The following is a 111,150-nucleotide window of genomic DNA, read 5'->3' as shown; positions in this document are numbered from 1 at the left end:
AAAACGTCACTCAGGAGTAAATCGTGTATTTGTTGGAGACTATTTCCAGCCGTGGTTATGGAGTATTTACAGCAGCAGGACGGTGTATGTGGGATTGACTCAAACCAAACTACTACTAGAGTCACACAGGCGGCATGGCTCTACGGATGGCGATGTTGTTGTTGATGATCCACCACTTTGGTCCAGATTTGCAAGATGAAACTTCAATAGAAAACGTAATCCGGCCGGCATCACGTTTCCTTCAAAATCGCATTTACTTTTGCAAATTAGTTGTATGTAAATGTGATTCCTAGGAGACAGGTTTGGAACAGAGGTGCCATTTCCTGTGAACAAAGAGTTGCAGCGTCCCATCACGCATTGTGACTCGTCCACAAGTTCTGCTCGTGTGAGGAAGCTGCCGTCATTGAATGTGACATGTAAGAGAAATAAATTGAATAAAACTCATGGACAGGAAATCCGTTGTTCAGTCTTGTGGCCAGTGCACATTGAGCCTTACCACATTTTTTTTATTTTCTGTGTCCTAGGATTAAATGACAATGATGCATGCAGCACTCACTAACCTGATTATTCATTATTAGGACTTAAGCACAGACATGCATCATGTTAAAGAAGAGCTGACGACGCACAGAAAAGGTCAATTACTATGTACGTGTGCACAAGAGGTCTCTGTACGCAGAGAATAAACTCAAATCTGCCCGGTCTGTAATTAGATGATTCTCTCTCGGTTCCCTCTCGCAACAATAACTCAATTTCCTGATAAGTGATTTCGCCGCCGCTCCCTCCGACATGAACAAGGCGGCATGACTCCGGCCGTGCTTGGTTTGATTCACTAATGCTCTTTCCCTCCTCAAACCAACTGCTCTTTCCCAGCACTGGCAGTATTCTGTCTTATCTCCAACCCAAAGGATTTAAATAAGCTATACTGGCCGACGCCCTATCTTTTAACATCAGATGAGATTATTTACAGTTGTGCAAAAAAAAAAAAGTTTAAAAAAAAACGAGCTGTGGAAAAGAAAAGAATAATTTGTATTCTGACAGTTTTATAATTGGTGCAGGCGTTAAAGAAGACTTGAAAAACTATCCGAGCTGTCATCCGCATCCAGTGTAATGAGAACAAGTGCACCAAGCGTCTTTGAGTGTCAACAAAACATTAAGTATCGTCTTGTGCAAAAAACACCTGTGGTTTGTGCGGCGGAAAGCTTTGATCTGTGCGTATTTCTTCAACGTTTCTTGTAGCAAGGGAAAAAGATGTAGCCTTGTGAAAATAATGTGATCTTCCTCTCATCTCTCTCATCACTGCAACTTGTACCCATTTCCTTGTTTTCCGTATTATTTCACCTCTTTATAAAAGCCTCCCAGTGTGTCAGTATGGTTACTGTTGTATCAATTAACTTTTCACATGTACTTTTACTCAACATTGATTTGACAACTGACAGCTTTTACTCAGAAAACATAGGATGATCTATAGAATATGATGGATTGTTATGAATTTAAAGGTCCCATATTGCAGAAAGTGAGATTTCCATGTCTTCCTTTGATTATAAAGCAACTCTATGAGCTATATAAATACTGTGAAAGTATCATAACGCAAATCAATTGAATGAATAATGCAAAGCTACTCTAGTGGAGTCCCACAATAAAAATGTAGAGCTGAAATGAGCATAATATGGGACTTCCCAATAGTACATGAAATAGTTCAAATTAGCTCCACTTCAACCAGCTACAACAATAAAATCCTGCTTACATGTTAATGCATCAGTAAATCCAATAATATAATATGTAATGTAACACTCCCAGTGGCCATTTTTCTGATTTCATTTTGCTGTTAATACTTTACTAAAGTGACATTTTCAGTGCAGGACTTTTGCTTCCGCCACTGATCAACACCCTGCTGCTGTTTTGGGGATCTACTTATGTCTCCTGGGAGGAGGCTCTGCCTAATAAGGGAACTCCACTGATTTTACACATCAAAGTCTGTTTACAGGAAAAAGTTGTATAAAGCCTCTTCCCAGAGGGAGCTGCGACAAATCTGATTAACTGCCTCAAATGATGTCACAAGTTTGAAAATGACACGTCAGTGAGCTTACCGGACATCTGGTCCTCCTCTCTGCTCTCCGCCAGGTTTTGACAAAGAAGAAGAACACGTGGAAAAAGACGATATCTCTGCTTCATTGATTTTTATCCTTTTTTTTTTAAAAGACTGTCCATCGTGGGTCTGACAGGCACACTCTGCAAACTCTAACAGGTGATTACATCAGACAGATGATGTGTTTTCACTTCACAGCAAAGTAAGTGAGAGCAGAGTGTGTATGAAAGTTAAGAGCTGACACCAGGCGGTGGTGATGGGTGGATGGTGTGGTTCTGATTGTTTCAGTGGCAGCCTCTAATCTTTGAGCAGCACTTCCTGTAACAGAATCCTCTTGGGCCTGTGTGTGTGGAAACAGGTTTAAATGTGGTGTCAGGATGAGACAGAGAGGATGTCTGAGAAGTGAACAGCGCAGGGAACAGAGACAGACTGCATGAAGGACGTGAAGACAGACACAAAGCGTAGGTTTGACCCCAGATGTTGAAATCAGAGAGCAGAAAGACAAGAAATGAAGATGTCTGTGTGTGTGTGTGTGCCTGTAAAATCTGTGTGTTCTGGGTGTGTGTACGTGTGTGAAGCTGACCTCATTCCCTTGCTACTTTACATTTTCCTCTCCCTCCCCCCAAGAGGAGTATTATGTATAATGAATCAAGTATAAACACACAAATGAAGCAAACAAATCTGTAATAAAAAGACATTCACAGATGGATTGGTAAAACCCAATGTTTGCATGCTTCTCTACATATATAGTGTACTATAAGTATATAATAACCACACAACTCTCACATAAATAGAGTGGGAGAAAAGGGCAGACTGGCCTCACATGCTACACATATGTGCTGTTTCGTGTAGGTAGGACATCAAACTTTGGCCTGTAGGAGAAAGGAAGAGATCAGAGAGAGAATAACGAGATTTAAACTCTACCTTCCACTGGTCGTCATGGGAAATGTGTGTGGTTGGTGAACAGGAGGTGGATAAGCTCTCTGCCTTGATCTCCTCTCTTTGGGAATATCACAAATGCCTCCTAATATGCTTGACTGAGAATACAGGGGAGAAATAACTGAGTCATTGATCGTGCCGGAGGGTTTTCAGAGAATGTGGGCAGAGCGAGGGTAAAACAGAAACTCTTATCATACGGTGGTTCGGCTTCTGTGTTAATTTAAGATGGCGCAGTCCTGCGGAAGCAGGGAAGGTGTTTGCTGCAGGAGAGAGGAAGAATGCGAAAGATAGCATATTAAAGCTCGGGGTTTACTAAACCCCGAGCTTTAATAGTGGAGCATCACCAATACTGATACTCCACGTGTTCCACTTAAAAGAAGGCAGGTCAGGAAACACCTGCATCAGAGTCATACATCTTACACCTCTAACCTGTCGTCGCATGACGGATAGGGTCGAGGGAATACAGTCGCTCTAACAAGGATTAAATGGACAGGGAGCAGCAGAAATGCAAGTCTGCATAATCTAATAAAGTTTGGGGTTGCATCAATTTCTTTTAAATTTAAAATTGCTCCAGGCAGGATTTCTGTATAAAAATACACATTTCTTATCATCATAAATCACAGTGGGGCTCCCTTAAAGAAGAACATCCCACAAATGGCTGCACTGCAGATCTGATGTGTGTCTCTTTTGCTTCTAGTTTATTTGATTCTCACTAACAGTTTCTCACAGTATGTGACTGTGGCTGCCTGGTTGCTATATTATGACCCTCTGTCAGGGATTTCACACCGAAAAGCACAAGTTCAACATTGCACAGAGCAAGGCCATTATTTCCAATGGAGAGAACGGCTGTGCTCTCTCAGTGAGTCATAGTGTCAAGCACTATGCTGATTTTCTGCTAGGTTTTGTGGCCAAAGTTCAACTAAATTTAAGTAAAAATAACTTGGAGAAAGAGGCAGGAGAACTTTAGAATGACGGTTATGTAGCGTAGACTTTATTCCATAGATTCAAGTTCTGAAGAAGGCACATTGTTGAAAAAACAGCTATGGAATAAAGTTTATGTTTGACCCAAAGTAGGCCGTCCTCAAAAACACATCATTGACAGGAGATGGAAGTTATGACAGAGATCATTTTACTAATATTAACAGAGAAGGTAGTGGAAGTTTATTATCTATGAATTACTACAGTTATGTAACTCTCAGATCCTTGACTTGAGGTAAAAAGTTGCGGTTGTTTGGCTTAGTGAAGCCAGATAACGAAAAGATACCCTGGGAATGTTGAACAGGCCTCTGGTGATAAAATATATATTATGATTATTTACATTCTGCTGTAGTCCATAGCATTCTATCTAGATTAATAAGATTATGTGCTGCTCTTCATTTTATGATCTACTTTGCGCAAACTGTTTGCTCTTTGGTCTGAAACCTCCATGTGGGCAGCATGAGACAGGTTCTTTAGCGTCTACTGTGAAGATGCATCTATTGAAGCTGCACTGGTGTTGCAGTGCTTTAAAACGTTAGAATATTAACAAAAATGTAATCAAAAAATCATGATACGACTGCTCAAATGCTCTCGCAGCATCTGAAGTTATCGTTCTCCAAGTTTTCATTTTGCTGTTTAGGACTTTCATCTTCTCTATCAACCACCAGAGGAAAGTGAGAAATATTTGATTGGCTATTGAGAAGGCAGCTGTGGTTTAGCTTGTTGGTGGTGTCTCTGGTTTTACAGGACAAGGATGGCGTGGCCGCTATTTGCTGTGTTATTGTGTTGCACGCAGTTCAAATTCAAATTGAGTCTTCTATTTAATGGCACCAACGCTAAAGTGCCGTGGAAGGGACCTAAGTGACTTAGTCATACATCACAACTACATATGATACATAGGTAGATACATACCAGTGATTTTCCATACTGAGAGAGACATGTTTAAAGCCACTGTCTCCACAGCCAAAGGGCCAATGGACATAAACACAGGCAGACAGACATATCCACTCATGAGATCAGAGACATAAACCTGACAGAGACCCTGACAGAAAAATGTCTATGTCTCTCTGTCTCTCTGTCTCTCTCTCTCTGCAAGCGTTCAGCAGTTCTGTTGAGCAGAGGGAGAAAGTATGGAAGCTGTCAGGAGACATATGACGCTGCCTCTGCAGCTTACACATGGAGACAGAAAGAGAGATTGATGGCAAGGACATGGAGACTCCCAGAGGACAGTGGATCTCATACATATGGTTGAAGGTAGACATAAAAGACACAAGCCCGAGTGAAAGCCGTGCTGATTTATTTTTTAACCCCCTTGCGTTTCTTCTGCGTACCTGTAGTTTTTGTCAGGTAATGTGTGTTGTGTGTGCTAAAGGTCAGTACTGTCGCCACCGCTTGGCTGACCTAGATTCAAAAGGCCCTTTATGAGTTTGTGTGATGGTGTGCGCATTTGTGTGTGTGTGTGTGGGTGGGTGGCCTGCCACTGTCTCTGTATAATCCCCCTGGTAGCATTTGGTTTCAAGCATAAGTCAGAAAACAGTCAGGGACTCAGTTTGCAATACGCCTGACCTACATCGGCTGCTCACAGTATTCTTAAGACGACACATGAAGTCACACTTACTCTATCTTCCTGCAAAATGTCTGTGTGTGTGTGTGTGTGTGTGTGTGTGTGTGTGTGTGTGTGTGTACATGGTTTGCTCAAGACACACACGCACACACCAAGGCTCAACAGTTTAGTAATGATGGTAGTTTCACAGAAAATGCTGCTGTCACATTAAGGCAAGGATTAAATTCTCCGTAAGCTTCTCTCACCAGGCTGCCTCTCTCCAGGTGGTTAACAGGAGAGGTATAATCTCTACACACACATACACACACACATGCATGAACACAGACACACACACGGTGTCAAGAACACAAAAAGAATTACAGGAGCTGAAACATAGCAACTCCACGAGCAGAAACTGTCTTGTAAAGGCGCAAAAAACGGGGGGGGGGGATCATATCCTCTACATGAATGTCTACTGTACACAAGGATAGACACATGCACACTCACACACACACACTTCCCTCATTGTGTGCTATTTGGAGCAACGTGGCAGCAGTAATTAGAGGTGCGACAGCCAGACAGGTAGAGGTGATGATAATGGGTCGCAGCTATTTCTGTTCTCCACTCTCTTCACCTCGCTGTCTTGTCTCTCTCTCTCTCTCAGTCTCTCATATTTTCTCACTTCTCACTGTCAAACGCCCAACTCTGGTCCAGGTGGAGCTGAAGTGTAACTGCACACATGCATAAACACACCTGCATGTCCATGCTCCAACACACATGCCCCCCCCCCTCCTTCACCTCCTCCTGGATCCTCTTGCACCTTCATTTTTTTCTAAACTGCGTTTTCTTTGTTTCCTCTGTGTGTTGAACTGACGTGATGTCAGCGTTTCCTCCAGCATCATTACGTTCTTCAGTCGGTTCCTCCATGTTGAGGGGGGGGGCACTAAGTTGAGGCGCACAGTGTTAAAAAAAGAAACATTAATTGTCCACACGGGACTTGAGGGAGGTTATATCAAAGGTTTTATTGTTTTTGCATCTGCGTGTTTGCATGAATCTTCCCTGGAGGTGACGTCACGGCCTGCCTGCCTCACTGGAGGGCAGAAAATAAACTTTCTCAGTCCTGCGAGCAAATAGATGCCTTAATACTGACTGCTGAAGTAGCTCGTTCAACATGTTGATGTCAAACATGTAAATAAAATGCAAAGAAGATGCACCAAACCCACAGTTCAGTTTGGTCACCGAATATCACCATGTGGATATCACCATTTTAAAGGGTCATTTGTTTTACGGGAAACCCATTTCAAGTTGGCAACTCATAGAGTTCAAAAGGCTTTGCAGGGATTATTTCATGTTACGAGTTTCATATTTTAAGTTAAACCTGACTTTTTTTGCAACTTGGTATAGCAAACATGTTAGCAGAGATGCTAATTTACACGTCCAGCAGACACAGAGCAATTCATTTGGAGTTGTGTTTGTCCAATATTTACTTTAACTCTGAGGGAAATATCTGGCTTTTCAGCCGCTAAATGTCCGGCTGCTAGTTGCTAACTGTGTCTGTCTGCTGATTGGTGATGGCAGCTGCCTGCCTCGCACCCAAGATGGTCTACATCATCACCGATCCTCACATTAGTGTAACTGCACATTTGGCTGGTCCCCATGTCACTTAAGCCATGCTGTGGTCAAATGAAGCCTGCAGCTAGATGTGGTGTTGTAGCTAAATAGCTAATGAAGCTAATTAAGAAACAGCCAGGCCTAATTGTGAGGGTTGCACCTGAACACATCGATATGGATGAGAGGCGTGAACACATCAGTAGCAGCTCATTATAGATTTGATTTTGGTTTTATTTCTTTTTCATTACCTCGGCAGTGAAGGGGGGTCGTCAGGTCGCTAGCCTGTTAGCTGAGAGTTAGCTGAGATTTCATGTGCATGCTGTAATCTTTAGGCACGTAAACAAATGAGCAGGGGCATCACATTCATGTATTTCCTGCATGTTATGATTGTATCCCCGTAGCTCTATAGAGCCGAGGTGAGACAGGCAGTCAGTGGGTGAAAACTGATTCATTAAAATACAATGAATGGGCTCTTCTTCTTTATGACCACAGTGCATTGCTCCCACCCTGTAATGGCAAGCAGCGCCAAATCGTGACGTCGCTGCAAGACCTCAATTGCCTCCCTGTGAGCCTTACACTTAGCCTGTATCAATAATGCAGTAATACACGAATACACGTGCATGCTTGTGTAATAGCTTGAGTGTGTGTGTGTGTGTGTGTGTGTGTGTGTGTGTTTGTCCATGTGCTTGCAGCCGTGTTTTACTCATTCGCATGTGTATCTGACAGCCGCTGTCAGCACTTTTGTCTGTACATGCAGCTGGAGCTGAAATCCGCCACTTCACTGTGTGTGTGTGTGTGTGTGTGTGTGTGTGCATGTGTCGGTATGAACATTTCATCTCAGCAGGTTTCCATTAGGGCGGCTCAGATTTAGCATATTATCTGTCATGTGGAGTGAGACTGCTTTGACCTTGAGGTTCTTACGGTACTAAGAATACATGTTGTACAGTATTCTCCTCAGCTGCTCCTCTCCTCCCTCCATCCTGCCTCCTCCCATCGCTGTCAATCCCCTTTTTTTTCTACCTCCACGTGTTTCTTTTACCAGCTTGAATGGATGCTGCTTCAGTAGGCAGATACCCCCCCCCCCTGCTAACCACAAATTAATTTCATTCTCTCATCCACCACAGAGGTGTCATGATGTTTGGTCTGAAATAATCCGAGCTTTCAAAGGATTGTCACATCTAATCAAGAACAACAGCCGCTCCGCACCCGGTCTCATGGCTCTTTATCTGACTGCGGGGGCTTTCACATCTGCACTTTGGTTGGCTTAGTCATCGCCAAAGACAGGAAATGTAGTAAGTGTGTTTTCAGGTGGACTTGTTTTGGTCAACACCAGAGTCTGAATGACAGCTTTCACATTAGTCTAAATGAAATGAACCAATTAGGTGTATTTAGGTGAATAAATGGAAGAAGAAAGTAGAGGTTGAGGTTCAAAGCTCATTCTTGACCTTAAAAAAAGCAGCTCGTAAACAATCTCACCGAGACTGAGAAAAATTGTCTTGTCCGTTGGGGGCGAAGGAGGAAGTCAGGAGACATTATTATAGAGGAACAAAGTCCGTAGAGGTTTGAGGTCTGGGTTGATTTATTTATGACTGTGGTCGTTTCCTAACTTTAACCAAGTTTTATTATTTTAACCCAAACCTTTCGCGAATTAAACCCATCAGAAAATGGATGAATGACAGGTCATTATAGTTCTCAGGAAAAATAGAAATTTGAACATCTACAAGTCCAAGACAACTGATAAAGATCATGTAATGTGATCGAAAGCTACAGAACAGCTACTAAATGGACCTTGAGGTGACATATTACAGGAAAGATATTACCATCATAAAAATAATGACAATCTCCATGAATACATTTCAGAATAATTTTCCTACTTTAAAAACGAATCATTCCTTAGGTGTGTGCCTCATCCTTAAGATTTGACTGTAGGAGTGTGTAAGTACATACAGTATGTGTGTATTTGTGCAAGAATAAATCCCTGTTTACTTTTTGTGTATATTTGTGCACGCATGTGTGTTTCTCTGTGTGTGTTTGCAAATACTAACATGCTTCTACATCACAAGCAGACCCCCCCACATTGTGCCGAGACGCATCAAAGCAGCTGCAGAATCACTTCAGGCTGCCTGATGGCAAAACTTCCTCTAAGCCCAGTCCAACATGATAGCGTTGGATTTAGGGATGTGTGTGTGTGTGTGTGTGTGTGTGTGTGTGTGTGTGTGTGTGTGTGTGTGTACCTCTGTGTAACCCTAATCTTACACTGCTTCTCTAGCCAGAGGTGAAGCTATATGCATGTTAGGGAAAGTGGGATAATGTAGCCGTAGCAGAGCAGAAGGTTGCAGTATGTTTTTAAAAAATGCCTCTCATAAAGATCTGCAGAAGAGGAGTTTGTTTCTCTGACCTGGTGGGAAAACACAAGCTGCTCAATTACTCTGACGTCAATCAAAATGGATGAAAGCTTGAACCAAGACTTAACACCGCAGTGCATTTCAAAGCAGCCAATTAAGCCCCACAAGTTTGTCAGCGCTGAAGTTGCAGTGAATGATATCTCATAAACTGGAGTGGGAAGTGACATTGAGAGACATTAAGAGCACTCAATACCAAATGAATTGCACATATAGTTTGTTTAAGATACCTTGTGATAATCTGCAATATTGTGTCAGATTTTTGAGCTTTCACCATTTCTCTGAACAAAATAGAGAGCCGAACTCCCACCCCCCAGGGTGGATAAGAGGAAGTTGGGGGAAAGACGAAGCAATGAAGGTGAAGAAGTCTGCTTTGCAAGGAAATCAATCATCATTTGGGCCTTTCAAATTCATGTGATGTCTTACATCTGTGGTTGTGCGTGATTGTGCGTGATTGTGCAAAGATGTAGATTTTGGAGCTGTTTATTCACACACATCACACTCACACACACACACACACACACACACACACACTCTTTTGTTATGGGCTTCAGTGGGAGGCCTGGGATGCCCACTGTGGAATAGATGTTAGCCTGGCATCCTCTGCTCCCCTCTATTAGTAGCTGGAGAGTTGTTATCAGCCAATCATCCGCCTCCCTCACATGCCCACCCATATCCTGGTCTGGCAAGGCTGCTTGTGCGTTTTACTTTTCATATGTGGAAACATGTTCGTGTTAATATTTGTGTGTGTGTGTGTGTGTGTGTGTGTGTGTGTGTGTGTGATCTCCTTGTCCCCAGAGCAGAGCTGTAACCATACAGTCATCTAGTTTTCCTGCCCTCTTGTGACTCACTTTTTACAACACTACAGTTCTGTCATCCTCCTGCTCATAGCACATTTTAACCACCAAGTGTGTGTGTGTGTGTGTGTGTGTGTGTGTGTGTGTGTGTGTGCGTGTGTGTGTATGATGTGATGGAGGCTTGTGCATGTGCGTGTCATTCTGTAGCAACAGCATGTGAGCATGAAGACAGTGTTGCATCGCTTGCTCTCTCGAAGGCTTGTAGGTGGTGTGAGCTTGCTTGTTTCTACGTCTGTGAGTTGATGCATCTTCAGAGACAAGCAGTAAGGTTGCGGGTGTGAAGGTAAACATAGCTGCGCATATACAGTCAGTGTGCAATTATGTTCAGCTATGTAGTTCAATGTCATTCATTTTCTAATATTACAGAATGTTGCAGAGCATCAAACAAACAAAAGGCCTCATGGACAAATTATTTTATCTTAAGTCAAAGCTTTTTGTATTATTTTCTGACAGTCCCAAGATGTCCATGTAACGTTTATCTCAACAAGTAAAAACTGTATCTGCAGGACAGCCATCTAGTAATGTTCAGAGAGTATAGAGTATAATTACTATTTACAGTATAAATTCTTCTGTTGTGTTTACAAAAATGCTAATTTTCTTCAGCCAGTTATCCGTTTGCACAGAAAACAACCAGCTATTTGTTTAGCAGTTGGTCGAGTCACATGGGAATGTGCGGTGAAATTACTAGATTTACATTTTGGGAAATATGTTTATTTGCTTTCTGAGTTAGATGAGAAGATTGATACTAGCTTAGTAGCTTAGCTTAGCTTAGCACAAAGACTGGAGACAGGAGGACACAGCTAGCATGGCTGTGTCCAAAGGTAACAAAATCCACCTCTCAGCACCTCAAAAGATCCCTAAAAAGCTTGTTATATGTTGTATACTTAATCCATACAAAAACCAGAGTGTGAAAACGACAATTTGCCGTTTTACGAGGGGTTACGTGCCGTAATATTTATGGGCAGGTAACTCCTTGGAAACGTTTTTTCTAAAACAAAGCGAATGAGCATATTTCCCAAAATGTTTAACATTTCCTTTAAGGATGTTGCATGATAAGTATACGGGGGCATGCAACCTGACGAGAATAATGTGGAAAAAGAGACAAAGGTATGTATTTGTTCTAGTGAAGGTTAGCAAAAATGCATGTACAGTAGCAGTGCAAGTATCATCATTGAAATAATCAGAATTTACCACACCAGATTAATCATCTTAATTATCTATTTTTTATTAACAAATCCCCTTTTGCTTTTAGAAAAAGAAATACTTACAAATAAAGTACACAAAAAGCTCAAACAGTTTGCCCAAAGTGGCTCAACACTATAATAATATAATAGAAATAATACAGCAGAAAAACAGACTTTCCTCTTACTGGAAAGTTTGACAGAGTTGAAGTGTGTTTGATGCATCATGCCAGGCACTTAAAATCCTTAAACAGTTCAACAAAAGCCCACGAGAGGCAACTGAATCACACGCATGTGATTATAACTATTTAAAATAACTGAGGTTAGGCATACAATACCTGACTATTTACTGGATTCTCCCTTAAAACATGATCTTTACTATTAAAATCAAAAGAATACATCAGGTTCACATTGTCCCCCATCACTTCCATTGATAGCACACAGGATAGGATAGGGTCTCTTAATGGCCAGTATGAACAGGGGGGGGCCGATTACAACAAGCAAAACCTGTTTGTTCATACGGGCACCTGACTATTGTTTTGAGACCGACTTGAGAAAGCGTGAACCCATCCTTTAAGCAGCCAGACTGAGAGAGCAAAGTCAGAAAATAAAGGTTTTACTCGACACAAACAATAAAACCTGTCTTATGGTGCAGTATGTTTGTGGTGACAAAAGCAATAAAGTGTAAAATTATCAATTCAAAAGATGGCGTGAATCAAAAATGACCTTGTGTGTGTTTGTGTTTGTAGTAACGTCCCAATGGTTTTGGATTCACTATACAGACATTTTGTCAGAATCAGTCACAGTACACACAAACCGGTAATTACCAGAGTGTTCCTCGGTTAAAATTGGAAAAACTATACAAACAAAAGTGTCTTGTAATACATTTTCAGTGTGTAAACTGTTAAGTTACAGCACTGTAAAATGTCAAAGAGGGAAAGGACTTAATTAAAATGTCTTTTCCTCATTAGCAAAAGTACTGATACAGTACAGGACACCAAAGAGCAACAAATTATTACAAAACATCCTTATGAAGAAGGCATTTCATCCTACTAAATGTGCCAAGATGAAGCTAAAAAGCTGCAGTTTCCCTTTCCTTTTATATTGCATGTGTATTTAAACATTAGAATAAGTGCAAACACAGAGGGAGTGAAACTACAGTATGGCAGTTTTCAACACTAAAGTGTCCAAAATGAGCTCATAACCCTGTTGGTACCGCACTGTATGTAAACATGAAGTCTGTGTAGTTCATGTAAGAGGCAGTAATGTGTATATATTACTGTCACATGTTTACATTCATCAGGATTTCATTTCAAAGACATTCACACATGAAATATTAATACAGTTTGTATAGATTTTTCGAATGTACATACTATAAAGTAGCATTATGGCAAATATTAAGACACTGGGCTTCACATGTGACACATTCAAAGTGCATTAAAAAAAGCACATGAATATGCAAAAATATTAAATATAAATTTAATATTAACTCTTTGAATTCTGTTTATTTAGTTACCATTATCTGCAGGAATCACCACCTCACGACTGATGCATGTAGTAAATCAGTTTACAGACCAGAAACTCTTTCAGTGTTTTCAGCTCCATAAAGCATTTTAAGGTTTTCCTCAATAATACAGTTATCTGCTTTGACGAAGGTGGGCTGGACTCTCTTTAGAACACTTGAAATGTTTTTCTTCTTACATCGTGCCTTTTATCTTTTAGAGTTACCTGACATTAGTCAAATGAATAAGCTCAGCAGCAGCCTGACTGTACAGTACGCACTCAACATTCAACACTGACTGTTGCAAAGAGCTCAATATTTTTTCATACCTAAAGAAAAGGTCTGAGATACTTCTCACGACTCTGGGAATTTCTTAAACATGACAAAAATAATATCCTTCAAGCTGTGTGAGACCTTTAAACTATCTGATTAACATTGTAGGTCAAGATTTTGATATCATATTTCTGAATTCTGAGTTAGGATCTCTTAATTTTCAATTAGGAGATATGAACTTTCCTTAAGAAATGTAAAATATTTTTGTATTTTGTTGGCAGATATGGGATTCCAGACACACAATGAAATCACCATGAAATTTTAAAAATGTGTGCAATAGGTAGCTGTATTTCTTCAGCAATGAACTGTCACTGGAGAGAATATAAATTAATGAAACGCAGTGGCCTGCTGTATGTTTGTAAAGTCAGTTCCATCAATACTAAACAGGATTCAAACTGCAGTAACACTCTCAGTGCTGTAACCTGCACAAGAACATTATGTCTAAAACGTGGAGATGCATCCACTCTGTCGCAATGTTTCATAAATGTATACGAGAAACACATGAGATTCAGTAACGTGTCGACTCAAAGTACAACGTATTTCATCTTGTCTGCAAACAACATCTCTACTCCACCCTACAAACTGTTATTTAGCTAGAAAATCATTGTCTTTCACCCTAACTTTGGTTATTGATGAGCTGTACCTTTCCCTGTAGTGGTGAGTTATTGATAATCTTTACCTCGAAAGGCAACTAAGGATTTGCACTCTAATTAGACAAAGGTCAAATAAACTGATATACTTCTGTAACATGGCGTCTGTGACAAAGAAAAGATTAATTTATATGAAAGCAACAGGCTCATGGCTCAGTTAAAGGTGTCTCATCAACTATAAAAAGGTCCAAATCCACCAAATCCCTCTAATATGTTGACAAAACTGTTGCTAAAGAAGAGAGCAAGAACAGATATGGGACCTGCCTAATAAGTGTGTCTGCACAAAGATCAATGTTACAGTGTGTAAATGAAATAAATAAAGGTCAAAGTGCTTGAAGATCCAATATACCAGTGTGTGAGAAGATACAGAAAGAGTGCTCTAATCAGATACTGAAGCCTCAGCAATCAATTACATGTTTGTGTATGTGTGCAACTGCGTAATTGGATGTTTGTTTTCCGCCTGCTACAGGCTATAGGCAGGAGTCCCAGTGTATCTGCAGGTCATAACTGTCCAGGAAGTCTGCGGAAAAGACACTCGGGGGTGTTTTGGGGCCCAGTGGGGCCAGCGTGGGGGTTTCCTCTCCCCTGTCTCCTCCCATGGTGAGGTCCAACCAATCCATACTGTCCAGCCCTTGCTCCCCCTCCGCTGCCATGTCGAAGGTGTCCATAGGGGACAGGGGATAGTCCAGGATGCTGGGAGCGCACAGCATTTGACTGTGAAGGTCATCAATCAGAGTTAATAGGCCGCCGGGCTCCACCCCCAGGAGAGGCTTGCCGGTGGTGCTTTCCAGAAAGTCCTCCAGGCGTCCACTCTCGAGGTGTCGCTTCTCTTCCGTGGTGTCGGCCAGCTCAGTCTGAAGCTCACACTGCACTGAGGGGGCCGACTGTGGGGTGTCGCAGCTGGGTGGGGTGTCGCAGCTGGGTGGGATGCGGGGGGATAGCAACAGCTGAAGAGGGAGTGGAGGAGGGGAAGAGGCAGAGGGGTTTGGACAGTCCAGTGAAGGGTCTGGTGGTGGTTTGAAGGTGGTCGACATTTCTGAAGGGAAAAATGACAGAAGTTTAAAAATGAAACATCGCTCACAATACAATTACTCATCAAACTGCTGAGTAACTTTTATTACACAACAAACAGAACAGACCACGTTATTGCATCTTACCTCCTGTCTGCAGGATGGTGTCAATAAAATCATCTTCGTGCTCTGTATCCTGAAAACAGACGCACAGAGGGAACAACTTGTTTATTCTTCAAAACTCTATGTAAAGTTCACATAACTGTGTGACATGAACAAAACAACACACCGAACCAGACTGCAGAGCAACACAACTTAGCTTCATATAGGTTAGTAAAAATCACACATTTTGGATTATGAACATTACATTCATTTTGCACAAAGACACGATCAGACATGCAGTGCGTCTTACTTTGTTATCAGGTGATGAGGCGGCCATCTTGATGGAAGCTGGAGGACTAAAGAAGACATCCAGACTGGGGCTCACCTCCTAGAGGAAGAGGACAATGAAGTGACAGAAACAGAACAACAACATGAAAAGTTTCCATTCACTTTCCAAAGTCAGATACCAGGACATCCTTTACAATGTGACTGGCTGATACCAGTCACCTTGAAAGATTATCACTTGGAGATTGCTTACAATTTGAGAGGAAGGTGATGAGGTGCTTTTCCCTGAGGGAGCGGTCTCCTGGTCCTTGAGGAAAAGCTGCAGACTGGGAGGTGCTGACAGACACGGAGCAACTTCCTGCTGAGGCTGGTCTACAGACACCTGAAGTCCCCCATTCTGTGGCTTCAAATCATTAAAAAGAGTGGAAGGATAAGTACTCGTAATCTAAATTGTACTTTCCCTACCTTTGACCTTATTCATTTTGGCCCTACAACACATTTATGGTTACAAACACATTCAGTCATCAAATATGATAACCAAGCTGCTGCTACTCATGCAAGGATTTCAAACTCCCACTTAAAAGCCTTCTTCACTAAACTTAGCCTACTGTCACCCCTGTTATAGGAGTCACTGGAGGGTTAAACAGATCAGGAAAGACTGCTGATGACAGCAATATGTGCCATCAGCACACAGTGTTCCACTTCATCTTGTGCATTGTCGAGGCAGGCCGTGCTCCAGCACACCTGCACTCACCGAGAGACGCCGCACATCTCAGTTAGCCCAGATGTGACGGAGTCTTTGTTCCTCCTCCGTTAACAACAATAAATCATAATAATGGAGGATGTCATTAGAGTAATTAGCAAAGCAATAATAATCAGCATCGGGCTTGTGTCGCACTCTTATCAGGGACTGCTGTCACTGTCTCAAACAGCATACATCATTAATTTCCAGCGGACTCACTGGAGCAGTTCTCATGTTTTGCTCTGTCTTTATGGAGCATTAACAGAAGAGTCAGCTGAGAATGAAGTGTGTGTGTAGTACGATGGGGATCCATGAAATGTGTATGAACAATTAAAATGTTTCTCCCTCCCTTGATTTAAGGATTAACATCTGTTCAGTGACTATTTGTGGCGGCAGAAATGCCCCCATTCAGAAATGCTAAAAGGTCGTCCTAGACCTAGAAAAGGCGAACATAGCTGTCAATTTTATGCTACCACCCAAACACAATACTCCAGCTACTTTGAACCTGGCTACAAATTCAAATCATCAGTGTCTTGATTTAAACCTCACCTTTGTCGTCCGTTGTTGCAGAAATCCCACTTGGGTGCTCTGTTTGGTTTGATTATCAGCTTCAGGCAGCTGAACAGGGCTGTGGCCAGGGAGCTTGGCTGGAGTGGACTGTAGTCGCTAGTGGAAAATGAAAAATGTAAAAATTTAAACAGTGTAGTTAGTATAAGTATTGTTGTGCTGAATATAGCAATAAAAAGAGTGCATTGGAAAATATGGAAAATTGCCTTTTTTATGAATCACTTCTGATCCATAATGCTGACATGTTGTACCTTTAATTGGTTAAACTGCGATCATGCAGAAGCAAAAAATCTGGATTTGGAAGTGGTCTGTCGACAGCGAGTCATGTACCTGCACCGTGATGTGATTGGTTGCTTTGCCCTCAGGTGCATCAGTTCTTTGGTTCTCAGTGATGTGACTGGTCAGTGCAATCAGGAAGTGGTTACCGTTGCTGTCGGTGACCAGAGCCGGGGCGGAGTTACTCTTAAGGAGATCCAGTGGGAAAGGAGGGGCTGAGCCTGACTGCTGGTTCAGGTACGCTTGAGACACCTGGACAAAAAAACGACCACAATTTTTAAAGGAAGAATCTTTGTGTACATTTCACATTTCTTACCAGCATGCAAAAATAATTCAGCTCCTCTTGTGATTCTACAAATCCAGTGATATTCCACATTGTTCAGGAGCATCCTTAACCACAGAACTTCACTGGCATAATGAGGAAATCTGACTACTGTAAATGATATTGTGGAGCCCGATCCTGACCTGTGGTGACTGCAGTTGCGCCTGTTGTTTCTGCTGTATCAGCACCTGTTGCTGCTTCAGATGTATCTTGGTCTGGATCTGGATCTGCTGCAGTTGTTTAGTCGGCTGCTGCTGCTTATTGTGCTGTTGTACAAACGACTTTTGCTGCTTCAGCAGAATCTGTTGCTTCAGCTGCATCTGCTGCTGGTGTTGTTTTGACTGTTGTGAGTGCAACAGTTGCTGCTGCTGTTTGAGCTGCTGCTTGTGAGACTTCTTCTTTCTCTGCTGAGAAAGTTTCTGCAGGTTCTGCTGAGTCTCCAGCGTCACACCGCGGTTCTGAATTGTCTGCTGCTGGGCCTGACTGCTGTGCTGTTGCTGTAGCAGAAGTTTCTGTATGGCCTGTTGCTGGGCCAGCTGCAGAGTGGTTTGCTGCAGACATACATGTTGTTGTTGTTGTTGTTTCATCTGTGTGCTCATCTGCTTGACTTGGAGCTGAAGCTGCTCCTGCGCCTCCTGAGTTTGGGTCGAAGACTGTGGTAATCCATGAGAGTCTGGTAATTGCATAGTTGTCTTAGACACAGCTTCCTCTGCCTCGATGGCTTCCTGTTTGACAGTTACCTTGGCAACATCCATCTCACATGAAACGGACAACGGCGGAGGGGGAAATGGTGGATGGCCAGACGAGAGAGGGACATCGGGCTTATCAGGAGGTTCTTGTTTAACTCTTACGAGAACCAGCGGCTCTGGAACTCCTCTCTTCCCGTGCTCCAGCTGCATCCTCAGCACCTCCACCAGCCTCTGTTTCTGCCTCAGCATCCTGGTCAGCTCCTCTATCTGCTTGTCTTTCTCCTGCAGCATCTTGTCTTTATTGTCCATAGTCACCACTGGAGCTGTGGCTGCCGATGAGGCCGGGCGATGTTTCTGCAGAGAGGCTGGCTCTAAAGAGAACTGACAGGGTGCCGGGGTGGAGCACCTCGGCTCTTCTTTAACGTCCGCTGGAAGCTGAGCAGCTGAACGTGGCTGAAGGCTCAGCTGGGTGAGAGGTGAACTCATCTACACAGAAAGAGAAAAAGAAAACTGGTAAACATAGGGAATGAAATTATAATCTATTATACTCTATACATAGTCCACCATTATTACAAAAAAATGCTTAAAAACACTTAATTATAACTTAATGGTGACTCTCAATGTAGTTAAGTATATATCAATTTGTACTAATTATACATTGTTAACACGTACAGTACAGTACTAGTATGTCATGTACATTAATCATTAGTGCACATGGGATTTTAGCAAAGTAAAATCGATTACAATTATGTATGCTTTTTTGTTATGGTTTTAGGGAATCAATAACCATACTCGTATGTGTATGAGATGAGTTTCAATACATTTATGGAGTAATCTAAGTCAATGTGTTACAAAAATAACAAAGAAAAAATGCAGACCATTTCCTCCAAGGGGTCGCTGTTAAAGCTGGTATCTTCTGGGCTCATGGTGCCCGGTGAGCAGTCAGAGGGGGCGAGCGAGGCGGTTGGGGCTGACATGAGTGTGGCTGCAGCTGGGGGGGCACTGCTACCTGCTTCAGCCACACAGAGGTTGATGTGACATTAGTCAGGAAGCACAAATGTAATGTTGTTTTACATGATGTTTCCTTCGTCTTTGTCTTTTAACACTTAAATATGTAATTCTGTGAGGAGTGGTGATTGATTTCACAATATATCACACCTCAGAGGAAGTACAGGTACATTTTCTGTGTGTGACTGACCGGTGAGAGAGGCTGTCTGATGGCACTGAAACTGAAACTGTTGCTGTTGTTGTGATGTATTGTTGTTGGTGGTAGTTGTGGAGGATTTTCCTGCTCCTTCAGCCCCTGGCCCTGTGGTACCCCCTGCTGTTGGAGAGGAGGTAGTGTCACTGCCTCCATTCAGCTCCTGGTAGGTCCTCAGCCTCTCAATGAGGTCGTTTTTGGTGCCGGAGACCGGCAAGCTACGCAGCTTCAGCTCGGACTTCAGCTCCGCGACCTGACACGAGACGGAGTGAAAGAGAAATCGGGATTGAAGGGCAAGAGCGAGGGGAAAGCGAAGAGATGAGGATAAATATCAAGAGGAAAATTGAGAAGGATCAAAGGAAGAGGAAGAGAGAAAACAAAGAAGACAGCGTAATCCATCACTGTCTCTTCCTTTGTCAGCTCTGAGTGGGCAGGCCACTTCTCGGTGACAAAATTGTGTTAACAGAGAATCTTTTACATATGTCAGCTTCTATCCACCAGTTACTCCACCGACTCAGAGCTTGAGCTTGTAGACAGCAGAGAGGGATGTTGGTCTTCATTGTACTGATTCTAGACTGAAAATCTTATAATCATAGTATCAGCAAGGCATCCAACCAATGCTGCTCACATCATGAGGCATAAGATATGTGGTCATGAACTAACCACGCAGCGTTCTTTTGGATTTGTAAGTTGTCGTGCGGCTAACCTTCATTTCATCCAGGTTTGGAGGTAGAGACGCTGGTTTTGTCCAACCTAAAGGAGCAGAGCTCTGACGGCTGTGACTGCCCTGGTTGGAGGCGGCTGTTGAAGGGGCAGCGGCAGGCCGAGGTGGGGAGGAGGCGGTCGTGGAATTGGAAGAGCAAGAGGAAGATGGCTGCTGGTCGGTCTGAGGTCTGTTGGAGAGAAAGTCAGAGGGAAGAAAAGGATAGTGATCGCTACAGTCTTTAAATTCCCACCAGTTGAGGCCAACATTACCTCCTCCTTTGACAGTTTGTCTGGTTGTTTTTGATTATGTATGCTTGATAACATACTCCCAGACAGACTCCCCTATCCCAGGCTACAAAACAAAAGTGTTGCTACACAATAACAGCTTGATCATCCACAAACAAAATGTACCTGGGTGGTGCAGGCAGGATGGCGTGGTAGTTGTAGTGCTGCTGCTGTTGACTGAGGATCTGGAGCTGCAAGAAGAGCTGCTGCTGGTGGAGGATTTTGGCATAAGATGAGTCCAGATGGGGAGGAGGCTCTTTATCTCCCTTCTGGTCAGGAGGGATGTACTGATGGTACTTTAACTTTTTAATCTAGAGGGCAACACAAATATAACAAATAAGTGTTTTAGATGCTGCTGCTTCTATGACTAATCTGTTTTAGGTTAGGTTTAGATGTACTGGTTCACTGAAACAGAATCGTCCGCATGTTAAAAACAGAAACAAAAATCCACCTTTGGCTTGTTGTCCTTAGGTTTCTTGTGTCTCTGGGCAGAGCGGTCAGAGTTTGGTTTAGGTTGGGACTGAAACAAAGAGGAGGGATGCTGGTAAGTGTATACTGTAATTGGTTCTATAACAATATACCCCATATGATCCACAGATCATAAAACACTTTCAAACCTCTATTGTTCGGTTGGCCTTGACAGATGCTACTTACCTTGATCTGTAAGGTCGCACCTGTCCTCTGGGCAAAAAGTGCTGCCGTCCCATTGGTCAGCTTCAGTGAGGGGGAGGATCCAGAGATTGGTGGGAGAGGAGGAGCAGGAGGAGGGACCTGATGGATTGAGATAAAAACATACTTCATGGCTACACCATAGCCTTACCTAGAGCTACATCAATAAATCGATAGCGATCTCATCATATTTCAGATATATTGGTATTGGTGTATATGTCAGTAGTAAGAAATGGCAGCACAGAAACTAGGTTTGAGGTCATTTACAAAGAGTGTCACCTTTACATATTGTATTACAGATGTAATAGCTGACTAGTTGATTTGTCATCTGAAAAACGTAGGGCTTAGTATGGATCTGGGTCACCATTCTTTAAAAATCTAATTCAAGAGATCAGTATCAAAAACATAGCTTGCTATTGTAGTGGAACTCACTTTGTACTTTTTACGATCTTACATCCATGACACACAACATGTTAGTCACACCGTGACAGCTTCTCTCCACAGGGATCCTACCTGTGCAGGAGATGGGACGCTGCTCCCAGCCAGCGTCTCCAGTGGAGAGGGCAGGGGTACCAGGCCCAGGGGAGACTCCTGGCTTATCGGCTGCTCTGGAGACAGACTGTAACTGCTGTCCTCATCACATGACGAGTTGTCACCTGAAGCCTTAGGAAACTGTGTCTCTGAGAGGGTGGGAAGATGGAGAGGAGGAGAGGATTGATATCTAGGCAGATAGAAACACTGCACTGTGCCAATGAACTAACTCCCTGGGAGCATCCCTAAAGTCTGCCACAATTATCACCAATGCTTCTTCTCCAACGTCTGCTCCAGAACTGTCAGCCAGTGCATTTATGTGATGGCTGCTGCAGAATAACCCAAACTGCTTGTCCTCTTTGCCTGCACATAATGTCCATAAAAGATGATATCTGCTCTTAAATGAATGCTTCTTTTGTCCATGGTGTGGCCAGGATCAGTCAAGCTTTATCCCAGTGATAGTTTTCATTCATCTAAGTTCACTTTCAGTGCAGCCAAATAGACAGACGATGGCATCTCTCTAAGGAATGACGTTACGCTGAGAATTGGAGGATCAGTTGTGTAATTTATGCTATGAATGCATTAACTGTTTATGTGAAGGCTCCTCCTGTTTATACTGGCCTTCTGTGCCACTAATGATATTCTCTCCACAAAATGTTTTCCAGGCAGCAAATGAATGTAGCTGAATAATATAAAAATGGACATATAAATCAGGGGAAAGTACGTAAAAACCAACGGCACAAAAACTAGTCAAACAACGGACAAATGTTTCCCACATCAGCCAGGATCACATCAGGTCGAAACGTCCTCCAGCTCAGGAACGGATCCAAGCCGTGGTCCTCCTGCTGATTTTCCCCTCAGGGATATCATATAATCATTTCATTATTATGCAGACTTTTGAGTCTTCACAGGGGTTTAAGGAATAAAGGTACGTGCGTAGATCCCCTGGACTAGGATCGAGACTTTTCTTATGCTGGTGGATGTGTGTTTTTTAATTACAGGAGCTGCTGTGGGCGGGAGCAGACAGCTATGTAAAATAAACCGCTGGTCATTAATTCACCATCAGCAGGCGATGATGAAAAGACAACATGGGGCTGATTTAATACCCTCTGATCCAATAATGTGATGACTTCCCTACCGCGGCGCTGCGCCCATTGTGTGTGTGTGTGTCTGTGCGTTGTGATTCGTATGCTGGTATCTTTGCATGTCAACTCTGTGTAACTCTTGTGTTCCCACTGCTCCTACTGTAAGTGGCGATAATGTAATTGTGTTTATTGCGCGGCAGCGACAGAGATGGATAATCCACTGACACTGTGCCTTTATTGAATCTCAGCATTCTTTTCCTCCACACATCAATCAGGCAGCTGGACCCACTGTCTCTGATCTCATCATCTAATATCTGACAGCACCGGCACTGGACTGAAGATGCAATAAAAGTTAGATAGTACTGCTCCTTTGTTTCTTTTATTGTTGATGTTGTAATGGTAAAAGGGTGAAATTGGGGTCATTATATCTGTCACGATGCCCAAATTGCAACCGAGTGAAATCACTTTCATTAATTTAGAGTCCTAATTCTTCAATTAAGATTATTATTATCCTAATAAAAGATAATGGGTCTTATTAACAGACACTGTGGCCATTTAAAGCAGAGAAGGAAGAGATGTCTTCACTTTCTGTCTGTCAGGCAGGGATGCTAGGGCATACATGATTTACTGTATCCTAGTGTAACGTTTCTAAACCCACAGCAGTGGACGTTTGAAGCATGAACACTCAGGCGGGGGAGTTTGTATGTGACATGGTTGTTGTGTACATACTGGATGTGAATGTGCATTTGTGCCTTTGTTTCAAGTGTGAGTGTGTGTGTGTTTATGATGGCTGGAGGAGGGGGCCAGGAGGGACGTCCTGTCAGGAGCCTCAAAGTGTGGGTGTGTTGTGATATATCACACTTTTGAATTTATATAACACCTCCCTCCTCCACATACATACAGGGCAGATTTTATTTAGAAGTGGATTCAGGATTTCTTGGCCACTAGGGGGCAGAAAAACAACAAAACAAGGTGACTTTAATGTGTAGAGCTGCTATAAAGTTGTTATAGCTCACACGTTAGGAGACTTTTGCCTAGTTACACACTCAGGCTATACAGAGCAACATTAGTATTCAATTTAAGTCATGTTCTTTGGCCACCAGATCTCAATGTACTTCCACATCTTCCAGCACTGTTTGATTCAATGTCAACGGTTCAAAAATATCGATTAATGGCAGGTTTATAGAGTTTATTCGGTTTAGTTTAACCCTATTTTTTAATTTAATAAGAGGCCTCTTACAAGAGACGGATAGGAAGAAAAGACTGAAGAAAAGCATGAATAGAACTCCTAAAATGCAGGTTAACAAGTAGAAAGGTATCATAAACAGATGGGAGCCTGAAACCAGCCCCCATTACTACATCTGTACTCTTACAGCCGTTCCACTGTAGCTTGTTCCTGCCACACTGTTGGTGTTGCTGGTGTTCAAGGTAAAGGTGCCCGCTGTCAGCTTAATCAAACATAAATAATTCAACACTTGTTGGCTCCACTAGTCAGAAGTGATTGTGAGAGGAGTTAATTGTAGTCCAGCTGAAGATGGCAACAGTCCAAGAAAGAGTTCATCTGGTGGAAAATAATTGTAGAAACACTGAATTGTCTTGGATGGACTCCATATCTCATTTTGACACCCTGTGGGAGTGTAAACAATAAGTCTGAAACCTGGCCTGGCTTACCTGTGATAGCCTGTTTGATGCTGTTGTGAACTGGTAGGATGTTTTTGTGGATCAGCTCCATGGGCCCCGGCCGGTGGGAGATCTTATCGTTCAAATCATCGGCGAGGCGGGCTCTTTTCAGCTGCAGCTGCTTGGCCTGAAGTGACGGCTCCGCTGAGGTCTCTGGAAGCACGCAGAAACCAAACGTTGGAAAGTTCTGCCAGTGTGCCCAGATCCTTTAAGTTATTTGTCAGACCTGCCTAAACTCCAGACAGTCAGGAGGCTCCGTGTGGCACTCACCCTCCAGGATGTGCATCCGGATCAGTTCAGATCGCTCCGGCCGACTCCTGATCTTCCTCTTGAGATAGTCCTCAGTCTGGAAAGAGCCAGAGACTCACTCACTTTTGGATTTACACCACATCATTTTTCCATAACTAACATTTCATCTGCCCAGATCTCTTAAGGTCATACCTAGTTTTTGTCTTTTACAGTCATCATCACCTGTGCTACATGATATACCATTTGGTGCAAAGGCTCCCAACTTCTTTTTGTCAGATTTACCCCCACAGCCCTGTCAGATGAATTCAAATGCCAATTTCAATTTATCCATTGCTTTTAGCTAACGCTCTGTTTATCCATTCATTTTAGCTGTCCGTTAACCATTTATAATTACAATTCATTCATCATTCTTTGCTCTCCTCTATTTATCCATTACTTTTAGCTAACTATTTCAACTGTTTATCTATTACTTAAGCTATTTCACTATTTATCCTCTAGGCTAATTTGAGCTTTTTTATGCAAATTTCTAATTAGTTGATCTACACCACAATCTTTCCACATACCCCCAAGCAACTGCAGATGTACCCCTGGTTGGGAATCACTGATTTAGTGGATACTTTTATACACTGGGCCTTACAGTCCAATCAGAGTATTCATTTTCTGTGCAGATGGCCTTATCTCAGCTCTTATTTGTCATTTCCAGCCTCTCTGTGTTACATGATCATTCATGAGCTGCTGTAATGACGTCAGAGAGAGTGAATGTCTGCTTGAAACAGGCCAGTTTTGACTCCAGTGACTGATTGGAGGATGACGTACTCACCCGTGCTCGCTCCAAGCTCCGTCTGTGTTCGTGGAAGGCAGCTGAACTTTTCAGTGCTTGAAGAATAAAGAAGAGAGAGGGGGCATTAACATGGCAGTGTGTACATTCATATCACTGAGGGGAAATGGAGAGCAAAATGGCTTTGAATGGCTCTTTGCTCCTTCAGTTCAGTTCTAGTTCAGTGTGAATAGTTTAACTGATGGTGAGGATTATTGCTCTTACATTACCAAAGCTTTTCCTTTCTCACACTTTGAGCGCCATGTCAGTGTAGTAAATGCCTGCTCTCACAGTACAGGCTCACATGTTTATAAGCCATGACAGAACAAAATGCATAATAAGCCTGGGCAGTGGTCCCATTAACAGGCTCTGTAGAAGGCCAAAAATCTCAAGGTATACGGAGAAATGTAATGACTCTGAGGGTTCCAGTCCAATGAGCCTCTTTACAGCAGTGGAATTTATAAAAATCTGCTCAGCATTTGCAAATGACTCAAGCAAGCCTTCCTGTAGGCCAATTATTATGCAAAAACCCAGGGATTAGTGGTGCTAGAAACCTAAGAGCCTAAAGGGTTGTGATGACACCGAAATGCTGAGTTAAATGCAGCATATCAGTACAGGAATTATGATTTTGCTTCTAAAACAAGAATCTAAACCTCAAACTATTAAATAATATTATATTGCATGTAAGAACACATTATGCAGGCAGGTTATTGAGGAGCTATGTATCACAAACTGAGCAGGATGGAGAATTGTGGAGAATCATATACGTTTTCTTTTGAGGGCACGCAAGTAGAGTCATTTCAAAAACATACATTATTATTAACACCATTTAAGATTTGTCAGAGTTGTAAACTGAACTTTTTATACCTGGAAAATGTTTTGTTTTTTTTTACACTGGTTTATTTGTTTACCAATCACAAGCCCCTATGAATGAGGCAGAGGCTGTAAGATAAGACAGATAAGAGGCAACGTTACATAGATAAATTATTGGGGTAAACCCAGATTTATGAGTGGACTGTTTAGGTGAGGGACTGCAAGCACTCAGTGCCTTTAAAAGTATAAATCAAGGCTCCAGCATACAATCAAACAAGAAATCTCACGGTGGTAAAAACTGCGTTTAGTTGCCTTGGTTTTGTTCTTTCTTTGAATGCCATCCATCCAAACACTGCAGCAAAAATGTACCAAATACTCAAATGAAAGTAGCACTCGTGAAGCCTGCTATATATGGATGTAGCTAAAATAATAACAAGTGGCGTACATTGAAAGCCATTCTTGTGGGTTGGGATGTAAAATCATGTCGGTCCAACCCTTTTGCATATCATCTTGTTGCTTATTTTTGCATGCAGATAAAATGATAACTAACAACACACATGCAGGATGTGCACTGTGTACAGGGAAATGTTTTTCATTGTTTTGCCTCTCCACCAGCCCACTGGAATTGAAATGAACCAATGACTAAGAGGTTAATGTGGGTGTCCGCATCCATTTTGGGAGAGGAGTGTATTATTCGTAGCCCTTAGTATACACAGTTCCACACAACTTCAGGACATTGCAATGTTATTATTGCCTTGTTTGTATCTCAAACATACAGACAATGCAACCAAGAAGGATTTCCACAGCCAAATATTCCTGGCTGGCCAAGTCAGTCATGGAACGTCGACCCGACTGTGCACGTACTATAATTGCTGAAGTACTAACTAAGAAGACAAACGAGTAAGAGGTGAAGATAGCTGCAGTACATGCCTGACCAGAAAGTCAAATTAAAGCGGAGAGCCAGCACTTTCATTTCGTAGTAACAGCTTCATTTCAAATCCAATGTGCTGGAGCTAACACAACAGAAAATGTGTCGCTGTCCTAATACTTTCTGACTGCACTGTACACACACACACACACACACACACACACACACACACACACAGAAACACACAAGTGGTGTGACTAGATTAGCAACCCTGGGGAAAGACTGCTGGTACCTGCGCAAGCCTCAGTTCACGTCGCTGAGCACTGTCACACTGCTGGTACGCACTCACTCTTGCACACCCCGGGGGACACCAACCCTCTTAGACCTCTCACCCATCCACAAGGGGGTTTATGTGGCCTCCTTGAGGGCGTATGAACCTGCCTGTCAGTCAGCTACATGGAAAACGAGTGGTGGGACGGAGGACAGGATGGATGGATGAGCACAAAATAAGGTTTTGGAAGCATGGGGATGAAAGCGAAAGGGATGGAAATAGATAGGCGGAAGGCGGAGAATCAGAAAACAGATGGAGGGAAGACGGGGAGGGGAGATAAATGGAGAGAGGCAGCTGGAAGAAAAATGGATCAACAGACAGGAGGGAGAATGAAGAGGAGGAAATAGAGAGTGGGGGGAGGTCAGAGAGAAAAGACCCCATTATGTGCATGAGTGGCTGCATCATGGTTTCTTTTCCACCCTGCTAAAGATAACCAGCAATCCCGGTCTTTAAACTTTGAGGACATTGAGCGGCATCACTTCCTCTGGCGGGGGCTGTCTTTTTATGATCAGCCTGCTGCTGCTGCTGCTGCTGACTAGTGCGTTGTTTTTTCTTGTGTGTTAACCAACCGCTTCTCCTCTGTATATGACTGCACTGTGCTGCAGGTCAGTCGTTCAAACTGTGTGATAGATTTGTCAACCTCATGAAACAGCTTCAATAGCCACAAAATTACTAAAATATCACTGCTGCCTTCAGATGAAGCCATTTCAGATGTGAGAACTTTGTGAGAGCTGCAAGTGTGCAAAGTAATGCATGTATGTAATGACCTCCTATATGGCACAATAGCATCTGCAAAGCCAGAAATTGTCAATTCAGTTGTCACAGCAGCTGGGGCACGTTTACCGACCATCACACGATGTATATCCTAAGTGTCGCAGTTAACCTAGTCTAAGTCTCAGCTCCGTCTTCTTTTATTGCTCTTGCTGACACATCTCAGTGCATTAAGGTTTAACTCCGCTAACCTGACGGCCGCGTGTAGATGAGCATGAACTGAGAAACATTTTTACATCTTATCTGAGAAGTGTCTAAATAAAGTGCTAGGTAGGGTATCACACGGAGGGCTTATTATAGCACCGTGTCAGATGAACACACCCTACCACACACCATAGCCTCATGCAACCAAACATGCAGCTACACACACACACACACACACACACACACACACACACACACAGGGCTGTCACTTTTTCAAAAAGTCAAGTTCACGTCGTTACAGTTTGAATATCTAATTTTTCCACCTGAACGAAAGTTTGGATTTCAAATAAAAAGTGACAAAAACTAAACCCCAAAACTATTAAACCTGCTCTCATCAATCAGGCGACAATCATTAGAAGATGCCATTTTCATTATGAATGATAACTACGAGAAAAAAGCGACTACAAAGTAGGTGAAGCAAATGAACAAATGCCACTCAATCTGTGTTGTCACTCCACAGTCAGACAAGGAGTAACTTTGGGCTCATAGTTGCCAGAAATGCTGGTGTTGGCAAGCAAGTAGAATAGAAGAAAAAGGTGAACCTTGGACATTGAGCACAGAGTCACCCTCTGGGCTGAGAGAGAGAGGGAACCATCACCACTGCTAAGAGAGGTCAAGTGGCTGTTTGTGAGACTATCGACCTGGAACTAGAGAGAACGGCTTCCTCCGACGTCTCATCTGGTGTTTAAGAAATGGACAGAATGAAAGAGCTGAAAGTATCTGGTAGCATTCTGTTAAAAAAAAAGTCTGAAGAAAAAAAAGAGCAACAAGGAGGAAAAATGAATGAGTAAAGAGAATAAGAAAGGGAGTCTAATGTGGATCTGAGAGGAGGAACAGGAGCAGAGCAATGAAGCACACAGGATATTAGACTGCTGAAGGAAAAGAGGGAGAGAGGGAGAGCAGCGATACAGAGGCGGAAGTTGTAGAGATGTTGAGCTCCAGTGGAGATCACTGCCCTTCTACAGTGTGTGTTGTCGCTCCTTCAGCTGCCTTCTGCCTCCATGAGAGACTTCAGGGACAATTATGATAAAGGTCATGTGACAGAAGAAGAAATACCAGTGGCTAATTGTTCTGCCACGTCCATACTCTTACATTAACCACATTCAAACCTGCGGTCACATGACCATCATCATGTTTGCCCCTGGAGCGTCTCCTCTGCTCTCTCCAGATTATAATTCCTAACAGCAGGTCTCGTTGGCTTCTGCCCAGGCTAGAAGGGACATACTGTAATTCCCCTGAACACTGCAGGGCACATGACACAGGGACAAAACAAGCACCTAATCAAACAACAAGCCTTAGGTGGAGGAGCATAAAGAGGCTAATTGGATGGACAAACACATTTTGACCTTCATCCCAGACAGACAAGGCAGCCACATGTATATGCTGCATACACAGACAATAAGGAACTCAACAGTGCCGTTGGTCCCCTCATTGTCGACAATGGTACATTTCAATTTGTATGTTTCCATTTAGAAAGTTGCTCTCCACCAGATGAGGTCCGAGCCATGCTCAATATTAATGCTGTCTGTCAACAAAGATAAGAACTGGTTACATTATTGTAACAACTATATTTAGTAAAGGGGAAATAGTGTGTGTGTGTGTGTGTGTGTGTGTGTGTGTGTGTGTGTGTGTGTGTGATGCAGAACAGAATATATTATGATGCATATTGAATGCATAAAATAGTCCACGTCAATAGTTTTCAGGCAGCTAATTCAAGCATTCACCAGATGAACTGATAACAATAGGAAATACTGGCAGATAAGACGCACAGCATAACACACTTCCTGTATGACAACGTGTGGGACTGTTATGACATCAACTGAACTTCACATAAGCTGTGCTAGTGTACTTAAGTGAGATGGGATGGGATTAATAGCAGGGATTTGTAGGTAATGTAGATCATTCTCTTATACAGAAAAGTATGTTCCTAGTGATCATTAATGTCCGAACACACTGCTATTAACAGTAGCAGTAGCATAACAGGTATGCTGTTTTGAAAATTGCAGTTTTTAACAGTGTGCTTGAGACTACAGAAGCATGTTCCAACAGCATATAAGCAGCACTAACAAGCTGTAAACATATTGAGTTTGATGGTGCACGGGGGAAATCGCTTAATCAGATAAAAAGCAGATAAAAAGCAGCAAACGGATGTTGACGATGGCAGTTTAAGTATGACCTTGATTCACCTTACTTTGTAGACTGAAACCGCTGTCTGTCAGGAGACGATGGCAACGTCTTAACCACAATCCAAATCACTTCAGAGAACTGCTGTGTAGCAAGTAACGAGGCTAAAACTAAAGCGACAGGACAGATTCTCACACAGGCGGTGACGGTGCCGGCTGAATGAAAAACCTCAGCATGAAGCAAAGCCAGTTTTATGAAAAGAATCGACAGCTGCTAGTTGTTTTTAGGTACGGCCAGCTAAAACTAATGCAGTTTAATACAACAGCCCTGCAATAAACCCTACCTTCAGGAACGTTGCATGTTCTTTAGTGCTTCTAATAATTAGTCTTCCCGAGCTTTCTGGTGGACAATGAAGTGTCATTCTATTCTATTCTATTCTAATCAATCAGTCAAGTAACATGAAATGAATCTGCAACTATTGCCGATTAATCGATTAATTGTCTTGTCATTCTCTCGTGTTCAGGAATCTTAAATGTGAGGATCTGACGATTTGCTCTGACATAGTAAACTGGATATCCTTGTGGACCGGGCTGTTGGTTGAATAAAACAAGCTATTTGAATACATCATCCTGGGCTGTGGGAAATTACAGGCATTTTCTTTACTAATTAGTGACGTTTTACAAACAAAATGGTTCATCGATTCATGGAAAAGATGATCTGCAGATTAATCAGCAATGAAAATAATCGTTACTGGCAAAGGTTGCCAACTTCACCCTTTTTGTACTGAACAAATGTAATTTCCATACAGTGTTTAACCCTGGGCTGCATGATGTAAACCACTTTAACCATAAACTACACATCCCAAGTCAGAGTTATGTTAATGTTCATAGTTTCTGTGGCCCTCTGAATGTACGCAAAAAATGTAAATAATGACTTCTTCAGGAGCAACATTTTTCTTTAAAATATATTGCTGTCTACTTACGCGGCATGATCCCCTGGTTGACCAACTCCTCTCTGGACCGTCTCTGTTGCAGCTTCAGCTGGAGAACTGAACACCAAGAAAGAGACAGACAAAGAGAAGAAGAAACAAAAGTGAATAAATGGTGTACTGTTGCATCTGAGGTGCTCTACGGAGGTTTCTATCTGCCCGTTTAGCTGCTGGTTCTCTGCGGTCCTCTGTGAGAAGACGTACAAAGGTTATGTCCCACACTACAACGAAAAGGGAGACACACACACATAAAACACACACGCACATGCAGAAACAGACGCATCAACAGTTTCCTGTTTCATCACATCTCATCACCACGGAGATGTAGGAAGTGTGACAAAGAGAGATAAAAGAAATATATTTTTAATGTAACTTCATTCATTCTGATGTTTATTATTTTCAATCATTTACATGTATGTGAGGCACTCTCTCCATTCAGGAGAGACGGAGGCTCAGATACCAACAAGGTTCAGCACAGAAGCATCATTTAATTCCTGAAGGTAGCCGGTATTTGTATTTCGGGGTCGTGCCTCCATGTTCACATGCTCAGAAAAAGCTATCAGACTTGCTCTGACTCACCGTGTCCTGAGCCCACCTCACTTTTTGTCAGAAGGAAACGTATCTGCAAAAAAGTTTCAGGACTGAACTTCCCAAGATGAAAATATGAATTGCCAGGAAATGATCTTCTGCAGATCAGCAGCTACTCTATATCTGGGTCATGAAATCAGCATTAAAGTGTAACAAAAAATGGCATCTGGAAACATTTTTGGCAGAGGGCTCTTTTTCAGACACCCTGACCATCCGCAGTTACAATATTAGCTCACAACTTAGCACTGCAGAGCTGTTGCACAGTGGGTTATATGTTGTGGCAACTAGAAGTAATAAGATAGTACTTAGATAGTACTCTCAGATAGAATCTCAAGACCTTGCCTAAGGTGTAAACTGTATGCTGCATGCACATACGCTTTTATTGATTGCATAACAATTCCTAATTTCCTCAACATGCACAGTTCAGTGTGCAATTCTCTGATGTGATGTTTTTAAGTCTCACACAGGGTGAACACAAGAAAAGCACAAAAAAAGCCGCTCCCTGCCATGTCATTCTGTCTGCTCAGAGCTAATGTTAAAGGACAAATCCATAAAGTCAAAATTTACTGCTGCTCCTTCTGGGCTGAAGTCAATCACCCCGATGACATTCAGACTGTAGCTCAGCTTTCCTCAGTACAGCGTTCCTGCACCACGGGCTGAGACTCCACATGGGGTCACTTGATCACTAGTCAGGTTAAGTTCATAAAACCAACAAACTAATATTTCATAAGATTTGTACAGGAATTGCATGTAAAAGGAGGGTCACAGGCCAGGAACGTACATAAACATCTGCCTATTTACACATTCAGTGGACGCTGCGCAACGTTAGCATTCATTTGGAGTCGTGATTCTGGCCACCTGCTGAATGTAAGTCCAGTGATTACTCTACTTTGAGCTCTGTGTTGGTCTCCATCAACTCCTGACAAAAATATCTGGCTCTTTAGGTGCTAAATGCTCCACTATGTTCAGTGTTCAGTCGCTCAATTTGTGTGCAGTTTGGGCCTTCTTTAAAACAGCTGCCTGCTGCATCCAAAAGCACAGAGGAAAGCAGCGAGAGTGAACCAAAACGGTAAAGGTGCGTGCTGGAAAACCAAAACAATGAGCCGAGAGGCGATATAAAGCCCTGTAGAGCTGAGGGGAACTGCAGTCGGGTTATAATTCTTGAACGACCCCTTTCACATTACACATACTCTTGATCCATTGACCAAAATATTGATTATATTCATGTTTAGGCATTAACCAGTCAGTTACTAAAGATTACTTTTAAGCTAAGTAGCCTGTGTTTTAATATCTTAGTTATTAAGGATGAAGGCGAGCTGATTGCCCAGTGAGTCAGAGAGTTGGAATTACATTAAAGTGATCATACTATGAATACACTATTCACTGTGCGGGGGACTGAACAAAATCTCTATTTGGCACTATTATTCTGCGAAAAACCTGCCTGATCCTGTATCCCAAACAATTCTTTCATCCTCTGGTCCACATCGCTGGTCCTCTTTCCATCTCTACACAAAGACATTGTCACTAACATACCAAAACATGAGTCAACAAAACAAAGCTAGCCTGCTGTATTATTTATTTCTCCTTACATGCCCCTTAAATCTCACTTACTCAGACAACAGCAGGAGGAGCACTTATCTTGTGCATCTGCCCCTCTTGGTCCTCTTTTCAGTTGTTTTTTTAAATGAATGTTTTACACAGTAGAAAGGATCTGTGTGTTGTGGTGTCTCAGCACTGCCTACATTTCTCTGGTAATAATGAGAGAAGGATCTGTCACTGTGGCACTCACTATTGCAGACAGACTCTGCAGACAGTCCCTCTGTGTGTCCGACAGTAGCCTGAGATAAAAAACATTCACATTCCTTTGATTTCTGTGTTGAGGACGCGGCTGACGCAGGATGGTGCAGTTTCTCCCCTTGGCAGCAGGAAAGATTTAACTGGCTCCTGCAGGCAAACATGGGCAGACTAACAAAACAAACACTAACACAGATACTCATTACAAGCATGTGTACTATCTGCAAACACACACACACAAACATACACAGGAGTGCATAAATAAACACACACATTTTAATACCTCCACTTGCGGCTGCATGGTGTGACTACACGTACACAAACATGAAAAATGCCCACGCACGCTATGCAATCAAACACACACACACACACACACACACACACACACACACAAAACACTTGTTTTTTTGAGGCAGATGATTTGTGCCAAGAGATGACAGGCAAGTGATGCAATGTGCTGATACAGAATCTATTCTGGGAAAGTGTGCTCATTGCTCAAATGCCACAACATAACAGCAAGTGCACCTTCACTCAACAGTTTAATGCAGACAGGAGCAATTCTGATAATCATACAAGACCGTAAGGCTACTACCTTGGACTGCTTGTACAGGTCGACAAAACAATGTAAACATCTTAGGAAAAAGTATGAAAAGTCTGAATTCACAGTTACAATTACTACTGCAGAGGTGGGTCAAATGAGGCTGAACGCTAACACTCATTTGTCAGGTATAAAAGAGGTTTGGCAATTAGTAAATAGGCCAAATGATCATTATTTAGTATCACAACAGTCTAATCATGAGAAAATACTGCAGACACAGACAATTACTGCTTGACTACTCGTTAAACCCCTCCCCTCCAAAAAGCGTCTCATCATAGCAATCGTAACCAGGCAGAGCAGGCCTGCCAGGCTTTGTATTTCTGTACTAAGAGCAATGCTCCAAATATTAAGAGTTTGGATAAGGGTTTCTTTTCTTTCTTTTTTTTTAACCTTCTCCACAACAGAAAATACAAACAACACAAGTACGCTGCAGACGTGAGGATATCCGGATAACTAGCTCACGTCATACCAGGTGCATTTCAAATGACATTACTGATGTTTAACGTACAGAGACAAGTGTCTGAAATTAAGGACTTTGTTTTGAAAGTTACCAGGTATTTCAATCTGCCACAGTTATCGTTGTAAACTGCATACTGAACATGCAACAGTATATATATATATATATAAGGGGGCTAGGCTCAGCCAACAGTCCGTTGTGTGCTTGGGCGTTATGAATGTTTTTTTTTCCAGTATTTATGTTTGTCTTAGAATTCTTACAATTTTAACAGTGTTTTTTGTGAATAGTGTGAAAGTGAGTTTGGTTAATATATTTCAGACCGGTGTACTTTACTTTACTTGTCTCTTACAGGACACAACAAAAGTAAGCTTGACAGAATGCATGAACAGAGGTCAGACAGCAGTCATATGCCGAAATATATGAGATATGACGGGTATATACAGAATATATATATAGATATATATATCTATGTTGAGGTTGACTTGGCTAACTTCTATGCAACATAACATGAATGTTCAGATTATACATAGATTATATAGATTGTAAGAGATTATATATAATTCATAATTATAACCCCCCTGATGGAAGCAATATTTCAATTTCACTCCAAATTCAATCGCTATGTCTTCAATCTTCAACACTGTCCTCTTCCATTCTTCATCACTGACTTCTTTCTCTCTGTGGCTGCTGGCTTCCTTCCCCTCCTCTCCAGGGAGAGACACGAGGAACTAAGCCTGGCAATATCAGTGTCTTCTTTCAAAACACTGCTTCAAATGGATTTTAAACACATTTATATTGACGAGGATTTGTTCAATCTCTTCTGAACTATATGGATTTATTGAATCTGTTAGCTTAATTTTTCCATGAGCCAGTTTGTAAAATCATTATCAAGAGCTGTACAAGTGAAATTGACTTCCTTAGCTGCCTGTTTCTGTATTGGATGTTTTGCCAGTGTGTATGTTCACGTCCTGTCTGTGTGCTCTCTGTTTCTGTCCCTAACCTGTGCCCCCCCCCCCCCCCCCCCTTGCTCTGTCACACAGTTTTCTATTTGTGTCCATGTTGTAACCACTTGGAATCGAATCCCTCTGGACAGCTGAATTAAAAGGAACATTACTGTAAATTGCCAACACACACACACACACACACACACACACGTGAGGAGAGACAGTTCAGAAGAGGGCGATCACTTGCGTCCACTGCAGACGAAGGGGGACAGAATAAAACTAAATGTAGATGGACAGATCAATAGATCAAATAACTCTCAGCATATCTTGGTTAAAGTCCTGCCTTTGTGCCAATTTATCTCATTATTCCACTAATTGTAATGAGGCCCATGTGCCTGTTTCAATATACTGTAACTTATACACATCTAAAACAAAACCAAATGCAAGAGAAGAGTTTCAAGAATAATGTCAGTTTCAAAAAAATAAATAATGCATAAAGAACGTGAAACCTTATTTTTAGGGTTTGGCTCAATCCATGTCAATACACTTTAGACTTCAGAGTTTGCAGGGTCGGTCTTTTCCTAAATCAGTCCAAACTGCTCTCAGTCCAGCTACTTTGGAGCGAGGCACACGCCGCTACAGTCACCGGGTTGCTGAGTTCATGTGCCCAAGGCCAAGTGTGCAGTGCCCGGGCTGGCGGAGCCCCAACTGTAACCCGGCCACTTGTAGAGTATTTGATCCACTTAACACCTGAGCCCAGAAAATAAACCTTGGACGACACGCTGAGGACAGCCTAAACACTTTAAACACTCTGAGAGAAACCAGCAAATATCGCCTGAGTGGACATTTTGGCTGCCTTTTTTTGAATTAGTCAAAAGTCAAAGCATAAACCCAACATGGTAGATACATTTTAAAAGCATTTAAATCTTCATGTGCTGTATGCGCACCAGGAGCATGACACACAACAGGTATCCCACCTTGTCTGAGGCTCTGACAGGCCTGGCGCTCTAACTCAAACCGTATGGCTCGCTCATCCATGTTCCTGCTGATTGGTGGAGGCCTGAGAGGGGCAGGGTCAATGCAGACACAAGGCAGTTGTTCCAGCATGGCGAGCGTGATCAAACTCAGAAATGACTCTGAATGAGACGGCGTGAAACCTTATTTGTCCAGATTTATGCAGCTGTTCACAGGTCACAGATCTGTACATCCACAAAACTCAACAAAGCAAAGTAACATGAAAAGAAAGACTCAAAGACTCAAATTAAAAGAGATTTCTCCTCCTCATCAAAACAGGCATTTCCCACCACCTCTTTCGAAAACATTGGCAGTGTCCTCTATAACAAAGTCCTCCTTAAATGTATCATAAAAAAATCAGAGCTGCTGCACAGCTTTAGAAGAGCTTCTGCTGTATTTGCTGCAGCTACAGGACTGACTAAGACGTGTGTGCGTGTGTGTGTCTGCTCGTGTGTGTGTCAAATGTCGGTGAATCCGTGATCAAGCAGTCTGTCACAGCTGTTGCTGTACTCAGTCATTCGGCCGCTGACGGACACAAACAGGCGCAAACACACACACACACACACACACACACACACACACACACACACGTGTACATGCACACACGTTCTGAGCGGAGCTCCTCAACAAATTCCTCTCACTTAGCACTTCTGATCTGAGCTCAGTGTGGTGTCGCTGATGTGCACCTGTGTGAGCACCTCTCTGCCGTCATACCCTCAGGCCTACACACACACACACACACACACACACACACACACACACACACACACACACACACACACACACACCTGCTGCCACTCCGCATGCCTGCTACCTTTCTGCTTTCCCCTTTTCTTTGTTTGGCTTTCTTTTTGCCCACCTGACTCTTGTGATGTCACTTCCTGCTAACCATGTTCGAAGCAAACTGCACTGTGGTTCGTTATAAGTGCCAATGTAAGAGGAATCAGCGAGACGAAACCCCAAAAGGCACACTTTTACTCAGCTACTCATGCATGAAGAGCTTGGCAGCAGAATGAACTGAGGGCAGGCTGCTCACACTCGTGACTCATGTGTTCTTCAGAGGGTAAATGATGACAAGGACCACAGAAAGGTCCGTCCGCATGTCGCAGATTACCACGGCAACAATCAGGTTTTCTAAACAAGCCACTCATGGTGACAAAAAAAACATGAAGCATCACCACAACTGTTTTGGAGCCCACTCTTACATACAACTGATACGAAGAAGGGTCATTGTTGTCAGCACAAGTTCTTGATCTTGAGAAACCAAACACACACAATGTCTACACAAAGCAGCAGCAGCAGCAGCTTCCTCTCACGTCTACGTTCGGCCCACGTACGCACGCTCATTAACAAAGGAAGTGACTGCTCTGTTTCACACTTCAGCTTTGTTTTACTTACATTCAACCTGTGACAATCTTAATGAAATCTTGCCCCTCTTCAAGCTTTTATACCTTTATTTAATAGTTCAATTAGAAGAGTGCAAGTCACCTCTGCACGGGCTTTGTCATTTAGCTGCTATGGTTTTTACTGGTTTTTAAAGCGTAACTGCATCTACAGTCTACCTACCAGCTGATCTGTTCTTTACAGCGGGTCAATAATAAAGTTTGCGCCTGCCTTTAAACTGCCTTTATCTCCCTCATTCAGCTTGACTGTCTCCTCCTCTCCCTCGCCTGCGTGTCAGTATAAAACACCTGTTCCCATCCATTGACAGTTTCATTCATCTCCATTATTAAGGCTCTGTCCCAGGTGACAACAGATAATAATGTGACATGACGTTAAAAAAGGTGAGAGAGGGCCCTTTCAAGGTGAAAAAAAAAAAAACAAGCGCTCTCTTCTCATCTGTCGGTTAGCATTACAATCAACCGATGGTGCTTGTCATGTTCACATCACGTTGATGAAACAAATGATGTAGGCAGCGCTTCAGAGGCAAAACAACTGTAAAGTGTGTGCTTCTGTAAATGATGAGTTATCAGTGACTCTATTACAGACAGAAAGGATGTCTGTGTATTTGTGTGCACATGTTAAATATGCAGGATGGTGTGTCTTGTGGGTGCATTTTTGTATCAGAGGGTGTTAATATGCAAGACGTGGTGTCCCCAGGCAAAGAACTCCTCAGTCTGACGAGAGAGGGGAAAACGAATCAGGACTCTGATCCGCCATTACTCCAGATAAGGCCCCGACCAAAACGCTGGCAGGGATAATCCCGCGCTGCTGGGTGTGTTTGTGTGCTTGTGTGTAGGTGTGTGCGCGCGATTGTTTATTCTCAGGAGTGTATCTACGTGTGACAATGTGTTCAACTCCGTGCGTCACTAACGTGTGTACAATTTATGTAACAGTGCAAGAGTAGAAATGCATCTAAAGATGTGTGTCCACATGTTTGTTTGTATGTATCCGACTCAGTTAAGTCCCAACAAAGTCTCAGCTCATATCAGTCATAAACGCTGAGATAAAAGCCAACAAATTGCTAAGGGCTTCAAGTGGGCAGTAAATCTCCGTCTCTCCCTCTTTCTCTCTCTAGCAGAGCTCGGTCTTGCTGCATCAGTGGAGGCAGATGTTAATTGCTGTTTATTAATAAACAGATGTCTTGATTTTTGTCTGGGGGGGGGTCATAGTGTCAGACTTGCTAACCCCTGCTCCTGTATATAGCATTTGACAAAAAATCTTTACATACTAGCTTTTTTCAGAGCTTTCAACCGAATCCTACGGCCTTCCCCACCACGGAGCCGACCCACGCATGGAACTTGGGTCACATGAAAACAGGTGGTTATACACTGTAACTACCCCAGCTGAGATTCACTAGTGAGGACATTGTGAGTCGGGATCACCAAAGTTCTCTGTCTGTACCAAATTTCTTGGCAATCCATCCCATGGCTGTCAAGACATTTCACTAATAACCAAAAATGTCGCACTGTGCCGCCAAAGGAAAAGGCAGGGGATCACCAAGGATTCATCCTGTGGGGACCATGAATGTACAGGATGTCATGACAATCCATCCAGTAGATGTTGAGATATTTCCGTCTGGACCAAAGTGGTGAACAGACCTGTTTAAGATGTCCACGAGGCCCTCAATGTCAAGAAACTTCAACGACCAGACTCCTTTTGGTCAATGAACCCCGTACAAACCAGATACGACGAAAAAAGTTGAAATACGTGAGTGTTTTCTGCTTGACGTCATTACGCTTCAGAATGTCTGGCTATGTGTTCATCGGTGTCTCACCGTCTCACCGTCCGTGGATCTATTAAAAGGTTTCGCTGTTATGTCAATGAGATGATGAGACTAGAGGTCAAAAGTCATTGCCAAAAGTAGCCGCAGTAAACTCATGTGTCAGTGTGTGTGTGTGTGTGTGTGTGTTCATTAAAAACCTTCAGAGAGATCCCCAACGCCTCTCGGCTCCACAATACAGCAAATTAAAGCGTGGCTCTGAGGAAGAGTTAGCCCGGCTTCAGGACATTAAGCTAATGAACCTGGACACCGTTTATTTGTTATATGAAGGACGGGGGTCTACAATTTGGTTGTTGTGGAGAAGCAGTATTAAAAATTATGATTTTTTTTAAAGGTTTTCATTGGAACACAAGTCACGAAAAGCTCACCTACAACTTTTTTAATGGATAAAGAATTTTAATTAGCCATTGTAGAATCTAATTTTTAATAACTAAACTATGGCTTTACATTTTATTGCCATATTAGTTTATTGCTACATATCAGCCTCATCTTCCGTTTCATCACCTATAATCTCTCTAAAACAAGACAAAGCTGTAAACTAGTGTCAAATTAACTCCTCCACCTGGTGGAGTTGTCACGTTACTATAAGGCACAAATCATATTTCTGCTCTCTTCCCACATTTAGACTTCATTATCCAAGAAAGTTCTTTGTAATCTTGAAAAGCACAATCATAACACTACAGCATTCACTATGTTCAGGTTCCATACAGAGTGTATTTCTTTAATTAGCTGTTGACTTTCTATTCACTTTTTCCACACAGGCCACTAAGGAATGACTCACGCCATAATGAAAATGTAGTTATTAACTATGGATCCACATGTCAGTCAAACTGAAGTCTGTGTGAAAGCCGAAAACAGAAAGAGTTAGCTTCGCTTTTCCTGCAAACTATTAAAAATAATGGGACCATGCTGTGTTTTGACGGCTCCAAAAACAATGCATTAAATGTCTGTGGTGGGTGAAGCATAATGTGTCTGGGTAAACCCAAAGTTTACCGAGTTGTTTTCCATATTTTCTTTAACATAGAACTGTTCATGAGCACATTTGTAAATCTGTGCTTTGTCCCGCTGAGCCTCACACACACCAAGCCTCCGTAAACTCACCTATACATGGAGCTAGATATATAGGGAATAATCATATTCTACTTTGTTCCTCGTGATTACTCCTGCCTCCACAGTTTCCCCATTTCCTCAGCCAATACCTTTTCTTCACTTCAAAACACCCCCCACCAGCCAACCACCCACCCCGCCTCTGATATTACATCTCTCTTTCCTCTTAACCTCTGTACTCTCTCCAACTGGTTTAAATAGCAGGACCAGCTGGCCACATCGCTATATCCAGAACCTCTTTATCTGTGGAGCTAGGGTTGCACACACCTTACACACACACACACACACACACACACACACACACACACACACACACACACACACACAGAGGGGTTACTCAGGGCTGATTAAGGGGATTTGAAGGGGACTAAAACTAAACTTGAGTCCATCAGATGGGATTCTATTCATCAACTGTTAAAGCCAAACACCATGGATTCACACTTGTCTTACAAAAAAATGCTGGTTGTAGTACTTGTGTTGGCCAGAAGGTGGAGACATGCACCATTTAAATATAGAGAGCTCCACAGTGCAAACCTGTCTAACTGGTACAGTTGTTTGTCCACACGTTTCAGATTACTGTTTACTTACAGTTGCACATATATTCATATTCATGTTGCACACTTGCACAAAAACACGACTTCAATTGGCCAAATGCTCATGTATTCAAATTTCCACGGAATGGAAAAAAAGCACACAAAAAAAGCAGCTCTGTAAATGCCACAAAGATTCTTGCATCTTACTCATTTATACACACGCAGAGGAGCTAAGATTGCCGTCATAAACGTCAATGTTAAGTTAATCTTAAATGCTACTTGTGTACAGAAGCAAAAAAGCAAAAAAAAGTTAAATATTCACAATATTTCTTGATAAATCACATTTCTTGATGGCACTCATGAGCCAGTCGACCACATCTGGAGGTGGTCTGGCCCTCGTGGGAAACGAGAAAAAAGAAAACAGGGACCCACACACAAAAACATTGCTCCATAGCGTTACCAGTGAGCAAAAGCTCCACAGCTCACCTTAAAGGGAACCTTTAATACCAGGTGTAAAAAAAAAAACTTATTTCAAAATCAAGAATGTTCTCTGCAGCCTTCCTTAAAGACACAGCGGAGGGAGACAGAAAAAGTCGTATCGTCCTATGAGGTGTACTTTTAACAACCTCCTCTGATAAGTGGTGTATTTACACTTACAGACAAACCTACACACAAGTCTTGGTGTTTGGGTCAAGTTTAAGGCCACATTTGTTGTTGAACCATCATTTCAAAAAGCACTTCACTGAAATATGGTGTGTTTAGAATATTTGTCACTGGTTTGAGGGTTTGTGTGTGAGTGTGACAGCATTTGGGAGACAGCACAGCGCTATTAATAATGCGGTAATGCGAAGGGAGACCTAGTATGTCTGAAATGTAAACTCTAACAGCAGCTAGCAGCTCCACAGAGGCTAGAAAAAGCATGGCAAAAAAAACCACCCTCTCTCCCTTCTCATTTGCTTCTTTGCATCATAAAACAGTTTATTGAAATGCAAAGAAATGAGCCCCCAATCATGTTCAAACAGACAAATGAATGCGATCATAATGTGGCTTTATTGTGTTAATGTGACATCTGTATGAGCCTGAGTGTTTCTTGCTCCTCTGTTTTAATCATTTCATTACAATGTGTGTGCCCCGTGAAGCCATTTGACGGACGCTTTTACCAAACACGTCTTTACACAAGTAAAAGCAGTTCCCTTTGACTGGAGTGTAACTCACCGTCCTTCCTCTCTCTGACTGGCAGCAGGTTGGGGGCAGGCTGCAGGGACAACTCTTGCAGCTCATTGGCCACAGCTTCACTCTGAGGGCTGGGGATGGGGGAATCGGCGTTTGGGCTCTCTCCAAACGTGGTCTCCATGGTTACCAGGGATTCAGAGTGAGGCTCGTAGACAGACCTAGGAAGTGAAGAAACACACAAACACATAGACTTGGAATGGTACAAAGTTTCAGGGCCAAATGTATCACGAACACTCACAGAAGCTGTGCTGTTGTTACCTCATAGCAGGAAGCATTTTGCCCACCGTTTCATTCTGCCTCTTCATCTACACCCACTCTGTCTCCCCTTTATCTCCCTCCATACTCCCCGTCACATACACCACCCTCTATCTCCCCCTCCAAAGAGTCTAAATGACTCATTTCTGGTTATATGATCTGGTAGTTAACAGTGAGGACATAACAAAGGTAATGAACACCCAACGTGGACAATGGGACCGCCTCCCTGTTGTTATGGCAACTCAAAAATTTGCTGGAACGGTGGGACCAATGAGCTGCTGTGTGAAAAAAACAAAAACAACGCCACAACACTTTCTGTGGCAACACATTACATAATCAGCCTCTGGCTACTCAGGGAAGAAAGGTAACCCCCAATGGCCGCACACACACACACACACACACACACACACACACACGCACACACACACACACACACACACACACAGAAGTACACATTCAAGGCATTTACTCATAGACACGGGAATGTGGATATAAAGACGTTCAAGTATTACAATGAAACTGATACAAATATTCATATATTAATAGATATTTTGTTAAGGAAGGAATCTCTGTCTGTATGCATGCATGTCCTTCAATTATCTTGACATCGAAAGACCAAAAACACTCATTTGTTCTTAAAACTGAAAAAGTCTGAGAGGCCTGTGATTGTGCTGCAGCCCAGACTTTAAGGTCGGATTTATACTCAATGCAAACTCTATTTATCTAGGGAAAGTAAAAGGATCACATGCTCTCTGTCAAATAAAGTACTGCCTAACATTTGCACAGTCTGTCCTGTGCGGTCTGCATACACTCATCCTTGTGTTGCAGTTACTTTTCCAGTTTTCTGACCTTCAGTTGAGGTTGGGATGTGAACTGGGAGAGCCTGTCTCAGCTCAGGGAGTTATTGTCTGCCTACAGCATTGCTTCAAAACGTAGCTAATGGTCCAAATGAGAAACGCTTTAAGACCCAGAGTATCATTAAAACCATGCAGCTGTCATTTTCGTCCCACCAAAAGCAGGTCTGTGACTCATGTGAGGTCCTTTCTCACAGTAATATCAACATGGCCACAGCACGGCCACATGTGTCAGATTTCATAGCAGATGACCTCATTGACATAGAGAGGGACTCATCACAAAGACTCGCCCATCACGCTTTACTGCAAGAGACACTGTGTGAAGACTGGAGTGGCGACATTAGCTTAATCCAGATTATCCCGGTGTGTTTGTGTTGGAATGTAAACAATGTATTGAATGTATTGAGCTATTCAAACAGTTGTCATGGTGTCAATTCAAAAAAACTTAACCTGGCTTTCTACTGCTTTGTCAGTAGCACAGCAAATACTCACAAGCCAGAGAGCAACAACCTGGCACGTTTACATCTCTTGAGTGGAGTAAACTGCAGATCCATCATGATTTAGGATAGTTATAATTCAGAATTACTGTCCAAACAGCTGCTTTTGTCAGAATAATAAAGCTGCTGATGTACACACCTGATCTTCATTTCCATCTCACTGGATCCACTTACACTAAAAACTAAGTGAGAGGAACAAATTGAGGTAGATGACATAATGACTTAATCCATGTATACACATGGTTCAGTGTACAATGGAGAAACTTGGATTTTGACAAAGCTGATCCCGAATCTACAGTATGTTCAAAGGTATACTGCGACATTAACTTGTCTTCAAGAGAGAATCCATCAGCCCTGGACCTCGACAAGTGGGCGACTGTGAGATAGAAGTACCCAGGTGGAGCTGCTGAAAGCTCACCTCCGAAGTGCAGAGCAGCACGTTGCCTGTCAGGAGGAAAACGTTAAGGATGGAGACGGAGACGAACGAGAACAAGTTGTATTGAACAAACTTCTCCAGAAAGAGAGGGCCGCCCATCAGCAACAACTCCAGACGGAGATGAAGTCTCGTGCTGAAAGGGTGAGCGAGGACCAGGAGGTGATCAGTAAGCTGAGGGCTGAGCGGGAGACCCTCCGTCAGATGCCGGAGCAGCAGTTAGAGGACCTGAAGGTAAGACTTGAGGAAAAGGCCTCAACCAACCTTGAGCTGAAATGACAGGAAAGACCCTCGTTGCCTCACAGACCCTCGAACTCCTGCTGGAGGAGGAAGTCTCTGAGGAAAAGGTCCCAGAGAAAACAAAAAAGAGGAGCTCAGTGTGGAAGAGAATCCGCCACTACCTCGGTTTGAGGAGGACAAAGAAGGAGAAGTGGGAAAAGGAACTCACTCAGGTGAGTTGGACACTCTAATTTGCCCCAAATAAAAACATTTCAAGATAAAAGTTCTCTCTGTGCAGTTGTATTAGTAGTTGTATAGCTGAGTTGTGACAACAGCACTGTATGCTCAATGTTTACAGACAGCTGTTGGAGACAAAACAGTCCAGATGTGTTTGGTCTGAACTGTGGACAGGTAAGCAAGAAAGACAGTGAGAGATTAGCCAAACTTCAACAACCACATTTACAAAGAATAGTGAGTCCATTGTTCTTTCGTTTCCTGTTAAACAGAAAGAGTGTCCGATGCACGTGTTTGTGTGTCCCTGGGTTTTGGCAGTAAGGTGAAGTCAGCGCGGAGGCAGCTGTTCACATGAGCCCCATGGAAACAGTGTGGTCCGCACACAGGAAGAGCACGCGACAGAGCCTCTTCCTACGCAGCGCGCGCGGTGGCCTGCTGTAAACACGTACCTCGGTACTGTCTCCGTCCCCGCGTGCTGCCCGCGTCATGTTGTCCAACTCACGCTGACACAACCGCAAGACGAGCAGGGCTGCTCCGGGGAGGCTGACGAGCGTGTGCGCTGCACACCGTGAAGTCAACCGGGATGAGAAACAATGAGTTTCCTGTTAAAACTTTCAAAATACAACTCTTATTGTTGACCGTATCTCTGGAAAAGCTTTAGAAATATACCTACAATTGTTTTGAGAGGAAGACCACTGAACATCCGGTGTTATTGTGTCTCTCTGAGGGTAACACACACACACACACACACACACACACACACACACACACACACAAAGTTTCCGTTCGCGTTATTTCTGTAGGAGTGGCTCCTCCCTGCTGCCGCGCTGGTTCATGTAACACTCACCTGTCCTGAGGTAAGAGGATGCACCTTGCCGACATGTTGCGGGTTACTTAATGTTAAAGCTTTAGCATTGTTTGGCTGCCTAATATTCATCAGTACTGACACGATAGGAAGATCATTTGGGATCATGGCATTTGAAGAAATGAACGGAAGTAAAATAAACACAGATGCCATTGTCACGACCTGGCTCAAAGGAAGGACAAAATGTGGAGACCACACAATAATCTTTAAAGTAAAATACATTTATTTAAGAAAACTAACTTAAGTCTGCAGTCAGTCCATCAGTAATGTGTGCAGTGTGTGTGTGTGTGTGTGTGTGTGTGTGTGTGTGGGTGTGTGTGTGTGTGTGTGTACAGGTGTAAGAAAGCAAAACTAAAGCGACCAAAGTCCAGACAAACCAAGTAACCCAAAAACCTAATAATCAGACAATAGGCCTTGAGGCCGGGGGCTGTCACACCATTTATACCATTTTAACAAACGGGCTTTGTTAGGGTTTTAACAAAAAGCACCATTCTAACACAGCTGTCATAAATTGCTTCACATTAAAAGACAATAGCAAGATGTAAAACAGAGACAGAATAAAAGTAATACACTTTTTTTCTAAATAGGAGCCAGAAGGGCAGGTGGTGAAAGGTTCAACTAAGAAGAGGAAGGTGAAAAAGTCACCCTAAGCAACATCCAGATGTTTTATCAAATGTTGCAGATATACATGTGGGGGGCCCCTGGGCAAAAAGATTAGCTGTGGGGGTCCCCAACCTAATCCCCCATTTCTTTCTCTCTCTTTGCAATATGTACAGTTTTGTGCTGGAATAAGACGTGGCCCCAGATATTCTGCATGTTCATTTAATTAAGCACAATTTAAAAGAGGACTGTGCAACAAGCAAGCACACAACTGACATAACAGAAGGTCTTCTTAAAACTACACTTTGACAGTGGGACCCTCCTCAAGATGGGGCCTCAAATTCAGGTAATAAAGCAGGACCCACGTTAAGGTCCATGTCACATCAGTTGATTCTGTGTTTTATGCATATTCTCAAATAGATTATAGATTAAATTAGCACAAACTAGTTTGCACAAAGTTGGCCTGGAGATTTCGGCTGTGCCTGAATTTCTGGGCAGCTGCCCATTTGGCCTGGTTGATTATTCAGCCTTGCATACATGGACCCATATGAATGTTTTGGCAGCTCAAAAACCTAATTTGTAATATGCAGCCTGGGGTGCTTCACAAATACAAAATATGAGGCGGCCTCCTTATGCCGTGCCACAATTTGGAGGAAAAGAGCATTAATCTAAGAAATGTATTATTGTTATCTAGTCTGGTATTAACTTCAGTCATTAAGGTCATCTGGGGCTGTCATAGCTTTGCCTCCACCAGTAATGTCCTTTCTTTCTATGGTCAAAAAGCTACCACCAGAGGGCGACAAAATCAACAGCACAGGCACATTTTTGGATTACCGGGAGGAACCATTCTGCCGGTCGCAGAAAAGAGGGGAAATTTTAAAGACGGACCAACATGGCGGCAAAATTAAAGCAAAATAACTGAAAGGTGTGTAATTAACCGGTAATTAATTATAGTTTTCATGTGCGAATAAAGTTAAGACTAAATCGAGAAAATTCACCAGCTCTCTTCTGTGTCCATGACAACATATTCAGTAATTTACAGTAACGTTAAGGCCAATATAATCTGACAGCGGACGTAAACGTTAGCTTGCTAGCTCATCGCTCGTTAACTGTAGCTTTCTATTAAGAGCCACTGGAAAGTTAGTTAGTAAGCTGGTAACACTTAATTATGTGGGGTGAAATCGAGCCTCCCGTTAAAACGCAGCCGACTTCGTGTGAGAGTGAAGACAAGAGCGAATTACCAGAAGAACCGGTGACACGACCGCGAAGATGTGACTTGAACCGACCCACGGACGCCCAGCAGCCGCCGCAAGACACCCAGGCGACCCAGGTGAGACCAGCGGCATCAGCTCTGTTTTACATATGCACAAACATCTGTTCACTACGCTCTGTTGTTTGATGGTGAACAATCATCATTCTGCTTTACTGATTGTGTTCCTGCTTGTCATACAGTACGTGAGCCAGGCTGAGTCCCGTTGTGTACATGACATGGTGGAGGCCATAGCCATGAGTGGAAGCCCAGTGAAGAGCCAGCAGATAGGAGAGGCTGAACTGACCCTGAAGGAGCGCAGAGAGGAGCTACTGCATCAGTACAGGACCAGACCACTGGTGTTCCTGGAGAGGTACCATGTATGTGCACACAACTCAATGTGTGTTTGTGTTTGACCACACGATTGTGTGTTTATATACACGGTTGAAAAGAAACCTTAGTTTAGGACAAGGCTCAATCTCATATTTTCCGTCCCCCTTTTCCAGGCCTGCCTGAAGCCCCAGAACCTGTCAGCGTTTGCCCACGTCTGCACGGATCCACGGGCTCAGCACTACAGCAAAGTGATACAAAGACGATCTGCAGCATGCACCAACAGGATCAGGGTGCGAAACCAGCGCTACGCTGCCCTCAGGGCTCTGCAGACAGGTAGGGGCTTTTTTTCAACTAAAACGTTGTAGACAGAGTCGTACCAGTTGAGACTTATTTAATTCAAGAATTGTCCAGATTCTCTCAAGGCTCTGCTTTGTAAAACCCTAACTCTTTTTACCGTAGCTGTGTTGAAAATGACTGTACATCACATTCTTAAATGGTGCTGCAGAGCAATATGAATATATAGTTCAGTACAAGTTTTTAAAGGGTTCGTTTACACAAATGATATTATAATATAACACATTTTCCACTTGCCACTAGCGGTATCAGATAGTTTTGGTTTTACTTGGCAAGATTTTAGACATCCTCTGCTGAGATATCCGCTGCCACCTAACAATCTCTACACCAATCACTGGTAGTCTTGTAATGTGTACTGTAGATGAAGTATGTTAATGGTGTGTTTTTCTGCCCCACCTCCTGCTCTAGAGGGTCAGTATTTCAGTGAGGAACAGATGCGGATGAGGGAGCCGCTGCTGTATGAACAATATATTGGCCAGTACCTGACTGATGAGGAGGTATAGTTGTTTTATTTTATAATTAGCAGTTCACTTTAGGTAGTTTAAAAAAAAAATCAGAATTTCATTTCTGAATGACTAATGTTTTAGGTGCTGGAGCGCTCCCAGGAGGCCATGCAGGACGATGCACAGGGGGGGCCAGGGGCACCAGCAGGAGGTACGGGAGGGCTCGCCCACCTCCTCCTAAACTCCTACCAGGAGCGTCTCATCCAGGCTCGTCTGCAGGAGGAGCAGGAGAGAGAGGATGGAGCACAGGAGGAGGAGGAGGATGAAGAAGACGATGGTGAGAGAGGATGAGGGGTGGAGCTGAAGTTATGAAACAAATGTGAAGTGAAGAGACGAACAAGAAAACTGGGTCTTTCTTTCTTCCTTCCTCTGGCTGCTCCCCTCTCTGTTCTGTTCATCATCACGTGTCTCTCTCTGTGTTCCTGCTGTAGACAACGCTGTCCAGCAGAAGGAGTGGGAGCCCAACCCAGAGGAGAAGGCTCTGCTCAGGGAGGAGTTCATCAGTCAGATGCACCAGCGCTTCCTAGATGGCAAAGACAAGGATTTCAACTACAGGTCACACCACCACAGAATCCTGTAAGGTTTTTTAAAATATTCTACTGAAGTTAAATGTTACATTTGTCCTAATGTGTGTGTGTGTGTGTGTGTGTGTGTGTGTGTGTGTGTGTGTGGCCATTACAGTGAGGTGGATGAGAACCCAGACTATGACAACTTGGACATAGTCAGCAGAGATGCAGAGGATAAATACTTTGATGACGATGATGATGATGAAGAGGAAGAAGATGAGGTGGAAAATGACGACGAGGAAGAAAATATGACAGAATAGTGGCTGCAGTTGGAGTAGTAATAACTGTTTTGACTGAACTGTAAATACAAATGTACAAAATGAGGGTATGATCTCTATTTTTTATGTTACTCATGAATACAAACACAGCTGGAAATAAATATTGTTTTTGGGTCTATTTTTACAAAACTCACAGAAGCCAAACAAATGACAAATCCATCAACTGTACACAGTAAATATAGATCCTACTGTGTTTCACTGACACTAATGATGAATTGGATTTTGGCTAGATGGAGTAGTAGTAGTAGTAGTAGTAGTAGTATAACTGTCCCACACCCAGACAGAATGAGACATGTTGTGTCCTGCTTGGAGTCAGACTCTACCTGAATGTAAATACAAGAAGCTGAGGGAACCTGCTTTACTGTTAATTTGGCTAAATAAATCAGTGTCATTATTTGGAAGTGTTTATAACAAGGCGTACTGAGTCCTGTGTTTGTGCAGAGGGTTAGTTGGAAGGGCACAAATATAGAGCTCTTCTTACTACAGGGCTCTATGTTTGTGCCCTTAAGGGACCAGATGACTGCAGTTTTCTATCCATCTTGTTTACGTCCTGCACACATAACATTTCTGTGTCAATCTACAAGACCAAGGATATTATAATCGTACAAGAGCAAGTAAAGTTTTGTCTGACAAACACGCTTTAATAAATTACACACAATGGATTCCAAAAATACATTTCCTCCCCACAAGCCTAAAACATTTTTACCAAGACGAAAAATGGCTTCATTTCCAGAATGTTTCTCTTTCTTTTCAATGCACGCAGACAAGTGGACGAATGAAAATTAGTCACGTAAAGATCTGTCACTTTTAAGAAAGCAAAAAAAAAAGCGTATCATGTCCGAGGAAAACTCCATAGCTCGTCCTGAACTGTTTAGTTGATCCATAATCTGTTTGGCATGACAGGCCTGACCTGGCAGCGTAAAGTAGTTGCTATGAGATGGAACAGTTCAGGCAAAGACTTACACGCACATTTTATAGAAGGTGTGCCGGGATTGCTCGACAACAACAAATGGAAAAACATGGCATCAAACATGACGTCACTGCCAAAGTCCTTTCAAGACTTGCCACAAAAAATGTGGTTCGGTTCTCCAGTGGTTGTTTTGGTTGCTTCAAGTTTGTAGTAGGTAAATCAATCTGTCCTCAACTGAGGGGGAGCCAGACACAGACCAGTATTTTACCAGCTGCCATTGTAGGTAGTTCAGGTAGGTAACCAGTAAACGTTCTCAGTGATTAAATGTCCTATTGCAACCTTCAGCTTTACAATAAACAATTTCATTTTCGAAGTTCCTTTATTTTCAGAGCGTAGTACTCCTCTTGTAACTTCAAGACTTTCAGTTGCAGTTTGATTTTCTCTCTCCTCAGTAGATCAAGGTCCATCGTGTCCAGATTACAGCTAGAGGACGGACCCGGCACCACGTCGGAGGACGGAGCGCTGCCTGAGGCTTGGGTTGTCTGGGGAACCCTGTGGAAGAAAAAAATATTTCACGGCCTTGCATGCAAATTAAGCATCTTTGTTTCAATCTAAATAATGTGACTGTTAGACCTTACCCTGTGTCCAGCTTCATCAGTTGTAATCCTGCTCCATCGTGGCCAGAGGTGGTGGCATCTGTGCTCTCATATGTACACACACCCAGGGGGGGGGCACCACCTGTACAGTGAGTAGAAATGTTCCAAATACAAATATTAAGACAAATCCTTGACATATTAAACCATCTTACCACTAAAGGAACTGTGAAATCGTTGTTTGATGCGAACCTGTGGTGTTTGTCACAGTGAACAGCACAGGGGAGGAACTGAGGCTGCTGACGTCTCCACTTTCAGGTTTGACGTCGAGAGACGAGGTAGCTGGTGCAGACAGAGGTGTGGGAGAATTTCCTGTTTCAGTTTTGATTGTTCTCTGTCCATCTTCTTTTCTTTCATTACTTTGTGTGAACTCCTCTCCACTTTCTTCCTCAACACCTCCAACAACGGGTGGGTGCGACATCTGTGAGGCATCAATGGGTGTGGATGCTGTGACGGAGGGGTCATCTGTTGCAGAGCCGTTGTGTTCTCTCTCCTCTTCCCTTTGTGCTCCCTTGACCAATAACTTACACCAACCGTCTGTTCACAAATACAACCGAGCTTACAGAACAGAAGCACTTGAATTACAAAGTCAAATAATGCTGTGGAATTAGCTTTCTTGACATTTGGTATGAGCATCGCCCCACAAATTAATCACACTGATTTGATCACACTGCTCATACTCTAATAAACTTGGTTTGCTTGAGTAGGACAATTATTACAATAATATTATTTAATACAAACCTGAATTTTCCATGGATTTGGACTGACAAGCACTCTTTGCCTGAAACTAAAGCACATACAGAATCATCAGAGCACTATTCAGTGGTACAAAGTGATACCACCAACGGAGCTAGCGGTTCCTCTGTGAAGCTGACTCTCTGTTTTATTTGGAGTAATGAAAAGCCTCCACAAGATGACCGGATGACATGCACAACATGTTACAGTAGTACGCAGTGTTATTATTATTATTATTATTAAAGAACTTAAGACCAGAATCTGACTTTTTAACTTTCTTTTTGTACTTTCCCAAAGAAATGATTATACCCTCAAATGTATATTGTTGGAGAAAAAAAACACAGCATGGAAGAAGCATAAAACAACAATAAAACAGAAAAACAAACTCTGGCTGGTTAAGGCTTAGATGGTGAACATGGTTATTATAATTATATCTGCTAGTTTAGCACGTTAGCATGCTGACACTTGCTAATTAACACTAAACGCTCATGTGAATGTCATTACTTTTGTAGGTATTTAGTCTTAATCCAAAGTATTTGACAAATTAATATTTTGACCTGATGATGGCGCTAGATGAAACGCTAAGGGATCACTAAAGTTATTACAGTTTATCCTGAGGGGGGGGGGGGGCATTGATGTGTGTATTAAGTTTCATGGCAATCCATCCAACAGTAGTTGAAGCATTTCACACAAACCATAAATGTTAACCTCGCGGTGATGCTAGAAGAAAAGTCAGAAATCACCAAAGCCGTTAAGTTTCATCCACTGGGGACCATGAATGGTGGAGTGGTGCAGTGAGACCAACATTTCCATCCGTTGAGCCGCTAGCATGGCTGTGTCTTCTCAAGTCTTTTGAGACGTGTTACAGAGGAGGATGCACTCACACAAAGAAGGAAACGACTCCACTGTTTCTCTCCATCTTACCTCTGGAAGCCTTTCGATGATAACTTTTGCTGTCTTCTGCAATGCATTTTCTCGAATTTTCTCGGATGTTGACGTCTCCCTTTCTGAGAGAAGAAGAGTGATATTCATACATGGACAAAAAAAGCGCTCAGTAGCCTACCATGCTAACATTTATTTCAATAGTTCTACAGATGATGACTCCGGTAGGAAACGTCACCTTCAGAAACGCTGTCGTCTTTGTCGTTATCGGCAACAGCAGGCATATCCTCATCCTCCATTTCTCCCTTTTCCATTTGATCTTCCTCTTCTTCACTCTTGTTAACTCCTGAGTCTACAACCTCTCCTCCATTTTCAGGCCCTACCCTTTCTTCCTCTCCCTCCTCTGTCTCCAGTGCCAGTTCTTCATCTGAAACATCATCTTCCTGAGTTCCTTCTGCGGCCTCTATTTCTAACTCTTTGACAGGGATATAATAATGTGTACACTTTAAGTGATCGTTCAGTACTGCGTGGTAGGTCTAAACACTGAATAAAGGTCAAATGACTAATATGAACTTGGCATGCACACTTCTGGTTTAAGTTACAGTTATAAGAAAGGGCAGACAAACCTTTAGTGGGGCTCTCTGATATGCGACTGAAAGACAGCATTTTCATTTGCTGGGAGAAAAAAGTAAAGTAGGACTCATCATCACTATCAAGGTTACATGAATTTGTTTTACAGCAGTATCACATTGTATTCTGACGTTCAGTTACCTTTTTCTTAGTTCTTCTCCTTTTGAATCCCTTGGTGGTTAAGGAACCTTGCTGTTACAATAGTGAGAATTTGTTTGTTATGATTTTCTTGAGTAAAGAAAAGTACACTCAAAAAAAATATATATATATCTTACCTCAAACCAAAACTGCAGAGGCTTATTTTCATAGAAAATACTTGCTTTCCATTTTTTACTGGAGCCTTTCCCCCCCAACTCTTCGAAGGTAGGGGGGAAAAACCACCCGTCATCATACTCAATACACGCCTCACCTAAACAGAGCAACACAGGTTAGACACCGAAAAAGTTAGGGGACGAAAGAATAAAGGAATAAGATGTGATTATGTCTTCGTGAATTATGAGTATTTCCACTCACCCCTGTGCAGCTTCTCCACATCCAGGGTGCCCTTTTTGTTTCCACAGGTTACAGACAGTCCTAGAGTTGGCACAAATCGACATAATTGCCACACACACAGTTGACTTTCAGCATTTTCCTTAGCAGTACTCTTCAATGCACCTTTGCATCTTGTTTTTTAATCTTCATATTGTTCTACAGAAGATAAACGGAGGCTCAAAGTGTCACGTGGCTCTAAAGACTCACTGTTTTTTTGCATTCTCTGCTTGTGGGTGTTCTGGGTTGACGGGCCGGGCTGCTCATTGTCTTCTTCATCTTCTTCTTCCTCCTCCTCATCATCATCATCATCATCATCATCATCATCACCATCATCTTCAATATATCTGACTCTCTTTACTTTCCTTAGGGTAATTCTCCTCTCCCAATCTTCCCCATCTTCTTCTTCTTCTTCTTCTTCTTCTTCTTCTCTTTCTTCTTCTTCTTCCCAAATGTCTCCTGACCGAGTTCTTTTCCGTTCCATTGAAAGGCCTTGTTACTTGGACTCACTTAGTATTCACCTGAGAAGTACAATCTCAAAAACAGAAGAACAGGATAATATCTTTGTGGCATCATTTTCTTTTTGTTTTGGTCTGTGTGACTCAAAGGGAAAAAAGAATCTGCTGTCCTCCCAATGGCACGGCTGGGTGTATCCAGAGAGTTCATATGTTCATTTTTAACACGTGTATATATGTATCATTATCACTGTCATTTTATATGGCCTATGCATTTTAAGTGGGACTTAACTATCATTAGGGACACCAGTCACCCAGCTCACTCCTTACCCTCACCACACCCATGTACATTTATGAAAGTTTAGAAAAATGGTGCTTATCTAACAACCCTCCTGTTGGACGACAGCCTAAATGATACAACAATGACTTCTTCGGATTAACTTTGGATTTTAGTGTTTTAAATTGTCTTACGTACAAATACAAGAATGTATGGATTCCTGTACTTTCCATGCAAATAACAATACACTTGAACATCCCACACTCATTTTCAATTTATAGACTGCTCCCAGTAAACGGCAAAGTCCATATTCCAAAATAAAAGTAAAAATACATAGACCTCACATCCACTGCGGGACAGGTTCTCATCATTTCTTTCTTTGATATAAAAAATAATTCCAACCACTGAAATACTGCAAGACGCAATACAATCTGATCACGGCCTATTTTATTGTGTGAATATTAAATATCTATCCATATTATAAAGTTATATCTGGAGGGATGGAGAGCGCGAAAACAAGGTAGATATACAGGCAGTGAGACATAATTCCACATAGGCATATATGTTCATAATGTTACAGCATAAAATGGGCATAATGAGCAAAGATTTAAATGACAAAAGTTATCCCAGGTCCCATATCTGATATAAAAAATAGAATAAAATAGAATAATCTAGTCCTGTATGTCTTCAGTAGGCTACTTTACGCTGCACCATTTGAACAACGCATTCATATAATGACGCCTTTATCAGGCATGTCTGGCTGCTATGACTGGTGTCTTACAGCAAACATACTTAATCAAACACACGCTGCATTACGCAATCATGTCTGTTTATTATGACCTAGTACAATTTTCTTCCTCACAAAACTACATGAAACCATCAAAACAACTTCACATTTGTTCAAAACTCAACAGAATATCCACAAGAAGTCAGAAAGCAGTGTCTTACCTCTGCAGCCCGTCAACAGAGGAAATGAAACAGAAAGTATGAATGGGAGACACTCCCACAAAATTACAGAAACACCACAATGAGGTTGAGCTGACTTTGAAGGCCCACCCAGCAGTGATACGTTAAAGCTACCACCAGAGGGCTCTGTCATATGAAGATCAGGAGGGGCCACAGGAGAGGCAGACCACACATTCAACCTATTACAGTTCTGATAGTGTATGAGAGGTAAGCATGAGTGTGTGTGTGTGTGTGTGTGTAACAGCCTCACATGTAACAATTACTACAGATATTTCTTTCTTTCAATCACATTTATAGTCACATTACTGCACACTGCAAAATAATCATAAAATATACGGAATAATTGCCTGAATAAATCATTTATTTTTTAATTTCTACACTTAGTAAGTCTCTAGTAAACACATTATAGCTTTTTAGTAGTGTTTACAGTTGTGTGAGGGGGGATTTAGTGTTGTTCATGAGAGAGGGAAAAAAGCTATAAAAACATGTTGTTGAGTGTTTTCTATTTATGGTTTTTGGAATTCTCTGGAATAAAATCCATTACATTCATTGAACATCCATCATAGACTCGTGTAATAGATGACTCATTCCTAACAATGCTTTGCTATCTCAAAACACAGCTATTCAGTTTTCTTAGAAAGCCATGGTACCTTTCCTGAAATAGATGAAAACTCCCTGAAGAAGACCAAAATCAAAATGATCATTACCGCTAGAGGCCACATAGCTGGTGCATGGAGAGCCCAACCTACCAGTCCTATTCCTCCCAGGAGCAGGATGAATCTCAAAATGCTCCAAATGTTGGAGTTCTTCCGGATCTCTTTCTCTGCAGCCAGCCTCGCCTTGTCCTCCTCTTTCCTCCACAGCTCCTTCTTCTTCACCTCCAGCTCTTCCCCCCGGTGATGCTCCTGCAGCGCCTTCTCCTTGCTGCTGATCTCAGCGTTTCTCTCCGCCAGGATGCTCTCCTGTCTTTCCCTAATCTTCTTCTCCTCTTTGGGATACAGGGCTGCTTTGTAGTGATCCCCTCCGTTCAGGGCCACCATGGTCTGGATCTTTGCTATGAAGCTGGTCACCTGCGCCTGGTCCTGCGGGTCCTTGTTGTTGAAGACGTGGAAGCCGCCGCCACACTTGCTTATGAAGTTGCGGAGGTCGGCGTCACTGTCTGTGATGATGCCGTTTATTGTTTTTCCATCCAAGCGATCCCCATGGGTGAACAGCACGATGGTGTAGTCCCACACACTTGGGCCAAACTTTGCTTCGATCAGTGCGTTGGTATCTTGATCCTCCTGAGTCATCCTTCCTATAGGGACCACTAACACAAAGGCGTGAGGTCCTCCTTCCTGGAGTTTGACACTCTTCAGAATCTCTCGCACAATTACCTCCTTCTTGCGGTCTGTCTCAAAAAAGCCGGGCGTGTCAATCACAGCGACGGACACATCCTTGACTTTCCCATTCACTTCGACAGGCACATCCCTAACCGTCCCAACCTCCTTTTCACAGTATGGAGTGACTCTCGCCAGCTTCATGTCAGATTTGAACACATGTCGCCCGAGGAGGGTGTTCCCACTCGAGCTCTTGCCTACCCCACTCTTCCCAAGAAGCATGATCCTCAAGGGCTCTGTGAATTCAACAAACAGGAAATATTTTACTGCAGTTTTTTAGGTTTTTTTTTCTTAAATGCAAACTTGTCATTTCTGTACTTATTGCATTGTTTCATTACATTTTCACAACATTTCGGATGTTCAGCATTTGAAATTATTTATTTATTTAGGTTTTGCATCATTACCCCAACTTCTTTCACAACAATCACTACTGAAACTGTCACTATCATTTGAAACATGTAACTAAAAATGCTACCTTTAAACTTATTATGTTCCTATCTTATGTTCAACAGTAGTACTCTATAGCTAACTGACATCTAATTACTACTATACTCATTGTGGCTGTACTAAGTGGCTTAGCTGCTTAGCTTTGTTGGCTAAGTAGCATAAAAGAGATAGACTCTTACTTTAATATTTGCTAGTTTAATAAATAATGATAGGTGTACCTTTAATAAATATATTATGATTGGTGGCAAACTGCAATTATTCATCTTTGTGTGGAATTCAAATACTTATTCTGTGCAAAACTATGAAGATAGCATATATATATATTTTTTAAAAACTACTGATTCTAATAAGGGTCAATGTTGACCCACATGTTTATCACATAGAATCAACATTATTTACCTAGCCATATTTTACGCAGAGAAAAGCAGAAGAGTAACACGCAAAAACTATAACTGAGACAAATGCAGGACATGAGGTTTTCTGATTGGTACTAAGGTAGCAAGCTAGGTAGCTTTAGTTAGAGGTATGTCTTTACTTGGTTTGCCGTCAGAGCTGCCTGAGCTAAACTGAGCTAAATCAGTTTCCCCCTGCTCCTTTTTTTCAGACCAGCCTGCAGCTGTTCAACAACATGTGCTAAAAAAAAGTGAGACGTGATCAAAAACTCCTGTGATGAGTAACAAAGTCACGGGTTGTCCCATAAAAAACTCAAATCCTTCCAATAAAGTTCATTTATTTCATTTAGTTTTATTTTAAATCTGTTGGCTTTTGTCTTTGTGGGCAGCTCAAAACAGAAAGACTTACTGAAAGAGTTTATTGTCATACTTACGTTCCCCCAGGTCCTCTTGCTCTGCTCTAGGTATGCTGTCAGGGATCATGGCAGGAACAGATCTGGCTATTGTGTTTTCACCCAATCTGCCAACTACCATGTCTGATGTAGGTGTTTCTGGGTAACAGTTCAAGTCTCACTGGTCTTAGTGAAGTTTCTTTGTTCAGATCAGTCCTCTTGCCAGCTTCTTTCCTGCTGCTGCCGTGTAAAATGAAAATGAAAGCATGCAATGAGGGCAGGACTCTGACTCAAGAGTTAAAAGTTAGTGTCGTGCTGAGGTTCAAAGGACATGACTATTGGCTTAAAAGTACAACGTAATGTGCAGTAAAACTTCTTTGTAGCTTCTTTGAAACAGTAATCATTTAAAGTTGAAATACAGTGCCGTCATGGTAACAACGAAACCCTTCTTTGTTGTCTTATTGGTTGTTAGTTGATGGAAAGTTTATCAAAAGCACCATCCAGTGGCCAATACATTTTATTGATTTTGAAGATGTCTATAGAGATTCATGATAAGCCTCTGGGAGTTCAGTATCTAAGAGAAGACAGGACCACATATTTCCAGTCCATCTTACACCGATACTCACGTGGCTATTTGCTGTATTTGTTCGTCCTGTCCATGCTGGCCGTGAAGAGACACCTGTATAATGTCAGTGTTTAAAGCAGTTTCTGAGTAACAGGTCAAGTCCCACTGGTCTTAGTAAAGCTTCTTTCCTGCCGCTGCCGAGTCAAATGAAAGTGAAAGTGTGCAGAGGAAATGTAGGCCAGGACACTGACAGTTAAAGGTTTCACAAGTTCAGAGGTTAAATAGTATAAAACCTCCAAATAACAGAGCGCCTTACAAGTACAACATAATGTGCTGTAAAACTTTTATATTTGAAACAGTAACAATTTAGAGTAGGAACACAATGCATTCATGGTGAAAAATGAAATCATTCTTTTGTATTACTTGTTAATTGATGGAAACCAAATGAAAGTCACACACTGCATCTCACCGTGTCCTGATAATCTGCGTCGAGATTTCTGACTGGGTGGATGACCTCATTCACTGCAGTGAAATGAATTCATGTATATATAAATATAACACTGGAACAGCCTTTGATTCGTTGTTGAATTCTAAGGGCCACACTTTTCAAAAACAGACACTAGCTTCTGCTTCACTTTAGAAAGCATTTTAGCACAAAACGAGGACTCTCAAGGACGTTAGAGCTATCATAGTCTTTACTGTGGAAGTACTTGGAGAACATGGTACTGATTCCTTAAGTTTCTTAAGCGATCACTGTTTGCCCAGCGCAAACGGTGACATCATTTTAACATCATCAAGCAGTAATGAGATGTCATAGGGATTATCATTTTACTTTAAACCACTCAGACAACATCTTAATTAACTGAAGGTTCAAGGAGAATGATTTTATTTGATGTTAGTGCAGCAAACTGTAATGCACCAAAATGTAAAGCATGTAACAACAACACCCCGTTTCACTCGTATCCTTCCTTTAGAAAAGTGAGCAGTTCATGTGTCAAGTTCAGCAGAGTAAAACCGTTTTCAGCAGCGTTATGGAGTATTAAGAAGCTTTCAGCATGATCTCAGGATGGGAAAAAAAAGGTTACAGAGCCCCTGCATCACTTCCGATCAGCCAGTCTCTGCAGGAGGGCGATGACTGTGTCTTGTTTGGAGGAGAGCAGCTCCAGGGCCGTGGCTATCCTCCCGAGGGACTCCGTCATCCGTACCTCCCTCCGCTCGCGCCTCTTCTCTCTGGCCTCCACCCTGCGGCGAGCCACCCGATCCAGGTAGGCCTGCTCCTCCTGCCGCTTCAGAATCTCCTGGAACAAAGCGGCGCTGGTTGGCTCCTCGTTTCCTTTCTGGTTCTGTCCTTCAGCTCCTGACACGGCTGTAGCAGATAATGAGGTGGAAAGAGAAGAAGTAAGGCAGGAGGAAGTAGGGGGGAAAGGGGAGGAGAGGCCGAGGAGATTCTGATTGTTGCTAAGTGGCGCATTGCTGAGGCGAAAGGGTATGACACCTGGTGAGAACGATTGAGCTTTACGGCCTACGTAGCGAGATGTGTTCAGCTCTGTGTTACTGGTCGAGCCAAGGGAAGGGGAAGTGGAAGCTGTCTCTGTAAAACAAGGCGAGGAGATAAAAGATGGAGATGGCACAATGGTGGCTGGATGAATACCGGTTGTAACAATGTCACTGTTGAGGACGATCAGAGGCTTGAGCTCTGGCGCATTTGTTGGGCTAATGGTCGGTGCAGTCATTGAGGTAATGGCAGCAGTGCTACTGATGATTTGACTGCTGATGGCCCCCTGACCCACTGGTGACTCCACACCACCAGTCGAAGCAAAGTCCCCGTTAGGGCGGATGATGGTGGTGGGCTGCGGGACCTGTGGTTTTGCAGCAATCTTTGCCAAAGGACCAGGCAGCGCAGAAACAGCGTTGCCACCTTTGTTTCTTTTGTTGTTGGTGACCTGAGTGCCAACAGTGTCACAGAGCGTGGCATCCATCAACTAAAGACAGACACAAAGAGATAGAGACAGGAGATAAACAACCCAGGTTACTTGTGGCACCCAGATCAGGTGATAATCATTCACACGATAGAGCAGTCCATTCATACACTGGGCTCCATATGCTGCTGACTGCTACTAACTGGCCAAGGACCGGGCTTTTGAAACTACAGTATACTGTTTCTCCACAGAAGCAAATTGCACATACTATAAACCCTTTGAACAGCACTGTTTTACCAATAAAATCCTTAATTGATAACTGTCAATGACTCCTTCTTCATTCCCCATTTGTAACACTAAAGATTTATATCAAACCTTGGTTTGTTTCTGTAGTTCGTCCTCGGAGTTGAAGAGGCTAACAAGTCCTTACAAACAGACCATTCGCTAAGCCCCGCCCCCCTTAGATACTGTTGCTACAGTATGTGGTTGCTATGCTGTGATTGGACAATCACTGTTGGAGGGCGGAGTTTAGCAAACAGTAAATTCCATTTGTCTTTCAGGTGAAATGTGCAAAGCTCAGAGACATATTCACATGTTTCTGGTGCTGTCTAGTCTGTATATATTTCTTTATTTATATTACACTTTGACAAAGGGGAAGTGGGATGTTTATTCTGACTAATTGTAACTTTTCTCCAAAAAAACATCTGCTTGCACAACAATCTGTATAAACATGTTACTGTTACTGTTGGAAGTTGGTTTCTGGGTCAGACCTGATCCAGTTCAATTTCCCGAGCCAGTTGCAAGTCCAAATTAGCTCCAAGATTATTTATAACTATAAGAAGTGTTTGATGTTATTTCATCCAACCTTTGGGGGGACTTTTCACTGTGTAGGCAGGAAACACTTCCTACTTTTCCTACTATCAGACTTACATCAAAGAACTCCCAGGACGTTTTAGCGTGTCCCGTCTCCCGGCTGCGGTCTTTGACCCTCTTGTATGTGACAATGAGGTTGTTCCACTTGCGGCGGATCTTTTCGACAGGAAGCACGTGCCCCTTGGAGGCCATCTCCTCCTGGACGCTCTGGAAGAGCTGTGAGCGTTCCCGAGTCTCATACAGGCCCCAGCGGCGGCCAACGGCCTCGATCAGACACAGAACAGCTTTGGAGGAGAAATCGGAGCCGGAGGGAAGCGCCTTCTCTGAAGGAGCAGGGGGCATCGCTGAAGCTGGGAGGAGGACACAGGTGATATGTAGAGCGGTAAGGATGAGGGTGTATTGAAATATATTTAAACGACCATGAAAAGCAGCAAAACCAGCTTCTTTCTATAAGCAATGGGATCCTACATGAGCACACTATTTGCTGCCAAAGTTAATACCAGGTTTGGTTATTTCATGCGAGATTTTCTCCATTTCTGTTTTTACCTGTGTTCTTCCTGCTGGTTTGAAGTGGGCGGGCCTTTACTCCAATACTCCAATCAGGATTTAGCAACATCTGAATGAGAATCTGCTGACAGCTGTCAGTTTTTGAGCATTAAAATATTAATAAATTATACCTAACGTTATGGAGGAAAACCTAAGATTTGAACACAAGTTTTCAGGGGCTTTAACATGAAATAGGCTGGAAATATATCATCCTTTCTATGTAAATTCTATTAGGAGCTCCCTCCTCACCATTGAAAGATATACAGCACATTTCTGGGATCTAAATACAGTGTCATTAACCAGCAAAGGTTGAGAAACCGTCCTTTAAGAGCTTTAGATCTAATTAGATTCATTTAATTCATTTTTCACTGCCACATAATTTTGGTTGCGTTCGTTTTAGGTGACGAAGGTCACTTGTGAGAGTTCATCATTTCTTACGCAGAAGAGTTCAAACTCCTGTGCACCTGTCAGGTTGTACATGCTGTATGTATGGAACATGTGTTGTATTTCATTCTGATGATAGGAGTCCTTGCAAGAGCTCACCCTGACAACAATCACAACAGTAGAAGGAAGATCCTCTCACACTGATGCACTCACCTGGCGCTATCTTCAGGTAAGTTTTTCCATCTCCTGATGTGGTGAAGAAGCGGTCTGTGCTCACAGGATCTGATGGTGAGACAGACCAAAGACACATGGTCATCATGACAGAGCGACACATTTATATTGGTCATTTAAAAACGGAAATGAACCGTCCAATGCGACATCCTTTATTGTAATTTGCACTGTAAGGATAAAAAGATAAAGCCACGGGAACATTACTATAAAACAACTCCGCACTCACACAGCAGTACAGGAGTAGTTGTTGTGGCTGCTTGCAGCTCTGTGTCAGCCAGCTCCTCTGCAGTCTGATCCACTCCTCCTCCTCCTCCTCCTCCTCTGCATGCGGTATCTCCGCAGGGCGCAGGCGACTCCTGGCTGCCCAAAACCAGCGCAGATGTGTTCTCATCGACCGCTTCGGTTTTCACGTGCATGATTGCGACGTCGCTGCCGCCTCCTTGCAGATTTTCCTCCATGGCTGACACAGAAACAGTTTGTGTGTCAGCCAAATGGAGGAGAGAGAGAGAGAGAGAGAGAGAGAGAGAGAGAGAGAGAGAGAGTGTTTGTCTGCGCAGGCGTTGAATTGGGAGAAAGTTTGGAGATCGCGGATGTCAGTCGGCGATGCGGAGTTCAGCTTCGGGTTGGTGCTAAGGTCATGACTCCCGCGCTCCAGGTCAGTTATGTGCGTGATGGACAAACGCCACCCCCCGTCTGTATGTTTTTCATGAGTGGCAGAGAAATGGCTGCGCTGTCCACCTCAGCCGACGGATGCGCAGCGCGGCTGCGCAGCTCTCAGCACAGATTTGCTGCTGGCAACTGTGACAGTGACGTCAGCTGACCGCACATACAGTGCGGGTTTACTGAACAAAAACGCTTCAAAGTGAGACTATCATCAGGATTTATTCTGCAGTTTTCTGACCATCATGCATCAGAAAAACATGCACGTCATTCTGTCTGTCTCATCTCATCATAACTGAAAAGCAGGTGTGTTTTCCTGCTGTGTGAAGACCCATCGCTCACAGTGACACAGTGTCAATCTTTCGTTTACATCTTTAAGAAGGTTTGTCAAAACAAGCCAAGGCTCTGTCATAACAGATGTACACAAACAAATATTTTATTTTAAAAACAGATGAGAGAGAGGGAGACAGAAAGAGACAGAACAAGTCAATTGCACTTTAAACACTGTAGCCATGATGCAAATACATTCGGACTTAAACAATACATACATTCTTAAGACACGGAAACCTTCCTGAAACGTGGCGTTAAAATAATGTTGGGACCAACACACAGGACATAACTTATTACTGAAGTTTAAAAATATTAACATTTAATTAATTACTTAATTAATTAATTAATATAAAATACTTGTATTGAAGAGAATCACTGAGCTATTGAATGTTTGGATATTTCTGAACATTTTCATTGAGCGTGTCGAGTAATGGATATTTTTTTTGTCTGACTTCATTAAAAGTACATAAATATTTCTTTTGGGCTATTTTTCACCAGGCACAAGGGATATGTCAAACAATGTACACCACAAGGCTGTAAATCACAATAATTACATATTGCAACAGATCACTGTTTATCAGTCAACAGTCTATTGAGTCAACATCCCGGATGATGAACACTTTCTTAAATTCTCTGTCAAATAACTCCTTCAGTCTGTTGCCCATGGAAAGGAATTCAGCATTGTCCTGCAAAAGAACAAAGCAGTCATTGTCACTGTAATATTTCCCGAAAAAAAAAAATCTTAACTTTTGATACTAAACTGATGATGAAACCCTCCACATGTGAAAATGATGGAAACCCAAACCCTGGTTTTTAATGACCCTGTTTCTTACTCGGTTGTATGAAGCACAGTTGGTGAAAATAAGCTGGACGTCGGACACAAACTCTCCGACAGTCCGGTAGAGCTGCTGCTGGAGTTTGTCTGCTATGTTGCCCAGCCACATCGGAGTCTTGATCACAGTGGAGTAGTCCTTCAACTGTGGGTGCCAAGCAGAAATGAATTAAATGCTCAACAACCTGCAACACCTTTGTGTTTTGTTTACATCAATGTCAGACTGCCACCAGAAAAGACCTGCAGATAGTGTGATTCCTCAGCTAGCTCAACTCATTAAGTGCACTTCATTTAATATGCATTAAATAATTGGTGGTGTGTTTCATGAATAGGAAGACAGTAAACAGGTGCATGGGAGTAAGCAAAGACCTACGTAGAGGCTTGGGTTTGTGGCAAATGTTTGCTCCTCATCAGCACTGCGCACACACAGGAGGAGGTACTGGCATTCCTGTTGATGGAAGAAAGCAGAGAAGAAGAGTGACGGCGGTGTGACAGAGAGACAGGCGTTAAGATGCAAAGACCTAAAGATGGAGAGAGACAGACAGAGAGACAGACAGCGAGACAGACAGTGTGCTCACCAGCATGCATTGTGATATTTGGCAGGACATGGCTGCTTCCCTCTCCAGCTCATCCCAGTAATAGTACTCTTGATTAGTTCTGAATACGCAGAACGTACACATCCATGGTCTATCGTCCCTGCACGCACGCACACACACACACACACACACACACACACACACACACACACAAACAAAATACATATATGCATTTCTTTTTAATGTCTTGGTTGTCCCCTTTTTTGATCACAGCTCACCTTATAATGGCGTCTTCTACATGAGGAAGGTGACATTTCTGGTGGAAGGAACGAGGACAGTGATCACACACCACCAACTCTTCTTCTTCTTCTTCTTCTTCTTCTTCTTCACTTTTACAGATGACGCACTCATCATCGTTTTTCTGATTGTCCTGCCAAGACAGACATGACTTACAAGTGCAATTACAGAAAAAGGTTCCTTGTTTCTAAAAAAACTGGGTTCAGACTTTTAATGTAGCTCACTGTGAGAGACACAGGCTTTGTACTGTCGTTGTTCATGCAGAGCAAACATGAATGTAGAGTGAGGAAATGCTGCTTGTCTGATCTACATACTTACCAGGTCTTTACTATCTGGTTTGCACAGTCTGCAAGCACACAGCAGTGAGTGGATCTTCAAGATGTCTTTCTGAAATAGACAAATGAACAGTGTCTTCCTCATTGTTTCATCGATCTTTAGAGCTGACACACAATTTCATAAAACTGCGTCATTAATGCCACAGTTAACTCAGCCTGTCTCTACATATGTTTGTGCTCTCCATCTCCATCTATTTGTTTCTAAACCAGATGTTAGTGTTTCTCCACTCTGTAAATTAAACAACCTCACATTTAGTTTCTTGGCCTGTTTCGCAAATGCGCTAAAACAGCCAAAACATTTCCATTAGGAGAAACGTGCTGCAGCTTCAGAGAAGCCTACCTCTATGAGGACACCGAGTGGTTTCCCTTCACACTCGATGTCTTTCCTCCAGGAGGCGTCCTTCTGACGTGAGGCCTCATTTATGAACTCCATTGGGCTCATCCAGCTCGTCTCAGTTCGAATACTCTTCCCACAAGTCCCTGGTGGTGAAAGCAAGTTTAGAGGAAACACAATTAGTACACATTTCATAACACCGTTAACTAGAGCGACACATCCGACATTAAACAGTACGTACAGATATAAATGTTGCTTTTTTGTAGTTACCTGATGCAAATCGTCTTTTGTGTAAGGTCCCAGCTACGTCTCCACATTTAACTTTGAACACCTTCTTGCTACGGTCATGGCTACCTTCTGGCTGCTGCTCAGTCTGTTCCTCCGCCTCTCCTTCCTCATCTGTGATGGACACACGTTGAGAGTATGATTAGGATAACCAGTGCTAACACATGGTACACATCTCATTTGTGTTATTGTTAGCATAAATGTATTTCAACCCTCAATATCACTTTGTAGAAACCAGCACCTGTGGCATCTGCAGAACTTTCTTTGCTGCTTGACGAAACCTGGTCTTCGTTGTCCGGGTCACACTCCTCATCTTCATCTTCCTCTCTCTCCGACACTAAAAAAGGAGGAGGTGAATGATTTCTCCAACATGACAGCAAATGAGAAGCTCACTGACTGTTTTTTTGCTTTTTTTTAATTTTACCAAATATGTAAATATGAAAATGAAAATTGCTTACATGAAAAATTAGACAGATAGATATAGAGATTGTCTACAATGGCTGCCTGTTTGGCTCTAATGATAGATTTTAGTGTTTTAATGTTTTATGTGAGGTAATAGCTTGCGGGGATGTAGCGCTCTCTCATAAGCTGTAAACACTGCTCCATGTATACTCCTGTAGTGTTATAAAGTCAACAAAGACAACAAACCTGTGATGAAATGATCAGATGGGAACAGTGATTTCTTGGCCTGGCAGGAAGGGAAACATGGCTCTGATCAGATCACTAAAAACAAGAAGATACACTACAAAGTCAGAATTTATTCATTTGTGTATTTTCACCGGTTTTTGTTTTTACCTTTTTGCACCCTGTTTTGTACTTCGCTGATTTCAGGTGACCTCCCTGCAGTGAAATTCAAAAAACAAAAATGAGTGTGAAGAAACGAGGCACACTAACATGGCAAATGTTACAGAAAAGCAAGTCGTGTCCCTCAGTCTTGTTCCATGTATGTTCCAAAATAAAAATCCCTTTTCAACAAACCTGTATAAGTTTTCCCAAAGGGGTGTTCATACACTGAACGCTTGACTTCCAGTTCTTGGTGCTCTTCTTCCCTGCAAACCCCACAAATTCAGTGGGAGTGAACCACTGTCTCTTGACCACAATGCACCTCTGTCCTGAAACATTCAGAGGATTGGGAATGTGTTAATGTGATGGCCAATATGTTACTGTCAGAAGTTTCATTTTTTTGCGTGTTTTTCAAATCAAAATGTGATTAAAGAGCTCTAATTCACACTTCTTTTTCCAAATCAGGTACTTCAGTCGTTGAGTTTTACTCTGCCCCTCTGACCTTTAGCCAGCCTGTCTCGGTTCAGTAACCCCCTCTGGAGTCCACAGGTCACAGGCAGCTGGAACCTGTAGATGGGCCAGGTCCAAATGTCGCCCTTCTCTCCCTTCTTCAGGGGAGAAGCTGGGAAATAAAATAAAAATATTTTGACTTCTTTGTTCCAAATGAGAAACTTTCTTTCTTTTTCTGATTCAGACATTCTGCTCATTTAACTTCCTGTTTGTTGTGCACACAGCCACACCAGTGAATGTATTGTTTAAAATGTACCCTGATATTTAGACTGAATAACAAACTCAAGGGGAATTGTAACAGAGAAACAAAATGTGAGTGACATTGCACTTTTCAGCAGTGACACTTTCAAGTAATATACAGTCATGTTTACAAAAGTAAAGCATAAGTAGGAGGTGACTCACAGAAGCATATTTTCTTGGACTTTTTCCTCTGACCTGGAGTCAACTGACTTGATGAACTGGCCTGCTCCTCCTCATCGCACGCGCTACCACTCTGTTTTCTCTTCTTTTTCAGCGAGTTCGAGTTCTCCTCCTCTCCCTCCTCATCTTCTGAAAGCTCCTTCCTTTTGCCTTTGTCTGCCTCTTCCTTTTCCACCTTCTGGGTCAGTTGTATGTCAACATGGAACGACCCTGCCATTAGATGAATGTCCATGGATGAAGTAAATATCAAGTACACGCCGTGAACAAAGGACAGTGAAAGAATGATGAGAGAACAAGCCTTATTTTCTAATCCAGTGCCTCCCACTGTCTGGCGTGCCCCCCTCAGCTAATGTTGCTAAATGTCAATGTTTAGGCCGGTTTGGTCAAATTTGCTTTCAAATTGTTTGGAGAGGAGCAGAGCTAGACATTTAAACTTTGATCCTCTTTTAGCTAACTACTTTAATCATGGTTTATGCACTACTTTTAGTTTTTCACTATTTATCCAATAGCTGACTATCTCAACTGTTTATCCATTACTTTTAATGAACAATTTGAAGTGTGTATTTGTTCATTTTTAACTGTTTCAACCATTTATCCAGTACTTTTAGCTAACCATTTAGACGTCTCTGCTAGCTTGCTGACTAGTTTTTACAGCCTCTCAATCGCAACACATACTGTTTGGGTGTTACAGAGTGACATGAATGTCGCAATTTAAATTTTTTCAAATGAGTTGAGCTACTCCACGTATCCCCTGGCAACTCTTGTAAGCTGTAATTGAGATTTTAAAAGCAGAGAATATGTGGGTACAACTTGCATGCAGAGTTTTATAAAACTGAAGCACTGTGAAGACTTAAGACTGTGTGTTTCATTTGGAATACTTTCTTTTGCATATTCTTTCTTTTCTATTCATTTGTCAGGGATCATGTACGAAAAACATCAGTCACAAGCAAGAGTCTGACCGTCCATGAGGCGGTTGCGCAGCAGTCGCAGGGTGGGGTAATGGTTCATGATGGTCTCCTTGAAGACACACGTCCAGAACACCTTGATGTGCTGTGATCGCTTTCTCTCCAACCAGTCCAGAACTTCATACAGAGCTTTCCTCCTGGTGTCTTTATTCTTCATGCGACTCACCTTCTGCGCACACACAAAAGGAGGGACAAAATTAGGGTCAGATGATTTGCCTAAATACCTAAAATCTATATCATGATTAATGGTCTTGATTGGTCGATATGTAACAGTGTGTGTCTTCATTAATACAGTATAAATCCACTTAGAGACTCTGGACTGTGGGCTACTAGATTGGTTAAACGTCTGGTTTTATTTATTGAAAACTGTGATCGGTGAGAGATTCATAATGTCTGTTATTTGATAGATTCAGTCAAGAGCTGAGCTCTAGATGAAAGATATATGAGAGGGAAGTGAATTGATATTAAGCACGGCAGTTGATAATCAATGGAGAATGGAAATATTATAAAATATTTTATCATATTTTTCAAAAGGTCCTTTATCACATCATGATTCTCTGGGCCACACTTTCCTCTTTTAAGACAATTCCTTACTTCTCTATGGAAGCAGGGCTGCAATGAAACACTGTGTGTGGTTACAAAGTTCATGTTTGTCACCTCTCACTCTGCGCAGATCATGAAGTCATATTTATTTTGGAGTGAGCCGTTTCTATACACAACAGGTTGTTTCTGTAGCCTGTTGGTTTACTGTGATAGTGTTTTCCTAACCCACATATATTTGAAGCGTGGAGATCAAGATCATTTTATTTTAGGATTGAACTAATGAACTTCTCCCCAGGCTGGTTGTTTTACGAGACCCTACTCTGGGTCATGCAACAGGACAAAGACTCCTTGAGGACATCAAAGAAGGATGAGTGACACATTGCCAGTTAACTACAGGACTGAAGTCCACTAAGATATCTCTGGGGACCGAGTGTTGCTTACTCGCGCTCAGTTCCCGCTCTCACACTCCAGCGCGCGCTTCATTCAAATAGGGCCCGCGTGAGGAGGTGTGAGTGTGCAATAACAAATGCGTAGCGTTTCCACTCCGGTACCTCACCTTGTATATGTCCTCTTGGATCAGGTCGTGGTCCCTGAGCTGGCTGAGAAAGGTGTGCGGGTTCTCCATGCAGGACATTTCTGTTTTGTGACAGTGGAAAAACCGCAGCAGTTCGTCGGAATCCAGGAAATCCAGCGGGTCCATCGTTAGTCTCTGCAAAAAGCACCAGGCCAAAATGCCCCAAGTGCTTAGTAGATGCTACATTAAAATGGCACTTAATGAAGCGCTCCTTCCGCTGTTTTAACAGGCAGTTATTCTTGTCGCAGAAGCTGTCCTGCTCTACCGTTTAGTTTCTGGACAACATGAAACGAAAAATGAGCACCAACAAGTTTACCGGACTGTCAGGAATCAGAGCAGTAAACAAGCAGCGGATTTAACATGATCCCTATTCTCACTTCCTCCTTCCAGCAAGCAGCGGGACCGCGCAGGAAGGCGGCTGTCCGGTGCGTCAACCGTGCTGCGTTCAGGACAAGTGGGAACTACAAGCGGGGATGTATTTATATGACTTCCTGCATTTATGACACCTGTGTACTGTATTTTAAGCTGTTATATGCGATCAACAAATGTTTAAGTACAACACATTTGTATAATTGCAGTAAGGCCTGTAGAAATGCTGTTGTCCTGCTGTATCTCATGATGATGTTAACATTACAATGCAGAAAGTCTTTTGGCATGACTTCTGGGCTGTTGCCCCTTGCGGATGTCTTCCAGGTCTACTCAGGAACTGTATGTAAATCTGAGATTTTGAGGGGAAAAGTCGGAATATTACAAGAATAAAGTCATAAGGGAATATGGTGTTTCGAGTCCAAATAATTTCGTTACTATATCACCTCCGACGAAGAGCAGAGCACACCCGAAATGATAATATAACTTGTCCGACTCACCCAGAGATTTGAACGAGGCTTTTTGCAAGGCAAATGACTGACAACCCCGCCTCCCCGCAGGAGGCAGATCCCTTCAGTGACGTTTGGAAAGTGAAAGTGTTTATTTTTCTGCTGGCAAGTCGCAGTTCTGGTGAGTAGTGACAGGGGGCATCATCCACTGCAGAGTGATCAGCTCAGTGTTTCGCGTCTCTTGACTTGAGTTTATAGTTGTTTGATGGTCTTTAGAGGTGTGAATTGACCTGAAACACTGAATAGCTATCAGTCCATCTTGGGTAAAATGAATTCAAGGCACAGGTTTAAGCAAATATCAAACTGTAGAAGTAATTTTATTAGTATGTTTTGGTCATATTATTAACATAAACACACTGGCGACTGAATTGATTAATTGCAAAACTTCTATTGTGCTCTGGATGCCAACAGAATATGAGGTGGCAACAGTGCCATCCTGTCTTTATATGTGTGTGCATCCTGTATCAGTGACTCACATCCTAGGGGCCGGGCCTCTAATAAAACCTGTAGTGGTGGAAAGTAACTAAGCACATTTACTCAAGTACTGTACTTAAGTATAATGTTGAGGTACTTTTCTGTTACTTTATACTTCCACTCCACCACATTTATTAGATAACTTTAGTTACTAGTCACTTTACAGACCCAGGTTTGTTAACACAAAATATAATCAACAAATGAATTATTATACTATTATATCAATAAGTATTTACTGATCACCAGGGGGAAATTCACAAGTAACCCAGCAGTATGTAAAGTAATGTATTTGATATATATACATAAGTAAGTCACATTTACCAGCTGCAACATTAAAGTGATGAACTCAATGTTGCAATGCATCAATAAGTATAATCCAATAATATAATATATAATCTGAAACCAGCCATTCTGCAAATGAGCACTTTTACTTTATGTTTATTTCTACTTATATTTTAAATGCAGGACCTTTATTAGTATTTACTATAGTACTAGTATTTCTGCACTGTGGTATTTTACTTAAAGTCCTCTTCCACAACTGAAAAAATGAAAATATGTATCCAGATGATTAAATTGTTTTAATTTTTTCCTGCCTTTTTTCAAAAACTTCCTTTCTAAAATCCTCAAAATTTAACGATCTGAGAGGGAAAAAATATATATTTTTGACTAATATATAATTACTTTCCTCAGTCAGGCTGTTGATCGTACTGTTCATCATATCCTTCCAAGTCGTTGTACATTACGTCTTTATGGTGATGCTGACAGGTCTGCACCACCTGTAGGACGGTCGCAAGGCGTCGGTCCAATGCAGAGAGGTGTGGTTCAGAGAGGAGGGGGGCCACGCCTGCCAGAGGATCCTGGACCAGAGACTCTCGCATGACATCACTCAGACGGAAACCAGGGAGGGACAAGAGGCGCAAGCGGAGGAGGGTGGAGTGACGGATCCTACAGGTCAAAAGAGATATTAACGCATCCTTATCCTCTCTGGGGCCTTTAAGTGTTTGCATAACAATATTTACCAAATTCAATGTTTTCTGTACTACACCATGCAACTTTATCCACTCTTGGACTAGTTTCTTACATTCCCTCATTTTTAAGTGCAAGTCACTCAGTGAACAAACATTTGTCTCGTTTTACCTGCAACACTGTTGCAAAGGAGTTAGAATAGACGGCTCATCCCGAGAGTGACGCCCAAACCTGGAAATCAGAAGGAAGTATAAAAGAAATGTTACCACAGTGACTGACACCTGAGTCAGAAAGGAAACAGATGTTGCATAGAATAACCTGTTCAGTATAAATATACTTATTTAAAATCATTTTTGCTGTTGCTTCCACTATAACAACAGCATTGTGGCAACATCATTCATGGTACTCACGCCCGTCCGTGATCCAGATGCAGCAGAAAAGTCTCGTTGCCAAATTTCTCAAACGTCTCATAGTGATGTCTGTCCATGTTGCCTTTGAATTAAAAACATTCATGTTTGTAGAAATGAAAAGAAGACACAAAGTAAATGACGCCACATATCGATGAGAATTTATGATAACATCCCGAGTGCATTAACATAGGAGATAATGCTCTTATTTACTCATTTTGATTGTTTTTCCCTCCTCTCTTAAAAGAGGACGTAGAGGTCAGTGACCCCCATTACATTACATTGACTACCGGATTGAGTTTAAAATGTAGAGACTGACTCATGAGGAAGTCCAGCACAGCCATGTCTATGAGATCCACCAGTCTGGTGCCGTGGTTGTAAGGAGGCGTCTGTTTCACTGTGTCACAGTAGGCCAGATCCTTCTCCCACCTGGGAACAACAGTGCAAATGAAATAGAAGAAAATGGATACTGATGGGCCACAGTGATAACATTCATTTTTAATGCATATTAGTTTGACTGTTAGGATGATTTTTTGTTTATGTTAAACAGTGTGACAGGTTTTGTTGATAGTGGCTGGCGCTGCCCATGCTAACTATTCATTCCTCCCTTTCATGGAATTGATTTAGTCTTTCTGAGACCGGACTCAAGTTAAACTCAGAAACAAATTCAAATTGCCTGTTGTGGCCTCACTTTGTGATTTAGGATGACTGAGTCTCAACTTCACAATTTATTTGGGTGAAAAGTATATTTTTTGCAATCGGCAACATACGTTAGTGTCTTTTGCGCCAACTGACAATAAGGAGCAAATTTAAATGTACGTATGTGACGTTGGTTAGAAAGCCACAGCCTGATAGAAGCAAATGGACCACCAAAGTAAGAAAAATGCCAGACCGGTGCCCAGAAATGATACAATAACAGCATAATGTGTTGCCAAATCATCAGTGTGATAGCTCCTGCAACCCCGCCTGGGGGTCCCAGGATCAGCACCTTGGACAGTGATGTGACACACATAATGTCCTAAAATAAAATCCACTTGAGCTGAACAGGAAAGCAGGAGGACACTACAGACTGTAGGCTGATCTATCGGAAGACTGCAGCCTAAATATAATGTTATTTAACTTAGTAAAGTTTATAGTTTACTATTTTATACTTTATACTATTTTACATTACATACACTGTCTGACAATAAGATTGCAAGGGAAAAATGTGTCCACATCATCTCTATGCACACGGTCCTCCAAGAGCTTAAAATTGGCTCATCAATAATCACAACAATAAGGAGTTCTATGTATTGACATCAATATTGATCACACTGACATTTGTGTGTTAGACACAAATATAATGTTCTGTCGCAGCTCACCACTGGAGGGCAGTGAAGACTTATGATTGTACACACACTCATGTCAGGTGGACACAACAGTCTTTGCAGGGCTGCATTCTGTTCAAATTGTTCATTGGTAATACATATACTTGAAACAAAAATGACATGACTTTTAAAGCTAGTGCTGATACCTTTAAACAAAAATATCAAATAAGAGACAGAGAGTGTACCCACTGCGCAAGCTTGGTGCGACTGTAGGAGCGTCTCCATGGTGACCTCCAGGACCTGCGGGGAGCCAGGGTGAGGTCAGGCAGCATGGCAGCCAGAGAAACCTCCAGCACATGTGGCTGACCGCACACTGGGTGCTCTGTTGAGCAGTAGTACTCACACTGGCCATAGAAACACACGTTTCCCACTGGAGGGAGTCAGAGAGACGACAGCTTGAGTTTAGCGGCCCGGCAGTTTGTTTGGACAGTAATATGCTGATGGTGTAACTAACAGGTTTGGGTGCAGGCATGGATGCAAACTACACGCATGCACACGCATACCAGGGGAAGTGAAGAAGGTCCTTGACAGCCTGCGGTCAGTGGTGATCTCTCTGATCTCCGCGGTGACATTGAGGAGTCGACCGACCACCGGAGGGATCCTGTTAAAGCCCAACACTCTGAGAGAGACGGGAACAGATGCAAACATTAACGAGATACAAAAAAACGAGGGTAAAGAGAGAGAGCCAGCAAGAATGAATGAATGAAGTGAAAGAAAGACTGAAGAAGGAAACCTCTATTCTTCTTTCTCAATTTACACTTTACTTGTAAGCATATGACACAAGCTGAACAGCAGCTTCATGAATGAATCACTCCAGTGTTGGACCAGTGACCTGGTACAGAATACTCTGTTCACCCAGCAGGACACCTGCTGCCTGCTGACACACTCTGTACCTGTCAAGGTGAAAGGCAGCGATCTCTGCGTTGTGTCTTTCAAAGTCTGAGAAGTAGAAGAGGTTGACGTCCGTCTCTGCATCTCTGGATTGTCTGTGGGACAAAAACACACATAAACACAAGTGCACGAGGATGTACGTAAAGTGTAACAGTAACACTTTTTAGTTCGAAGTTTTTTAGTTTTATGAAAAGGGGGACCTCTAGGCCTCTGACCAGCAAAACTGATATTCTGTCCCATTCAGTCCAGTCAGACTGTCATCAGTCAGTCATTTATGCTTCCAGTTACAGTGGCGTCTTACTTCATGGGTTTCAGCAGAGCTTGTCCGTAGTTTGGGAACGACACGAGCAGTTTGAGCTGTGTACCTCCCGTCTTCTGAACTGAAAGATATGAAAGTGAATATGGGGTGTGCATTAATAATACAAAAGATCATTACTTGCACAACTGTGTGTTTCTTAAGTCAGCATAAGAAACACATAGTTGCTGATTACATCAAAAGAAATGATACCTGTAATAGTTACATGAGTACTTGCACTGAGTGTGTTCAGTGTAGTGCAGTACACACGTTTCTCCACATGTGGTGGCCTGTTACATAGTTACTGGTCCCATAAGACCTGGATAAGATACTTACTTTTAGCAGTTTTATGCCACTGCATTATTTATGTAAAAACGTCTGAATCATTTTTGTCAACTTGAATGTGTCTTTGGTGACAATTTTACCCTTCAACACATAAACAAGGGACTCACTGTATCATTAGCTAGTTTGCAAATAATGTTTAGCACCACTGAGATCTGTAAATGGGACACCAAGGCACTTTTTCATCCAAAAAAAAGCATGATCCACCTCAACCTCACTTCAGTCAAGTGGGCAGTGTGAATGAGCTGAGTCAAAGCATATGTTTGATGTGCTTGTAGGGGTAAGTCCGGTAAAACAAAACCAAAAGATATAAACACTGAGATATAAATCAAATCCTCTCATATTTATTTATAATACCTGTTTGTAACTCTGATCAGAGGAGAGGAAAATGAATCTGAAGTCAAATGTTTGAAGATATTTACACCGCGGTGAGTGTTAAACATGAAATAAAAGGGATGACACAGTCACACAAAAAATCAGCCTGTAGCTGAGATTAGTGCTTAATCTGCTCCGTATAACACAAATCTCAATGCATTATTCATTCTGCGACGGGGCATCTGAGATGAGCAAACAAAAAATGAGCATGCGTTGATGCAAGTGGAGTTGTGTGCCCGTGTGTGTGTTTATGTATGTCTGTGTGATACTCGAGCACTCGGGTCAGTGTGGTTTTGTGTGAGTGGGTGTTTAGATAATGTACATTGTGGGAGGATTATATTATGGCTGCAGATTTAATACGTTTCATTATCTGTATTTTGTGTGTGGGCGTTGGTGTCTCTTCGTATCTGAGTATGAAAAACTTCATTTGCGTCCAAGGAGGAATTGCGGCTTCTTTTTGTTTTCTAAAGTGTCTAGAAGTCATGGTTGAGTCCAAGACAAGGTACTGCAATCCACTACACCAACAACACAAACCACAGCTTTGTAAGCGGCACACGTTTCTGTAAGGTTTCTGGATTGCAATATGCTACACAAGCGTTGATGTTATTGTGTCCACCATCCAATAAATGTAACACAGATATTCACATTGCACAAACACAGTTTATGGTCAATGTTTGCTTTCCCACCTTCTTCAAACTCCTGTGTCCCAAAGGATCTATCATCCCACACGTGTAACTGTGTGTGAATGCGTTTCTAAAAATGTAATCTTTGCTGTTCTAAATATGAACTTTGGCACACTTTACTGTATGAGTGAAAACTTTGGTGGAGTCTCTGCGCTGCCTCTGGCTCTCTCCCAGACAAGGTTGTTTGTATAAAGGGATTAGAGTTAAAATGAGAAAGCAGCATGGTTGTGACTTTGTAATTATGTTGAGGGAAATCTGAATGATCACACTTAAATTAAACCCGAGCACTACTGGGACAGTTTACGGTAAAGATTAGGTCAGTGTCTAAATTTAATGTTGGTGTATTGAGCAACTGAAGTGAAGTGTTGTATTGTATCTGTGCGGCCTTGAACCCAACTGGACAACATAATACGTCAGGACAAATACAGGGATAGTGGCACCTAAATTGAGTTCGTCTATCATTTAATTGTTATGTAGATTAGAATCTTTTAAACTAGACTCCACTTAAATCACATTTCCTGATAACTGGCTCCTCAGGCATCCTTGTTTCACTAAATGCCGAATACAGATCCAGATAACTAAATTAAGTGCTTTGTTGTGGATAATATTTAAAGAACCATGTCTGCAGTATGTTTTCTAAATATTTCACACAAGTGTGCCAGTGAGAAGTAATTCTGCCTGGCTGACACTTCAGGATGTATTTTTAGGAACAGAAAGATTAAAGGAAGAGTAATTATATTGCTGGCAGTCCTCCACCTTCCTCGCTGTGCACCCTCCTTTGTTTCTGGTGGCTTCCCCTGGCCCAGTCCTTTCTCCTCTCTGGCCTGTCACTTGGTAGCCCCGCCCCCCTCATTTGCTCACCAGCACCGAGGACACGTTGCGTTGCCAAATAGTGAGTCAGCTGGGCCAGATTGGGATCCTTCCTGTTGTACAGCTCCCAGCGAGAGATGCCCAGGTGGAACCGCAGCCAGAGAGGGTGGGTCTCCACATCGCTCGTCCAAGTGACTTTGTCGTAGCCTCCCTCCTGACTGGCGCTCTGCCTTCAGGGGAGGAAGCTTACAGTCAAACTGAAGTTCAGAGAGTTTGTTTCAGGCTGGCTCTGAGATATAAAACAAGCTGTTGGGGGTAAAATGTTTAATGAAGAATATGTATTAAAGCTCCATATAAAGCAACACTTTAGCACCTAAAAAATAAGTGAGCATTACATGACATTACATTAATTTTGCAAAGCGACAGCAGCGGAGTTATGAAACTGTGAGGCAACAGTAAAATACTGAACCATACAGTCCATTCTGAAACCAGACGAAGAGTCTTCAGCAATGCTGGACGTTCTTGGGAGCTATATTTACGCACATCGCTGCTAAGCTAAATGCTAATGTCAGCATGCTAACATGCTCACGAAGACAATGTTAACATGCTGAAGTTTAGCGTGTATAGGCATGTTTACCATGTTCACCATCTTAGTTTAGCAAGTTAGCATGCTAACATTATCTGATATACATTACATTACAGAATATTGTTTACTGTTTTAGTTTAGTGTGTTAGCTGTGGGAACGTCATTTGCTTTGCAACCTAAGTTTTGACCTGATGGCGCTAGATGAAAAGTCAGGGGTTCACCAAAGGTTGAATGTTTGTACCAAATCTCATGGCAATCCAATAGTTATTGAAACATTTCGCTAAAAACCAAAACCCCATGGTGGCGCTAGAGGAAAAGTTAGGGTATCACCAAAGTCAGTAGGCATCATCCTCCGGACACCGTGACTGTCTGTACAGAATTTCACAGTTGGACCGACTGACAGACCAACATTGCCATCCATAGAGCCATGCCAGAGAGGCGCATGATCTCATCTGTAAAGCAAGCCAAAACCTTTAATGTTCAATGTGGAAAGCCACTGCACCCCTTAAACTCCTCAGCCATCTGTTTCACTTACCACTCACTGTCATTACTGATGGCATCTTCCCTCTCCTCTTCCTCATTTCCTGTATCTCTTGCATATTCATTTGTCTTCACCCTCAGCAGCCAATCATCTTCCTGCGGCTCTGGGCGTGGCAGGTTGTACAGCGGGTGCTTGAACAGCGCCTCCAGTTTAGAATGACCCTTGACCTTTGGAATCACCTTTCCATCTCCAATCAGTTTCTTTTCCCTTTCAGTGGCATCTTTGAATGAGTCTTTCTCCTGACGGCGTGAGGTGTTGTCATTCAGTTTGTGATGCTCTTCATTGTGGGGGATCGTTGGCAGTTTACGTGAGGAGGAGGCAGCTGAGGAGGAGGAGGAGTGGGAGAAAGACTGATGGTGCTGAGTGCCTGTTTTTGGAATGGAAGAGGCGGGGGGGGGACAGGCTGTCTGGAGGACAGAGAGACAAAAAAATGCCAGAAGGAGGTGGAGAGCGAGGGACAGACACGCCAGACCCAGATAGATGGAGCGAGTGGACCGACCCAGGTTCTGTCTTATCATGCTGGAGGAAAGACAGGAAACAACAGAGAGAGAGAGACATTTAAAATCCAAACAGACGCAGGAGCCCTGCCAACCCTTCAAACCTGATCATGATGAAACATTTCTCAATAATTGCATTCCACTTGTACACACATGCAGGAGTAGACAAAATAAGAACACAACTTTGAAGTAACTGAATTGCTCAAGAAGGCAGCTGTATTAAGCCAAGTGCCAATTAGCGATATATCACCTTTAAAAGAGGCCTTACACACACACATGATGCCACTGCACAACAGTGTACTGGTCACATTACAGGCAAAATTATTTAATGTGGCAAAGGAAACAGTCTAGAAATCTGACAACACATGTCGAATATAGAAAAAATACAAATTTCAAAGAGGTAAAGTGGTTGCAATGAAGCTTACTGACACACAGTAGATACTTTGAATTTGGTAAGAAGAGAAGAGTCTGGTGCAAATGGTGCATCTAACCATCACCAGCCATTGTCAGTGCTGAAACATTAATAGTATGGGAGCCACGTTAGCACGGCCATTTAGTTCACTAAATGTCTGCATGATTGTGTAACAGTCAAACACGCAAAGCACCATTCACGAAACCCAGTGGAGCGAATGTTGTGGTGTGAACGCAGCTCCTGTACCAGAACAATAACATGCCACTTTTAATGAAATTCAGGAGTGTTTTCATGAACATCAGGATGCAGTTTAAACCTGCTTTAGTCTCCTCAGTTAAGACATAACTGAGACTTCATGGGACGTTTAGGAACACAAGTGTGAACTACATTTCTGTGAACTGCATCCTTTAACTCCTCAGTAAACTGGAGGCTGCAATGAATCCCATTTAGAAGAATAAACACTGATTCATTTACACTGTGTGACAGACAGGTGGATGGGCAGACAGACAGGCACCCATAGATACATTCACACTGCTCCAGTTAAGCCGAAAACTATCAGATAATCATTTACATCAAATCCTCAAAGGAAGAAAAGCTCGCTAAGAAAATCAATATATTATTGAACAACTCACTGCTCCCAAATTCCCTGTGTGGACCAGAAGGCTGAGGAATTACTTACATCTCTTCTTCTCCCTCTCTCTGTTCCGCTTCACTTCCTCTGTTAATGAGGTAGAAATTCAGAGTCGTGTGGCATTTCTACACTTTTTTTTTATTTTGCCCTGTTCTTTCCCAGGAAGATTGCATATGTGTGTTTGTTATCATGTGGTCACTGCAATCCAAACAAACTTGTTGCGGTTGCAGTGACCTGTGTCTGTGTGACCCACAGTTAAGAGGAAGGGATTGACAATATTCTGCCAAATGGTCTTTTAGTCTGCCTGGATCAATGCAGGGTGTGTGATAATCAGCAGCCCTGTACGGAGGGCTGACACAATATCACTGACTCATAATAGTAATCATAACACAGGTGAGTTAGCTCAATGAAGTAGCCCTGAAAAGAAATGCTGAAAACAAAGAATTATTTTCTTATCTCTAAAGTGACCCCCATTCTGATGGTTTCTGTCTCTGCCTTTGACTTTTGAAAGGACTCTTTTGAAAGGTGTTCATTTTGTGAATTCACGGAGGCTATTTTTACCAGGCACAATGGTGTACTTTAACCCTCAATGAAAACGTAGGAGATGTCAAGAGCAGTGAGCTAGAGCTTCTCTTATAAACAGTTTGACAGTGGCAGCACATTAAGGTGCACACAGAGAAACAGCAGCGTGAGGAATTAATATTCGGAAGGAGCTCAGATTAAATCAAATATTCATCTCTTTAACACAGTCTCTCTTTTTTGTCTTTCTCTGAACCTGTCCCTTCTTCTCGTCTACCCCCCCCCGCCTTTTTTTTTTATCATAAATCATCAATTACATCTCCTGCTACGACTTTAAATCCTTCTCTCTGTTTTCTGTCCTCTGAGGGTTGAAAAATTGTTCTCTCGCATTCTGCTAATTACCCAGCTATACGTTTCTGTTAATGAGCTAACTTTGCTCTGAGAGAGAATGTATTATGTATGTTGCAGCAGGTCCCACCAGAACAGGCTGATGTTTTTCAAACATGCGGAAGTGTGCTGCGGTTTTACATGCAGCCACTGAGAGTGTTTCATTGCATGTTAACAACTGTTAAATGTCACACATGAGGTTACAATACAAACACACACACACAGAAATAGATCACTTAGATAAATATTACATGTTTGAAAAATCGAAATGTATGAAAATACCAATTTCATTTATTTTAATTATTCATTTTGATGATGATGTCCTAGCAGTTGTAAATTGGAAAATGGAATTAATTAATGAATAAATACTTGGACCTATGGTGGCATGATCAATACATTTTCAATATAGCAAATGTTAGGAGTGCCCGAGAATATATGTGAATGTATTGCAGTGTTTGAAATGACCTATTAGACAGTATTAGACAGTGCTGTACAATATTAAAACAAGACAAGTCTACAGCCATGCTAGTATCTCTATGAGGCTGTACTCAGGCACAGGGGTGCTTTGAGCTACATGCTAATATCAGCATGCTAACATGCTAGCATGCTACTGCTCATAATTCAAGAATCAAGATTCAAGATTACTTTAATTGTCCCTAGGGAAACTTGTCTTGGGCATAAAGGCTGCCACATAAAAAGACATACAGTACAATTATAGTGCAGTAACAGATATTAAGTGCATAGCACAGACAAGGACATTCAAATACATGCAACACAATGACAATACTAGCATGCTAGTGTTTAGCAGGTATATTGTTTACCATGTTCACCATCTTAGTTTAGCTTGTCAGCATGCTAACATTTGCTAAGTCGTTGAGGCTGATGGGAATGTCATGCAGATATTTGGTCTACACTAAAGTACTGATGATGGCACTAAAAGAAATGTCAGGGGATCACCAAAAGTACTACTATTCATCCCAAGTGGCACATAAATGTCCGTCTGTGGAATCGGTCCAATAGTCAAGTCAAGTCAAGCAGAACTTTATTTGTCCCCTGAGGGGCAATTGGTTGTGTCTCAATAACTGTTGAGACATTTCACTCGACAAATGTTCACCTCATGGTGGCGCTAAAAGGAGAAAAAAATCATGGCAATCCTTCAAACTGTTGTTGACATATTTCAGTCTGGACCGAAGGGGTGGACCAACTGACCATCTGACTGATATTGCCATCCATAGAGCTATGCTGTCAGCATGCTGTTAGCACACATGTAGCTGGTAAAAACAGGAGATATGACCTCAGCTCAACAGCTGCATGGTTGAAAGATGGGTGAAACATCATTCAGTTCACCACATTGCTGAATGAAGAGCCCCAAGCCCACTGGTTCCCATTAAAGACGTAAATCTAAACCCATCACAAATATACAGTTTCATTTTCTGGAAATGATAAATCATTTCCTAAAACAGCGGGGCACTGTCAGTTTTAGACAATGTTACACAAACCGGAGTAAATAGTGTATTTGTTGGGGACTATTTTCAGCCATGTTAATATGCAGTGAGTATCTAAGGCAGCAGGCTTGTGGCAGGGTTGACCCAAAATACAGTAACTAAATGTAGAGCTTAAAAAGTTGGGAAATAAATGGAGGAGCTGGCTGTAATACTGACAACTGACATCTGAGTGGAGGACATACTGTCACCCAGGGCACCAGCATAATGAGAGCTCAAATAGTGCATCACCCCAGCGCAAGACATTCAGTACACTTAACTGCAGTGTGGTGTTATGTAATGTGATACCTTATGAGTCGTCTTTGTACATTTTTCTCCCTCCAGAGGAAGATCTGAGGTCACTTCAGGGTCAGCTGCTTAACAACAGCCAGCGAAAGGAAACACCAGACCTGGTCTACCAGTGCTCTGGACTTATTACAGGATGTCAGAAAATCAGATGTAATAAGATATTTTAGATTTGTGTTGCTTTCAATTTCTCTATAGCCTCTCCCCAGTCTTTATTGCTTTTTTCCCATTCATACACGCACACACACTCACACACACACACACACACACACACACACAGACACAGACATAAAACACACTCAAACACTCACATTCAAACTGTGAAAAAACATCCTTCAAAGCTTTGAAGCCCCGTTTCCCTCACAGCAGTTGCGGCTTAATGTAGGTTGCTTGGAAACAACCCAGAATTTGGCACCTAATTGGAGCATGCACGGGCTCTATCGAGCAGGCAGGCGGACGGCGAGTCGGTTGTGCAAACTCAGGATAATAAGACAAAGTAAATTCAAGATCACATCTGGCACATTAGAGGGAGAACGAGCAGCAGAGGGCCAATCGGATCATGTGGAGGGCTGACTGATGAAAGCCTCGGAGACCTAATGTGTGTGTTTGTGTGCACTTGCATGCTTATGTTTACGTGTGAGAGTATTTTGTCCTATATGTGTGTGCAATTTGTTTCCTTTTGTACTAGGTGTGTGTGTGTGTGTGTGTGTGTGTGCGCATGTGCCTGGGTGTAAAAACTGCTTAAGTGGCCTTGTGCAAGAGATTTGAGCGAGTTTGGAATACAAAGAGAGCCAAGTGTTTAATCATGTGTCAGCCAATGTTTGAAGTGCTGGAGGCGCTGTACCTCTATGTGGTTTTCTTTGTCTTTGTGTTTAACCTACAGTATCTGTTCGCAGGTGTTTGTGTGTGTGTGTGTGTGTGTGTGTGTGTGTGTGTGTGTGTGTGTGTGTGTGTGAAATACAAAAAGGAGCGTTTCATCATGCGTTGCCTGGCATTTGATGTGATGGAGGGGCTCCTTGGTCTTTCACTCATCCTCCTACTCCCTCTCTTCCTTTCTCTCACCATCACAGCTTATCTCTCTATTCCTTTCTCTCACCTCTTCTCTCGTTTTCCTCCTACTCCCTCTCGCCCTCCCCCACTACCTCTCCCTCTCTCTCTCCCTCTCTCTCTCTCTCTCTCTCTCTCCCTCTCTGTAAGCTCAGAGGCCCAAAGTCTTTGAAAGCATTGACTCCTGTGGCTCCGGCTGCTGCCGCTGCACTCGCAGTATGGATGGGCATGAATATTTCATCTGGGGAGAGAAAGAGAGAGGAGAGAGTGGGGAGGGAGGGAGGCGGGGTTTGGAAGTAGTGGGAGACAAAAGAGAGAATGAGCGAGAGAGAAAGAAGTCAGCGAAATGGGTGAGAGCAATGGGTACAAATAAAGACAAAGAGGAACGAATACAAATGCGGAAGAGAAGGAAGCAAGGGGAAAACCAGGAGAAGATGGAGGGGAGTAGAGGTAAGATAGATGTTGTAGGAGAGAACTCGCGAGGAATACCAACTAGAGTTAGAGCAACAACGTGTTTGATACGCACAGTTTATTTGGAGAAACACATTTGCTCCTCCATGGACACACACACACTATAAGTCACAAAAACAACACATATACAAGTGGAAAATCATATACACCCTCTGCAATCCCGCCTTCTTGTATTACCAGGGGAGTGATTCCAGCCTTTCTCATGGTCGACATTTCTTCCCTCCATTCTTCATCTTTCATAACCTCTCTCTCTCTCTCTCTCTCTCTCTCTCTCTCTCTCTCTCGTCCTCATCCATTTCAAGGTGACAGATTGTGGGATAATCTAATCCTGCATCTGTCCACATGGGACAATCTGTCATCAGCTGTAGCTGGGTGTGTGGATCGGTGTTGTACACGTATGTGCATGTTACTGTGAGAGGAAGAGTGGGACAATTAGGAGACGAGGAAAGAACAGAGCACAACCCCAGCTTGCCTTCAGAGTAAAGACAAATAGAGAACACATGAATTATGTAAAGGATATTCATTTATCACTGATTAGGTTCTGGGAAATATAACATGGCAAACAAGCTAGCTGGCCGTTAGATGCTGGAATAACTTGATGATATCTGAGTGAACCGCTGCTATCCGACTGTAGCACTGACCAGTACATATATTCTGTTCCTCAGTGCATATTTTCACATTGTTGTATGTGTTATATCATTTTTACTTTGTAATTTTGCCAGTTAAGTCAGAGGTGAGTTGTTTAGCTCAGCACTCTGCGCAAATGTCGCAACTTTCATATCAATTTGTCCTCTGTGGGAACCCGTTAGTGGCGTGACTCATTGAAATGCTACTACGGAGTGTAACAAGTGGATGTTAAGCATGTTACATGGCAAACAAACTACCTAGCTGTTGTGCTAAAATAACTCGTCTGAGCCAACGTGGCGAGCCAACTGCACTGACCAGTATCCTGTTCCTATCCAGGTACATATTTTCATGGTACTGTATTTGTTATATAATTCTTACTGTGTAAGTTGTCAGAGTTAGGAGGGTAGGTGCTAGGTTTCAATACAAACAACTCCATCCTTGGATAAGGTATGTTTAGGTGGAGCACACAATGACCCTGCTGCCCCAGGTGAGTTTTCAGGATTGGTATGTGAGCAGGGTCATAATGTTGCCTCACTGCAGGGTCGAGGGTCATCACTCATGAGTGGCTGAACAAGTTGTTCTTTCTAATAAACTGGAAGGGTTTATTTTCATGTAATCCAGTGATGTAGTATTGCACTTATACTACTGGGGGAGGGGGTGAAACAGATTAATAAAGGAATGGTCAGAATCGAAGTAGCAGAGGCCGACATGTCCTATGACTTTTAGCCGCTGGTATGACTCCAAAGAACCTAGATCCTACATTTCCCATAATGCAACTATCTTTAATAGCATCTCTTTCCTTTGCCACAGAAGATGTTAAACAGCAGTTTTCAGATGCTGTGCAGTTGCCCTCATGATGGAGTTTTAATGACAGACAATGAGTCTTTCTCCCTCAATAAAAACTTAACTCACAGTAGAAAAACTTGCCAGCTGGCAGCATAGCGAAGTATTCAATTATTTCTGAACTTATATTGATTGAAAAAGCTTTTATTGTGTTGCATTACTGAGTCTTCCTCTCACTTTTTAAATACTGTGGTTTGTTTTCACATTATGTTTTATGTACTCCATATTCTTGTATTGCTGCTGTTGTCTCGTGTTTTTAATCATTTTTATTCCTGGTGTTTTACTGTTTCTACCTGCCAATTTTATTGCTGTTGCCTGATCTTAAATTGTTTTCCTATTTTCTCTTTTATAGTTTTATGTTGTTTTCTCTTCTGCACTTTGTTGTACTGGTTTGAAAACTGCTATATGAAAAATGAATTTGTTTTTTTTAGCTGCCAATGGGAGTTCACTTCCCTACCCAAAGTAGGAGAAACAAAGATTTTTCTGTAATATAAACCAAGCAACACCAGCCCCTTTGTCCCTGATCTGTGCTGTTTAATCTTTGCAGGTGCTTTTAATGTTGTCAGCCTGTCCTTGTGTCACCGCTAACCAGCTTGCATGCTAACTTTGCCACGCTCCACTAGACCTGCAGCATTAGATTAGTTCCATCACAGTTGCTCCGAGTGCTTCATCTGTTTCACTTGATTGTATTCTGGCTCAAATGTCACTCCCTGTCAAAATGGACACCAAGCACTGGTCCTGGGGGCTTGTTTGTCAGTAGAGCGCTATAGGTGGCAGCGAGAGCAAGATTATTTCCACAGAGCTACGGGAGAGGTCGGAGGTCACACCACAGCTTACAAACAGCCTCAGGTGGTCTGAGATGATGATGAAGAAGATTTGTGTGGGCCTTTGAAGTGGATCGCTTACAGCAGCGTGACAGTTAGTGTGAGGATAGTGACACTGGAACTGGCAGCATCCCACACTGGTAATGACTGTTTTCTACTTCTACTTCACAGCTGCCCAACAGTCACTCACCCAGCAGACTTTACTGTGGAGAGAGACAGACACAATGCAGACGTGTAGTAAAAGTGTCTGGCCATACGGCTCATGACTCAGAGAGCTGCACCAGTGTCGTGCTGCTGATACATGTTCGTGATGCTTAATTAATGAGTTTTATTTAGGGGGACTGCGTGGTGGATCCATTACTCATGAAGTCAGACTGAAGACGTGGGCTGTGGGGTTTTTTTTTTTCTGGACTGGAATTTTTGAATACTGAGGAGAAGAGAGCTGAGAGGACATATGGGGAGAGAGAGAGAGTCATTTTTAATTTTCTCGAGATAAGTTTGTCAGCAAAAAGCCAAGATTGCAAATTGTGTGTGTGTGTGTGTGTGTGTGTGCATACCTGCGCTTGTGTGTATCTTTCTACCCAGCAGAAAATTGATTTCCAGCAGATGGCATGAAAAGCCCTCAGAGGACACGTTTGTGTGTTCACTCAGAAAATGTTTGGAGGACAAAACACGGAGACGGATGCATTTTTAAACAGGTCTATTCAGACACACACACACACACACACACACACACCTTGAAATGCAGCAAAAAGGTTGGAGGGTGAATGAGTGCACGACACATTTATATTTTAGTGGAGGTAATAAAACAGGCTCCTCGTTAACTTCGAGACTGATACACACACATGGCGGCTAGCTGGCTACAGGTTGATAGCAGCACACATTTTTAATATTGTAATGATGTTGCACTTCAATAGTTTATTTCCATTTTGTTCCTCTTTATTCTTTGTACGTATGAAAATTGACACTCTCTGCTGTCGTGTTGTCACTCTGCATTTCTCGCCCTTCATCGTTCCCACACTGCACTCATCCTCTCACTCCCCCGCTCATCTTCCTACACTCATTTGTCTTCACACCACGCTTTTATTACCCATTTGCTTCCTTTTTCTTGTTGTGTTCATGTTGTTTATGCAGTATGCAGAAACAGGGAAACAAATGTCTCTAATGATGAATAATGAAAAAAAAACAGTGGATGTTGAATAATGCTGAGGTTGATGTATCTTGTAAATGTGTCAACTCCAAAAACCGCAAGACTGACTTGTTTCATATCATAAAGATGTCAAAGTAAAAACAAAATGCGTGCTAGCTTCTTCTTGCTTGGAGACACACACCTCTGCCATTTTAGTTCAAAATCCAAGGAAGAGGTCACACACAGGCATGAAGAAAAGCACATGCACAAGCGCTCAAGTTTAAGTGACAACAGAAAAAGTACAATGCACAGAGAGCGAATCATCCGGGACGTGTTTTCAAAAATAAATGAAGGAACAAAGTGGATTGTCACAGACAAGAGCCGAGTAAGCTGCGTTCGCACACACACACACACACACACACACGCACACACACACACACACGCACACACACACACACACACACACACACACACTTGGGAACGGAGCCAAAGTCCTTTCTGAATTTAGTCACATGCTTCAAAAATTATCATGCATCTGCTCGCCCCTCGGAGTGAGAGACGAAAGGTTGAGGAAGAGGAGGCAACAGAGATGTAATTAGACACAGAGAGAAAGTGAGTTTTGAGAGAGAGAGGGAGATCTGGAGGGAAATGTCAGGAAGAGATTACATTAGAGTGGAAATAACTCATCAAGACGGCCCAGGATCTGCTTATGAAACATGTAAAAGACATTATAACTAACGGGAAGAATCGTTTTGAGGAGTGGTCAAGTAGAGTTTGGAGCCATGTAAATCTTACACATTTTGGCTGCTTGTTATTGGCACGAATCTCTGTATTATATTATATAAAACAACTAAAACTCCTATTTAGATTTATGGTAGTGTGTGTAGTTGTGTGCTGTGTTTAGCTGTAATAGAAACTTTAATACATAATAAATACATTAACTTCACAGATAAAATTTGCAGTCTGTTTTTTTGCAATCAAATGTAAAAATCCTCATAACAAACAAAGAACACTATGAATTGTCAACAACATGTTGCTTTTATCAATTCATTTCCCTGCAAGTTATGTTATGTATGTTTGCCATAGACATCAGGTATTGTATGCTCAACCTCAGTACGTTTTAATGACAAACTAACATTAACAACCAAATGAAAATGCATGGATAAGCAGTATTGACACCAAAAACATGACCAATTCTCATGGACACACTATATGATTTATGATTGTCAGTGTTTATGGGGAAAATGTAGTTTATTAATGCATATGGCCAGCAGTCGGATTGTATTACATTACAACAAACTGGCACACTTCCTGAACAGAATATAAATTTCTCCCTTTTGGGTACTCGGGTGGTGTCATCCAGCTGCTCGCTCTTCACCACCACCAGCATCTAGAATCCAAGGGGGGGTATCGTGTCCTGTCTCCTGTCCTCACGAGCTTCCATTTCATTAACATGCTACATTGCTTCTTCTTCTATCAGTTCATGCTAAATACTGTTACTCATCTCCAGTTGAACAGGGATATTGGCTTGAATGTGAGACCCCTCCCACCGACTGCCCAGGAACATTTTTATGTGGGCGAAGTCTGCTTATTTGAGGTTTCTTTCAGCAGCAGAGATTTGACAAAATAACCAATAACACAATCAACCATGGGAAAACGTGTAAGAGCAGTTTTCCAACAAAATACAGACTGACTGGTTGAGAGAACATGGCTTACACAACCTCAAGTGAGTCAAGACTGCTGAATTATTTTTACCTACAAATGGCATCAAACAAAGCAGGAAAGAAAAGAACAAGACGCTGGGTGATTTTCTGATTAAACTAATGGGAGATTAAACAAACCAATACGGTTAATTTATCACCAAATAAGCCATTTGTTATGGTTTTACAGCACCACGAGTGTATACATTTGTAACATGAGTGGCCTCAGAGGAAGTAAAACCATTGACTTTGGCAGTGTTACAATCATGCTTTGCCCTTAGAGTTATACAAGGGCACCCACCTGCACTTGAAAGAATATTGCATTAAACCGGGCAAGATAAGAGAGGGAGGGAGGGAGGGAGGAATATGAGATGCAAAGTGGGTGACAAAGACGGAGGAAGAGCAAAGCGTGTTCCTGTCCAGATGGATCCTCCGTGGGGTTTTTGGACTCTGTGTGTGTGTGTGTGTGTGTGTGTGTGTGTGTGTGTGTGTGTGTGTGGATGAAGAGTAACGATTCTGGTACACTGCCATGTGGAGGCTGAGTAGGTGGATTACCTACTCTGGCTGAAAAGGGAAAGTGATGAGTAGGTGGATTTAAGGATTTTGATAGAAAGTAGTTATTATGATGACCACAAAATGTCAAAATGCTTCCATCTGGTGTGAATACTGTTCCTACTATATATATGTACTGTATATAAATAACCCAAATATTAAAGTTATAATTCATGAAGTCAAACCCAGTTTTGATCCTATTTATGGACTGCATTAGTTGCAGTATATTTTGCATTCTGTAATTACCTCTCTATATAGTAGTTGTCACTGTTAGACGTGGTTACAGGTGCGACACACTCAACAGTGATGCTGGGTGTGGTCAGAGGTTAAACAGGCTTGAATCTTTCAACCAGAAAGGGCAGCAAAACAAAGCTTTGCAGCCTGATGTTACTATTTAACGTTTAAAGCTGAGCAACACTTAATTTTGTGACACAACAGACACTTCCTGGAGCCGTTCATTTGACATGGAGAGAAAAAGCAGCTTCGAGGCTGAATATCTGCTCGAGCTTTTAAAACCCAAAGAGCTTCATTAATACAGCTTTGAATTGAAAAGGTGCCCACATATCCAGAGAAATCTACTTCACTGTAAAGGAACCTTGAACACACTCAGTCAGAGACAGCCAGAGTAGCACATGCAGTGACATAATAAACTGTGGACTAATGGACTCTTTTAGCATGAATTACTCTGTGCTGTATGGCGGCCTGAGAGTTCATTGAGTATGAAGTCAACTCTCTGTTTGTTGGTCCGTCCATTTCATGGATTATATGGGATTGCAATCTGTACATTCCTAGATGGAACATTATGGATTAGATAGGGATTGGTAATCCAGCAGGGAATATACTTTTCTGGTTGTGGATGTGTTGGATGGTAAAGGCGGTCAACCTGGTGGTCATTGAGGTTTTACAGGCACTGGAAGGTCAGAGGTTAAATCCCTGCTGCAGCCAGTATATCCACTCCTGTCAGAGGGTCCTGTGACTTATTGTCTTCACACTCCGTGCTGCAGGCTTTAAATTTGTATGTTTCAGTGAGAAAAGACAGCAAATGATGACACCAAGTCCTAAGTGTGATACCTTTGTGTGGGGCGCTAAAACCTGAAAAAACAAAAACTGAGAAGAAGAAATTTGAATTGATGTGAGAATCACGCATTGAATTTGTGTCTCCTCCTACGTCTTTTCCGTTTGCTGCCTCTGAGAGATGTTGAGAGCGCGGAGGAAGAAATTAACACCCGACAGCCTGCCAAAAGCAGTTAGAAACTAGCTGCGACAATTTGGTTCAAGCTGAAGCACCATAGCAGGTGTGAGACACGTAGCAAAAATGAAAAAAAAAAAAGCCTGTTGCATATTGCATGGCATGGTTGACATGTTTTAACCCCTTCAGCCTCCACAGACTCACTGGTAGACCCACTACTTCATGTATGGCCAAGAATCCTTCAGAAGCACTGAGAGATTCAACAAAAAATCAAATGCATCAGATTAGATTGCATGTAAAATGATGCACAAGACATCTTTTAGTTTAATATTTCACCCAATATAAACACGACATGGCCTACATAACATCAGTGTTGAAGTCGGAGTAAGCAGTTTCTCACACACAGCAGGCTACACCCCGCACAGTAATGAGGTTAACGGGGCTTTGACTCGGTTTAGATCTAAGTTGTGTGACACAGAGCCAGCTGACGTTGACTGTCTGGCACGAGCAGGAGAGCAGGAGATGGACTTAAGTTGTAAGTCCGTTACTGAGAGAGAGGATAGCGTGAACAAACGGCGCTCAGTCGTGTTTTATCTGCTGGAATGGTTGAACAGATTGACTCACGCTAATTAGGGATTAAATTGCTGTTTTGTTCTGTACCACTCAGTGCTGTACAGTGTCTGTTAGTTGCTGTATGTATTGGTAGGATGTTCATCAGTCACTTAATGGCTTGTTAAATCATCACCATAGTGGTACACAGGCCCAAGAGAAAATCAAGACGACAAGATGATGCTGCATGACTTATGTCTTGAGGCGGAGAAGCATAGATAAATGGATTTGTTTTTAAATCCCTACTCATAGCTATTTGTTTTTACAAATCACTTATATGCGTGCTCCCTTCAATTTCTTCCCAATATATCTGTAAAAATGACACTTTGTGTGACAGCAACCTTGAAGAGTCAGAGCCTCGTGCTGTGCATGCATCTCTTGTATCTGTCAGTGAACGTGTTGAGGGTGTCTTGGCTGAAGAAAAGGGACACGAGGAATGCAGGGACAGAGTAAAGAGCAGGTGACAGTCGACAATGAGCGGAGGAGGAGGAGGAGGAGGAGGACGACGATGAGGGGTCTGAAGTAGAAATGTCACTGAGTGAAGGAGAGGGGGAGTGAGAAGATGAGAGGAGGGTGTGAATGGAGGATGACAGAGAGGTGAGGACAATGACGGCAGAGTGAGAATTGAATGTGTCTATTTTAATATAACAGAGACCTGGAGATTACACAGTGATGGCAGACGGGTAGCTACAATAAGATAAACACATGTACAATTGATGCTATCCAATAAAACAGACGTGCAAGTTTTCTAAGCTTACAGTGCTTACAGTTATTATTTATTATTTAAATCAATTATTGATGAGATGAGTAGTGATGAGTAGTCTCTCACCGAGCTCTCTCCTTTAATTTGCTTGGAAGGAGAATAAAGAGAGGACTAAGAAAACAAAGAAATATACAGTCTTTTCTGTCATTGAGAAAACAAGTATTTTTCTTGTGGAGTCTGGAGAGCACTCTTACCTTAAGAGGGTTTGCTCTCACAGCAGGTTTTGTGTGTGTGTGTGTGTGTGTGTGTGTGTGTGTGTGTGTGTGTGTGTGTGTGTGTGTGTGTGTGTGTGCATGCCCTTGACTAAAAGAGTAGCTGACAGAATCTCTTATAGACTTAATTCACTGCACTTTGTTTTCTGAAGCTAATATTAGATATAAAGAAAATGGCCGCATTCTTTACATCTGAAAATTAATTACTTTAATAAAGATTTGAGGTTTGTACACGGCACATATGCAGAACAACACAACACGATACAAGACATGGACATACAGTATTTATACAAACAACAACATGAAAATAGACATATACCAGTGCATACAGTGAAAAAAAACTGAACTGTCATGTAAGAAAAGACAAACATTGCCAATAGAGTCAAAAAGCTTTCATTTCCAATAACTGTAAACAGAATAATGCCACACCACTATCAAAAAGCCCAAAAAAAGCTCTGACATGAGCTGAACAGACATCAGGCATAATATTAATAACAACACTGCAAACTGAGAGGCATCTTCAAAGACACTATTAGGCACAGCAAGACGATTTTGACCTGATTTAGCATCAGTTTGGCTGTTTTCAAATGTTCTATCAAACCTCTTAAATCTTAAAAACTCACCGGGGAATTCACAGAAACACTGATGCTTAATCAGTTCAAAATATCTCACAGTGTGAATTTCAGGATAATACATTTGATGATTTTGTTTACATGGGTACGAACACCCTGACAGGCACTTTCCACTAAGGATTATTTTTATGCTAGGGAGAGCCAGTGTTTTAGAGCTTTTGAAACGGATAATCTGCATTTAACATCACGTCTCAACGCAACAGTTGAGAATAATCATCAAAATGTTTTTGGAGTATAAACATGATCAGAGATGGACTTTCAGAAACATACTGGATGCACCGAGGTGTGTTACAAACATACAGTACAACTCATGCATGGAATGTAGGAAGGTTGGAAGAGTCGGAGGTTGCAGGTTGTTAATTTATGAAACCACATTATTGAGCGGTTGCATGTATAAAATCGCACAGAGGAAACAGTCAATACAATAAACAAAGTAATATATGTTAAGTATGTTTGAAGGTTGCATTCAAGACCATGAATTTAAAGTGTACTTCAAGATTAAGCCAAAAGTTGTCATCTGAGACATATTTCCTTGATTGGAGAACATACTCTGACCAAGGTTTTCTAAATTTACACAGAATGACATAAGTGGGGCAAAAGATTGTCAAATATGTGTAAAATGCGCCCACTAAAGAGCAACACTGACAGTGCGGTGACGTCCTTAGGGAATAAGACTTTAGATTTGTTCAGTAACTTACGTAGGGAATAAAAGAGACCTTCAGGCCTTAATGACAAACACAAGACGGTCACCTGCCAGCCGTTGAGGCAGGAGGCGCTGTCCTCTTTTGTGAAACTTGTGAGCTGCACAGTGCAGTGGCAAGACATTACAGGTATATGAATACATCATGCAGAGGTGAAAACAATGTAGCATCACTCCTTAAAAGTGCCTGGTCAATCAATTTTTTCCCGTCCTCCCTCTTTCCTTTCTCTTTCATCATCTACTCCTACTTAATATTCCCACCACTTTCTCCCACATCTTCCATCACCTTACGTTCACTCCCAACTCTAAAGCCGTCGCAGCCCCATTAACTTCAATCCGAACCTCCTGCACTCGTGGAGGGATTTCAGCTGGTTTGACCCAACTTCTGGCAGCCATAGTGGACGTCAACAGCTCTCGGCTGTCTCAAGAGAATAAATGAACCGTGATGATTTCTGCCCAGTTTTAACTGTTAAATGAAAACATCTCCACTAACTGATCAGTTTAGGGGAAAGTTCAACATTTTGGGAAATACGCTTGCTTATTGGCTTTCTTGCTGAGAGTTTGATCAGAAGATTGACATCACTCACATGTATGTATGCTAAGTATGATGCTACCACCAGCAGCCAGCTAACTTAGCTTAGCATAAAGAGTGGTTAAGACTTAATTAATGAGCTTTAGAGGTGCTGGTAGACGAAATTGTTATTTTGGACAGAGCCAGGCTCGCTGTTTTTAGTCTTTATGCTAAGCTAAGTTAGCAAACTCCTGACAGTAGCCGTATATTTACCGTACAGGCATGAGAGTGGTATTCCTCTTCTTATCCAACTCTTGGCAAGAAAGTTAATAGGCGTATTTCCCAACATTCCCAACAATTCCTTTAAGGGTTAGATAATAGCAGTTTGTTTGCTGGCTAATCGTACAAACATACAGCTAACTACATTACACTAGTTAGCTACTACTACATTATTAGCTTTCACTAGTTAAACTTCTAGCTGGTTTGCTAACAAAACACCAATGCCAACATAGTTTAGTTTATTAGAATTTGTTTTTTAATGATATAAGTAAAGTAAATGTGCTCTACACCCATACTACAGCTATATTTATGAAGAAACTCATCTTGTATTGCACAATTTTCCAGTGGACCTCCACGATGGCATCGGCTGTGGTTGCAAGAAGTTTGGTGAAGTAACTGCAAAGCCTCTACTCAGGTCATATACATATATACCATTCATTTTCCATTTTTTACATTCTTGTCAGTCCATGCCACATAGTTATTTATAAAATCCTGCAGCAGTGCTAATACTGGGCAGATGGAAACCTACCTTCTTGAAAGCGCTACAACTTTACCCCTCCCTCCGCCCCTCTTTCACCTCCCCTCTCCTCAAAGCCTCCCCCCATCGGTCATTGAGAACTCCTGTTGTGTTTGCTACAAGGCTCCCCCGGGTCCTTGGTTGCTCCACCATAAACCTCAACTCCGTTCTCGGTCCAGGGGGCCACACTGCCCTGGGTTACTCTGCCGCAGCGAGCCAAGGTAGCTACCTGGCTAGAAGACAGGACCCGGTCCCAAAGACCCACCTGGGACAACTCTCCAACCAGGGCCTGGGATGAGTCAAAACCTCCACCCAGGGAATCCTGGAGAGAAAGAAGAGTGAAGTTAGATGGAGTTGAAAGGAGCCAGGTGATTGAAGACAAAATAACTGTTTTCGTACACAGACAGACTCAGCTTCGACTGTTCTGCTGCCTTAGGCAAGACTGTGGACTTGTTTTTGGGGAGATGAAGGAGAAGTGATAGAAAGTGACCAGTATGATTGCAGACTACGGAACAAAGCCATATTTTGCTCAGGATGAGGGTCCCCTAGGCTATTACTGTGTCTACTATTACCAATTCTCTCAAAATACTTTTATTTACTACTTTTATTTACAACTCATGGAGAAGTCAGTAAGTGAATACAGCCACAGTTTGCTTGCTGCGCTGTATTCAGCAGAAGCCTGGAGGCCACACCAAATTGGATTTCTTCTGGAGTAACCTGCCTGCCTCTAATCAGTTAAAACTTAATCCATTCAGTCTTTCACTCCGTCATTTATGCATTCACCTGCTCCTGCCCCAGTATGAGCACTCCTCCAGGTCTGATGTGATGTCCGGCTGCCAGTGCGTGACCGTCGCCCCTCAGCTTCCCCCCCTGGTAGGCCTGCCAGGCTCCTCCCTTCTGGCTCCAACTCACACAGACATGCTGCCAGCTGCCTCTGGAGAGGTTTAGAGGCAACTGCGCCACCTAGGAATGGAAGAGCAAAAGGGCAGTTCAGATGAAGTCGATGGTTGTATTCTGATGTTTTTGAGTGTCACGCATTTACAAGTCTTCAGGGATGGCTATTATACATACTTCCTCAGTCCCAAAGACATTCTGCTACCTCCAAGGACGCAGAACTTTTCCTCCAGGCATTTATTACCATAATGACTTCATTGAATTATACCTAAAGCCACTGCACTGCACTACACAACCCTGCAATGCAGCCAAGGTGGTACATTACAATTGTCATTTAAACACACGAATGAGACTATTTAGCTTGTCTGCTAAGTTGGCTCTTTCATTTGACGTGTTCTACGTATTTGTATGCTAATACAGTGCAATATCTCTTCTGTAATAGACATTAAAAATTCTAATCAAGACTATAATGCTTTCAGTGCGACTGGTAGAATTTCAAAAAGTGGGCAAGCCTTGCAGAAAGCAGAAGTGAAACTCCTCTGGGGTGATACTATGGTGATAATAAATTATCCAAAACAAAGATATGTACACTGGTTGTCGTCAAGTCTACCGCAGTATATCTATCCAAGATTAGGGCTGCAGACTCTCTGTGCCTTACAGGAAAGTTAGTACTCTGTGTTCCAACGTTTTTATCCTATACTTAGTGTAATGGCACTGAAATATATATATAAAAAAAAACTTTTAAGGATTTTGTGAGCACATAAATTCACTGTAACAAGTTCTTAATTTGAAGCAAATTTCAAAAAACCATTACACCTAATTAACAACATTCTACATGCAAAAGTAATAATGCACACACACTACAAGTGTTGATTAGCAATAATTGACATATTGAGGAATATATACTGCCAATACATAAATATTAATAATATTCATATTTAAATGTATGTCAATATATACAGCAGATATCTAAAATATATTTCCATTGCATGCATGGTATTTAACATCTTGTCATGTACTTGTAATGATGGACTCTCTGCAGACTGAAAGGTTTGTGTTGACCTAATGATACATGTCCAGAATCTAATCAATAAATCATTTGAAATATGACCCATAAAGCGTGACATAAATCTTCTTTGGGAAAATCAATTGCACCCAAGCAGTGGACAGATCAGTTCAGATCCACAGTAGATGCAGCTTGACTGATACAGGACCTTGTCATTGATGAGCAGCTCAGTGGGGGTGTGCAGGCCTTGCAGCAGCACCAGTTCATTGGGTTGCTCGTGAACAGCGTAAGACAGAGGCGTCCCGATCCCTCCCTCTGCGGGCCGCAGCCACAGGCAGATGGTGAAGGCCCGCAGTGCTGGGACGGAGTGTTTCACAACAGCATACATGTAGTTTGTCCGAGTTGGGAAGGACAGTCTGTAGCCCTCTGGGAAAGAATGCCCTGAGACACCTGGGGAAACAGGAAGAGAGTGTGAATATGTAAACAAAAGAATAGAAATCAATGAAGTCATCTACAGTGATCTGGCAAGAGGATCAAATAGATTTCCTGCCTTTATCATACACTGTATCTGCACTTTCTTCACATAAAAACAAGTGATCTGTTTTTTAGTTTTTTTCAAAGCAGGGCATGAATCTCATAGTCTTTCTGATCCTTCTTTTTCTTTTACATAAGTTAAACATAATTTATTCATCATAAAGAAACCCCATGGCATGATTTGATTAAGAGTAATCTAAAAATGAAACATCTGAGGTAACTTTTATGCCAGAATATTTCTCATCATTAGTGACTTGAGTCATCACGCAAGTGGTTAATCACAGTATCGTTTCTCTCATCATCTTGTACACCTCTTTATTCTGGTTATGTCCTTTTTCCCTCTCTGTGAATGCTTACCTTCCTCCAGTCCTGAGATTCGGTGGTGTAGTTTATTGATGCCGTGGTCGATTTCCTGTCTGTGTCTCTCCGTTTCCAGCTTCAGGGCTTTTCTCTCTTTGTCCAGCAGCTCCACCTTCCTCTCCAGCTCCCCCTCTAAGTCTTCCATCCTCCAGGGCTTGTCATCACCAGCCCTGTGCCCAGGATCAGCCAACCTTTCTGGGCCACCAGACACCCTGCCTTCTTCTGGCACTCCTGAGGTGTTGCTGTCCGTCTGGTTGTGAGGAAATGGGCCAATGTCTGACTGCAGAGGAGGAAGACAGAGGATGGAAACTGGTTCACAGTGTGGGTTTTACAGTCAAAAGTACACTCACTCTTGTTCAGGTAATATAATGTATTTACGACTTTATGTCGCTTGCATGGTTATGTAAGAAAAATTATTACAAACATTAATAATTAATATTGCAGAAACATTACATCACGCCTGGAGTTACATCTAAGGGCTGATTTAATAAGGTTTCACTGTGCTGTTGTCAATGTAATGTTTCATCCTTAAAGGAATAATTCAACATTCCTTGAAGGACTATTTCTTGTGAGGTTGCTAGGTACATGGCCAAGAAATAGTCCTGCACGTAACCCCCGTAAAGCCAAAAATTGTTGTATTTCCCAACATTACCTTCCATAAAATCCATACATTTTACAGTTTATTTTTTGTACGAATTACTCAAATGAGATGTAACATGTGACTTTGTGAACTTTAGAGGTGCTGGTAGGTGGATTTTGTTCCTGTGGACAGAGCTAGGCTAGCTGTTTCCCCCTGTTTGTAGTCTTCATGCTAAGCAAAGCTAACTGGATGCCAGCTGCAGCATAACTAAAGCAGGGTATGTACTTTGAAGCTCTTGTTGTGCCAGAAAACAACAAAAATGTCTGTATCCAAGTGTCAAACACATGAACGGGTCTTCATTAAGATGAGCCATCTCATGCCTTCAGGGACTTCTTTCAATTAAGTATAACACTGCAAATAATTGCAAGTCAGAGAAAGCTGCCTAGAGAATGAACCATTTCAGTCAACAACAAATTGCTTGGCCCCGCTGCATAATGGTTCACTGAAATAAACACCCAAACCACAAGGGAAGGAATGTGGGAAACACAGACTCTGCAAGAATCTAAAACCTGCGTGGTCCAGTATATCCACCAAGCATATGGTTGAACAGTATGCAGTAGAAATACAGAGATGCCATGAGGGAGTTCATACAGAAAATACATGCACATACAGTCCTCTGAACAATACACAAAAGCCTTACAGTGTGCACTGTGCTTACCTATATTGTATAAAATGATACAGATTGACTAAGGCTATAGGGGAAGGGAATTACTCCCTACAGTGATAACTACTGTGTGAAAATGAGACAATCTGAAATGACGACACAAGCTGCAGAAGAGGACAGATGTTAATGTCATCCCTGGTTTTAAAATGAACATGTTGCAGAGGAGTTCAGGTATTGATTTTTGTCCTGAAAAACATACAAGATGGAGGGAATTTCCAACATAATCCTCAAGTCATCCTATTTAGCATGCATGTTTTCCAGGAGACGTATCACTCTATCCCTAGAATCCCTAGAGCTTTTATCTCGGGACAAAGTTACAGTCTGTGGTCAAATCAACTTGTAATTGTAAATTTCTCTTATCAGAAAGTTGTAATGCCCGTATCTTCAAGCACAAACACATTTGCTGTAATAGTTGATGTCTTGAAACTGAATCCAAAATCATAGTTATGCAAGTTGCTATGGACTACCCACTATGATGCATCTACTTAAATCCTGTGTATGCTAATGGAGAGTCTTTGGCGCCGTTGGTGTTCTAGCCTCAAATATATCTGACAGTCTTGTTATTGAGCCTGGGGTTAGGCTGCAAGGCAGGTATTTACATGTTCAGATGCCAAACATTTCTAGAGAAAACTAAATTGCAATATCCTCTAATACATAAATGTATAGAAAATAAATCTATAGTGCCATAAGTGTGGGGAAGGCATCTTTACTTAGCCGCACACTGTCAGTCTGTTGGTCGCTCCAGCACAGAGAACATGGTCAACGTTACCTGCTAAACTGCTAAACATTAGCATGTTAGCATTGTCACTGTGAGCACGTTACCATGCAGATGTTAGCATTTAGCTCAAAGCACCGCTTTTCCCAATTTTGATAGTTTGATTTTGGTCTCATTTTAAGTAGTTGTTCAAGGTTTTCTGCAGTGTTTTCAGTCATGGAACTTGAACATCTTGAGGTGTTTTCCTGTTGAGGTATTAAATTGTAAATGTCATGTATTTCAGAAACGCTACAATTTCTGCATTTTAAAGCGATTTTTAAGAGACCTGAATTGTTGGCAGAAATACGGAGCAATAAATAATGTGAGCATTAGAGATGCAGAAATGTCAACTTTTCAGAGCCCATATAAAAATTGAGTGCCATAATCGGTTTACACCCATCCATGCTGCCTTATATTAGCCTTATGTAAAACAACTGCAGGATAACAAGAGCATCTATTCTTTCATTTGATCAATCAAGAAATTATGATAATGAAATAGAAAACAAGCCACGTAGCACAGGCGGAAGACACGGCTCCTCGCTCTTATTTCAAACACAGCCTGTACTAAAGGTACAGCACAGTGCGAAGGATCACCTCACTGGAGCTGGATCAGCATAATATTACAGAGAACTTACTATCACTGAGCCTCTGGTTATAATGGAAATCATACTGATGTTGCAGGAAAAAAACAATCATAACTGCTCAAACTGCTATCAGAGACTATGGCCCAGTGTACTGGTAGGTATGCTTCAAATGGAAAACCATTAAAGTTCCTCCACATTTACACAATTTGCAACACATCACCTTGACTGACCAGATGTTGGTCAGGACACACAGTGAAGCTAGTGTGTTATTGAATGCTAATGAGTGATTTTAGTTGGACACTTTTTCTTCTTGACATGTGAAGGAGGGATGGCACTCTAGGTTTTGTGGTTGTGGAGAAATACGTGGACATCTAGTGAATGGTACTGAGAGTGTGTGCATGATGCATGATCAGCAAAACACTCGCATGAGCAGACCACATGCAAGAAGGAAGCTGGGGAGGTGAGGCGTTTAACACAGACTGCCTAGTATCCCCTGATGAGTTCTTGCAAACGTTCACATGATCTGATGTAAACACCACACTGTGCCACTGAAGTAGGCCAAGTACCACACAGAGACGTGACTTGGATGGTAAAAGAAGCAGAGTGGGATACAGTGTTATGTTTTAGGTTTGACTACATATCACCCTGAAGCCCGTGACCGCCATTCAGTCAAATGTGAGCCGAAGAATCTGAATTCCTCAGTTTGGTACGATTGTTCAACCCTTTTGCATTGTGGAGGTTTCCATCTGACAGTGGCGATATGGAAAACAGACAAAGTGTGCGTAGTCCACAAAGAGAGTGACCCATACAGACATGTCCTACATAAACTACTGCCGAGTGAGGAGTACTATACTGCAGGGAAGCACGTGTCGGTGTGCTTTCAACAAATATAGGCAACTCATAAATTATGCATGCTATTTCTTCAGCCAAAAATGAGGTTATACATCATCGGATTGCAGTCAGATAAGGGCACGTTTCACGTTACTCTGCTGTATCCTCTCCTCTGCTGCTCCTTCCTACCCCCCCCCCCCCCCCCCCCACTTATCTTTATCCTCATCTCCCCTCTCCCTCCTCACCCCCCCTTTGTTTCTCTCTGTTTCCCCAGCCTCACTTTTCATCTCTGTCCCTTCTTCTTCTTCTTCTTCTTCTTCTTCTTTAATTTTAAACCTCAATCTGTTTTCTTGGCATGATGAATTAGCAACCTCGCCAAAGCAATCACTTCTTGTATTATTAAAGGCGTTAACAGATGACGAGTTGTGATTATACACAATGAGGATGTTATCAGCAATTAACATCAATATCATTTCAAATTGAATCACCTGATCCAGTTAATTGATTATATTGTAAGTACGCAGACAAAAAGGAAGATAGTCCTATATTGTTTCCTTTTCTAAGATTAATAGATCACAATTGTTGTTTTTAAATACCTACCAATTAGTGAATTGCTTCACTTGATGTTGTTTACAAAAAAAAACTGCGCTTGGCTGCCAATATCCAATATCACACACACACACACACACACACACACACACACACACAACGTCTTTTGGATAACTCACTTGTTCTCATTCAAAATTCAACAACCTTCCTTTCATAAACCACTCATGCATGCCCAGAAATCCTAAAGGGGACTATAGAGTGAAGAAGAGACAAACATAGCCATAGATCAACTCTGGTGATCAGCCTATTTCAGTAAAATATAGCTAGAGTTGGAGTTATTGTATGAATATTCAAAGCCGTTATCAGACCATGAAACAGCACTCTCTGTGAATCTCATAATAGAGAGATCTTTCTTTAAACCCCATCATGTGGGACCAAAGACTCCTTAGGATTCATTCTCAAGTATTGTTTTAGTTGCGGAAGATGATTTATGCGTTTCTTCACACTCTACTAACCTCCAGCTTCTCTATGCGGTCTTTGAGCTGCGTGATAGCCTGCTCTAGTTCATCCACAGCCCTGACGGTGAGCAAGTGGACACTCTCGGGCGTCGATGCCGGGCTGTCCCGTACCATTATCCGCTCCAGGTGCGTCTCCTCCGCCGTGCTTTTCCCCCCTAACAGCCCCGCAGCGCCCCCGCGTCTGCCCGCGCTGCTGCTCCTGCCGTCCAGCCCCTTCTCACACTCGGACAGTTTCCCCGTCAGCTCCCGGATGGTCCGCTGGTCCGTTAATATCTGATCCTTTTGCTGCAGAACCGTCTGCCGGAGCTCCTCCGCGGTGGTGCGGAGGTAGCCCCAATCTTCGCCCGCGTACAGCGACGGATCGTCCGCTTGTTGCTGAAAGTTTTTCGGGTTGCACTCACCGGCGGGGATCGGCGTGCAGATGAGTCGACTGACCGTTGGGTCGTGCCCGGTGAGTCCGGTGACCCCGTCCAGCCCGCCGAGCCCGATGTTGAAGGTTGGCGCTTCTGAATCGGGCGTTTCAGAACCATGGAGAGCGCCCAAAGATCCGACCCGGGCCACGGAGCTCCCTGCAGCAGGGGTCTGCGCCGCCGCGTCCGGATACAGCGAGTGGTTGTCGGTTGCTGGTTGCTGCTGCGCCGCGGCAGCTCTGGAGGATCCGGTGTGGACGGCTGCGATGATGCAGATAACCGCTCCGATGAAGGCCACCATCCCGGCGGCCAAGATAATAACAATGAACTTCAGGGTGGCGGCGGGGGCGATCGATTATTAGAAAAATCTAATAATTACACTCAGACTCCGTGACAAAACTAAAAGCCCCAAAGCAACAAAAGTGTCAGATTATTTTCATGCATTAAATGCAGAAAAAGATCCCTCCTCACTTTCCCCGTCTTCCACAAGAACCAGCGACCAGAACCAGAGAGTTCCGCACCATAATTGAGTGATCATGGAGTCAAAACATCAGAAGCAGGCAGCCCGTGTTACACCTCCTCCCCCAGTTCAGCGCGCATGTCCTCGGTAGTCAGGCAAAATCCAGCCTGTTAATACTGAAGCAGAATGAGATGGAGAGAGATGGAGAGAGATGGAGAGAGAGATGGAGAGAGAGAGAGAGAGATGCTGCTCCATGCAGTCACTTTTTGTACATTTTGTCTTCCTCCTGTAACCTAAAGCTAACTTTACCAGCAGTGTTTAAACTGTAATCTGTAATCTTTTTTTGAAATTGTGCACAGGGGATACAAATATCAAACATTTTCGCTCTCAATAACACATCAGATTGTCATACAGATCATACAGATGTTGCAGCAGATGCAACCTCAAAGAAGAGGTCACATTTTTGTGTTTTTCTTTTTTACTTCTCTTTTTTTCTCCAGCTTTCATTGAAGATGCAGTTCTAAACTGGATCTTTCCTGCATGCGCAACAACCGCTATTATATCAGAAAATGAGTTTTTTCCTCCCCGTGGCTTAATATTTTCCTGCTCAGCAACACATTACAGGCCTTCCATAATATGACGTGTGGATGGCCATAAGTCAGCCTCAAGGCTCCCTATGGATCAGCTCTACAGCAGCAGAGATGACAGAATGATGGCCCTAGTGGGGTCTGTGTATGTGTGTGTGTGTGTGTGTGTGTGTTGCAGAGCATAATGTAGAGCTGGCGCTATTAGCGAGTTTCATTAAACCAGGCTTGCCAGTAAAAATGAACGTTAATCGCAGTGTGATGCATGCACACGCGTAATTAAAAAATAAATGTATGAGCTTGCATGAGAGAGGCCAAGTGAGAAAATGAGATACAAAGACAGGTGTGAGAAGAATCTTCTCTGCGTGAGGGAAGCACCTCTTGTGTGTATAAATTAGTGTGTGATGTGCATTCTCACACAAGTATTAAGGGGGATTTGAGCTAAGAGTCACGGGCGCTGAAAGCTCTAATATGAGATGGGTGAGGGAGAAGACATCCAACATGTCTGCAGCAGAAAATAGCTCCAGCTCTAGAATAGTAAAGCAGATTGTTAAGTGCTTCTGTAGAGACGGGGACAGGAGGCCGGGAAGAGTAAATACTAAACAGTCACTCCTCACACAGAAGTAGGAGTGACGTCTGAGATCCACACATTTGTATTCAGAGAATACACTAAATGTCACTAGTGGCATTTTTGACTGTAAATAGCTTTGCAGCAGAAGTGAGGGTTCTTGTTGGAGTCATTTTCCTCGTACTTGTCGCTGTTCTACACCTAATGTTGATTGTAGCTTTAAAGGCTTTTTATTTCAGTATTTTAGGATGATGGAGGTGTACGCAGCGGCTCCGTACGTGGATGCATTTGGGGATTAAAGTATACAATTATGTTTTCTTTTGCTTATTGGGACTAAATGATTGTTCAACACTGCAGCACAGCCCATTTTCAGCCCACTGAGTCTGAGCTTTAATAAAAAGGGGTTCAAGTGCATTAAAAAAGGCCAGTCTGGGTGAAGCATTCTGGACACCGCCGCCCAGTTAATGATCGAAATATACTGCTGATGTATTATGTCCATAAAAGCCTCTGTGAGAGACTCTGTGGCCAGCAAGTCTGAGCTCAATTTATCATCGGTGTCACCCTCGACCTTTATGTTGTGTGCTGCAGTAAAGTTTTCCTTTGTTGGGAATTTTTCATTTTGTTAATGCACTTTTTTCCCTTAATCCATAATCTATGCCGGGGATTTTGGTCAGAGCTGCTCAGTTACTCGAAAGTCAAAAAACATTGCTTCTATTACAAAAAAACGTGCCATTCTTTGTCTGTTGATGTGTTTGTAACTGTGGCAGCTGAGTGAAAACAAATGCCTTATTTCGAGCTTTTTAGCAACATTGTTTTGTAAGTTACTGTTGTTTTTCCTGCTTCTGTGGCATATTATGGATCCTCTGAAGAATCTGGTGCTTGATTGTTTCAGCTGTAATTCAATAAACGTTTAAAGGCCCCCTGTGGCAGGAGAGTGAACTGTATATATATACATTAAAGAGCTACTAATGGTCTGCAGTAGTCCAGCCTGCACCATAGTCCCCCAGTGAGTCCATCCTCCCGCCAAACGCTGACCCAGCCTTTTCCACCAGCTCCTCCAGCCGCCTGTAGCCTTTGTCTGTCATACAGCCTCCCCAGCAGACCGCAGCATAAAAGAGGATACTTGTCACCACAGACTGGTAAAACATGTGCATCATTTTACTGCAGACGTCAAAGGACCGAAGCCTCCTTAGGAAAGAAAGCCGGCTCTGTCCCTTTCTGTAGAGGGCATCTGTGTTCAAGGACCAGTCCAGCTTATTGTCCAGGTGCACACCTAAGTATTTGTAAGTCTGCACCACCTCAATGTCCACCCCATGAATGTTGACTGAATGTAGACCTGCAAAAGTCCACCACCATCTCCTTGGTCTTGGAGGTAGGAGGCAGTTCTTATCGCTCCAGTCCCTGAAGGCCTTCGTCAGGCCCCTTTACTCCCCTTCCTGCCCATTCCTGACACACGCCATAATAGACATCATAGTATTTCTGGATGTGGCAGGACTCAGAGTTGTACTTATAGTCCACTGTGTACAATGTGAACAGGAAGGGAGCTAAAACAGTCCCCTGTGGAGCCCCAGTGCTGCTCACTGTCGTCCCCGAGACACAATTACCCAGCCAGGTAATCTGTGATCCCCGAAGCACAGGAGGGATCCACCCCCATCCCTTCGAGCTTGTCCTCGTAATTCTTTGTAATGGAGCATTTGCAAGGATCTGACTTCTTGCAGCACTGTCTGTGATCAGATGATATTTAATATGTTAAACTAAATCGATATGCGTCTGCTTCTTACGTAAGACTGTCTTAGCATGCAGAGGGGATGCTTGTGAAATATTGAACCAAAGTTAATATTATGATATTGAGAGAAAAGAAGAGATGAGAAGAGGGAACAAGAAAGAGATTAAATAAGTGTGTGTTATGAAGCTGTTTAACATTCCAGTCATGTCTCCAGTTAGTTTATGGTGCCATCTAGTGTACAAGGCTCTCTCTCTCTCTCTCTCTCTCTCTCTCTCTCTCTCTCTCTCTCTCTGTCTCTCGCTCTCTCTCTCTCTCTCTCTCTCTCTGTCTCTCTCTCTTTCTCTCTCTCTCTCTCTCTCTCTCTCTCTCTCTGTCTCTCTCTCTCTCTCTCTCTCTGTCTCTCTCTCTTTCTCTCTCTCTTTCTGTCTATCTCTCTATCTCACACACACTCTCTCTCTGTGTGTGTCTCTCTCTCTCTCTCTCTCTCTCACTCTCTCTCTCTCTCTCTCTCTCTCTCTCTCTCTGTCTCTCTCTCTCTCTCTCTCTGTCTCTCTCTCTTTCTCTCTCTCTCTCTCTCTCTCTCACTCTCTCTCTCTTTCTCTCACTCTCTCCCTCTCTCTCTCTTTCTCTCACTCTCTCCCTCTCTCATTCAAGACACCTTTACTCCCGTCCTCCCCCTCGTTAGCCCGGCCACTAAAGTTACTATCTCTAATGGTGTTTGCTTCATCGGAGTCGATGAAGTGTTTCAGATGCGGAGCAGAGGGACACTTAGTCCGCTCCTGTCCGGAGAAGGCTGAAGCACAGCGGCCCGCTCCTGCCGCTGCTGCGGGCGGGGATCCGGCCACGGGGGCTCCGGTGGTTCCCCCGGCTCCGGGGGCTCCGGTAGTTGCGACTGCCCCCGCGGGCGGCGGCCCCCAGCTCATTGAGACACATGAGCTGTCTGATGTGTGGAGGGGTTTTAACAGGAATAACAGGCAGTACACCTGGAGTCACTCAAGAGGAAATGTTTTATCTCTGGCCAGACTGGACCGCCTCTATTGTTTTAATCACCATGTGAACATCTTTAAGAGAAGTCACATTCAGCCTGTGGGCTTTTCTGATCACTGTCTTGTCTCCTGTTCTGTTTTTATAAAAAATGTTCGTTTAAATAGCGCCTATTGGCATTTTAACACAGCTCTTTTAAATGACCAGGTTTTTAGAACTGCTTTTAAATTGTTTTGGTGTTCCCACAGAGAGAGCAAACCTGCTTTTAGCTGTATTCAGCAGTGGTGGGATTTTGGCAAAGTACAAATTAAACAACTTTGCCAGCAGTTCACTCGCACTAGTCACTAGAGACATAACCCGGTCTATGAAGGATCTGGAGACGGAGGTAGTAGAACTGCAGACTTTAGCAGAGTCTACAGGAGATCGAGGGCTTTTAGACTCCCTCAAGTCCAAAAAATCGGCCATAGCCAGCATGCTGGGCGTTACGGCACAGGGAGCTCTGGTCAGGTCTCGTTTCCTGAACATCTCACAGATGGACGCCCCCTCTCAGTTCTTCTTTGGGCTGGAGCAGAAAAATGGACAAAGGAAGATCATTCATGCTTTACGATCGGGTAACGGCTCGGAGATCTCAGACTCATCTGAAATCAGGAAGTTTGCTGCCGGTTTCTACAGAGACCTCTTTAAGAGTGAATGGTCACATAATCCAGATGTGCACAGCAGTTTCCTCAATGGTTTCCCTCAGGTAAGTACGGAAGCAAACCGTCACCCCGAGGCAGACATAACTCTGCAGGAGCTGTTCACAGCCATGGCGAGTTTGCAGAGCGGCAGAGCTCCGGGGATGGACGGCCTTCCTGTGGACTTCTATAAGTCCTTCTGGTCTGAAATAGGAGAAGACCTGCTCGAGGTCCTGACAGACAGTCTCCAGAGAGGGAGGCTACCTCTGAGCTGCAGGAGGGCCGTCATCACTCTGCTGCCCAAGAAGGGAGACCTACAAGACCTCAAGAACTGGAGGCCAGTCTCTCTGCTGTGCACGGATTATAAAATCCTGTCCAAAGCTCTGGCCTTGAGGATGAGAGAGGTGATGGCGTCCATCATCCACCCCGGCCAGACTTACTGTGTGCCCGGCAGGCTCATAAGTGACAATGTCACTTTAATTCGAGATGTTTTGGAACTCTCCAGTTCATTGGCTATAGACTTATTTATTTATTTATATACGGTCTTATTTCCATAGACCAGGAAAAGGCTTTTGACCGGGTTGAACACCAGTACTTATGGCAGACTTTGGCTGCCTTTGGGTTCAACCCAGGCTTTATAGCCAAGATACGGGTTCTCTATAGTGACATTTTGAGCGTCCTGAAAATAAATGGTGGCCTGAGTGCTCCTTTTAACATCCAGAGGGGGGTGAGACAGGGATGCTCTCTCTCTGGCATGCTGTATTCTGTAGCCTTCGAGCCTCTGCTTCACAAACTGAGAAATGATCTTAGTGGTGTGTGTTTCCCTCATTGTAATGTGCCTTTTAAGTTGTCTGCGTATGCTGATGACCTTATTGTGCTGGTCAATACACAAAGAGATGTGGACATTTTAGCAGACGCTGTCAACAAGTTTGGTTTTATCTCATCTGCAAAGGTAAACTGGGGGAAGAGCGAGGCTGTGATGGTGGGGGAGGGGCTGGGGGATCGGCTCAGGCTCCCTGGTGCTTTAGTCTGGAGGAAGGGAGGGCTGAAATACCTTGGAGTTTTCCTCGGCGATGAGGCCTTCACAAGGAAGAACTGGGACGATGTCCTTGAAAAGGTTAAAGGTCGGCTCTCAATGTGGAAGTGGCTTTTACCAAAGATGTCCTACAGAGGCCGTACCTTGATTTTAAACAACCTTGTTTCATCTGCCCTGTGGCACCGGTTGGCCTGCGCCGATCCTCCAGTTTCTCTCCTGGCTCAGATACAAAGGGTTTTAATTGATTTTTTTTGGGACAGGATGCACTGGGTCCCACAGAGTGTCCTCTTCCTTCCTAAGGAGGAGGGGGGGCAGGGCCTGGTCCATTTAGCCAGCAGGGGCGCTGCTTTCCAATTTTCCAATTCCTACAAAGACTGCTTACTGGACCAGAGGACACTCTGTGGAGACCTTTATCCTGTTGCATCCTGAAACGTTTTAACAACCTGGGTCTAGATTTTAACCTGTGTTTAATGGATACCACTGAGATGAGCACATTGTCCCTGCCGGGTTTTTATAAGAGTGTTTTTAGGGTGTCGAACCTGCTGAAGAAAGAGAGACAGGAGAAGGCAGGTTCCCTGTACTGGCTCCTACAGGAACCCGTCCTGTTGGGCACTTGGCTGGATTGTCCCAGCTGGGGAGGGGCCACACTGTCCAGACTGCTGCAGACTGCAGGGGTCTCCACGCTGGGACAGGTAGTGGAGCTGTCTGGGCCTCGGCTGGAGGACCCCGCTAGACTGTACCGTTGATAAAAGAGTTTATCAACGGTACAGTCGCTCCAAACAGAGAGGATCCGTATCCTGCCATCTGCCTGGCCCCGGATTATAAAAACTGTAGCGGACCTCTGATGGAGCCTGTAAATCCTGCCTCCCTGGAGGGGGCCTCAGGGAAAACCTTTTACAAACTAATGGTAAAAACTTTGAACAGAGACAACTTAAACGGACGGACTGACACTCCATGGAGGAGTTACCTGGGTCTGGATCCCAGATCAAGACCTTCATGGAGGTCTTTGTACAAACCTCCACTGTCAAAAAAACATGCTGACTTGCAGTGGAGGATCCTTCATGGAATCATAGCAGTGAACTCCTTTGTGTCAGTCATCAATCCATCTGTGGAGGACAAATGTCCATTTTGTGACCAAAGAGAGACTGTCTTTCACTGTTTTTATGAGTGTCACAGTCTTTCTGCACTGTTTCTGTTTTTACAAACTGTTTTTACCAGATGTGGAGAGGT

At 42.7% G+C, this 111,150-nt stretch overlaps 7 protein-coding genes across 10 annotated transcripts; 1 reads left to right on the top strand and 6 right to left on the bottom strand.

Moving 5' to 3' along the window:
* Positions 1 to 14,521: 14,521 nt before the first annotated feature.
* LOC139300390 (myocardin-related transcription factor A-like) lies at positions 14,522 to 46,092 on the bottom strand. Its single transcript, XM_070923462.1, has 21 exons — positions 46,052 to 46,092; positions 45,828 to 45,937; positions 42,869 to 43,044; positions 31,390 to 31,455; positions 25,300 to 25,355; positions 24,501 to 24,576; positions 24,222 to 24,383; positions 21,448 to 21,614; positions 20,920 to 21,036; positions 20,717 to 20,785; positions 20,392 to 20,576; positions 19,982 to 20,168; positions 19,273 to 19,528; positions 18,953 to 19,086; positions 17,529 to 18,560; positions 17,118 to 17,315; positions 16,770 to 16,886; positions 15,732 to 15,881; positions 15,504 to 15,581; positions 15,239 to 15,287; positions 14,522 to 15,117 (listed from the first exon to the last, which is right to left on the bottom strand). Exons 3-21 carry the CDS (start codon positions 43,005 to 43,007, stop codon positions 14,552 to 14,554), a joined length of 3,804 nt encoding a protein of 1,267 aa, XP_070779563.1. The 5' UTR covers positions 43,008 to 43,044; positions 45,828 to 45,937; positions 46,052 to 46,092; the 3' UTR covers positions 14,522 to 14,551.
* A 992-nt stretch (positions 46,093 to 47,084) lies between these two features.
* ccdc97 (coiled-coil domain containing 97) lies at positions 47,085 to 50,518 on the top strand. Of its 2 annotated transcripts, none has more exons than XM_070923552.1 (8): positions 47,085 to 47,189; positions 47,627 to 48,173; positions 48,296 to 48,472; positions 48,599 to 48,758; positions 49,188 to 49,276; positions 49,367 to 49,559; positions 49,714 to 49,837; positions 49,964 to 50,518. In XM_070923552.1, the coding sequence occupies exons 2-8, from the start codon at positions 48,012 to 48,014 to the stop codon at positions 50,106 to 50,108; spliced, it is 1,050 nt and encodes a 349-aa protein (XP_070779653.1). In that variant the 5' UTR covers positions 47,085 to 47,189; positions 47,627 to 48,011; the 3' UTR covers positions 50,109 to 50,518. The 2 variants fall into 2 exon arrangements, with proteins under 2 accessions (XP_070779653.1, XP_070779652.1); XM_070923551.1 differs by having other exon boundaries at positions 49,714 to 49,858.
* Positions 50,519 to 50,752: 234 nt separating this feature from the next.
* Positions 50,753 to 54,996, bottom strand: LOC139300316 (cilia- and flagella-associated protein 251-like). 2 transcript variants are annotated; one of them, XM_070923361.1, is made up of 11 exons: positions 54,675 to 54,996; positions 54,450 to 54,509; positions 54,212 to 54,345; positions 54,078 to 54,128; positions 53,933 to 53,981; positions 53,545 to 53,781; positions 53,349 to 53,431; positions 52,431 to 52,476; positions 51,882 to 52,226; positions 51,675 to 51,774; positions 50,753 to 51,588 (listed from the first exon to the last, which is right to left on the bottom strand). In XM_070923361.1, exons 1-11 carry the CDS (start codon positions 54,946 to 54,948, stop codon positions 51,399 to 51,401), a joined length of 1,569 nt encoding a protein of 522 aa, XP_070779462.1. In that variant the 5' UTR covers positions 54,949 to 54,996; the 3' UTR covers positions 50,753 to 51,398. The 2 variants fall into 2 exon arrangements, with proteins under 2 accessions (XP_070779462.1, XP_070779464.1); XM_070923363.1 differs by lacking the exon at positions 53,545 to 53,781.
* A 1,012-nt stretch (positions 54,997 to 56,008) lies between these two features.
* On the bottom strand, positions 56,009 to 58,926 carry LOC139300436 (GTPase IMAP family member 7-like). The gene is made up of 2 exons (XM_070923543.1): positions 58,815 to 58,926; positions 56,009 to 57,777 (listed from the first exon to the last, which is right to left on the bottom strand). The coding sequence occupies exons 1-2, from the start codon at positions 58,912 to 58,914 to the stop codon at positions 56,783 to 56,785; spliced, it is 1,095 nt and encodes a 364-aa protein (XP_070779644.1). The 5' UTR covers positions 58,915 to 58,926; the 3' UTR covers positions 56,009 to 56,782.
* Positions 58,927 to 64,370: 5,444 nt separating this feature from the next.
* Positions 64,371 to 70,960, bottom strand: LOC139300385 (nuclear body protein SP140-like protein). 2 transcript variants are annotated; one of them, XM_070923457.1, is made up of 16 exons: positions 70,677 to 70,960; positions 69,572 to 69,746; positions 68,595 to 68,822; positions 68,185 to 68,304; positions 67,878 to 68,011; positions 67,695 to 67,739; positions 67,548 to 67,587; positions 67,141 to 67,236; positions 66,885 to 67,013; positions 66,621 to 66,760; positions 66,264 to 66,332; positions 65,927 to 66,078; positions 65,691 to 65,808; positions 65,486 to 65,560; positions 65,114 to 65,257; positions 64,371 to 64,966 (listed from the first exon to the last, which is right to left on the bottom strand). In XM_070923457.1, the coding sequence occupies exons 1-16, from the start codon at positions 70,818 to 70,820 to the stop codon at positions 64,862 to 64,864; spliced, it is 1,914 nt and encodes a 637-aa protein (XP_070779558.1). In that variant the 5' UTR covers positions 70,821 to 70,960; the 3' UTR covers positions 64,371 to 64,861. The 2 variants fall into 2 exon arrangements, with proteins under 2 accessions (XP_070779558.1, XP_070779559.1); XM_070923458.1 differs by having other exon boundaries at positions 68,628 to 68,822.
* A 1,769-nt stretch (positions 70,961 to 72,729) lies between these two features.
* LOC139300235 (extracellular serine/threonine protein kinase FAM20C-like) lies at positions 72,730 to 79,824 on the bottom strand. Its single transcript, XM_070923257.1, has 10 exons — positions 79,301 to 79,824; positions 78,231 to 78,409; positions 75,976 to 76,054; positions 75,677 to 75,769; positions 75,287 to 75,402; positions 74,973 to 75,153; positions 73,736 to 73,845; positions 73,420 to 73,501; positions 73,181 to 73,240; positions 72,730 to 72,988 (listed from the first exon to the last, which is right to left on the bottom strand). Exons 1-10 carry the CDS (start codon positions 79,822 to 79,824, stop codon positions 72,730 to 72,732), a joined length of 1,683 nt encoding a protein of 560 aa, XP_070779358.1.
* Positions 79,825 to 96,235: 16,411 nt separating this feature from the next.
* On the bottom strand, positions 96,236 to 104,216 carry nptxra (neuronal pentraxin receptor a). Its single transcript, XM_070923734.1, has 5 exons — positions 103,476 to 104,216; positions 98,936 to 99,218; positions 98,253 to 98,494; positions 96,928 to 97,107; positions 96,236 to 96,466 (listed from the first exon to the last, which is right to left on the bottom strand). Exons 1-5 carry the CDS (start codon positions 104,187 to 104,189, stop codon positions 96,236 to 96,238), a joined length of 1,650 nt encoding a protein of 549 aa, XP_070779835.1. The 5' UTR covers positions 104,190 to 104,216.
* Positions 104,217 to 111,150: the final 6,934 nt, after the last annotated feature.

Source organism: Enoplosus armatus, chromosome 17 (genome assembly GCF_043641665.1).
Source record: "Enoplosus armatus isolate fEnoArm2 chromosome 17, fEnoArm2.hap1, whole genome shotgun sequence".
NCBI lineage: Eukaryota > Metazoa > Chordata > Actinopteri > Centrarchiformes > Enoplosidae > Enoplosus > Enoplosus armatus.
The sequence above is the reverse complement of the archived record's forward strand: the minus strand, read 5'-3'. Positions and strand labels throughout refer to the sequence as shown.

Coding starts and splice junctions, on each gene's coding strand:
- LOC139300390 (XM_070923462.1), bottom strand. CDS start 43,007: ATGGAGACCACGTTTGGAGAGAGCCCAAACGCCGATTCCCCCATCCCC. Junction 19,529..19,981: donor CAAACCTGGATGAAATGAAG/GTTAGCCGCACG, acceptor GTCTCGTGTCAG/GTCGCGGAGCTGAAGTCCGA. Junction 15,882..16,769: donor TGCAACAACGGACGACAAAG/GTGAGGTTTAAA, acceptor AATGATTTGAAG/CCACAGAATGGGGGACTTCA.
- ccdc97 (XM_070923551.1), top strand. CDS start 48,012: ATGTGGGGTGAAATCGAGCCTCCCGTTAAAACGCAGCCGACTTCGTGT. Junction 48,473..48,598: donor TGTTCCTGGAGAGGTACCAT/GTATGTGCACAC, acceptor CCCCTTTTCCAG/GCCTGCCTGAAGCCCCAGAA. Junction 49,560..49,713: donor GGAGGATGAAGAAGACGATG/GTGAGAGAGGAT, acceptor TTCCTGCTGTAG/ACAACGCTGTCCAGCAGAAG.
- LOC139300316 (XM_070923361.1), bottom strand. CDS start 54,948: ATGGAACGGAAAAGAACTCGGTCAGGAGACATTTGGGAAGAAGAAGAA. Junction 53,982..54,077: donor GGAGAAGAACTAAGAAAAAG/GTAACTGAACGT, acceptor TTTTTCTCCCAG/CAAATGAAAATGCTGTCTTT. Junction 53,432..53,544: donor AGACGACAGCGTTTCTGAAG/GTGACGTTTCCT, acceptor TTCTTCTCTCAG/AAAGGGAGACGTCAACATCC.
- LOC139300235 (XM_070923257.1), bottom strand. CDS start 79,824: ATGATAAGACAGAACCTGGGTCGGTCCACTCGCTCCATCTATCTGGGT. Junction 78,410..79,300: donor ATCAGTAATGACAGTGAGTG/GTAAGTGAAACA, acceptor CCTCCCCTGAAG/GCAGAGCGCCAGTCAGGAGG. Junction 73,241..73,419: donor CATCTGGATCACGGACGGGC/GTGAGTACCATG, acceptor TCTGATTTCCAG/GTTTGGGCGTCACTCTCGGG.
- nptxra (XM_070923734.1), bottom strand. CDS start 104,189: ATGGTGGCCTTCATCGGAGCGGTTATCTGCATCATCGCAGCCGTCCAC. Junction 99,219..103,475: donor ACCGCATAGAGAAGCTGGAG/GTTAGTAGAGTG, acceptor CCTCCTCTGCAG/TCAGACATTGGCCCATTTCC. Junction 97,108..98,252: donor AGCTGCTCATCAATGACAAG/GTCCTGTATCAG, acceptor TTCCATTCCTAG/GTGGCGCAGTTGCCTCTAAA.
- LOC139300436 (XM_070923543.1), bottom strand. CDS start 58,914: ATGGTAGTTGGCAGATTGGGTGAAAACACAATAGCCAGATCTGTTCCT. Junction 57,778..58,814: donor GCAAGAGGACCTGGGGGAAC/GTAAGTATGACA, acceptor TTGAATTCACAG/AGCCCTTGAGGATCATGCTT.
- LOC139300385 (XM_070923457.1), bottom strand. CDS start 70,820: ATGGACCCGCTGGATTTCCTGGATTCCGACGAACTGCTGCGGTTTTTC. Junction 67,588..67,694: donor ACAAAACAGGGTGCAAAAAG/GTAAAAACAAAA, acceptor CCTTCCTGCCAG/GCCAAGAAATCACTGTTCCC. Junction 67,014..67,140: donor AAGTTCTGCAGATGCCACAG/GTGCTGGTTTCT, acceptor TGTCCATCACAG/ATGAGGAAGGAGAGGCGGAG.